Source organism: Schistocerca nitens, chromosome 3 (genome assembly GCF_023898315.1).
Source record: "Schistocerca nitens isolate TAMUIC-IGC-003100 chromosome 3, iqSchNite1.1, whole genome shotgun sequence".
NCBI classification, from domain to species: domain Eukaryota; kingdom Metazoa; phylum Arthropoda; class Insecta; order Orthoptera; family Acrididae; genus Schistocerca; species Schistocerca nitens.
The window spans coordinates 418,820,914-418,965,092 of record NC_064616.1 but is presented as its reverse complement, the minus strand read 5'-3'; the positions used below and the strand labels follow the sequence as shown (position 1 = coordinate 418,965,092).

General features: G+C 39.2%; 1 protein-coding gene across 1 annotated transcript; it reads right to left on the bottom strand.

Moving 5' to 3' along the window:
• Positions 1-29,973: 29,973 nt before the first annotated feature.
• On the bottom strand, positions 29,974-129,826 carry LOC126248361 (neural Wiskott-Aldrich syndrome protein-like). The gene is made up of 10 exons (XM_049949281.1): positions 129,592-129,826; positions 124,219-124,340; positions 118,246-118,473; positions 105,508-105,604; positions 103,514-103,642; positions 99,236-99,399; positions 94,001-94,301; positions 88,613-88,794; positions 68,346-68,441; positions 29,974-33,270 (listed from the first exon to the last, which is right to left on the bottom strand). Exons 2-10 carry the CDS (start codon positions 124,315-124,317, stop codon positions 33,103-33,105), a joined length of 1,464 nt encoding a protein of 487 aa, XP_049805238.1. The 5' UTR covers positions 124,318-124,340; positions 129,592-129,826; the 3' UTR covers positions 29,974-33,102.
• Between the last annotated feature and the right edge of the window lie 14,353 nt (positions 129,827-144,179).

Here is a 144,179-nt window from a genome sequence, read left to right as displayed (position 1 = left end):
GTCTCCCACAGAAAACGTTTAAACAACATATTAACAGTCAATAAATAAAATTATATAGTCTGGCTATACATTGCATGAATAGGTAGGACATAATCGGTTACAGGATCAGAGCGACTAATGTATGGAAGTAAGGCAAATGTCTACTGTTCTCGACATAAATCATCAAGTAAGGCTAGGTATAAATATGCGAGGCATTATTTGGTTATTGTAGTATGTTAGCAAACAAAGTAAAGTAGGCTTTGGGCCCAAAATCACTTTGTCCATTGAGTACCCAAGTGGGCTCATACTTTTTGGCTTTGTAAATCTCCAACTCCTCCAACAAGTCGAGAGTGTGACCCTTCTCTGCCCTGTGTAGAATACGCATACGACTCTCAATCCTGCTTACAGTGTGGCCGGTTTCTGACAAATGCATTCCCAATGCAGTTTTGTTGTGTGGCTGCAAATGCTCCCTGAATATAATTTTAAAAGAACGGCCAGTTGGACCGATGTAAAATTTGTCACATCTACTACAAACTGTCATACAGACATTTTATCTTTCATAGGAAATTTATAGGTTGCTACAGACAATGTATTATGTATATTAATTGTTGACCATAAATTCACCATAAAAAAGGGTTGGACCTGTTCTCTTCATATATTCCCATTTAATAATTTTATATGGGTAACTGTATTCATCTTTTAATGTATCACAATTGGTTTGTATGATAGTTATCAATTTTAAAAGTCTGCTACATGTATTTTACCTAATGTATTTTTATCACATTATGTTTTTGCGTAAATTATAACTACATATAAGCCCATAGTAGGCAAACAGATTTCTGATAGCTACTGTACTTCAGTAACCAGTTGCAATAATGACTGTGTGGATGATGTGGCCTATTCTACACCTTATTTTAGATCTGTGTGATGATGTTGTGCTGATTATATTTATATGTTTTGATGATGCCATTATGGACTTATCACTTTAGGACATGGTGTAAAAAAGGCACGTTTTACTGTATTTTATCTGTACATTTCCCTGGTTGCATGATAGTATATTGTAGATCTGTGAATGGTCATTACGGACTGAAACTGGTCATCATCTAAGGAATTGATATTGTGATCAAAGACTGGAATAAAAAAAAAAAAACATTGGAATGTATTTTGGTGGAACAATAATCTGGAATTGCAGAGAAAGTAGATAAGAAACTGTTCAACATTGCAAGAAAGAAAGAACAATGGGCAAAATATTAGGAGGCCCTTGTCAAATACAACCTTGTGATCAAGTGAAGACATCATCCTGGAAGATATTCTGTGAGAAAGTGGAATTTGCAAAATGCACATATGATTTGGTCATAGTAATACTTATTAAATTTGCTAGTACTGTTACAACAATGGTACAATGTGCACTGAACATTGCACAAAACTGCTGCAGGATGCAGGATGTGATAGTTAATCCCAAGAAAACTGTTGTAGTACTGTTTATCAGAAAGCATATCCAGTGCATGCACTAGAAACTCAAGCTTCTTGACTAAACTCTACCAATAGAGGAGGTAGTGATGTATCTAATGACAACCCTGGATGCAAAACCATGATGGATCTTTAACATAAAAAACATACATTCCAAGGCAAGATGTATGCTTATGAGCACCAGAAGGGCCAGTGGTAAAAGTTGGGGTCTTAAGTCCAGGAGTATGTACTGGATACAAACCACTGTAATGACCTATGAAAATATATGGGTCTACAGTATGGTGAAGTAAAGTGGAATAGAAGGTAGCTGCTATGGAGCCTGGCAAAGTGCAGATATTGGCCTGCTTAGACATAACAGTAGACTTAGCAGCACACCTACTGCAGGGATGGAGACCATCTACATCTACATACAAACTACGCAAGCCACCATATGGTGTGTGGTGGAGGGTACCCTGTACCACTACTAGTAATTTTCTTTTCTGTTTCACTCACAAATAGAGCAAGGGAAAAATGACTATCTGTATGCCTCCATACAAGCCATAATCTCTCTAATCTTATCCTTGTGGTCCTTACATGAAATGTACAGTGGCGGCAGTAGAACTGTTCTGCAATCAGCCTCAAATGCTGGTTCTCTAAATTTTTTCATTAGTGCTCCTCAACAAGAATGTTGCCTTCCCTGCAGCGATTCCCAGTTCAGTTCTCAAAGCAGCTCTGTAGTACTTGTGTGTTGTTTGAACTTCCCAGTAAAAAGCCTAGCAGCCCATCTCTGAAGTGCTTCAGTGTCTTCCTTTAATCTGACCTGATGCAGATCCCAAACACTCAAACAGTACTCAAGACTAGGTCACACTAGTGCCCTACATGTGGCTCCTTTGCAGATGAACCACACTTTCCTAAAATTCTCCCAATAAACTAAAGTCAACCATTTGCATTTCCTATTACAATTCTTACATGCTCATTCCATTTCATATCACTTTGCAGCATTATGCCTGGATATTTAATCGACATGACTGTGTCAGGCTAAACACTAATATTACTGCAGTCAAACATTTTCCAACTCATCTGCATTAACTTACATTTTTCTACATTCAGAGCTAGCTGCCATTCATCACACCAACCACAAATTTTGTCTAAGCCATCTTGTATCATCCTAAGTCAGTCAATGATGACACCTGTGCATACACCACAGCGTCATCAGCAGACTGCTGCTTACACTATCCACCAGATAATTTACCTATACAGATAATAACAGTGGCCCTATCACACTTTGTTCTTAAGAAGTCTTTGAGCCACTCAACATATATGGCAAACCTATTCTGTATGCTTGCACCTTCGTTAAGAATCGGCAATGTGGCACTATGTCAAATGCTTTATGAAATTCTGAAAATATGGAATCCACTTGTTGCCCTTCACCCATAGTTCACAGGACACAATGTGAGAAAAGGACAAGCTGAGTTTCGTATGAGCGATGCTTTCTAAAACCATGTTGATTTGTGGATAGAAGCTTTTCCTTATCAAGGAAATTTTTTATATTTGAACTGAGAATCTGTTCAAGAACTGTGCAGAAAACTGATGTTAAGGATGTCAGTCTGTAATTTTGTTGTTCTGCACTTTTACCCATCTTATACACAGGAGTCACCTGTGCTTTATGCTGGGTGAGAGACTCACAAAACATGAAAACTAAGAAAGGGGCCATTGAGTATTCTTTGAAGAGCCGCATTGGGATTCTGTACAGACCTGGTGACTTATTTGTTTTCAACTCTTTCACTTGTTTCTCTACACCATGGATGCTTATTACTGTGCCTCCATATGCGAATCTGCACGATCGTCAAACAGTGGTACGTTCGTACACTTCCCCTGCGTGAAAGATTTTTTTAAATACAAAATTTAAAATTTCAGCTTTACCTTTGTTATCTTCTACTGCCACACCAGACTGGACAACAAGTAACTGGATAGAAGCCTTAGTCCCACATAGTGATTTTAATTGTGACCAGAACTTTCTTCACTTCTCAGCAATATCTTCTACTAAGGTAAGACAGTGGTAGTTGCTGTAAGCTTCGGGCATCAATCTTTTTACAGGTGCATGAATTTGTATAAACTTTTGCCTTTTGACATTTGCACATTCTCTTTTGAACCAAGAGTGCAACAGCCTCTGCTTTCTCAGCATTTTCTGAATTTCGTTGTTAAACCGCAGTGGGTATTTTCTGTCTTTAATCCACATACTTGGCATGTACTTCTCCAGAGTGCGATTTACAATCCATTTAAAATTTGCCCATAATTTCTCTATCTCCATCGTACTGGAACTAAATGATGTCAGCTCATTTCCTAGGTGGGCTGCTAACAACTGACTATCTGCTCTTTCTAGTAGAAATACTCTCCTAGCCTTCTTGACTGATTTGCTAACTTTAGTAATCAAAGTCACTATGATGACATTGTACCATGTTACACATCCCCCATTCCACCTTTGGGTTACAATGGAGGCAGTGGCACAGAAAAACAAGTTAAAAACTGTAAATAGCTGAATACCTTTATGATATCCAGAATCACACACCAATACAGGTGAGTGTGGTGAGTATAGAAATGGATGGGTAAATGCTTGCTGACTGTACAATAACTTGCAACTGTTTCAATAATTTTTTCAGCACAGCAATTGGGAGAAGGGAGCAGTAGAAGAACGAATCACAATTTGGTTCAGGAGACATAATCTGGTCTATTGGTGGTTGAAAACAGACAATAATGCTGGGGCTGGGGTATAAGGGGCACAGCCTTGACTAGAGAGAGCAATCTCTCCAGGGAAACTGTCAACAGTATTCAAAATGGAAATACCTGCTATCAGAGTGTAGGCTGAGTAGATTTTGCATGGGTGCCACAAGGAGCATAGCATCTACATTTATTCAGACTGACAAGCAGCTTTGAAATCTGTATCAGCCTCTGCAATGAGATCAAAGACAGTTGCAGAATGCTGTGAAGACCTTATGAGACTAAAAGAAAGTAGCAGGGTAAACATGCTGTGGGTCCCTGGTCACTCAGGAATTAGTGGCAATGAACAAGTTGAGAGGCTGGTCAAGGCAAGTGCAACAACTCCGTTTATTGGCCAGTAACCTGTTCCAACTATCACGAAGGCAACAGTAAACTCAAAAGTATGTAGCTGGATCAGGAAGCAGCATGTAGAATATTGAACCATGATCTAAAAACAAAAATATGACAAGCTAATGATGCTGAAGGCATTTTTCAAGAGAAGTTGTGTAATCCTGCATGTGAGTAGGAGACAGATAAACTCATGACAGGACTTATAACTGTCCATGGGAACTTCAGGAAATGCCTACACATGATGGGTACACAGGAAGAAGCCCTAAGTGTAGACAATGTGGTGAGGAGGATGAAACCACACCACAACTGATCTTCCAATGCAAAACATTGGTGGGAAAAAAAGAATATTCACATTATTAAGTCATGAAGAAATTGTGTCCAATAAGGAACTAGAAAAGGGTCTTGTATTACTATTAAAAGGTATCATTTGGCTTTACTACAATCACAGGGAGTAAAACTGCACAATAAACTCAATTTTGGTGTGGACATCAGTAGGCTAATATCGTGTTGGTTTTTTTCTACCTGCACTAATCAAATTAAATCAAATCACATCAGATCAGATCAGATCAGAACAGAATAACGATAAATATATAAGTGATCCAAACAACTATTGTCCAATCTCTTTGACATCTATCTACTGTGGAATCTTGTTACATATTTTGAACTAAAATATAATGATGTTCCTGGAACACAATGACCTCCTCTATGCCAACCAGCATTATTTATTGAAACATCTATCATGTTAAGCCCAACTTGAATTTTTCTCAAATGACATCCTAAAAGCCACAGATTGAGGAATTCAGGGGGATGTAGTATGTTTTGACTTACAAACAGAATTTGGCTTGGTACTAAATCTGTGTTTAGTAACAACAGTACAATTATATATGGTACAAAAAAATTGTTACTAGATTGCCAAGAAAATCACAGTTCTGCCTTCCAAGTGGAATTCTCAAAACTGTTTTAATCACTTAAGTAGACCTCTGATATGAACAATTTGAGTTTTCCCCAATTTATGAGTGGAGATTAAGTCATCATGAAAAGAAAACTACCTAAAATTCAGACTTTTTCTAGCACCTGAAAATTATCCAATTTGATGCAAAATCTTATAGGAAACACGTTTTAGATCATCAAATGTCGAAATTTCAAAGAAGAAATCTAGTCCTACCTCTGTAGCATATGTCATCTAAAATCACAATACATGACAAGGTCACTCCTACCAGTGGTGAAACAATTTTTCATAAAATCATGTTCCACAGAAAGTCCATTGAAGAGCATCAGCACTATTTTGAATACAAGCTGGCCACACCTCCTCTATCTATGTTTGACAATGTAGGTCTGTGGAAAACCCAAAAAACCATGTTTTACAAGTTGTTTGATGCCTTTAAAGATCCAACTGACTTCAGAAAGGCAGAGTTTGTTGTACAAGGAGTATTTTTGTTGTGTAGAGTGGCATGGGAGGCAGAACAACTATTTTCCTCCATAATTATAAGGGGTGATCAAAAAGTTTCCTTTTCAAGACTGTACAGTCCAGAACTGGTATGCCAATCACACAAAATAACCATGAGCATTGAGGCAATCATCCCACTTATGCACCACGTCAATGATACCCGTTTGGTAAAACACCATTTCCTGCTGCATGAAGAATTCTGTAACTGCCTGCTGCACATCCCCACCCAACAGGAATTTTTGACCTTTTAAAGCCTCTTGTAATGGACTGAAGGCATTATAATTGCATGGGGATAGGGTAGGTGTTCAAGTGTCTCCCAGTTGAGTTGGTGTAACTTTCATGTTACATCATACAGGGTGTTTCAAAAATGACCGGTATATTTGAAACGGCAATAAAAACTAAATGAGCAGTGATAGAAATACACCGTTTGTTGCAATATGCTTGGGACAACAGTACATTTTCAGGCGGACAAACTTTCGAAATTACAGTAGTTACAATTTTCAACAACAGATGGCGCTGCAAGTGATGTGAAAGATATAGAAGACAACGCAGTCTGTGGGTGCGCCATTCTGTATGTCGTCTTTCTGCTGTAAGCGTGTGCTGTTCACAATGTGCAAGTGTGCTGTAGACAACATGGTTTATTCCTTAGAACAGAGGATTTTTCTGGTGTTGGAATTCCACCGCCTAGAACACAGTGTTGTTGCAACAAGACGAAGTTTTCAACGGAGGTTTAATGTAACCAAAGGACCGAAAAGCGATACAATAAAGGATCTGTTTGAAAAATTTCAACGGACTGGGAACGTGACGGATGAACGTGCTGGAAAGGTAGCGCGACCGCGTACGGCAACCACAGACACCAGGTGATCCAACAGCGGCCTCGGGTTTCCATTCGCCGTGTTGCAGCTGCGGTCCAAATGACGCCAACGTCCACGTATCGTCTCATGCGCCAGAGTTTAGACCTCTATCCATACAAAATTCAAACGCGGCAACCCCTCAGCGCCGCTACCATTGCTGCACGAGAGACATTCGCTAACGATATAGTGCACAGGATTGATGACGGCGATATGCATGTGGGCAGCATTTGGTTTACTGACGAAGCTTATTTTTACCTGGACGGCTTCGTCAATAAACAGAACTGGCGCATATGGGGAACCGAAAAGCCCCATGTTGCAGTCCCATCGTCCCTGCATCCTCAAAAAGTACTGGTCTGGGCCGCCATTTCTTCCAAAGGAATCATTGGCCCATTTTTCAGATCCGAAACGATTACTGCATCACGCTATCTGGACATTCTTCGTGAATTTGTGGCGGTACAACCTGCCTTAGACGACACTGCGAACACCTCGTGGTTTATGCAAGACGGTGCCCGGCCACATCGCACGGTCGACGTCTTTAATTTCCTGAATGAATATTTCAATGATCGTGTGATTGCTTTGGGCTATCCGAAACATACAGGAGGCGGCGTGGATTGGCCTCCCTATTCACCAGACATGAACCCCTGTGACTTCTTTCTGTGGGGACACTTGAAAGACCAGAAACAATTGAACAGCTGAAGCAGTACATCTCATCTGCATGTGAAGCCATTCCGCCAGACACGTTGTCAAAGGTTTTGGGTAATTTCATTCAGAGACTACGCCATATTATTGCTACGCATGGTGGATATTTGGAAAATATCGTACTATAGAGTTTCCCAGACCGCAGCGCCATCTGTTGTTGAAAATTGTAACTACTGTAATTTCGAAAGTTTGTCTGCCTGAAAATGTACTGTTGTCCCAAGCATATTGCAACAAACGGTGTATTTCTATCGCTGCTCATTTAGTTTTTATTGCCGTTTCAAATATACCGGTCATTTTTGAAACACCCTGTATGCGATATAGGGATGTGCATGTTATTGTGAAGCACCAGCACTCTCATCACACCATTCACAAAGATGGTTTTCAACAGACATGGTGCCCCACGCACATTTTTCATTCTCATATGAATCTCTACCAGTGTTTTGTCAATCAGCAGCCAAGAAAAGAATTAAGAGAACATTAGTACTGTTTGGATGCATTTGGTAATAACATTACCATTGTTCACATTTCCATATTTACTGCAAGCATATTGGAAAGACATAAATGTCACACTAATCCTTCATGCTACCTCGCATATGTGCTGCAGCAATGCCCTCAAATGAAAAATCCAAAAGAATTTCACTAACTGTTATCTGTTATGTTTAGTGAACAATGTCAGTAACTACACAGTAGCAAAAGATTTGTTGCTCTCAAATGAACAAAATAAACAGTGCCTAATTTCTTTACTGACATCGCAACTTGAAGGGGATCATTTTATTACTAAGTATGCTGTTTGAGGAAACCTATGGTCTTAATTGTAGCTACTGCTGTTGCCATTGCTAAGGACTCTGTGTTGTTGTTGTTGTTGTTGTTGTTGTTGTTGTTGACCTTCTTGTGATTCTGACCACTTCAGTCCCACTGTCCCCCAAAATTTTCCTACTGAAGGCAGGCAAGGAGAGAGAAGGCAAAGTACAGCCTCCTAAATTTCAAGTTGTCTCAAGTATCCAAATACAATGTTCTGTTCAGGAGCGTTTTTCGGCAAAGGAAAACTGAAACTCCTCAAGGCATTGGAGAAAAATAAACCACCTACAGAAACTAGCAGAGATATTCTGCAATCCCAGTGCTAGTCCTGATGAGACTGGTCACAAATTCATAACAGCTATGTACTACAAAAATGAAACCAAACCATTAAATGAGCTTTGTCATCAAATCTTTCAAAAATATAAGTCAAAAATATCATTCAACCTCACCTCTTGCGTCCTGCAGAAGCTGCAGCTCAACAGCATTCCCTGATTAGATTAGATTAATACTTGTTCCATAGATCATGAATACGACACCTCATAATGATGTATAAAGTGTCAGGTTGGTAAAAGATGTCTGTACAAGATATTACATTACACAAAATATTGCATGACACTAATGTTTAAGTTGTTGTTGTTGCGGTTCCCCCCCCCCCCCCCCCCCCTTAATTTATATCTAAAAATTCAGCCAATGAGTAGGAGGAGTTGTCATCTAGAAATTCTTTTAATTTATTTTTAAATGATAGTTGGCTATCTGTCAGGCTTTTGATGCTGTTTGGTAGGTGACCAAAGACTTTTGTGGCAGCATAATTTACCCCTTTCTGTGCCAAAGTCAGATTTAACCCTGCGTAGTGAAGATCATCCTTTTCTCCTGGTGTTATAGCTATGCACACAGTGATTACTTTTGAACTGGGTTGGATTATTAACAACAAATTTCATAAGTGAATATATATACTGTGATGATCCCTAGATCTTTAAATAGATGTCTGCAGGACAACCGTGGGTGGGCTCCAGCAATTATTCTGATTACACGTTTTTGAGCAATGAATACTTTTCTACTCAACGATGAATTACCCCAGAATATGATGCCATACGAAAGCAGTGAATGAAAGTAGGCATAGTAAGCTAATTTACTGAGATCCTTATCACCAAAATTTGCAATAACCCAAATAGCATATGTAGCTGAACTCAGACGTTTCAGCAGACCATCAATGTGTTGCTTCCAGTTTAACCTCTCATCAATGGACACACCTAAAAATTTTGAAAATTCTACCTTAGCTACAGACTTCTGTTCAAAGTCTATATTTGTTACTGGAGTTGTGCCACTTACTGTACGGAACTGTATATACTGTGTTTTATCAAAATTTAAAGAGAGTCCATTTGCTGAGAACCACTTAATAATTTTGTGAAAAACATCATTTACAATTACATCACTTAGTTCTTGGTTTTTGGATGTTATTACTATACTTGTATCATCAGTAAAAAGAACTAACTTTGCATCTTCATCAATGTGGAATGGTAAGTCATTAATGTATATCAAGAACAGTAAAGGACCTGTGGGACCCCGTACTTGATAGCCCCCCCCCCTCCCCCCAGTTTGAGGAATCGGCTGTTGTTTTAACATTACATGAACCACTTATTTCAACTTTCCGCATTCTTCCAGTTAAGTATGAATTAAACCATTTGTGCATTGCCCCCCCCCCCCCAAACCATAATGATTTAGCTTATCTAAAAGAATTCCATAATTTACACAATCAAAGGCCTTTGAGAGATCACAAAAAAATACCAATGGGTGATGTCCGGTTATTCAGAGCATTTAATATTTGATCAGTGAAAGCGTATATAGCATTTTCTGTTGAAAAGCCTTTCTGAAGACCAAACTGACATTTTGTTAGTACTTTATTTTTACAAATATGGGAGGCTACTCTTGAATACATTACTTTCTCAAAAATTTTTGATAGAGCTGTCAGAAGAGAGATTGGGCGGTAGTTGTTGACACCCGATGTATCCCCCTTTTTATACAATGGTTTTACAATGGCATATTTCAGCCTATCGGGGAAAACACCCTGCTCCAAAGAGCTATTACATATGTGGCTGAGAATCCTACTTATCTGTGGGGAACAAGCTTTAAGTACCTTGCTGGAAATGCCATCAATTCCGTAAGAGCTTTTACTTTTCAGTGAGTTTATTATTTTACTGATTTCTGAGGGAGAGGGTTGGTGGAATTACAGTTGTTTCAAACTGCACAGGTAAGGCCTCTTCTACTACTAGCCTTGCCTCTTCTAGTAAAGATCTAGATCCTATTTTCTCCACAACATTTAAAAAATGATTATTGAAAATATTTTCAATTTCTGATTGTTTTTTAGTACACTTGTCATTCAGTTTTATGGCACTAAAGTCTTCCTGTGCTCTTGGTTGCCCTGTTTCCCTTTCAATAATATTCCAAATTCCTTTAATTTTATTATCAGAGTTACTGACCTCAGACATGATACACATGCTTCTGGACTTTTTAATAACTTTTCTTAGTACCGCACAATAGTTTTTATAATATTGAACAATTTCGGGGTCAGTACTCCCTCTTGCTGTTAGATACAGTTCTCTTTTATGGTTGCAAGATATTCTTATTCCTTTAGTTAGCCAAGGTTTTTTATATGTTTTCTTTGAATTATGTTTAACTATTTTCTTAGGAAAACAATTATCAAATACCCTTAAAAATGTATCATGAAATAAGTTATATTTCAAGTTTGCATCAGGTTCCTTATACACTTCATCCCAGTGTAGCTGCTGTAGGCTTTCCCTAAAGTTTGCAATATTTATGTAGTTAATTGAACGCACTGCTTTGAAAGTCTGATTTGATATACTACATGGAGCTATGTCATGTGCATGTGCATGTCATGGAGCTGTGCACCATGATCTGAAAGATCATTCTCAACAGGATAAGCATTTATGTCCTTAAACTTATCTGACAATATATTTGCAGGTGCGAGGTCAGAAAAAAGCACTAGATCCATAGCAATGGGCCTGGAAGGCTTCAAAATTCGGTCTATTGCTAGCTCCCACTACTGAAGAAGCAGTACCTGCAGAACTCTTGAAAGCCATTTACTCCACACGCAGCGAATGGTGCCACGAGGGTTGTTTCAGCAGAAAAATGGCATTCAGTGTATCAACATCTGCAAATTATGCAAAGGCCAATCCTGCACCAATGTTCCAACTGACAGCTGTATAATTGGCATTGATGACTATGACATAGATAATAATGTTTTGGAAGAAGTAAAAAAGAGATCCCTCCAGGGATATGAATATAGGAGAAGTAAAAGAATTAGAGATAATGTTGTTTTTACCTTCATACTCCAAGCAAGTAAAGAAGTGATACCGTAAAATTAAGAAAAACAGATTGTGCGCAGCTAAACATTAATCTTTTACTCTAGCTGAAGATACTTCTTTTAATTGCATTACTTTAACACAATCTTGTATAATCATATGTAGCTCTGTTTATTGTTAATCGAATTAAGTTTCTTTACACCTAATAAAACAGTAATAAACCTAAGGTATTTCTTTTCATTCATACCGACCATTAACCAAGCTTTTGTCTTCTATGTAACATTATTCTGATAATTCCATAGTTTCCAAAACTATCTTGATAATATATATTTGTTTTGTTTTGTTTTAGTTTTAGTTTCAGGGTGCAAAAACAACTACGGTCATACACACCCATGTCAAAAATATAGATATGAAAACAGAGTTGAAAAATGACTACACATCAATAAAAATCAACATAAGAGAAGACAGCTAAAAACACAGACGTGGAGAAAGGTCTATAAAATCCACCATAAAGAAACAGAGGTCCAGAACTAAAATTTAAATGGCCTTCGCCATATTGCTACGACAGATAAAAAGTAAAACATAGTCTGCAGCCTGCGCATCGTTTGCTAAAACGGCCGACAGACGGCAAGCCCAAGCGGGAACGTAAACGGTTAAAAAATGGGCTTCTGTCAGGAAATGGCAGACAGTTAAAGCCTGGGTGCAATGTGTACAAAGTGATGGGGTAGCACCACTGAACAAATGATGATGGCTAAAAAGGCAGTGCCCAATACACAACCTAGTTAAAATGACCTCCTCATGGCAGGAGGGCCGAGAGGTGGTTGTTCAAGATGCTGGGAGAGGCTTAATAACCTGGAGCTTATTCCTACGAAAGGAGGGCCAGTGGCAATGCCAAAGTGACACCACCCCCTGACAGACAGCAACGCAGAGATCATCCGAGGGAATATAAGAACTAGTGGGAAGGTACGAGGACTGCAGCCGTGGCAGCATCAGCAGCCTTGTTTCCTGTCAAACCTAGATGACCACGAACCCACATAAACAACACGGTGGCTCCATCAAGAGTGAGCAAGTGATAGTTTTCCAGGACCCATTTCACTAAGGGATGGGTAGTGTATAGTGCACAGAGGCTTTGAAGAGCACTGAGAGAGTCTGAGCAGATGACACAATTGAAAATCCTCTTTCACCAGATGTACTCCATGACCTGATGAAGGGTGGAGAGCTCTGCTGTAAATACTGAGCAGTGTGCTGCAAGCCAATACTAAAAAACATCAGTGCCAATGACGAAGGCACACCCGACACCACGGTCAGTCCAAGAGCCATCAGTGTACACAAAGGTACTGTCGCGAAGTTCCATGCGAAGGTCACGAAACTGAAGGATAGAACGAGGTTGGAGTAGTGTCCTTAGGCGGCAAATGAAGGCTGAGGTGAACAGAGGCTGCCACATGAAGCCAAGGTGGTGAAGGGTTCAAGCCCACTGAGAAAGTTCCAGGGAGTGAGAAGTTAAGATGCCAGAGCAAGAGCCAAAAGCAAAAGCAAACTGAGGAAGGTAACAGAGAAGAGAAAAGCGCCCCATACTGGCAATCAAAGGTGTCATCGAAGAGGGAGGCATAGGATGGGTGGCCATGCAAGGCAGACAAATGGCACGCATACCTGCTGAGGAGAAAGTCAGGGCAGTAGGACACTCAAGTGGGCTAGTGTAAAAGGCACCAGTGGCCAAATGGATGCCACAATGGTGGATAGACAGCATAAGAGGATGGACATTCAGATGCATAAACAAAGCACCCATAGACTAGTTTCGAATGGACAAGGGACCAGTAGAAACAGAGGAAGGTGGTCCGATCTGCTCCCCAGGAAGTACCATTGAGGACATGTAAGACACTGAGTGACCACGTACATTGGGCTGTCGGGTAAAACATGTGGGAGGACCAAGAGTTTTCTATCGAGCATGAGCCCCAGGAGTTTCGTAGTTTCAACGAATGGAAGAGCAACAGGCCCACGATGTAAAGATGGTGGAAGAAACCAACTGCACTGTCAGAAATTCATACAAATGGTTTTGTCAGTGGAAAAATGAAAGCCACTGTCGATGCTCCACAAGTAAAGACGATCGATACATCAACGAAGACGCCACTCAATGAGACAGAGAACTGCAATAGATGGCAAAATCATCAACGAAAGGGGAGCTGGAGATGCCAGGTGGCAGACAGGCCTTAATGGGGTTAATGGTGATAGCAAAGAGGACGACGCTCGGGACGGAACCCTGAGGCACACTGTTTTCCTGGATAAAGGTGTCCAACAAGGCAGAACTCACACAGACCTTGAAAAGTCAGTCTGTTATAAACTCCTCAAGGAAACTGAGCAGGCAGCCACGTAAGCCCCATGTGTAGAGTGTATGGAGGATACCAGTCCTGCAGCAGGTGTCGTTAAGTTTTCTCCAAATTGATAAACATGACCACAGTCTGTGATTTCTGCAGAAAACCATTCACAACATGGGTGGACAAAGTGACAAGATGGTCAACTGCAGAATGGTGCACTCGAAATCCACACTGTGCAGTAGTTAGTAAATTGCCAGACTTGAGCCACCATACCAGCCGGGCATATGTTCCATCACCTTGCAAACACAGCTGGTGAGAGAGATGGGACAGTAGCTAGAAGGAAGGTGTTTGTCCTTACCAGGCTTTGGTATGGGTACGACAGTGGCTTCACACTAGCATCTGGGAAATGTGCGTTTGTACGTATTAGGCAGAAAGCGCTTGCCCGCAACAGAAAGGTGCTCCAACATCTGAACGTGAACATCATCTGGCCCTGGGTCAGAGGATTGGGATGAAGTGAGAGCACAATCTAGCTCCCTCATAGTAAAAGTGGCATTGTAGCACTCATGATTCTGAGAAGAGAAGGATATTGTCTGAGCCTCCTCCGCTCATTTCCGATGGAGGAGGACAGGGTGGTAGTGGGAAGAGCTCAAAGTTTCCACAAAATAGTGGCCCAAGGGGTTGGAGATAGCAATAGGGTCCACAATGACATCATCTGCTACGGTCAGGACGGAAATTGGGGAATGGATCTTGGTCCCAGAGAGTCGTTCAAGATTGGCCCACACGACGGGAGTGTAACTGTAAAAAGAACTAGTGAATGAAATCCAGCTAGCTTTTTTGCTATCCAGAATAATATGACAACACTGTGAACACATCTGTTTATAAGAATGCAGTTTATCATTGTAGAATGACTGTTGAAAACACAGCGAGCATATCTCCGCGCGTGAATTACGTTGCGGCATGCCTCAGTCCACCAAGGGACTGGGACATGGCATGGTGCAGAGGAAATGTGGGGAATGAAACATTCTGCAGTGGAAACAATCATGTTTGTAAGATAATTCGCCTGCTCATCACAACTGGTGAAATCGTGTTTGTCGATGGTCGCCAGGGGCGGATTAAGCCGCCAGTCGCCCTTAGTAAGCTGCCCTTGGGTGTGCACACAGGTGGGGTGGGAGTCAGCAAATGGATAGCACACAGGAAATGGTTGCTTGATTAGGTGTCAGAGAGGACAGACCACTCAAGACGATGGGCAAGCTGGGCAGTGCAGAAGGATAGGTCCAAATGGGAATAGGTGTGCAAGGAGTCAGAAAGGAATGTGGGTGCTCCTGTGTGAAGGCAAGAGAAGTTGATTAAGGAGGTCAGCCAAGAGGGCACCTCTCTGATATGTTCTGGGAGAAACCCAAAAGGTATGGTGCACATTAAAGTCATCGAGTAGCAGAAATGGGTGAGATAGCTGCCCAATAAGCTGGAGGAATGACGGAGGGATATAAATGGTACAAAGGGAAAATGTCAGGTGAGGAAGGAAAAGGCAAACTGCAACAGCTTGAAGTCAGGTAGTCAGGGATATGGGTTGACTATGAATGTCATCCCATATGAGCAGCATGACTCCCCCATGAGATGGAATGCTGAGCTCAATTGATAATGTATAGGTTAGGGATTATGTATATCAGCAAAAATAAAACAGTGAATATTGGAAAAATTATCTGACTGGAATGTGGAAAGATGATGAAGGTCATTAACCACTTGATTTAAATATGCTTGAATCATGGTGATATTTACTTACCAGTTAAGTTTTTTTTGTCACTTCTTTGACTTGTTGAAAACACAATTTGATGCTGTACTTTTCTCCTATAAAATTTTGCAACAAGTTGGTCAGTTCTCAGATGTTTCACATTTTATAGCAATGAAACAAGTGCATTTTCAGAAGTGTGAAAAATTAACACCTTTTCATGTAGATTTTCGATAGGAAAATTTAAGCAAACAGCAAAATTTTGATACTCAATAGACACAAAATTTAATTTTCTACATTTTTGCAAACCTTGGTTTTTTCACTTAAATGCTTAGTTCCAGCGCAATTTTTTTTTGGGCGGGTGGGGGGAGTGGGGACAGAAAAAGTCCGAAATTTTGGTGGTTTTATTTTCATCACATATGAAGCTACACTCAGAACGTGGAGCAAAATCAGATTATTCATATCAAAGGCCTACTGGAGTGATTACAACAGTTTCCAGAATTACACTGATTTTTGGAAAGCAACCCCTTTTCGAAGCTAATTTTAATGGCCTATGAGGATTTCTTTGTCGATAGCACACAGGATGTTATGTTGTGTGAAGAGTCATGCATCCCCTAGGGAAATGCGATGGGAGCTTTGTTGTTCATTTTGTACATTAATGAGCTGGTAGAAAATATTAATTGCAACCTCAGGCTTTTCACAGATAACACAGTTGTTTATAATGAAGTACCGTACTGTCTGAAAAACCTGCTGCAATAATCAACCAGATCTTGATAAGATTTCAAAGTGGTGCAAAGATTGGTAACTTGGTTTAAATGTATAGAAATGTGAAATTATGCACATCACAAAACAAAAATACTACATTATCGATTACTGACAATTAGAATGAGTCAACTTGAACAAATTATGCACATCTTAAAACAAAACAACTTCAATATCGATTACTGACAATTAGAATAAGTCAGCTTGAACAAATACCTGTGTGTAACAATTTGTAGGGATATGAAGTGGATGTTCACATACGCTCAATTGAAGGTAAAGGAGGCAGCAGACTTTGATTCACTGTAATCCTACAGTGAAACAAAATGCAGTCAATCTTCAAAAGGGATTGTTCACTGCTTACATGTGCATCCAATCACAGAATATTGCTAAAGTGTGTGGGACCCACACCAAACAGGACTAACAAGGGCATTGGACATTTAGAAAGAAGGTGGCACAAATTGTCAGAGATTTGTTTCACTCATCACAGAAATGTTGAAAAATCTGATGGCAAAGTCTTGAAAATAGAAGTAAATTATTCTGCAAAAATTTACAAAGTTTCAAAAACCAATATTACGTGAAGAATCTATAGATCTTCTTCAGCCCCTAATGTACTGCTCCCATATGGCATAAAGACCAAATTAGACTAATTACAGCATGCACAGAAACATACAAACAGTAATTTGTCCCGCACTCCGTACATAACTGGAATCGAAAGAAAATCTGTTTGGCACCATGTGAAGTACTCTCTGCTATGTACCTCACAGTGGTCTGTTGAATATGTACGTATGCAGACATGATCATTTTAACTAGTACTGTCTCTGGCTGAGCCAGATGCAGCTGCCTGCCCTGTTTCAGAGGATGATTCTCAGCCTTCAAGGTCTGGGAAATCGCAGAGGGTGGGCTTATTGGTAGTTGGGAGCTCCAACGTTAGGCGTGTAATGGGGCCCCTTAGGGATATGGCAGCTAAGCAGGGGAAGAAATCCAGTGTGCATTCTGGGTGGAGTCATTCCTGATGTGGAAAGGGTCCTTCCGGATGCCATGGAGAGCACAGGGTGCAGCCAGCTGCAGGTGGTGGCACATGTGGGCACTAATGACGTGTGTCGCTTTGGATCTGAGGAAATTCTCTCTGGATTCCTGCAGCTATCGGATTTGGTGAAGGCTGCCGGTCTTGCTTACGAGATGAAGGCAGAGCTCACCATCTGCAGCATCATTGACAGAACCAACTGCGGACCTTCGGTGCAGAGCCGGGTGGAGGGTCTGAATCAGAGGCTCAGACGGTTTTGCGACCATGTTGGCTGCAGATTCCTTCACTTGCGCCATAGGGTGGTGGGGTTTTGGGTTCTGCTGAATAAGTCAGGAGTTCACTACACTCAGCTGGTGGCTACACGGGTAGCGGAGGCTGTGTGGCGTGGACTGGGCGGTTTTTTAGGTTAGAAGGCCTCGGGAAAGTACGGGGTGGTATGCAATCTCAAAGGGTGCATGACAAATACAGGACGTGCTTGGATCAAGGAACAGTCGGAATTGTAGTTGTAAATTGTTGTAGTTGTGCTGGGAAAGTCCCTGAGTTTCAAGCGCTAATAGAAAGCACAGAAGCTGAAATCGTTATAGGTACAGAAAGCTGGCTAAAGCCTGAAATAAGTTCTGCAGAAATTTTTACGAAGTCTCAGACGGTGTTCAGGAAAGATAGATTAGGCAGAATTGGTGGTGGAGTGTTTGTGTCTGTCAGTAGTGGTTTATCTTGTAGTGAAGTCGAAGTAGATACTCCGTGCGAATTGGTATGGGTGGAGGTTATACTTAACAGCCGAACTAAGTTAATAATTGGCTCCTTCTACCGACCCCCAGACTCAGATGATAATAGTTGCTGAACAGTTCAGGGAAAATTTGAGTCTCGTAACAAATAAATACCCCACTCATACGGTTATAGTTGGTGGGGACTTCAACCTTCCCTCGATATGTTGACAAAAATACTTGTTCAAAACTGGTGATAGGCAGAAAACATCTTCCGAGATTTTCCTAAATGCTTTCTCCAAAAAAAATTTCGAGCAGTTAGTCCACGAACCCACGCGAATTGTAAATGGTTGCGAAAACACACTTGACCTCTTAGCCACAAACAAGCCAGAGCTAATAGAGAGCATCATGACTGATACAGGGATTAGTGATCACAAGGTCGTTGTAGCTAGGCTCAATACCGTTTCTTCCAAATCCACCAGAAACAAACGCAAAATAATTTTATTTAAAAAAGTAGATAAAGTGTCACTAGAAGCCTTCCTAAGAGACAATCTCCATTCCTTCCGAACTGACTATGCAAATGTAGACGAGATGTGGCTCAAATTCAAAGATATAGTAGCAACAGCAATTGAGAGATTCATACCTCATAAACTGGTAAGAGATGGAACTGATCCCCCATGTTCACAAAACAGGTCTGAACGCTGTTGCAGAGGCAACGGAAAAAGCATGCAAAGTTCAGAAGAACGCGAAATCCCGAAGATTGGCTAAAATTTACAGACGCGCGAAATTTGGCATGGACCTCAATGTGAGATGCCTTTAATAGGTTCCACAACGAAACATTGTCTCGAAATTTGGTAGAAAATCCGAAGAAATTCTGGTCGTATGTAAAGTACAGTGGTGGTGGTGGTTGTTAGTGTTTAACGTCCCGTCGACAACGAGGTCATTAGAGATGGAGCGCAAGCTCGGGTTAGGGAAGGATTGGGAAGGAAATCGGCTGTGCCCTTTCAAAGGAACCATCCCGGCATTTGCCTGAAACGATTTAGGGAAATCACGGAAAACCTAAATCAGGATGGCCGGAGACGGGATTGAACCGTCGTCCTCCCGAATGCGAGTCCAGTGTGCTAACCACTGTGCCACCTCGCTCGGTATGTGTAAAGTACACAAGCGGCAAAATGCAGTCAATACCTTCGCTGCGCAGTGCCGATGGTACTGTTACCAGCGACTGTGCCGCTAAAGCGGAGTTATTGAATGCAGTTTTCCGAAATTCCTTCACCAGGGAAGACGTATGGAATATTCCAGAATTTGAAGCATGAACAGCTGCTAGCATGAGTTTCTTAGAAGTAGATACCTTAGGGGTTGCGAAGCAAATCAAATCGCTTGATACGGGAAAGTCTTCAGGTCCAGATTGTATACCGATTGGGTTCCTTTCAGATTACGCTGATACAATAGCTCCCTACTTAGCAATCATATACAACCACTCGCTCACCGATAGATCTGTACCTACAGATTGGAAAATTGGACAGATCGCACCAGTGTTTAAGAAGGGTAGTAGGAGTAATACATCGAACTACAGACCTATACCATTGACGTCAGTTTGCAGTAGGGTTTTAGAGAATATACTGTATTCAAACATTATGAATCACCTCGAAGGGAACGATCTATTGATACGTAATCAGCATGGTTTCAGAAAACATCGTTCTTGTGCAACGCAGCTAGCTCTTTATTCGCACGAAGTAATGGCCGCTGTTGACGGGGGATCTCAAGTTGATTCTGTATTTCTAGATTTCCGGAAGGCTTTTGACACCGTTCCTCACAAGTGACTTCTAATCAAGCTGTGGGCCTATGGGGTATCGTCTCAGTTGTGCAACAGGATTCGTAATTTCCTGTCAGGAAGGTCACAGTTCGTAGTAATAGACAGCAAATCATCGAGTAAAAGGTGTTCCACAGGGAAGCGTCCTGGGACCTCTGCTGTTCCTGATCTATATAAATGACCTGGGTGACAATCTGAGCAGTTCTCTTAGGTTGTTCGCAGATGATGCTGTAATTTACCGTCTAGTAAGGTCATCCAAAGACCAGCATCAGTTGCAAAGCAATTTAGAAAAAATTGCTGTATGGTGTGGCAGGTGGCAGTTGACGCTAAATAACGAAAAGTGTGAGGTGATCCACATGAGTTCCAAAAGAAATTCATTGGAATTCGATTACTCGATAAATAGTACAATTCTCAAGGCTGTCAATTCAACTAAGTACCTGGGTGTTAAAATTACGAACAACTTCAGTTGGAAAGACCACATAGATAATATTGTGAGGAAGGCGAGCCAAAGGTTGCGTTTCATTGGCAGGACACTTAGAAGATGCAACAAGTCCACTAAAGAGACAGCTTACACTACACTCGTTCGTCCTCTGTTAGAATATTGCTCCACGGTGTGGGATCTTTACCAGGTGGGATTGACGGAGGACATCGAAAGGGTGCAAAAAAGGGCAGCTCGTTTTGTATTATCATGTAATAGGGGAGAGAGTGTGGCAGATATGATACGCGAGTTGGGATGGAAGTCATTAAAGCAAAGACGTTTTTCGTTGCAGTGAGATCTATTTACGAAATTTCAGTCACCAACTTTCTCTTCCGAATGCGAAAATATTTTGTTGAGCCCAACCTACATAGGTAGGAATGATCATCAAAAGAAAATAAGAGAAACCAGAGCTTGAACAGAAAGGTTTAGGTGTTCGTTTTTCCCGCGCGCTGTTCAGGAGTGGAATGGTAGAGAGAGAGTATGATTGTGGTTCGATGAACCCTCTGCAAAGCACTTAAATGTGAATTGCAGAGTAATCATGTAAATGTAGATGTAGATGTAGATGTAGTCTGTCAAAAAAAAAAAAAAAAACTTCACAAACTTAGAACAACAAGTAATAATATTCATCAATATCAGAACTCTCAAATCTGAAATGAAAGTGGCAACACGTGCAACAAGATTCTACATTTTCAAGCATGACTGATTTGCAGTTCTGTTGAACGACCTTCATTTCCTGGAGGAAGATTGTGTGGTAATTCCTTGTGCAAATTTCAATTATTCTTTAACAATTGCCTGCAAAATATTAAAGCCAGAAGAGAACAATCACTATGCAGCTTTTTCAAAGATTTTGATTGATAAACGGTACCGTGTCACAAGAAAACTGAGTCCAATAGCCAAAAACTGATAGTATTTTCTAATTCATCACCTACAACTCTGTGAAGAACACTATTTAAACTCTTAATAATAACAATTTTGTTCATCAGTGCAATTAGCAAAAATGTAGAACACTCACAACCATTAAGGTATGAAATGTGAATTCTGTCATCAGAAAGATTGTAAAAAGACAGAGAGGTGATAGGTCTTAATCTGTTTATTCCTCTGATCTTCTGATTGGTCATATTTGCATTGTGTTTATTGAACTTTCTTCAATGATCAAGTCTATTCTGGTGGAACTTGTTGCCTGGATCACCTGTAATCAGTTACACAACATACAAAGATGCCATGGTCTGCCAACACTTAAGCATCCCAGTGTCACATCCTACAGCACACTGCTATGGGCCAATCAAAAATGGCTCTGAGCACTATGGGACTTAACAGCTATGGTCATCAGTCCCCTAGAACTTAGAACTACTTAAACCTAACTAACCTAAGGACATCACACACATCCATGCCCGAGGCAGGATTCGAACCTGCGACCGTAGCAGTCTCACGGTTCTGGACTGAGCACCTAGAATCGCTCGGCCACTGCAGCCGGCTATGGGCCAATCAATCCATACTTGTCTGAATGCTGTTAGATGTTTCTTCATATTTGTTAGCAAAAGCTGCTGGCCCAGTTAATTGGTCTCCAAATGCCACATACACAACATGAAATTCAAAGTCTACTCAGATGCAATCACCAGTAATCTTTGTAGACTGCATGTGACCAAAGTCTCACCATCAGAGCAAGAATGCTGCCATTTGTCCTCAGTGGCTGGTATAAAACCGCCTCTAGTATATATAGGTATCCTACAAACATACTATCACAGAAAAAATATTTACACACTATTGCCAAGTAATCATGAGATTGGTTAATGAGCTTACAATATTGTTTTAATTTTCACTTAAAATTAAAAATTAGTTTGGAATTAATAAATGTAGTTTTCTACCAGCTGCTTACAAATCTCCCTCAGTGGAGTGCTGGCAGTGATGTGACATGACTCCAGAAACCTGGTGCACAGCACTCACAGCTAACTGAAACTGAGACATGAATCCTGTAATGTATACTGCAATTCAGGGGAAGAGAATTGTTCACAAAACTTTTTACACACACTGGAGAACAGTTTTATTATTCTGAGCATTTTGAGAAACATTCAACAAAACCTGACATTTTAATTTCATAGAATGGGCATATGGTTAGTGAAACTGAATAGTTCAAATTTCTTGGTGTTCAGATAGATAGTAAGCTGTAGTGGAAAGCCCAAGTTCAGGATCTCGTTCAAAGACTTAATACTGCCATTTTTACTAATCGAACGGTATATGAAGTGAGTGATTGTTTGACACAAAAATTAGTCTGCTTTGCTTATTTTGCTTTGCTTATTTCATATGGTATTATATTTTGGGTTAACTCTTCCTGTTCTAAAACGATATTTTTGGCTCAGACACGGGTGGTTCGGGCAATAAGTGGTGTCAAGTTCACGAACCTCTTGTCCACCCCTCTTCACTAGTTTGGGTATTCTGCCACAGGCCTCTCAATATATTTATTCCTTACTGTCATTTCTTGTTAACAATACTAGCCTATTCCCAAGAATAAGCAGCTTTCACTCAGTTAATACTCGGCAGAAATCTAACCTGCATTTGTGTCAGACTTCCTTAATTCTTGTGCAGAAAGTTGTGCAGTATACTGCTGCATCCATTTTCAAAAAGCTACCACTCGAATTCAAAAATCTTAGCAGTAATCCATGTGCTTTGAAATTGAAACTGAAGACATTCCTCATAGGTCACTCCTCTTATTTTGTCGAGAAGTTCTTTAACAATTAAGCTGATTCTTGTTGTATTGTTGATTGTGTTTACTTAAACTTGTGGACTGACTTTTCTCGGATTCATAAACATTTATTTTTATCTGTTATTACCTTTATGTTGTACTTTCATGTACTGATACGTTCCAGGACCTTTGAGATTTGCTCCTCAATTTGGTCCTATGGAACTTGACATGTAAATAAATAGATATAGTATGGTAATATAATGGTCTTAATTTAGCTATAGTATAAAAGGATCTGCAAGTCTTTCTCTGGTTGAGAAATAATTGTGCCTTCATATTATAAATATATATTTCCCAGTGAGGAAAGAGGGGTTGGATGGGGAAGGTCAAAAAGGAAGGGTGGGTCACATAGTGAGAGCAATGAGAAGTATTTTCAGCACATTGCTGAAACATTTAGCCATCAGTCACAAGTTAAACCAACACTCTGTAGCTAAAGAAAATGATATTACTTTTTTATATCACTAAATACGGACAAAAATGGTGGATGTGGTGACTAAAGTCTTTTTCAAATGTTTTCTGCCTGCATGTACATTCATTTAAAGAGCATTTAATTTCATTACATTACATTACAGTAACAAGTAGCATTATCTCACAGCCTAATTTATAAATAACGAATCTGTGGAAAACTAATAACAGTGAAAACTTTGTGTGTGATGTGTCTCCAAACAGCTTTACTATGATGCCTACATGATTTTCCATTCACTGATGTATTATGGTGTTACACTGGCATGATGCTGTAGAATTAAGCTCTCAATGCAGCTGTCTGTAAACAACACACACGAACTCAAAAGAGTTCCTATTCCCCAAAAGAACACAGCAGAAATTTCCTCTAGTAATTTACTGTTCAGTGTTTGGCTTTCAGCAGCTGTGCAGCAACAGTCAAATAAAAGTAAAATACCAGACTATTTCATGCTGACAGTAACGGCCACTGAAATAATTTTCTGTTGTGAAGAATGGTGTTCTTAAACTGACAGTTGGTTTGAACACTGCAATGCATTACTAGTGCCCTTGTCTTCCTTCTACATTTGAAACAATGTGCCTAGCCAGTTTAAGAGGACCTACATTTTAAAATGGAATCTGAAGCATTTTTCACAAATCATTGCCAGAGGTGAAAGGAGGGCAACTGGAAATACTATAGCATCCAAACTGATAAGATGGCAAACAGAGATTTGTTTACAATATTGCTCCTTTCGTATTTTGTGTGAGGTGAAATATTTATGAAGATGCCATTGCGACTGAGTAGGTTGGGGTCAACTGCCAGTCATCAGTCAGCAGCCAGTAGCTATCCAGCAATAGCTGTAGGCATTTGTCTATAAAACCAGCTAGATTACATTGCTTGATTATTTTTTATAATGAATATAGTTTATGAAGATTAATGAAATTTGTTACTCTGGCCAAATTTATTGATTACGAATTGCAGATTAAAACTGAAGAAGTTGCAGAAAAGTACTGAAATTATGAAGAAGTGGATAAACTGAAAGGTGCCAGTGGTTGTTAACAGTTTCAAAGGGAACATTACACCAATGAGTGACAGAAACAGGGGAATGAAATAAAATAGAAGAATAGGTATGATGTTTGAGAGACAAACCAGTTTAGATAAATAACATAAAATAAGCAAAAAGACAACACCCAGTACAAATGCTTCAGTAAAATATGAGATATGGAAAATAACCAATGAAAAGAAAAAACAAAAATATGGTAAATAAAGCAGGCAAAAGGGAATAGACACGACGAAAAACAAGACTTTACAAAAAGTGCAAAACCACAAATATGGAATGGTTAGATAAGAAATACAAAGCTGTAGAACCATCCATCATTATAAGAAGAACAGATGGTGCCTACAGGAAAATTAAAGAAACCTGTGGAAAAAAAAATGAAGCACCTGCCTGAATATTAAAAGCTCAGGTGACAAACCAGAACAAAAACAAAGGAAGGAAGGATGAAAGAGGGAAGGAATATGTAGTTTTGTCGGAAGCAGTTTAAAAAGCTTGTAAGGGCATTGCACAGTAGGTTGTGCTGAGTAACAATTGTTAAGGAAATACGGTAGGTTGCACCATTTCCTAGTTAACTGGAGTTGAATCAGTCCATTGTGCATGAAAATTCAAACAGCCTGCCAGGGACAGTGTTGCCAAACAAGTTCTTCGTTTGTATTGGACATAGGGTGGTAGTAAGGATCAAACCTGAGCCAAAGGCTGAGCAGTCTTGTGTATTATCATCTACACTATGAGAACAACTGACACTAATTGTATCTGGTGCCATCTTTGTTTACAAAATGTGAAAGTGTATATGTGATGTACTATGATAGAGAAAGGAGCCTGTGACCACTGGAGACAGTGCCAAATGTTACCCCAAAGTCTTAATAAAACACACACATGCCATATTAATACACTCAAATCCACCTGATGGAAGTTTCAACTTTTGAAGCATGTTGTGGAAAAACACCAGTGTCTGGTAACAGTATACTTGTTGCTTCATTCAACATCTACAAATCCTGGTAATGCTTAACCTGAAACACATTTGACGTTAATGAGATAGGAGTCACCAAAACATTTAGGATTCTCCGTCACCTCAGACAGCTTTAAATACCTACTACTTCCAACTACACATTAGAAAATTTGCTTAGACGTTCTTAATCAGGTGATTCCATGTATATGCATTAACATAGCATTGCATATTTTTACTGTTTATGCATATTTAGGTTATACAACTGACATTATCAATTGCCAGCACATTCAATGTAATAGACATTATACACCTTTACACATATCTGAACAAACACCCCTTGAAAACTAAAATTTTTAATGCTCAAGAAGTGAGACCTTTTTGGAAATTAGAAATCTTCACTGCAGGAATCAACATTGGTTCCACAAACAGTGACCTAGTGAAATTCAGCTTATTCTTTTTGCCCATGTCATCCCAAAAGCAGCAGATAGTGGTCATAGTTTGATGCCATGTTCTTTGGCTACTGCACTGTTGACTAGTAAACATAATACAATCTTGCAGAATATCAGGCCAATTTTGTAGTTTGACTTCTACACCAACTTCTACACAGACATGCTGCAAGCCATCATACAGTGCATACTGGAGGGTGCCCTGTGCAACTACTAGGCATTTCCGTTACCGTTCCACTTGCCGAAGCATCTCAATAACACTTACACATTGTTCGAACCTACTCGTAACAAATCTAGCAGCCCACCTCTGAGTTGTTTAATTCAATCCAACCTGATACGGATCCCAAACACTCGAGCAGTACTCAAGAACAGGTCACACCAGTGTCCTCCTTAACAGATGGCACTCAGTTTTTCACCCATATTTCATCCATAGAGTGAGTGGAGAAATTGTCAGTTGTGAAAGCAGTTTCAGGCCCAAACCAAAGACATGCTGTAGGGTAGTTGATAGTTACTATTCATATAACCTGAACAGGTATTCACAGATAATGCTGCTATATGTAGTGGGTTAAAATGACAGAAGATTGTAGCAGAATGCAGGCAAGACTTGCAGAAGTTCTACACTCACTGTAGCAACTGGATGCTAACCATGAGCTTGAACAAATGTATGTATTGTGCATAAATAGGCAGAAAGGTCCACCTGTGTTCAGTCATCACACAACTGGAAATCCATCACTGGAAACAGTCACAACTGAAAATATCTAGGATTGTGCATTGTAACTGACCTAAAGGGAAAACAACCACTTGAAGCTAGTTGTAGGAACAGCAGATGCCACACTGTGATTCGCTGGAAGAATTCTAAGGAAATATAATTCAACCATGAAATAGGTAGCTTACAAAAGTCTCAGTCAGCCAATTCCTGAGTACTGATTATCTGTCTGAGACCCTCACCAATTTGGATGGAGAAGGTCTAAAGAAAAACAGTGCACTTCATTTCAGATTCACTTAGTAAGTGTGAAATCGTCAGATTTATATTTAACTTCAGTGGCAAATGCTACAAGAAATTTGTTGTCTCTTACAAGAAGTTCGCAATTATAATTCTGTGAAACAGCATTATATAAAAAAAGGGGGGGGGGGGGGAGTCAAGAAATGTATTACTTATTCCCAAATACACCTCATAAAATGAAAATAAATTTCAGCTCATACAGAGGATTACAGACTGTAGTAGTTCTGATTTCAGAAAGTGAAGACTATTACTTAAATTTCAACATCTTGAGAAATCTCTACAGCTTGCATTCTGAGTAACAAAAATGAACCATAAAACTTTCTAAAATCAGAACATTTTTATTAACTCTTATGTTTATCGATGCATCGGCAACTGTCCAGCTACATGAGTTTGCAGCCATTTTTTTCTCATTGTCCAGTTTACATTTCTGGAGTACCACAGAAGTTCTTACAAATAGGACTACTGCAAAAAAACAGTAATGTTACTCACTTCCACTGAGAACAACACGAGTTGGTAACTATTCTCATAAGTATATTGAGATACATCACTTATTTCTGAGAACAAAATACTATATGTGCATCTATGAAATGCTACCCGATATGTCAAAAAGAGAATTATGTGGAAAGGAAGATCAGCGTATTGACTTGTTGATGGTTGGACCTTCAGAGACATGTCCCGAGCTTGGCTTGGGCCACAGAGGAGGACATCATCCATGCCCTTTGCAAAGGAACAATTCCATTATCTGCCTAAGCCAACCACAGAAAACCTATATCAGGATAGTTGGACGGGTTTATAAACTCTGCTTCTCATGAATGTCAAACCAGTCTCTTACCACTGTGCCGCCTAGCTCAGCATATATTGGTAGTGCTGCATCGCTTTCCTTAACTATACGGCTTAGTGAGCATCATATTCCTTAACTATAAGGCTTGCTCAGCTAGATATGGTACATAACCATAATGTTATAATAACAGTAACCAACTTCAGTTTTAAACAATTAACAACAAAAATTTAATTAGCTCTCATAATTAAATTTTAGAGTACAGAAATAATTAATAAATTAGTAAGAAATTTATCATGAACAAAGTATAGCAAACCAATAATTCAAACACAATTACTTCACATTGAGTATACAGAGCTGTAAACATTTCACACAGTAAAACTGAACAAGTAAAAATTTAACATCATTATTTTAGATTATCAGGCAATCACACAAAAAATAAAATGAAACTTCGAAAAGTAATTTGGAAAAACTTCTAAATAAGAAAAAAAATTATCATTAAAGTACTTATAATAATACAAAATCAATGCATATTAACTTCCAATTTTTATACACTCATAAGTATTTGAAGTAATTTAGTCATGTCTAGATGTACTTGTAAGTGTATAACACTACTTCATTTGTACAAATTATCACATGTTGTTTGTTTAACTTTTTTACATAAATGTGGACTTCCGTGAAATTTATTAGGGGCACCTGCTTCAATTCTCAATCAGTCACAGAGAAACTTACAAACTCGCAACCAAATATTGCTCATTTTAAGACCTATCATTGTACAGAAAAATCAACACAAGAATAGTACAATAATATAATGGCTTGCGTGTTTTCTGTAAAATATAAGCTTGTGTACACAATTCTTTATATGCTTTATAAATTAAAATTATAACTTTTTAAAGACCTGAATAGATCACCATTTTAAAATAGTGTCGATGCTTATAAAGGTTAGGTAGGTCCCACTGTACTTACTGTCTTTTTATGTTCCAGATTATTGCACTAACTCATGTCACATGTAGTACATGGAATACAATTATTAAACAAAACATAGAACAGGAAATTAAAGAGAAACACATTAGCAACACCAGTTTGCAAAACTTAAATTTAATTTCTTGTATCTCATTTCCGATCACCAATTTGTCTTCTAACTGACAACTTTTAACACCCCCTCCCTCCTTTTCACACACAAACACACACAACAAACAAACTATGATGCAAACTAATTTTATGTAAGAAATTTTGTTTTTGCCATGGACAATTCTTTAGAATCATCACTGAAACAATGAGAAATGGAAGTCACTGACATCATCCTTCACTTTCAGAAAATGTCTTCTTTTCTACAAACCCATCAACTTCACACTTTGTTGATTATCAATATGCTGCCACAAAAGTATCAACAAAATTGTCACTGGTTAATTTAGTTATCTTTCTTATTCCACTGAAAATTCCTTACATGATTACAGACAATATGTAGCAAGGACTATGTAATCATTTCCTTCAGAAAGGTAGTCATGATTTTATTATAAAATTTTCTGTTTTGTGTAAACACGTAATTAGGTACTGCGATCATATCTGACATGAAATACGAACTGCACTGCATGTTTTCAGAGAAAAATATAATAATAATAATAATAATAATAAATAAATAAAATACAGAAAAAGACCACTTAAATTCCACGTAAAACTACTTATTAGAAAATAGATCAATTCTGTAATCACTGTTTAATATTAACAAGTTTACTTATAGCTAGGTGCAAGCATTTTTCCGTCACCACCATCTCATGAGGTGGTCGAAAGAATATTACAAAGACAACCAGCTCGTGTGCATATTGTAGAAGATTCTTGGATTAAGTATCAAATATGAGGTGTAGATCCCATTCGTTGCTGAGGAGAGATATGCAATATAGCTATGAAGTAATTTAGGCATTAGTTGCTCTAAGTGTTCTACAAGTCTTAAACAGTGTAATAAATAATGGAATCAGTCTTTTATGATACTTCTCTGTAAACTTACCAAAGATTTAAAATAGTTATTAAAAATTAACTATTTTGTAACATGGCAGTAGTTAAAACTTTCATGGTTGCTTTGCATAAGAGAATGTGTCTGTTTGAAGAGTTCTGTGTTTATTAGCAAATTAACTGCTTTTAACAACAATCAACACAAGGATCTTAGAAAAGTATTTAAAAGTCTATGACAGCAGGCTTTGTCTTCTCTTATTGCAACTCTGACTAATCATTTCTACTTTACACATGATGACTTTCACAGCTGAACTGCTGCTTCATCTTTACAGGACAGGAAATAAAATTCCATTCACAAATAATAATAAACATTTCAGATTTCAATAACACAGAGTTTTAAAAAATCCACTAATTGCTACATTATGTAATCTTCCAATTAAAGTGTTGCCAATTAAAGTGTTTTGTTTTACTAAAAGGTTACTTTTTGAATCACACCATATGACTTCCTGCTTCAATAACAGATTTCATGATTTGAAGCAGCCTTATGACTGATTAAAAGTATTTTTGTAACTGAAATATTAATCTGTGAAATGCAAGGGAAGAAACAGAGTTATATGAACATCTGACATCACTTATAAAACAGCAATATGTGACACCAAAGTTAAATAATGAAATTTAACTTACTAAAATATTCAGTCCTTTGTAAATAATTAATTGCATATTAAATGAGGTTTCACACTTGATGACATCGACATCTTGCGACAATATTTTGGCTGACAACCATTCAGCCATCTTCAGGTGAGTTTTTACATCATGTACATCATGGCAATTTGTCAATGTCATTTGGCTGCAAGCCTGAAACCTCATAGAATAGTCATTATGCTGGAAACTGCCAAGAATCAAAATTATCTCCATATATATACCTCAGCCCAACCTGCATCAACAGATGAAGTTTCCTTAGTCCTCCAATATGGGTATTAACATAAACTTTATGTAAGGGCACAAATGAACCAAAGCAGCAAGGAATAAAGAAATTAAATGATTAGTGGTCATGTGCCAAACAGAGTATATAACAACATATATGCACATTTAATACACATATTATCACAGACATCTGTTTCACAATATTATGTACAATTAGTGTTACCAACACATTAACATTCTGTTCTGATGGAGGAAATCTAACCATTTGATATACGAAGCAAAAAAATAAATACATTCACACACTGTAAACTAGATATGCTGCCAGAAAGCAATAGAAAAATCTTTAAGCTCATTAAAATATAACGTGAAGTCTTGGAAAGAAAGTAAGTGGATTTTATTTCAATGTCAACTAACGTCACTCAAGGCCTTTAGCTTGAAAATGTTACCATAGTTTTCCTAGTCTTGGTTTTGTATTTATGCAAATTTTTCACTTAAATCTTTTGAACATACTGCCTCATTACAATAAAAATTCTGAAGTGTATTTCTCGGTGTGCTATGTCTAAATTGTCATAAAGGCAACGATTTTCTTAATCACATTCAACAGTTTACAGTACAAACAATGTTTGCAGACAAAATCAAGGGAAACCACAGTTAAATCACTTTTTCCCACATGATAAATGTGTGATAGATTGTACACAAACTTTAAGTGATAGAGAAACCTGCACTTTGTATTCTTGTTTTTCTCACATGTTCCACATCCTGGTGACCATCAATGTAAAAAACAGAGTATTTCTAATCTAATCAGCAGAACAAAAATTATATTGTTGCTTAGATTTCTTGGTTTTAAGAACTTAAACATGTGGTACATGGGAAACATTTATTACTTACATACATTGACAAATTCGGCTCTATATTTACATTGAAAACAAAAAAGATAATACCAATGTACATACTACTGTCACAACAGGTACAAGAAGAATAAGATGGATGGATGAGAGAGACAGAGAGAGAGAGAGAGAGAGAGAGAGAGAGAGAGAGAGATTAAAATGTATTCTATGGGTTTCATGAATGTTAACTACCACCCTCAAGTTTTTTGAATGTGAATAAAATTCTAACTAATTGGATTCTCAAATTTTTTTATAATTATCAATGCCCATTAGTGACAATCATATATCTCCAGCTCCTCCTTCCTCCCACTCAGAAACTCACTCACTCTTTTTTCTTCTTCTTCTCCTCCTCCTCCTCCTCCTCCTCCTCCTCTCTCTCTCTCTCTCTCTCTCTCTCCCTCCCCCCTCACACACACACACACACACACACACACACACACACACTTATGAATCAATGAGATATATAACGAGATATATAACACATTCAAAAATAGCATTTAACACACAGGAGATATACTGTTGCTCTGCACTATAACTATATTTTATTTGGTGTTTATGACTGCCATGTGACAAAACCCGCAATTCAGGAATTATACATTCACACTTCACAAAAAAAGCACTTAAATAAACATTAGTGGTAATATCTCTCATAACCAATGTAAAGAAATTCCTTAATTTCAATAAATTTCTGTAGTGTAGGAAACAATTTCTTTTAGACACCATATCTATACATTTTACCGGTTCAATTTTTTTTTAATTAGAATGTTTAAATTTAAAGTTACTAGTGAGACTAAAACTAAAACTTTTAGAATGCGAAGATACATGTAAACCCTGAAAACAAACAGCAACAGTAACTAACATTTTTGACATGTCTTTTAATCACAGCAATGCACAGCACATCCCATTCCACATTGAACATTGCAATGCTCATTAAAATATCATCAATGCATGACTAACAAAAATTTCCACACACAAAAAGGGATGTTCTTCTCTAATCTTTTCCTGAACAACATAAAGGGAAAACAATATGATGCCTAACATTAGTACTTTTTCTACTGCAGTTCTGTTACTCTCCCACTTTACTTTGTAACAGCTAACTAGCAGTTTCAGTACTTACACACAAGCACAATGGAATTTTTCTCATTTCATGAAAAGAAACGGGCATTAACCAATGAATTTCCAGTTCAGAGTGAACTTAAGGCACAACCCAAGGAACCTGACTGCAGAAAACTTATGTACTCAACCATTCCAAATTTACGATCCACTACATGAATCAGCAATTTCTGAGCATAATTCCTCTTCAGAATATATTTAACAGTTCATTGCGATGATTAACAATTAGTTGGTGTAAGTGGTGGGAGGGTGAGCTTTAAGCAACGATATTCATGTTTGTAATTTAGCACTTGTAAGCTCATAAATAGAAAACAACTTTTGAATAAAGAAACAGATGTTAACAGGTTTTTCAGTCTTCCCATTCATCATCCCCATCATCATCGTCATCATCATCATCTCCACTTGATCCACTACTTTCTGAATGAATTACACGAGCCCTTTCTGCTAAAGCTCGTGCCAATGCACCAGCTAAGCTATTCTGTGTCTCCTCAACTTGTGGACGTTGGTTTGGTTGTACCTGTAAAAAAGAATATTATGTAAAAAATTGTGCCACGTGCTGCTTTAATATAGACAAACCAATTTTATGATAAACAATGCAGTCAGTTGCAATGACACAGCAAACATGAAAACATGCCAAATTTGAGAATTTACTTCCACTAATGACAGTGGAGAGGTACTTTAGAAGTGCAGCAATTTATTAGAACTCATAACAAAACTACTGTTATACTTCTCTCTTTAGTTCAAGCAACTCTTGAGCAAGTGACTAATGTATAATGCATGTGCAAAACACTCCTAAAGAACATAGTTAATTCTACACTCAAAACTGGTAAGACCACAGCAGTTTATCTTAGTACAAATTTAATAGTGTTTCTGGAGAACAGTTTTTAAAATTCTGCATAATGAAGATAAAATATTGCCACTAAATGGGAGGAATATGCAGGATTTAAACAGCTCCTTATCCTATTAATGTTGTTAATGGTCACATTTATTCCTCACTAAAGTTGTGCAAATCTAATGAGAGGAAAGCCCATTTTCTTGGAACACAGACTGCAGATGTTCCCAAATCCTTCAAACAGCAAAGAGTAGTAGTACTGTTCAGCTGCCAATTTCAGCTGAAGATGGCTGCTGGTGGTCAGCCAAAATACCAAGGCAAAAGATGACATCATTTGGTTCCAATCAAGTTCATTTAACTAACATTGCAGTTTGTTATATTGGCCCATTCCTGGGCTATGAATATTTTTTTGAATACACCGAGTTGCTACAGGTTAAAATACTGTAGAACATAAGAGAGTGACAACATAAAAAGTATACAAGGCTTTTTTTTTTCAGTGTAAATGACAGTGGGGATTATTCTTATAATATATAGCATCAATCAGCTTTTACACAGCATTCTGAATATGAAACTTCCAAATAAATATTTTATTTATATTCAGTCCTTGTAACTTAAAATATTTTGTTATAGTGACTACATCTTACGATAATAAAATTTTCATGAGCGTTCAGTGGCAAAACTTTTACATGTGGTGTGCATTTTCCCAATTTAAGTGACAATATGTTTTCTGTCAGCCAGTGAACCAATGTTACTCACTATTATTTGCTAAATCATTTACAGTATATTCTGTGCCTTTGACAATGATAATTTGTGTAATCTTCAAAGAGGAAAAAACTTTGCATCTTCTACATAAGTTAGGGTATAATCACTGATACATATATCAATAGAAACATTGGGCTTAAAGCATAGCTCTTTGGAACCCCCCCCCCCCCTTAAAATCTCACAGTAGCCATTCAGATACAAAAGTTTATTCCCTGTTGGTGACAGTTGATAACTTTCTGATCCCAATTTGCCACATCTATACATCTACATCTACACAATTACTCAGCAATTCACAATAAAGTTTTTGGCAGAGGGTTCAATGAACCACCTTCAAGCTGTCTCTCTACCGTTCCACTCTCTAACAGCACGTGGGAAAACCGAGCCCTGATTTCTTTTATTTTATTATGATGATCATTTCTCCCTATGTAGGTGGGTGCTACCAGAATGTTTTTACAATCAGAGGAGAAAACTGGTGATTGAAATTTCACGAGAAGGTCCCAATCGCAACAAAAAACGCCTTTGTTTTAATGACTGCCACTCCAATTCACGTATCATGTCTGCGGCACTATCTCTGCTATTTCATGATAATACAAAATGAGCGCCCTTCTTTGTACCTTTTCGATGTCCTCTGTCATTCCCACCTGATGCGGATCCCAAACCGCACAGCAATATTCCAGAATAGTGCGGACAAGCATGGTATAAGCAGTCTCTTTAGTAGACTTATTGCACCGTCTGAGTGCTCTGACAATGAACTGCAGTCTTTGGTTTGCTCTACCGACAACATTATCTATGAAATCATTGCAATTTAGGTTATTGGTAATTGCAATCCCTAAGTATTTAGTTGAATTTACAGCCTTCAGATTTGTGAGACTTATCGCATAATCGAAATTTAGCAGTTTTTTTGAAATTAGTACTCATGTGAATAACTCCACACTTTTCTTTATTAAGGTCAACTGCCACTTTTTGCACCATACAGATATCTTATCCAAATCATTTTGCAATTCGTTTTGATCATCTGATGACTTTACAAGACGGTAAATGACAGCATCATCTGCAAACAATCTAAGAGGGCTACTCAGATTGTCTCCTATGTCGTTAATATAGATCAGGAACAATTGAGGGCCTATAACACTTCCTTGGGGAATGCCAGATATTACTTCTGTTTTACTCGATGACTTTCCATTTATTACTACAAACTGTGACCTTTCTGACAGCAAATCACAAATCCAGTTGCACAACTGAGGCAATATTCCATAGGCATGCAGTTTGGTTAGAAGACACTTGTGAGGAATGATGACAAAAGCCTTCTGGAAATCTAAAAATATGGAATCAATTTGACATCCCCTGTCGATAGCACTCATTACTTCATGAGTATAAAGAGCTAGTTGTGTTTTGCAAGAACAATATTTTCTGAATCCGTGCTGACTATGAGCCAATAAATCGTTTTCTTCGAGGTTCTTCATAATTTTCGAATACAGTATATGTTCCTAAACCCTACTGCAAATTGCTAGATACAAAAGGTATCACTGATGAGCTTTCCCACTAATTCTGCAATGTTTCACTTTGCGATAAAGTATAACTTGCTTGGTTCACACACTCAAATGTTGTTATGATATCTATTAAACTCGAGTTATCATTTTGCCCCACAACTACTTCACACGCAAAAGAATGAATTGCCATCTCTGTTAATGTACCTCTTCTACATCTACATCTACATCCATACTCCGCAAGCCACCTGACAGTGTGTGGCGGAGGGTACCCTGAGTACCTCTATCGGTTCTCCCTTCTATTCCAGTCTCGTATTATTCGTGGAAAGAAGGATTGTCGGTATGCTTCTGTGTGGGCTCTAATCTCTCCAATTTTATCCTCATGGTCTCTTCGCGAGATATACGTAGGAGGGAGCAATATACTGCTTGACTCTTCAGTGAAGGTATGTTCTCGAAACTTTAACAAAAGCCCGTACTGAGCTACTGAGTGTCTCTCCTGCAGTCTTCCACTGGAGTTTATCTATCATCTCCGTAACGCTTTCGCGATTACTAAATGATCCTGTAACGAAGCGCGCTGCTCTCCGTTGGATCTTCTCTATCTCTTCTATCAACCCTATCTGGTACGGATTCCACACTGTTGAGCAGTACTCAAGCACTGGGCGAACAAGCATACTGTAACCTACTTCCTTTGTTTTCGGATTGCATTTCCTTAGGATTCTTCCAATGAATCTCAGTCTGGGATCCGCTTTACCGACGATCAACTTTATATGATCATTCTATTTTAAATCACTCCTAATGCGTACTCCCAGATAATTTATGGAATTAACTGCTTCCAGTTGCTGATCTGCTATTTTGTAGCTAAATGATAAGGGATCTAGCTTCCTATGTATTCGCAGCACATTACACTAGTCTACATTGAGATTCAATTGCTATTCCCTGCACCATGAGTCAATTTGCTGCAGATCCTCCTGCATTTCAGTACAATTTTCCATTGTTACAACCTCTCGATACACCACAGCATCATCTGTAAAAAGCCTCAGTGAACTTCCGATGTCATCCACAAGGTAATTTATGTATATTGTGAATAGCAACGGCCCTATGACACTCCCCTGCGGCACACCTGAAATCACTCTTACTTCGGAAGACTTCTCTCCATTGAGAATAACGTGCTGCGTTCTGTTATCTAGGAACTCTTCAATCCAATCACACAATTGCTCTTACTTTGTTCATTAAACAACTGTGGGGAACTGTGACAAACGCCTTGTTGAAGTCAAGAAACACTGCATCTACCTGGTAACCCGTGTCTATCGCCCTCTGAGTCTCGTGGACGAATAGCGCGAGCTGGGTTTCACACGACCATCTTTTTCGAAACCCATGCTGATTCCTACAGAGTAGATTTCTAGTCTCCAGAAAAGTCATTATACTTGAACATAATACGTGTTCCAAAATTCTACAACTGATCGACGTTAGAGATATAGGTCTGTAGTTCTGCACATCTGTTCGACGTCCCTTCTTGAAAACGGGGATGACCTGTGCCCTTTTCCAATCCTTTGGAACGCTACGCTCTTCTAGAGACCTACGGTACACCGCTGCAAGAAGGGGGGGGGGGGGGAGGGGGGCAAGTTACTTCGCGTACTCTGTGTAAAATCGAACTGGTATCCCATCAGGTCCAGCGGCCTTTCCTCTTTTGAGCGATTTTAATTGTTTCTCTATCCCTCTGTCGTCTATTTCGATATCTACCATTTTGTCATCTGTACGACAATCTAGAGAAGGAACTACAGTGCAGTCTTCCTCTGTGAAACAGCTTTGGAAAAAGACATTTAGTATTTCGGCCTTTAGTCTGTCATCCTCTGTTTCAGTACCATTTTGGTCACAGTGTGTCTGGACATTTTGTTTTGATCCACCTACTGCTTTGACATAAGACCAAAATTTCTTAGGATTTTCTGTCAAGTCAGTCTTCTGAAGACAAATTCCCAATATGAAGGCAAATTACATGTACTGAGTCGTGCTACTAGTCTCTTACGAAGACATCTCAAAAACCTCCAAAAACACTAGTACCAATGAAATTGGCTGTAATTGTCTGCCTTATTTGTTTCTACAATTTTAAACAGTGGGTGTACTAATGACTACTTTTATCAGTCTGGTCAAGTCGCCGAACTGGCATCAACTAAAAAGACTTGCACTAGGTGACCAGTCTATCCGATGGAAGGTATTAGCCACACATACATCAGTCTGAAAACTAACCACTCCAGAAAAACATGACACAAAGAACAGAGTACATCAGTAGTGTAAAATGAAAATGAACAGATGATCTTGACCTTAACTGATATTTCGTCATACCCACATAAGTCTTTATACTTCAGCTCTGGCAATAACTGTTTTTTTCATCAGCATGAGTGAAGATATGTACCGAGTCCAGTCTTTTATGACTCAGGCTTACATGTTTACTGATTGTAAGATACTGTATACAATTAGATACTGTGGGTAGTTGTTTGGGTAACATATAACATATATGTACATGGATTTATCCACATGAAAATGGCTACATAATTGTATTGACCAATAGTGGTTTAAACAATTTTTTTTTCTGCGTACAATAACGGTTCCCTGCTCTTGTAGCACTTATTATTGTAACATGTATTGGTCCACCTTCAAACACTCATGTCTGTAGGATCTTTTCGTGATTATGGTAATCAACTTTCTGGGATAAATTTGCCATTAAACCTGAAGATAATGTAAAAACTGTTGCTTTGGTGGGAGATGATCACAACATGCTGCAAAAGTGTTCAGATCTACACCTTCCTATATGTCCATAAGCGTAAGAAGGTACAGGGAATCTGAAGGCTATGCAACGAAATCAGGATCAGGTCCAAGAAAAATAGCATCTGCAACTATTGGGAATAATGTAGTCGAAGTACCAGATTCAGATATTGATATTACAAGCAATATAAGCATTAGTGATTGTTGCACCTTGACCAGGCGGAATAAAGTACTTCCAGAGGACACAGTGAAAATTGTGAAAGGTTTTAAATACTCTGTTGGCATACATATACATGGTATGTCATGTGCTATTCTGAAGGATACTGTATCTGATATTGCTGAACCTTTGACTGCTGTCATTAACCAAAGGCTTGATACCTATAGTAGCAAACATGATTGAAACTATAGTGAAGAACCAACTGTTATATTATTTCAAAGACGACAATCTCTTCCTGGATAACAATCATGGATTTAGAAGAGCAAACTCTATATTTACTGCAATGCTTGATGTAATAACAAGAACTGCATGGTTTTAATTCTTTGTGGTCTACACAAGGCATCTGATTGCATCTCTAATATGATACTGTTGGAAAAATTAAAATTTTACGGTATAAAGGGTGTCATTTTTGGGACACTGCAATCTTACCTAAGAGACAGACGGCAGATTGTTTGTATCTAGGGAGCAATGTTTCGTGAAATGGTGCTTCAACTTTGCATACTGCAGGGCTCTGTACTTGGCCCTCTGTTCTTTTTAATATTTTTTCAACGACTTAAGATGTGATGGTCATATTCTGTTCTTTGCAGATGATACAACATTAATGACTAAGAGTAGAAATTCAGGTGAGGCACTAATGGATGCTAATATTTTGTTTGAAGTAGCCAAAACATGGTTCAAAGCAAACAAAATGGGATTAAATTAAGATAAAAGCCAGAAAATATTATGCAGCCTTGGTGACTGTGGACCCACAGCAAATATTTATAGTGTCAGACTCCTGGGAATGACAACTGACAATAAGCTGATGTGAACCAAAGTCACTACACATCTGTATTCTAAGCTCTAAAGAGTAATTTACCTCCTCAGGAAGCTCAAATGTGTGATAATAGGTCAGTACTTAATCATAATATATTAGGCACTGCTCCACAGCCACTTCACATATGGACTGTTGCTGTGGGGGACACTCTACTGGAAGTAAACATATTGAGCCTACAAAAGAAGGCTGTAAGAATAATGTCTTCCAGCAAGAAGTTTGACCACTGTAGACCCATTTGCAAGCAGTTGGGAATAATGACAATATTTAGCCAGTATGTTTTCAACTCTCTTTGCTGTATCTTGCTACTAGTGCATGTGAGTTTCAGTGAACCAATCATGGTGTTGTCGAGCATGTGTGGTTGAATCGGCTGCAAATTGTATCAGATTGCTGGAGGCACCTGTGGGAAGTGTGCACATGGCCCAGTCTTCATCAACTATCTGCTGCTAGCTTGCGCATATATATGCACGGGGCAGTGCTGACTGGCACTTTCTGTGTTCATCCAGTTGTGCCGTTCACACCAGATGTCTCATAATGTGTTGATTCCTGACTAGCTCATTTCTGCTATCACTCAGTGGCTTACGAATAAAGCCATATTTTTGTTATTTAGATCAATTTTGTGTATTACTTGGTTATTCCACAACTGGTGACTAGTTTGGAACGGTTTCCACGTGTGCAGTCTTTAAGTGCAGTTTCATCAAATTAGTCATTATGGACACCATGTTACTGACCCTGATTGAACAGCTTACTTCGGCAGTGACCATTTTGTCAGCTTCCATTAACACACAGGGTACCATTCCAATGGTCCATCCATCCACTTTTCCTCTGTATGATGATTTGGCCGATGATTGGGAAGCTTACAACAAAAGGCTCACACAGCATTTTTTCACTTTCGATGTGACAGACTCAAATTTGTGCAGAGCCCCTCTTCTAGAGTCTAAATAAAAAGTATCCATTACTGTGTGGGTTTGCCCCTTTACAAGAGCCAGCAGCTCTTACTTGTGATCACATGTACACTTTATAGTCCAACTACGATCACAAATGAAAGCCTGTCATAGCGGTGCGAGTTGAATTCTACCGAAGCCACAAGAAACCATACTAGTCACACAGGACCTGGGCAGCTAAACGTCATGGGCTTAGCAGAAAGTGCCAAATCATTACTGATGCCCATAATCACTGTTATGCAGACTCTCCTGTGCGTGTTGCAATTATCTGTTTAGCTCCGGACAACGAAGTGCAACACAAGACTTTACTCTGTGAACCCCCCCACTGGCAGTTGTTTTGCAAATAGCACAATCTCTTGAAGTTTCTGAGGCAGCAGGTGCCAAACTGAAGCATGGGATGACGGGGCAGTAGTGTCACAAGACGTGCCCACTATGATGACAGATAGCTTGCAAGAGAAACAGCAGTAGCAATGGTTAACATATGGACCCAGAGCTGAGTGGATCAAGGCCGGCCCAAGCAGCCGCGACCACCATAGCACCACCATCAGCATTCTATTTCCATCTTGTCCTTTTTGTTTTGTCAAGCAGGAAAGTCAGCATGCCGTAAGCGCTGGGCTAACTGTAATGCTTGCCAGAAGAAAAGCCCCGTCGCCTCTGTGTGTCATTTGGCAAAGACTGCTCAGGATATGGACATGGGCATAAACAGTGTGACTCCAATACTTGTGACTGTCCCAGTTATTTACCGAGTTAAGTGTTTTTTGACAAGTACTCTGGCTACAGGTCGACACAGGTGCTGCAGTGATGTTATTGAATTCTCAATTAGAAACACTATGTAAGGAGTTTTTGGACTTTTTTGTTTTTGAAAGGTATAGTATTTGCTACAAATTTTCTGCTCACATCCACAGTTCAGCCACATTTCTGTCACACCTATTCTATTTTGTTGCCCTGAAAGATCAAGTGAAAGCAGAATTAGACAGACTTCAATCTCTAGGGGTGGTGTAACCTGTTATGGTTAGTGAATGGTCGTCGTCACTGGTTTTAGTTCAGAAGCCACTGGGGAAACTTCACCTCTGTGGCAACTTCAGTACAACTGTCAACGCACAGCCAATCATGGATATGTATCCTCTACCACATGAGGAGGAACTGTTGGCAAAAATATTGGGTGGTGAGTACTTTTCTAAAATTGATCTGTCTGAAGTGTATCTGTATGTTACTGTGAGCAAACAGTCTCAGCGATTTTGGATTTGAGTACTCCTTTGGTCTCCTTTCGGAGTGGCTAGCACCACCGCTATTTTTCAAGGATTTTTAGAGCAACTGACTATGATATTGTTGTCATGGGCTCCTCCACAGCTGATCACTTAAAAAATTTGCACATTTTGTTTTCTGTCTTACAGTCTGCAGGCTTACAGTGTAACCTTACGAAATCTCAGTTTTTTCAACCTTCTGTTGTTTATTTGGGATTTGAGGTCTCGTGGGATTGGGTTCGTCCCTGCCAGACCACATCTCCACTGTTACGTCTATGTCTCACCACTCGTTCATAAAGGAGCTTCAGGCTTTCCTAGGGCAGATAACCTACTACCATAAATTCCTGCGAGGGGCAGCCACATTGGCCTACCCGTCACATACCTTGTTACGCAAGAATGGATCTTTTCACTGGAGCCAAATTGCTAACGTGATTTTAAAATGAAATCCAAACTACTCTTGGCCCCTTGTTCAGCTATGTTCTCTCTGGACCAGCACACAGTTTTGGTGACTGATGCCTCACAGCAAAGCCACAGCATGGTCCTAGTGCACCGATATGCCAACAGCTATGAATGGCCTGTAGCTTTTGGCTCTAAATCTCTCACTCCACAGCAGCAGCCTTGCTTTCAGGTGCAAAAAGAGGCTCTTGCTGTAGTCTACGCTCTCTGGAAGTTTCGCATTTTTTTATGTGGCTCCAAGTTTCACCTTATTACTGACCATAAACCCTTGGTTTCCTCATTTAATCCTCACACTAACTTGCTGACAAGGCAGCACATCGCCAACAATACTGGGCACTGTTCTTGTCTCATTATAATTATGAAATCCATTTTCGACCTATGTCAAAACGTGTCAATGCAGGCACCTTGTCCAACATTTCCGAATTTGATTGTGAAGAAATGTTTTGCTTCCAGCTTGATATTTAAACACAGGCCAAGGTCGAAGGTTTCCCAATTATGAGCGCGTGCATAGCAGCTGCCAATGCTGCCTACACGGTTCTCCACCACGTGGTTCTGTTTGTCAACAGGGCTGGCCAGATAAATTGCCGGGTCAGGCTTCGGACTCCCTGAGCAACTGTTTTTTCTTATGATATCACCTCTCTGTTTTTGACATTGTTTTCCATGGAAGACTTCCCTCCAAGAGTAATCATTCCCACTGCCTTATGGCACACGGTTCTACACATCCTCCACCAGGGCCAATAGGGAAGCTTCGAACACTAAACTGTTACCTAGGAGACATGTTTTTTGGCCATGGATTGATGGCGAAATTGTCTGTTTTGTTGTGGCTTGTGAGCAGTTTGCCCGTCAACAGACAGCTTCCAGGGCATCCCTGTATCCCTGTCCCCCTGACCTGCTCTCTGCCAGCCATGGGAATGTATTCATGTGGACTTTGCTGGTCCCTTCTTGAATTCCTATTGGCTCTTGGTTCTGGATGCACTTTCCCTGTTTCCTTACATTCTCAAGTGTATTTAGACATCAGCTGAGGTCACAATTCACACACTTTTAAAGGCTTTTTTTCTACTTTCTGGTTGCCTTGTACCTTAGCTCCTGATAATGTGCCCCAGTTCACTCCTCACATCTTTCAATTGTTTTGCTCCTATCACACCATTAGCCATGTTATGGCTCCATCATTCCACTCTCAATCAAATGGCGAGGCAGAACAACTAATGCATACATTCAAGACCCAAATGAAAAAGTTTGTTGTGGATTCTTTACAGGATGATACTCAACTCCATTTTCTGAGCACCTATCGCTTCATGCCTATGGGAGAGTGGAGACTGGCGAGTTGCTTTTCGATTGGCAATCGCGCATGCCCCTCTATCTCCTGCAGCCTGCACCACACCTGCCGCAGTTGGGTTCGTCTGGCCATTTCACATTGGGATCACTGGTGTGGGCGTGAAGGTTTGGTTACCAGCCCAAGTGGATACTGGCCACTGTTGTCCACCGCTGGGGGTGCCATCTTTGTGACATCTGTACAGCCGATGGGCTGGCGGCACATCACTTTGATCAGTTGTACCCTGCTCGTCACTGGAAGCTACTGGTTTGCAGGTGTGGCCCCATCACCACAGCCTGCCCCATTGCCCTCTGCCTTAAGACTGTAATCATTGCTGTGGAGGTGAACCCATCCCATTGGCTGCCTCCTCTGTGTGTGGCACCCTGGGGTTCCAGCTTCCCGTCACCGGGTTCCAGTCCATCTCCGGACTTGGGTCCGATGCCATGGCCTGCTGTACCAGTCAGGCCATCTCCACTGACCCCTCTTCTATCACCGCCTCAGCCACTGTCATCAGTGAGTCCAGCCCCAACTTTACCGCACTGGGACCTGTCTGCTTATGACAACACAGAAATATCAATGGCATCCTACTCTCCGGTGCTGTCATAAGGTGTCACGCAGGTCCACCACCATCTGGCGTGCCCACATCCCTGCACATTCCGACCCTATGCTCCGGTGACTGCCTGGCACATTGTTCCGCCCCCTCTGTCCGCATGGCTGCCACCACTCTGGAGCTGTTGGATGCCTCTCTCGTCGGGCTGCTGCTGTCTCCTCCATTGCCTGCGTGCCCATTTCGCATGAGGGAAGAGGTATGCTGTATCTTGCTACAACTGCATATGAGTGTGCCGAGTGTGGTGTTGCCACGCACGTGTGTGTGTGTGTGTGTGTGTGTGTGTGTGTGTGTGTGTGTGTGTGTGTGTGTGTGTGTGTGTGTGTGCGCGTGCACGCGCGTGTGCCACCAACTGTATCAGGATGGGCTGGCCATTGGAGGCCGCCTGCTACAGGCGTGAGAGAGTCGTAGTCTCCGCCACACTGTCTGTTAGTACCGACTGATGCTCTCTGTGTTCATCCAGTTTTACCATTCACACCATTTGTTCTGAATATCATATTGCATGGATTCCCAACAGGGTTATTTCTGTTACTGTTCAGAGGCTTATGAATAAAGTCAAAGTTGTAATACTTGGATCGGTTTCGTGTATTACAAAGCCGACATTGATTTTCCAAGCTGCCGCCTAAGTAAGACACGGGACGGTTTTTCCACAGCAGCCATGATGACATTCAACTGCCTACCACTGGATGTTCGAACATTGCCACAGAGGATGTTCAGAGCTAGACTGATGCATGTGCCCAAGCAACAGCCACTATATTCTGTAAACAAATTTTCCTCTACAAGTGGAATTGTAGACTGGTCAGCATGTTACCATCACATGTGAAACCACAAACTGGAAACATTTAAGAAATGTAAAGTGTTGTTTATAACTAATGCTTGTAACACCAACTGTTGTGTAATGCTTCTTGTCTGTTTTCTTAGTTTTAGTAGTGGTTTTAATATGTAATTGCTAAGATGGGATGCAATCCAGGCGGCCATGGCCGGTGAACACTGTTGTAATAGTAATAGCAAGAGGTGACCACTTCTTGGAATTTCAAGTTCTCTGCCACTGCCACACCACTGCTATTGAAGCATGAAATTGACTCCGCCAAGATAAAGAGGTCAATTTTAGTAAGAGAACTGTCTAAACAAGACAGGAAGAAGCCAATCTTCACAATCCAGAAGACCTGCTACAGACCCAGAACTCACCAGACTCATCACACAACTCGATTGTTTTGCAAGGGAATATAGCGACTGGAGAGTACAACAACTGGGGCAAGTGTTGCTCACTGATGGGTCTCAATTTGACCTGCAATTACCTGGCAGTAAAGAGAGAGTATGGAGTTCTCCTTTGAACATTCTCATCCAGGACACCTTTTCAGGGTGGTTCTCTGATGGTGTAGGCAGGAATCATTACGACTGCTTGTACGGATCTCATCTTTGTGGAGCATGGGGACCTTAAAGCACATAGGCATGGGGAAGAGACCCTTTTGAAGCACATGGTGCCTTTCATTCCATTTAATGGTGATGGTTTTACACAAATACATGACAATGCATACCCACATGTTACAAGAATAGTACAACAGTTCTTGGATGAAAAAGAGATTTATGCTACAACTTGGCCTGCCCAAAGCCCTTATCTGAATTCTAGTGAGCATGTATCAAAGCAGCTGGGGAGAAGGTCCAGTTAGCACTACTGAGAGGGTCTATGGTAGGCCCTCTTGAAAGAATGGTATATGACACTGCAGCAGTAATGAGGAGTATGACTGAAAATGTTGGATGCCATGATAGGTGCAAGAGGCAATAATACATATGTTTGAAGATTTTAAGAGATATCTGTGGAATGAAATGTAGAAAACCAAATGAGAGCTACACTACTGTTATGAGCTTGCTTAAACTTTGTTTTAAATGTGAATCCATTTGTGTTACTTCCACATCTCTGATTTAATTCATCCATAATTATCTTTTTTTCATTGTTAGACACCTAGATTGGACCACATGACAATATTTTATGATAAAATAGTAGATTAGCGATATAAAAGTGACTGTAATTTAAAATAAAAAATTTAAACAGAAGTTTTTAAAAAACTGAAGTGTTGCATTCTTTTGTGCTGGTCAGTGTATACAGTATTACTTATTTCTGACTACATCCTGTCATCATAGTCCTGCTGTCAACTGAAATAATGTTTTGGCATTATCAGCTGATTTGTCTGCATGTACATGCAAATAAAGGACACTCATAAGGAGTTGGAGGGCTGAAAAGCACTATCACAATTATGTGCTTTTTTTCATGTTTGGAAGCTGCTATAGCACAATCAAATCAAAGGACAAAATGCTCAAATTGCTGCAAAATTATACTGAATCATTCGGAAGTGAAATTAAATCTCTTAAGGAAACAAAGGCCAAGTTACTACGTGAATCAGCACACTGTGTTTGTGGGAATCCAGTGCCACGCACAAAAAAAAAACTGAAAATTCTCATGTGCAATCTATGAATACTGCGCCCAGTGCAAAAACAAACAGAAAAAATTCTCATGGGCAAAATAGGACTGAAAAAGATGCAGAGTGTAAAAACCTGTAAGTAACTGTAGTTGGAAAACAGTGACACATAATAAAAGGAAGAAACATGAAATTCATTCACAAAAGCAGATAAACAAAAATGAATTCCCTCTTATTGGCAATTTTATACTAAAATATGTAGTTTCACCAAACTGTGAAATCGATGTCTGCCCTGGTACCCGACCCCATCAGCTCAACAAACATTTTAAAAATCTCGTGCATAACAGTCCACAACTACAAAAGGAAACACTATAAAGAGCAATTTCATAGGTGTTTTTATTCATTCTGGGATGAACTCAGTATGAAGCAGTAACGAGGAAGATATTTAAAGTGAGATCAGAAACATTATTCGCTCAGCCAAAGCATTTTACACAAAACTTAAGACTGTGGAATTCTGCACAGAAGGTCAGTAAGTGGTTCTTACATGATAAAAAAAAAACAGTGGTATCAGGGAACAGTGCACCAAATCCAGCACAATATTTCTTGATCCTAACTAATTTTTAAGTGACAAATGCCTGGGAAAGGATGGTATGCAGTTAAACAGACAAGGCTCAATGAATTATAGTAAAATGATTACAGACATCTGTAAAATCAATAAGAACAAAGGAAACTGATACCACGTGAAGGGGGGTAAAATTTCAAAAGTCACAATTGAAAATAGAAAATAACCCCCAGTCAGAAATTCCAATATAAATATAAGTACTAAGGGCAGTAAGTTTCAGATCTTATATTTAACTCCAAACCTGATGGTATTTCATCACAATGTATAATCGCTATCCAACAAACAAACAAATTTCATAAGTAGGTTAGAACTTAAAATAATGGCAACACTGCTGTGGAGACACTATGCAATGGAATCTACTATTGTCGCTGATAGCATACGTTGTTGACATACCTACCTTACCTCCGAGCAAATGGACTCACCCGTCCCACATCACCGGCGTGCGCACAATCGAGGGAAACACAGTCACTTGTGAGCGAGGGGTCTAATGTAACAAAGTCACTATGTTTTTGAAACAGGAACAATGCAGTTGACTCAAGATTGACTCTGCCAAAGGTTGTACGGAACGACAGTGTCATCAAGGTCTTCAAGACGCATGCAGGGAATTGGCATTGCCACACAGAACAGTGGCACATTGGGTAAAAGCCTTCAACGTAGGTCGTCAAACTGTGGCAGACATACATCGGGCAGGTCATCCTAGCGTCTCTGAAAAAGAATTGCATGCTGTTGCCGGGTTAGTGGACAGTGATCGACACCATACGATTTGTGAGCTCGCCCACAAAACTGGATTAGCGCATACGACTGTGCTTTGGATCCTAATGGAATGACTGGGCATGCGAAAAGTTGCATCAAGATGGGTTCCGCATGAACTGACAGAAATGGATGCATTACGATGTTGCTCAGACGCACTTGGAGTGCTATGAGCGTAAAGGAGAGGCTTTCTTATGCCACATCATAACACTGGATGGGCCCCATCATACGAGCCAAAATTGAAACGCCTATCCAACGAATGGCTTCATTATGGGTAGCCACAAAAGTCGAAAGTGCGTCAGAGCCCCAGTATGGTGAAAGTTATGGTGATTCTCATGTATGACTCTGATGGTGTTATCCTAACGCATTACGTTCCTCCACGGTAAATCATCAATGCACAGTTTTACAGTTCGTATTTGGAGCATCACCTGCGACCAGCTTTGCGAAAGAAGCAGCGACACATTTTGAGCAACTCACCCATCATTTTGCACGACAATGAGCAGGTGCTTACAGCTGTGGCTGCTCTGCTCAGTCAATGGGACTGGGAAGTACTGTACCATCCACCATACTCCCCGGACTTAAGTTCTTGTGACTTTGATTTTATTCTGAAGATGAAGGAACCACTTCGTGGCATTTGCTTCAGAACTGTTCCAGAGATTCAACAGGCAGTATACCGCTCCATTTGCACAATCAACAGAACAGGCTCTGCTAATGGTATACTACGCCTTCCACATTGCTGGCAATGGGTTCTGCACAACGCTGGTGACTACTTTGAAGGACAGTAACAGGTGCAAACAAGTAACTCTTTTGTATAGGTTGTGAATAAATAGTTGCCACTATTTAAATTCCAACCCTCATATTTTGTTAGAAAATAAAATGTAAAACACCTCCGTATTATGTTTTACTGAACATTGACTTAATATGGTATCCATTCCAAATTTTTCACTGAGTAACTATTTTTTGTAGGAAACTGAACAAATATGGCGGTAGTTGCATTTATGTCAAAAATAACATAAATTTTAAATGTATACCTCACTTAGAAAAGTTATCCAAAGAAAAAGATACTGAGGTAGTAAGTGAAATTGAAATCACTAATTAAAAATAGCTATAATTTGTCTATAAAGGGCACCAACTGGAATATACATCATTTTAAAGAACCTTGATAATATTTTACACAAGACTGCACAAAAAAAGTAATTACATGAGGGGATTTCAATACTGACTTTGCAAGTGAGTCCCAGCAAAAAACTGTTTTACTGAATCTCTTAGCAACTTTCAATTTAAAGGTTACTGTAGAAACACTAACACACATCACAAAAACCTCAGCCACAATCCTTGATCAAATATTTACGAATCTGCCCTTGAAATATTCAACACAGACCTTCAATACAGGTTCTGGGGACCACACAGCCCAAGAAATTAATATATGATTAGGAAAATAGCTCAGTGTGACCAAATAGCTAACAACTACATCTACGAAGTATAATGACGAGAACATATAAAATTTCCTTCACTCACTGAGTAAAGAAACTCGGGAAGAGCTCTATGAATGTAAAAATACAAATGGTAAGTTCCACAAATTCTTAAGTAGTTTTAGCTATTATTTTGAACTTTGCTTTCCGCAATCACAAAAAAGGGATTTGAAAATAAAATGGATTACAACAGGGGTACAAATATCAGAAAAGAAAAACATATTACTTCATGACATATCTAGACAGCACACCACATCTCCAGAATTTGCCTCCTATTTTAATAATTACAAAAAGTTTTAACTAAAGTTGTAAATGAAGCAAAAAGAATGGCAAATAGTTCCTACATAGCAAATGCACCAAATAAAATGAAGGCCACATGGGACATTGTAAGACAAGAAACAGGCGTACAACAGATAAAATACCATAACATACAATTGAAAGAAAACTCATTAGTAATATTTGATCCCCACCAGATAGCAAATAATTTCAACCCATATTTTGCCAAGGCAGCTGAGATTCTGGTGAAGCAAAACTTTCAATATGCTAACACTGTAAGTCAGATTAGAACTAGCCCTAGTAATAAGTCTTCCTACACCCAACAGACGAATGAGAAATGCTAAAGACAATAGCGGAGCTAAAATCAAAATATTCCTTTGGTGTTTACAACATACCAGACTTAATAGTTAGGCCCATGGTTGGCATATGCAACAGGTCACTTTCTGAGGGAATCTTCCCAGAAAAGCTAAAAATAGCTCAAGTGATGCCACTGCACGAAAAAGGTGAAAAATCAGAAGAAACAAATTATAGGTCAGTATCTCTACTATCACTCTTTTCTAAAGTAATTGAAAAAATCTTTTACAAAAGACTCATAGTTTTCATTGAAAAAATATATACTTTTCTCAACCACACAGCATGGTTTATGAAAATGTAACTCAACCGAGACAGGTATTACTGATTTCCTAAATGAAGCTTTGAACACATTATACAAAAACGAACACATAGCAGCAATATTCCTAGAACTTTCAAAAGCATTAGACAACATTAACCACAGTCTATTGCTTAGAAAGCTAGAAAATGTTGGTGTCAGAGACCCAGCCTATGAGTGGGTGAAGTCATACCTACAAAATAGACAACAAATGGTTGAAGTCTTGTACAAAGAAGGCAAAAATTGAATTTCCTATCTTTCAGAAAAATACTGTGTGCCACAGGGTTCCATACTGGGAGCAACCTTGTTCTCGCTGTTTGTAAATGACTTGGAACCACCCAGCCCTAACTATAAGTACATTAAATATTCTGATGATACAAATATTCTTATCAAATCCAAGATCCCAGAAGAGCTCCAAAATGAAATAAAAAAGATCACTTCACGTATATCAGAATGGTTCATAATGAACAACTTAATAAACACACAGAAAAAAAACACACAGACCAGAATAAACAGCCCCAACTGCAAAAATAGAACTGTTAGGCAAAAGGCTTGAAACTGTAAACAGCACCAAATTTCTAGAAGTTTGGTTCCAAGATGACCTAAGATGGCAGAACCATACAGAACACCTAAGTAGTAAACTAAATACCATTTGTTATAGTATTAAATTTCTTGCTGGATGCACATCAATACAAGTCATAAAAATGTGTACTATGCCCTAGCAGAGTCACAATTAAGATAGGGTTTAATTTGCTGGGGAAATCCAACACCCGGCAAAGGCTGTTTCATTGCACAAAAAGAATTAAAAGTGCCATGGCAGGCACAGCACATCAACCTTCATGCAAACTTTCATTTGAAAAGCTTCATATTCTTCCATTATCATACCTATATATCTTAGAAACAATAATGTTTATAAGGAAAATCATAGAGGACAACAGCAAAATTGCTCCAAAAAATCAAAACATCAACTCATACAACAACAGGAATAACCAAGATTTACATGTGCAGTTTGCATATACCAAACTGAAACAGAAAGGACCTCTGCAAGAAGCAAAAAACTCTACAACACACTACCTAAAAGAATTAAGATAATAACTGGCTTGCATAAAATTAAAATAGCAGGGAGTGACTACTTGCTACAGAATTGCTGCTACAGTGCTGATGAATTTTTACCTACTATGTAAATGTGTGAAAAAAATTAAATAGTTTATACAATTAAGGCCAAAATAAGAAATGTGTATCTATAAATTTATTTGTGTATTCTATGTATGCGTGGGCTGTTATATACAAATGTGTGTATCTATAATCAAGGCCAAAAGTAAGAACTGTGTATGTGTAACATTATTTGTGTATTTGTGGACTGTTTTCCCCATATCTTAGGCTTATATCGCTATATACTGTGCTATGCAACAGCTTCTGTTCAGAATTTATTGCAATTATTTGACTTGTCCAACATCACTATGTATCCCTGTACAATGTGAGATTCACAGGACCAAGAAATATACAATACAATACAATACAAAACAATACAATACAAAACAATACATCAATAGTGGTGTAGATACAGAGAATAAATGAACTGTCAGTACAGCTGCAAGGTTCAACAGAAGGCTGACAGAAAATACTGGGTTCAGTGACCTGAAAGTGTTAATACATAAGCATAGCAAACTATCTGAATGCAAAATAATGTGTGTGTCACAAACAGACACATAGGAACAATTCCAGCATTCATCTGATTTGTAGTCCATTGTTATGTGAGACTGCCAACTGGTCTGCTACTTGCATATTCCAACCGTACCAATAAACAACCAGAAAGAGCTGTGATAGTCTGGCAAATAATGGATATTACAGTATGTGTGTATGAACTTTTGAAGAAACATATGACCTGTTTCCGGTATGACTATGTACTTGCAGACTGGCTGTGATCAACCAACATTACATCTTTTTTTCCCCCTCTAGTCTCAGAATATTACAAGTTGACTACACAGTCATTACACGTCTTAGAACATACTGGAGGAGCTTTATCACATTGGATACCTCCCAAATAAACCAGATCTGTACACTAACTTGTAAAAGTAGTCCTTGTGGTACATGGTACATCATGTTAATCGGTACAAATAGAATGTCCATACAATCATGGGGAACAGTCAGAAAAGAACCTCTTTGAGAAGTTGTTTAACTTGCACAAAACATTGGCTTAATGTCAGTTATGTCATCAACGAGCACTTGCACTCCATGTATGTTTCTGCACTCTGTCATTTTGTGGTAGGTTCCTACCGATAACATCGACTCTCGTCACATGTGATAACTTTTTCCAGAAAATAATTGTCCACATTTTGCATTTCAATCAAGTCGTGGCAGGGATCAAAACATATTTTCTTTTTTTTCTCCCTAGCCCCCTGAGTCAAGGCTTGCAGTACAAACTTTGTACATACTTTCCTCTTCTTCAAAACATTCTGTTGAAGATCTTGAACTCTTTATACAGAGATGTTGCCCCACTGCAACAATGCTTACACAAAATAGTCACACAACCACTACTTAACACTGGCTGCTCACAACTGAATGGTCAGATGCACATCTGTTGTTTACAATTGTTAGTTCAAGCAGCTGGCTTGTGGCTCTTGAAATAATGTCTATTGGATGGCTACCAGGAGACAAATCTGTCACTGACTACAAATGAGGGGCTGAGTTAGTCTCTTCTTCAGGCAACCCTGGAGAAAATATAACACAGTGACCAATTTGTAGCACCAGTATAATCAAGTTAGACTGCTAGAACTGACTAACAGACCACTCATAAAATTAAGCCTGAATGCAACTATACTTGTCAAATGTTGTGAAAGCTATAGCTCTTTTTTCAATCATGACCTTGAGATTAGGAAGTTTAATAACAATGTTTACAACAAGTCTAACAAAATCATTCTATACACAGAAAAAATATCACACACATCAATCACAAAATGCATGTAAACTTTTGAACTTGTCTAATGTCTTACACCTAAAATTTGCTATTTTTTACTGGATTTACACTGGAAATTTTGTTAACCCACAAACTGAAAGAACAAGAAGAATTTCTAAGACAGGTGTTCAAGGAATGGTGCTTCTTGGGCTAGGATTCACAAAAATTGTACTGGTTTGTGTGGGGGAGGGGGGGGGGGCACTCATCTCCAGAGATGCCAGCAATTTATGATGCTTGAGATACGTTCAGAAGCTCATGCATGATATCATACAGAAGGTTGAGTTTGGTTCAAGTTCTCAGGCATCTGATAACATCTTTCACCTGTTGCCTAATGGGTGTCAAAACAATGCTTGTGGATCTCCTTACCTAATTCATCTTAGTGGACTCTGTCAAAGGCATCACCTTTTGTACCACTGCACTGCAAACTGAGCATCTACGGCAGACACAGTTCAGAAGCATATAAAAGTGGTATGTGCTTGGTATTAGCCAGTGTTCTGTAATATACCACATGTTTCCCTGATAATGAGACGAACTTCTAGAGACAGTGTAGAAATACAAGAAGCAAATTAAGATAAGGAACCTGTATGGGACTATTTAGTACAAAAGTTACACAGCAAAACAGTTGTTAGCAGGACAGCCTCTAACAGAAACAACCCTACCTTGACTGCAATTACATACATATCATTTGCCCCCCCCCCCCCCCCCCCCCAATGCTAAGCCACAGTTTCTATGCAGGAAAACATTTTCTTTGTGTTGGGTTCCACAGCCACTAAGATTTAATTAAAACTGTGGTTCTACCAAGGTTGTAATTTTTTGTCAACATTTTCAATTTTCAACTAGTGAAACAAAGTATTGTTAAGTATATTCTCATCTTAAGGTGTCGGTTAATGCATAGGAATGCAGAACTCTTTTGAAAACTGGGTCAGTGCGGAAATGTTTTTTACACATATCTATATGCCAGTAAACTTTAATTTTGTTGTATGAAACTTATTTTGTGCTCTAAATATTTTTATGGTTGTGAAACTACAATTAACAATTTTTTATATCTGTGTAATTACACATATATTTCTCACATTATAAGCAGTACTTGATAATGTTAAAAGCTGAAACAAGATTGTAGTGGATGTGAAAATTGTTAAATTTTGTCAAAAAATTATAGCCACTGTGGAACCAGGGTTTTAATCCTCAACAAGTGCTACACAGATATTATAGTTTTAATATATCTATTCTAACCACCATGTCATTATTTGAACAAGACTACTAGCAAGAATAGTTTTTGCCAGAGTTGGTCTTCACTGTGTATAAATAAAAATACACTGAGGAATAGGTGACTATTATGTAAGTGTTCACCATGCATAGCCACATGTTCACTGCAACTCCTTGTTGTTGGTGCACCACAGCACTAGCAATGGGATCTACATGATGACTACTGTAGCTATTACATATCAAATTTGCAAAGAAATATGCTTAATCTGTTGGCGGCCTGTAGAGATGGAAAGAAAGCAAGAGTTTAAAATCCTGTCAACATCAATGTCACCATAAACTTGGCTATAATAATGGCTTGAAAAGGATGGGGCGGCCTCATTAAAGGAATCACCCTGGAATTCACGCTGAATGATTTATGAAAACTTCAAACAAGATTTCTGGATGGGGTTTTTAATCCCGAATTAATTCAAATATGATTCAGACGGTGCTCCTATTGGATCATTTACCTTGTTGAAAAGTATGTAGACTCACTGACTTTATTTGATTGTTGTCATAGTAACCATTCCTAACATTACTGCTGCCAACATTCAATTCTTGGGCAACTGATGATTGGTCAGTCACCCAATCAAGTAATTTTTCTTCAAAGTTACAAGATCTTGCTGCTGTTCTTGTCCACTCTCCTTCTTCAAAGTGCTATTGCAGTTGCCCAGTTTCCCTCAAATATTGACAAAATCTGTGAAAAACTGTGAAACTCTTCCACTCCCTTGTGGCATCTGTTAGCTTGTCTTTAAAAAAATGGAGGGAGGGAGGGGGGGGGGGGGAGGAGAGGAATATATATAATAAAACCGAGAAATTTCAGGGATGGATTCATGCCTGGAAGTGGAAGAAAATATGATCATGTGTACAGAAATGCATTGTTGCCATGGTAGATGGCACTGATTAATGACAGTTGCTATGTCCACATGCCATGTGTTCCTTCCATGTTGTAGCTCTGTGATCGATACAGCATACTCTACGTAGCAGAATGGTCTGGTATTGATGTTAGGAACAAGCCGAGATTGTGTTTGTGTATGGCCAAGCAAATGTAAATGGTCGAGAGGCAGCATGGCTATACCAAAACAAGTACGTACGTACGTACACACACACACACACACACACACACACACACACACACACACCACACAACATTTCAAGCTCTTTTTGTAAGTTTGTGAGATCATGGGTACTTTTGGACAAATCCACGGAGGTGGCGGACTGTGTTTACACCAGATTTGGAGGATCAGGTTCTACAGGATATTTAGATGAACCCTAGTACAAGCTCCAGGCACATGCCCCACCAACATGGTATAAACCAAAGTAAAATTACATGTATCCTGCATCACAACTGCTACTGTCCTTATCATCTGCAATCCCACAGAGGCCACTCGGAACGCCTGTAGTGATGTGGATGCATTGCAGATCTGGACTGTGTTCTGGAATGATTTGTTGTCACTGCACGCAGACCATCCATTTCTGGACATGTTCATAGGAGCTTTTTTAGAGAAAATGTTGGATCTTCAATATGCAAACATAAAGCACATGAAAACATATATTCCGATATTCCAAGCTCTTGCCTCCCACCTTGCCCCTGTTAACGAAACGTACGGAGCACTGACAATGCATTTGGTGCTGCACATTTTCACTTGTTCTTCATTATGTTAGTAGGGTTGTTGTCTCTACTGGTATCTTGAGGAGTGTTATCTATTGGCTGCATATAACTATTTTGGCCAAGAACTTTCAGCTGACATGTTTCCAGACCTATATCACTTAATATAACAATAGAGAAACTACTGTTTAGAAAAATAAGACTGAGTTCTGCTTATATAAAAGAGCACCAGTAGATGAATAAATATTAGTGAAGAGAGGAAAAGCAGAAATGAAGCTGCTAAACAGACTGAAAGGACACATGGTTGGAGCCATCACAATACCAAGCAGTAGTAGAAAAATGACAAAATAATACTTCCAAATAATTGCAACTTCCAGGCAATTTGCCAAAAACTGACATTTTGTGATCATTGCTGTGTACAAAATATAAATTGATTCTTACAAAGTAGTAAACAGCAACCAGCCAATGTTACTACGCAAATAGTGCAGATATTGTTTTCTTCTTTGCAAGAATCAACATGTGCTTTGTACATACTCAAAATGCGAATTTTCGACAAAATAGTCTTAAGCTTACCAAACCAGGTGCTGAGAAATGTTCGTGCTTTTAATGTAATCTGCATGTGAACAGCCATGTGAAGATGAACTTTTGGTTCAAAGCCGGTAATGGCACTATTTGTGTATTTACACTGACTAGTTACTAGCTTTTTCTTTGCAAGAATCAACCAATATACTGCAACTTCCATTTTATAATTCACAAGTCTCAGGAAATTCAACTGATGTAATTTTTTTAAAGTGAAAAATTATTTCACTGAAAGTAAATCTACTGTGTTCATGTGTATGATAAATAGCGTTAAACCCATTGCCCATGGGTAGAATGGATTTACACTGGTGTAATATTAGAAAATATTTAAACTTAAAACTTTACTTCATCTGGAAATCAAATACTGGAACTAATAATGCGCAGTATCCTCGGTCACGTCCTGCATCAATGACATACTGTATACATTTGAAAAGGTTGGATGGATTTCTTACAAAAAAACTGGAAAATCCTACCATACTTTCTAGTTCACTTGCATTGCCAATTCAGAATAACAAAAGTTATTTTGAACCTTTTAGAATAAATAAATCCAAGTTAATACATTACTACATTCATATGGATGGAAATGATTATGCAATTAATGCACCACTGAGCCACCTTGTGCCAGCAGTTAGCCACCACATAACACCTAAACTTTAAATGAGTGGTGTTTGGTGGTGGAACTTGGCATCGAAATGATATGATTCAGCCAGCAGTTTACAGAAATTAATCATGCATTCATGTCAACTTTCGTCACTTTTTTTTTTTTTAAATACAGAAAATATTAATTGAAATATCTAATAAAATGTGAACAAACTTGTGAGACTGTTTGTTCAATCTGTTCTGAACATTTGATAACTCAGTGAGAATCACTTCTACACAGACCATCTGGATTCTTGATGTAATTTATGACAACACATTACTTTTACATGACCCAATTCTCCCATCTTACTTTTACAAATGAATTATTATGTAATCTGCAGACGACTATGACACAGCTTTTGCCCTTCCATGCCATCAGTATCTATCTGTTTCTGTACACTATTGTATATCAGTCTCATAAATTGACACACAGTTGGGAGAGTGGTGTGCTGATCACATGTCCCTCCATAAACCCATCCACTAACACCTGTGGGCTGAGGATGACATGGTGGCTGGCTGGTACCGTTAGGCCTTCGTGGTCTGTTTAGGTGGAGTTTAGTTTAGTTGTTTACTACAGTATACAGTCTCATCTTCTGGTTTCAATTTCTTATGAAATTAATGCACTTCCTACTTTCTTTCTATCTTTCCTTCTTTCTTCATTTCTTCCTTCCACATTGTTACAACAACATAAGTACCTGTATTTTTCCTAGGTTGTTTGTTGATATACTCTGTATTGCTGTATTTATCTGATTACACGATGAGGCTTTTTCCCTAATTTGTCATTCAAAAAATACAGGGCCATCTTGTATTTGCAGATTAAACTATTGCTGCTGAGGTTAACATTTTTACATTGTTTTAGTAGACTATATAGGGGTCATCTTACATTTACAAATTAAGTTCTGGCAGTTGAGGTCATGTGCAGATTTATTCTAAAGAATTCGGAAGGGCAGGCTGGGTAAATGATATTCACATTCAAAGATGCTCAATATTTCCCAGTATGTCTCAGTGCTCGACACAGTACTGAAGTTTCTCACTCACATGACATTTGACTCACATGGCACTAGAGGAAGGATATGCAAGAAATTACGAACTAGCCACTACAACAACCTATTGCTCTGCTTAAAAACTGGCAATTTTGTGAAACGCAGAAGAAAATAGCACTAAATTCTATCACCTTACAAACTCTTGTTGTACTCAAACAGGTTTGCAATAAAAGTTCTCATACAGGTATGAATACTGTGTACAAACATTAATCCTGCTTTTTAAGTAAAGGTAATATTAAAAAGCAGAAATATTGTCCTTCAAAGAACATTACTTGATTCTGAGCAGAGATCAATATTTTACTTGGCTATGAGAAACTGTAATGATTTACTAAGCGTGTTGCAATTGAGAAATTCAGTTGCTGTTCACATAATAGAATACAAGGTAAAAATTTTACCAGCTTTTAATCAGCTTTAGAACATGATAGTGACATTCAGATGAAACAAAGGAGGAAAGTCAATTCAGAATTAAATGCCTAACACATGAAATTAATCATATTAATCTAACTATAATAATTGTTGCGAAAAAATTACAGCAGCAAGACCATCACGGGGATAGTACCAACAGATGTCAGTAGATCAAGGGATGAGCGGAAGCTCAAGAATTGGACTGAATCGTGATTGCGATCTTTTAGTTATTTATTAGTTACTGTTGTAATATATGACTTGTACCTGAGAAGATATTGCAATCCGTGTTTCACAGTTGCTTAAGCACAGTATTATGGAAGAGTTGGAGGGGAAACAGTGATATTTGCTTGGCTGAGAACTTGACAATTGCAAGGAGGGGTGTAGTGAGCAAGCCAGCCGGGGTGGTCGAGCGGTTCTAGGCGCTAGTCAGGAACCGTACGACCGCTACGGTTGCAGGTTCGAATCCTGCCTCGGGCATGGGTGTGTGTGATGTCCTTAGGTTAGTTAGGTTTAAGTAGTTCTAAGTTCTAGGGGACTGATGACCATAGCTGTTAAGTCCCATAGTGTTCAGAGCCATTTGAAACTTTTTTTTTTTTTTTTTTTTTTTTTTTTTTTTTTGACGTGAGCAGGGAGCAAATTACATCCTGTTGCCCACCATGGAAATCTATACTGCACACTTTGGCTTCTTAGGAACTTCTACCACATTTGACTGCAATTTACCTGAATCCATTTGTATTCGGAATTGAATTACTTTAAAACTGGACAATTACTCAACAACAGTATTCATTTCTGTGGAGATGGTAATAGTCTAGATAGGAGCCAGTGGCGTAACTTATGTGTTTCATAGTGCATTGTTGTTGACACTCACCAAAACGTATGACAGGAATGAAAAGGGATGTGAAAGCTTCTGGTTGTACACAACCAATGAGATAGTGGTGGGCAAATTATACATTCGTAAGCAAGAGACATTATAACATTCTCAATTCAGAATAAAAGCTAAAGTTGATATGCATATGGATTATAACAGCTACAGTATAACCCCACTTTTACATTCCCAAAATTAACATTTTCCCGCTGTTTATGACATTTCTTATTGTTCCCGTCAAATTTCCTATGTCCACAATGTAAATTTGCACCCTTCTGTCGATATATTTATAATTTTCCCCTGATTTACGCATTATAAAAAAAGTGTTCGTGGAGAAGAAAATGACACTGGCATGATGTTGGCCATCCAGTAGTGTTTATAAATATTACGTGGTTAAGTTTCTTTACACCAGAATGCTATACTCAGTGGATTTGAACCGGTAAACATGTAACAGTTGTAACATTTTGTGTCGTATCTCCCACCGCTGCCAAGCTCTATATGGTGTCATGGCTGATGGAAGTAACTAGGTTCATTCAAATAAAGATATTATGACCGATCACAACCATTTCTAAATTGTATCTACTGTGCAAATGCTTTTTCATAACTGTTGTGATCACCATGACACATTTGTCGAATCATATTTAGTGTGTTTTGGCGTTTGGCCACTTGTAGTGCTAGTTAACACAGTCATTTACTTTTGCGTTGCTCAAATATTTTTACTTGTTAGTATAAACACAGTGCCGGTTACGTAATTTTTTCATACCAAGCAAAACGTGTTTCGAGAATTTATTCCCGTTGTCAAGTGCAGTATTTACATATGTATGTATTTATTTATTTATTTTTATTTTTTGTGATGTTAACAAACAATGTGAGTGATTTTTGCGTGTGTGTGTGTGTGGGGGGGGGGGGGGGGGGTTTCTACATAACTGAGGAGGCACAGTACCCTATAACCTCAAAAAACGACAACAGGAGAGACGCAGAACACCACATGCAAATGCAACACAAAATACTTATCTACAATATTTGCACTTGACAATGAGAAAAAATTCTTGAAACACGCTGCAAAGCGCGAAAAAATACATAACTAGTGCAGTATTTCATTATTTAAATATTGAATGACAGCAGCAGGCTTTCAAAACATCTATTATGACGTATGAAATTGAGTCAAATGTTCATACTTTCCAGAAAGTTATCAGTTCCAGTTACATCAGCGGTTTTTATTAGATAATAAACCTTTATTAGATAATAAACAAGTTCCTGACAAGTCTTTTGAAGCCTGTTACGTACATATATCACACAAAGTGCGAAAATGCAAGGGTGTATCCTATACATAACTTTTACAGCTTAAAACATTATTTCCCACATTTTACACCATTTTTTTAAGGCCCTTGATAAGTGTAAAAGTGGGGTTTAACTGTATTTCCTCAGGTCCCACGGTAACCACAGCCTCAAAAATTGAAACAATCAAATATTTGTGACAACGAATTTTGATCAAAAATAGTGACACCACAGACAACAGGGCTAGCAAGCGAAAAATGTAGAAAAGAAAATGGGCCACAATTTAATGTAAGCCATTCATTTTCATTTATTTTATTTCTGCTTGTATTATCAAAGTGTAGACAATCAATAAACAACATAAATTTATAGCACATATAATGTTAGCTTTTTAGGCAGATACTGCATGTCAATAAAGCAGTTTGTAGTTCTGATTAGTCAGAATATGTCGAAAATATTTTTTTCTCAAGAAGCCTCTTGAAGAAAAGGGGACCGTCTTATAATCAGGGTCATCTTATATTCGGGCAAATACCGTGGTTGTTAACATATATACAGTAACCTTTTCCAAGTAAATCACATGCTTGTTCCAAAGTAGTTCAAGAAGTTACTTTCTCTTCAGGATAGTCTCTGTGTTATAATTTGCATCCCTGACAGTACAAAAAATATCTGCCAAAAGTTCTTAACATTCTGTACTTTCCTAAAGGTGGATTTGCATCTGTGCAGCTTGCTCCCAGTTGTCACGTGTTGGTCCTTGCCTCACACACAAAAAGAGAGACATATTGAGAACATGTCATGTGCATGCAACCCTTCACTCACATGTAGACAAAAGCATGAACAGTTAATTACAGAGTTCAAAATGTCTGCTTTGTTAAAAACAATTGCACCACATTGGTATTATTTTGCAACAAAGACAAAAGGACAAGTGGTGGGTAAATGAGTACCTTTCACGTCATAGTGTGCATGTGTGTGTGAATCAAGAAGTAGAGACTGCAAAATGTGTGCTTTATTAAAATTTTACTTCTAAATTGGTAACTGATATTGAGATAATACATCATACTTTCTAGTTTGAGGTATCTATTGCGTCAATATGTGGCTTTACCCTTTTAAATTCCTATAAACACTCTTGCAAAAAGACTTGGCACATGCTTAACATTCACAAACTACAGTCAAAGAATATGTGAAAACTTTCTATTTTATGTCTGGACATCGAAGACTGTACAAGTACAGTAGAGTCTCGATTATCCAATCTTTGGTTATCTGACCTTCTGTGTTATCTGTGCGCCAGCCAATGACAAGTCAGTGACTAATGTGTTGTTTGTTGATACTCAGTTCATTGTCGCCATCTGCTACTCCTCACCCCTCAGTGCTAACTTAGATCTGTAGTGGAGTGGACGTGTTGCACTTTGTTTATTGTAAAAATTTGTGGTGATGGCTTCAAAATGGAAAAAGGTGGTCATTTCAATGGAAGAAAAACTTAAAGCTTTAAAAAGAATAGACAATGGTGAAACTTTATTAAAAGTGGTGCAAGATTATAACATCGGGATAACAACAGTTGGAGATTGGAAAAGGAACTGCAATGAAATTGAGAAGTGGTGTTCTCAGTGAGCAACCTCTGCTGTTTTGGAAGATTGGAAAACCATGAAAAAATGTGATTATGAAAAAGTAAGTGAAGCTTTGTTCCTATGGTTTACTCAACATAGAGATAAAGGTATACCCATGTCAGGACCTATTTTGCAGGAAAAAGCCTTAAAGTTTTGTAACAAACTAAACGAAGGTGAACCTGATTTTACAGCTAGTGTAGGCTGCCTCGATAGATGGAAGAAAAGATACGGAATTTGGCAACTTAATGTCTGTGGTGAAAAGCTTTCAGCAAATTTTGAATCTGTTCAATTGTTTAGGAATAAACTTCACAAGGTATTGGACAAGGAAAACTTAACAGGTGATCAAATTTTGAACTGCGATGAGACTGGTCTCAATTACAAAATGTTACCGGAAAAAATATTAGCGTCAAAGGCCGAAAAGGCAGTGCCAGGCTACAAATGTAGTAAAGAAAGAGTGACAATTTTTGCATGCAGTAACCCCACTGCAAATTTGAAAATGAAACTGTCTATGATAGGTAAGCCAAAAAACCCGAGAGCATTTAAAAATGTATCTAAAAATGCTTTACTGGTGAAATATTACATCAAGGAGAAAAAAAAAAAAAAATGCTTGGATGAGCTCGTGCCACAAACTGAAAAGTTTTTGAAAGCCAACAACTTGCCCCGCAAAGCACTGTTGCTTCTAGACAATGCCACCTGTCATCCTAATGAAGATGAACTTCAAGATCAAGATATAAAGGCCATGTTTTTGCCCCCAAATGTCACATCCTTATGTCAGCCTATGGACCAACGGACCTTAGAGACACTGAAGAGAAACTACCGCAGAAACTTGCTTTCCTCTTTAATGTTATGGACAAGGGAGAAGACATGCTAGAGCAGTTGCACTGTATTAATTTGAAAGACGTAGCTTATGATGTGGCCCAATCTTGGGAGAGTGTTGGAGCAAACACAATTGCAAAATCCCGGAAAATTTTGCTACAGGAAAATCAAGAAAATTCTCCAGATGATGAAAATCTACAGCAGCACACCGAACCAGAAAATACTACCCTGCTTTCATTGTTACAAAAAGTTCCAGGATGTGCTGATGCCACAGAAGATGACGTAAATGAATGGATTGTCCAAGATGAAGAATTTGGAGTGACAGATGAAGAAATAGTCAACATGGTAAACGAAAAAGAAGAAGATGAATAAGTGGATGTAGTGGAGGAAAGTGCGCCCAAGATTTCTCACAACCAAGGACACAAAGCCTTAGAAACTGCTTTAAAATATGTAAAGCAACTGGATGAAACATTGTCTACCAAGGTTTTACTTCTTAAGAGACTACGTGATTTAGCGGCAAAAAAAACGGCAAACAGCAGGCAAACAAAAGACAATTACTAACTTCTTCACACAGAAAATATCTATTCAGTCTAATTTGATTTGTATTGTATTAAATGTTTAACTCATTTGGACTACTTAAATTTAATTTTTATGTTTTTTTGTATTATTTTCTGTGTTATACGATCTTCCCGTTTATCCGAACTGGCCGCGGTCGGTTTAGGTCAGATGATCGAGACTCTACTGTATGGGGATTACAAGCAATTAAAGGCTTACAAATAGACAAAACTGTGTGTGTGTGTGTGTGTGTGTGTGTGTGTGTGTGTGTGTGTGTGTGTGCGCAGGAATTCTTGAAAGTGCTAGTTTGGACTGTGGCTAGTGGTGTAGTCACATATGCCATGTAGCTGATCCCAAAGCGATGACACCAGACTACCTAAATGTATCATAATCAACACTCAACACCTTTGAGATGAACAACATTGCTCCTATGTCGCACAGACTTACTCCAAAAAGATAAGTGATGTAAGACATACGACACATTTCTCAGCTTTAAAATTTATTCCAATGTTTTTCTTGTATCTGTCATCTATATAATGGTACTCTATGATGCTTATACTATAATGTCTCTCATATTGGCAGGAAAAAAACACAGACAATAAGGTGTGTTACTTGCTCTGTGATGTTCACGTTCACTTTGCTGCTGTGCGCTACACCTCACAAGGTCACATGCAGTGCAAACAGCCTCAACTGTTGTCTGTTACATGCTTCACATATATTTTCACGATGGCCTTACATGATGAAGAGTGAAAGCTTTTATTGAACAATAGTGGTTCAGTGCTTGATCAACAAATTTTTAAAGCAGTGACGAAAAGCTTATTGTTCCATCACATTTTTTTCTGTAAATGTACATATTGTCTATCAATACACAAGAAAGCTGATGACAAATCAAAAAATGACTGCATCCAGTGTAACTGTCAGAACAAAATTAGGAGTGATATAGATGAGACCTGATTATATTTTTTATTATAACAAAAAAAGAGACTGTCACAGGCCACAGCAATAACCTATTGGGCTATACCTCTTCCGAGTGGAAGCAAAGTGGCGGAAGAAAGTTTTTTCACATTTTCATGGTAGTGACTGTAAATTCATAGATTTTATATAATAACCTGAGGGTAACTAGAAACATTTTGTTTAAATCATTATTGACTTTGCAGTGCCATTTGTGAACAAAGGAGGACTGGTTGTATCAACTTTTGAATCAAAATAGTTCACCTGTAAAAGGGCTTGGTGGAAGACATTTTCTGAAATTGGTTCCAGCCAAAGAAATGTCAAAATTTCATCATAAGAGAGGTAAGGTCTTGCCAGAGTGACACAAGACAAGATCTGGGAAAGTGGCAACGAAAGATATCAGGCAATATTGTGATGAATGTGATGTAAGACTCTGTTTTCCAAATTGCTTCGAAATATTCATACTAAGACAAATGTAAAACATTAATTTTCAGTAAAAACCACATGGCAAAACATTTTAATTGTAGTACCGGTATCTTCAAAGCCAATCTCCACTTATGAAATGAAAGACAAAAAAAGTGTTGTTGTGAAAACAAGACATTCATTTCCATGTAAAAAAAGTTTTCACTGATGTAAGGCCATGTTTCTCTGTGATATTTCATAGAAATAAAACCCTCTTTTAAGTGTAATAAACTGACTTTTCAATGGCCACTCTAGCTTCCCAGGCCTTTAAGTGCTGCTCTTTCCCAAGCATGAGTCTGCTATGTCAATGATCACATGGTCAGTCTCATCTCATGGTCTGCTTCATCTTAGAATACACATTAACCTTAGGTTTTAAGTTGGATTCGTCTGCAGGTTAAGGATCTCAATTTCACCCTGCTCTACAAACCAGGGTTGGGGTTGGGTTGTTTGGGGAAGGAGACCAGACAGCGAGGTCATCGGTCTCATCGGATTAGGGAAGGATGGGGAAGGAAGTCGGCCGTGCCCTTTCAAAGGAACCATCCCGGCATTTGCCTGGAGCGATTTAGGGAAATCACGGAAAACCTAAATCAGGATGGCCGGACGCAGGATTGAACCGTCGTCCTCCCGAATGCGAGTCCAGTGTCTAACCACTGCGCCACCTCGGTCGGTCTACAAACCAGGACAACAGCTGTCGACTGGTATATATGTGTGAGCAATCTCTAAGAAATTTGATCAGATCTTGTGGATATCATTATATTAATTCTGGAAACATCACATGCTCCATGGTATGAAGAGACTGATCGGCACTGTGGGTACTACCAATACAATGACACACACATCAGGCACCTCTCTACTTCCCTAGATGATATCCCAGCTGGTTCTTGGATCTTTGAAGAACTGTTCTAGTAAGACTTCGCTTGAGATACAATATGAGTGTTCTATAGAAACATTCTGTGTACTGATGATCAGTATACTGTAGATACTGGACACTAAGAGGTAAAATAAGGGAATTTCAAAATGTTTGTGATATTTCCCTTACTGTCAGAGCTCCAAGACCAATGGAGACTTGAAGCCATACTAGATGAATATCACACTGTAAATTCCAGAAAATAGGATAGGTTTTTTATTCAGAAAGTGGTTTGCTTCTTAGAACCACCAAATTTGCATATGATCATCATCAGTAGTAAATCTACAAAAATATACCGCATCAGAGAAGAAGATTAGTGTTTTATATATCATCAATATTCTATTCTGTCATGTCTTTGCACTATTCCACATACCATGAATTACACTTAGGTGTCAACAGTCTTAACATGAAATTATAACAGCATTACAGATCACTGCATTCCTAATACCTTAAACATTTTCTGTATGGTGTGAAAGTGCCAACTGACTCACAATAATAAAAAGTGTGAGCCCATCAAATAAGTACTAAAAGAATTCCATTAAATTTTGCTTACAAAATAAATAACACATATTTAAAGGTTGTATAATAAAACTGGCAACTGGCCCAACAGGTGAGGCATCCCAAGCTGGCTTGGATGTTTTATCAACACTGGGTAGCACCTTACACCTGTGGCTAGAGGTATGGGGCAGCCATGTGACCAGTTCCCATTTCCGCCCTCTGCCCGGAGATACATAAACCCATCATTATCCCTCATTCACACTGAAGTGTAGACAGATCAATCACCTGTTACACGCTGAATGATACAATGACAATGTTGTTTCCGGGGGATATCAAGGGAATCACAAAGATGATGCAGCTTTTGCCAGTTGTGCCCCAACGTCGTTCCATCTTAGAGCAGTAGCCTGAAGTGTGATGACAGTTGCCAAGTAGCTGTTTCCAAACAGTGGTCATTTCACCTTGCAGCCACAATTTCCTTACTGTGAAATAACTGTATAACTGCATAACACAACCACATACTGGAAATACATCACAACTGGTATGCATTAGCTCAAGAAGAATAAAAATACTAATGGTGACAGCTCCCCATGGGACTTTATGGTATTAGCCATAACAGCTTTGTTAACATCCCAGACTTGTTAATCTGTGCAATCACTCATAATCTATCAGTGTCACATTGCCCACAGTGTGATGTGTTTGGCAGTCACTATGGTTGTATCTTTGTGAGAGTGCATGCTTAAACTGGAAAAATAGCAGTAGCCCAGTGCGAGCTAAAAGTTAATTCTGAGTTGTCAGGTGTACGTATGCATCAAATCATCAGTATGCTAGAGAAAAGTAGTTGACTTTCCTCAGTCTAATTCATTAAATTTTTATAAAACTTTTTTTAACAACAATCTGTCCTCAATATCTTCATCCCTGGATGGAAAAAAGGAATATTACGATGTAACCTCCAATTACGAAAGAGGTCATTAGAGCAAGAGTACAAGCTCGAATTTGGGGAAGATATTGAAGAAAATAGATTATGTCCTTTTAAATATAAACTTATCTATAATTGTCATATGATATTTCAGGAAACGATGGAAATACAAAATCTGGATGGCCAAATAGGGATTTGAGTTTCCATTCTGCCAAATCCGAGTCCTGTATATTGCATACTGCACCACCTCAACTGGGCCTCTCTGGCATTCTTTATCCAGAGAGACTACAATTAGCACCCCTCAAAACCCACAGTTATCAGTGGATTATTATTCTAATAAACATCTCTGATTTACAACCAAAAAAAAAGGAAAGAAAGAATTTTAATTGGTGTAGTCGACTGATACTGATGCCTCCTTTGAAACAACCTACACTCTTTTCCACCAATAATCACCTAACACTTCTCCAACGATAACACTTCACAACTTCTAACAACTAATCTTATTGGCCTTTCTTCAAATGCATAGACTCCTTTTGCTTATTTGCTTAATGTTCACAGAAATATAAAATGAAAGAACAAAACTTAAGATTAACTTTGTAATTGTAATAGAAATTGTCTTTTGCTATATCTTACTGGAAAATACTCATTTACTCACAGATTTTAGCTCAACGCCTTGTCTTATTTGGTCAAGCAGATCACCACGTGAATCTCCTCTACCTCCTGACGATTTCTTCTGCTCAACTTCCACATGCTGCAATAAGAGATTTTTTGTTTTACTGTTTACAGTCTGTTGTGTAAACACAATTGTACAAACTGCTTGCATTATTTTAAACAATATGAAAAAATTAACAAAAGTAATTATTATCAACATGATGGAGAGAGAATGAATCCAATTTACAACAAAATGAAATACATCCAGTTTGAAGCCACAAAATGGTTTGTGTAGTCAATTTCTTTACCAGTTATATCATGGTATCCAATGAACACAGCAGACAAATAAATGTCAATGACTGTTGAAGCATGAGAAACTGTTATATACACTACATTAGGATGGCTTGCATAAGAAGAGTATAACTGGGGTTTAATGTTCAAACAGCAAAAAATTCATTATAGATGGAGCACCAATCCAGTTCTACAAGGAGTGGAGAAGCATTAGGCCATTCCTTAATAAAGACTCCATCCTGACAGTCACCAGATGTGCAAATGTGGGAGACCTATTTTCCATTGGCCAAATAAGGATTGTAATCCTGTTCCACACAGATCAGTTTTTTATGCTCTGTAGTTTCTCACTCAATTCAAATGCTGTACAAATGGAAGTTCAGAGTGAAATACAGTCAGGGTGTATACATGGACAAGGAAAAAAAATTCCCGGATTTCCCGGTTAAAAATACACTTTCTCCTGGGTGACAGTATATTTTCCCTTATCAATCCTTTAAATGGTTATGGTTTTATACACGGGTGTACAATTTCCCGGCACTTTAGAAAACGAAACTCAGGGAAAAAGACACATTTTGGAAAATATCTTTGATGTGCAGCAACATGGACGCTGCATATTTTCATATTACGAAAGTATACATTGGAATTCCGCCGAACAACACATGTTACTTTCCGAATCATTGAAATCGAGATTTCGATGCGCTTTTGTAAGCCGTTCATAGCTCACGTCACGTGCTCTCGCCAGCCGATGACGCATATATTCAGAGCACAGGACACGTGATGATGTCAGCCAACAGCAACATCACTGTTAAGTAGCACGAACACACAAACAGGGAAAATTAATAGTTCAAATTAATATAAATAGTGTTGCTACAAGAAAAGCAAAGCTTTCACATATAATATGCTTTTGCATATACTGTTGATCTTTATTGCGCGTGTTACACTTTAAGATATCACACACAAATGTACCAGTAAAATTTTTAATAATGACATATATGTCTGATCTTCAGGGTTCGAAATTCTTCTAAATGGCTCGTCATCAAAGCGTTGATTTTTAAATGAGAGTCAAACGCTGTGAGATTTAATTAGGCCTAATTCATGGTATATTATTGCACATAGTTCAACTTACGTAAAAGGATACTTACTTTGAAAGTAGCGCTTTTCAAACCACTATTCGCAATATTTTCCCGCGACCTGTTAGAAATAGGTTTGTTTCAGCAGCTGCCAGAGAGCGCAGATAACAGGCGACACCGCGCTTGGGTAGCTATCATGACATAGGAAGCCCGTATGTACGTACGTGTAAAACATTGAAAGATCATACATTATGTCATAAAAGAAACAAGACATCAGAGGATACTGCAAGAGCATCGGAATTGCGCGAACCATATTAAAATGCGCACATTTACAGTGCATACTTAAAGGGCACATGCATATGTCCAGATTCCCAATGAAGTAGACCTGGAAATGATATTAAGCTTTTCAGTGTGGTTTTCGGGATGTAAATTTTCTTGAAGCACCAGTACTGTATTACATCATGTTTGGTTCTTTATTATGGCATAATGCCATATGTGCTAGAAAATGAAAACGTGCACTTGAAATGCAGCGAACAGTTGAAACTAGCCATTACTGTGGAATTAAACACTTCGTTTCAAATAAATTGACTGTCTCTGCGGAAAAGGGTAACAAAAGTCAAATTTATTTAGCAAACAGACAAAAATAACTTCATTGCTCCACAAGGCAATTAATGGTTGACTGTCAGAAAGGTGGAAACAAAATAAAATCTGAAACTAATGACATATTTCAGCCTTCCGTAATCATGTGAACGTGTTTTAATTCACTTGATAATTCCCAGCCACAGATACCCGTTTTGTTTTCATTTGACGTGAGAGTAAACGAAGGAGAAACAGCAAAATCACTAAATGTAAACACGGGTCACGTGGAGACTATCCGCTATAACTCAGACTGCTCTGCGCATCAGCCCCGGATCTACGACATTTGCGAACCGGGTCAATACTAAAAAAAAAATCGAATTTTCAAAATATGTTCATCTTGTAGCACACATCTTTCTGAAAAGTCTGAAACATAAAACATATGTATTCGAGGAAATGTAAGACATATTATTTGGTCTTAAGTATGCCAAAGTGCAGTGCCACGCCTCCTCATAAAGCATTTTCCTACCGCACATCCAAACCATATTCAGGAGAGTGGAAACTGAAATTTCCTGTGGTGCCTCTCTTGCTCCCAGCCGGTCGCAATTAATAGCGGATGGGATTATTTGTAATCGAAAGAACAAGAACTCTTCAGAAAATCTGAACTCTTTATTGCCTATTAGTTAATAACTTGCTGTTTTGTGTGACATAAAATTAAATATAGGATATATAAAACCAATACTGACAAGATATGAGCAAGAAATCACACATTTCTTCAAACCTTAGCTCCTAGCATTTTTCTCTCTGATCTTACTACAGCTTTACATGGCGTGATTTCTTTTCTGGGAAAGAATCTATTACCTCATCAAAGTTCGTCACACGTTTTGCTACATGAAAACTCGAAATGTCTTTATCTAATACTGAAAAGGCTGCTAATACAAATAATACCCAAGACTGGTGTGGTTTCTCGATCTGATTACGTCTATTTTGTCACTGTCTGCTAGAGAAAACAAAACAGGCCTTTCTAATATGGCAGCAATTTTGTAACACACCAAATAAACGAGACTGTTTTGGCACAAATGGCCATTTTCATAACGCGACAGAATATAATTCACGAAGTACCAATATCAAATGCCTATTAAACCTACTACAAACATAAAGCTTTATGATAGGAAATAGTTCCACTTTTCATTCATATGCATCAGCTTCTCAAGCATGAGATCGAAAAGTAGTATTACGAAATTTTTATATAAATTTGGAATACTCTTATTCTTCCATAATTTGTGTGATGTCCCCATTTCTTCTCCTTCCTCGTTCTAACAAACAACATTGTCATCACCAATTCTCTAGCTATTGCTGCCACTGTCAAAATCTGTTCGCCGATTAACTTCACTAACCCTGCCAGAATCACAGGTTTAGTTATCCCGCGATTATTTTCCGGTTAGGCGTTGTTACATGTTCGAACAACACGTTTTCTGCGTTAATTCCAGAATAGAACTTATGCGGCTGCTAGCCGGGGACTGTACTACTGGTCCTTATTAGTGTAGCGATCTGGCCAAAAATTTCTGTCAAAATTTCATTTCCTTGGATACACCAAGAAGATAATAGGTAATCTTTCTTACCTGTTATTCCTGTCAGTCGTTTATTTCCATTCTGGTAGTCCGAATCTATGGATTTCGCTAGTAATTATAACAATGCTGATCATTCGCAAACCCAGTCAACCACATAATCAGACAGCGATTGGCATTCATCCGTTCGGCTTTACTCCCTCAGCTCATATAGCCCCGTCCCCTTTTGTCTGCGGAAAGTTTATTTCTAGATGCGACGAGGATTCTCCTGACCGAGACATCACATACACTATGCATGCATTCAAAAGTTGACTTATGATTCATTCAGAAATAAACTTAAAATGTGTTCAAAAACCAACAGGGAAGCATTTCCAAATCATATGAATAATCGATAGACAAACGTGCGCTGGATGTGCTAGGCGCTTTGTGGAACAAGTTTTTTTTTCCTCAAGAATATGAATTTGGCGCCCCCTTTTCCCGGTAGCATCTAACTGCTTACTGCGACTGCTTGCACAGCCAACAGCCACATTCCTGTAGCCAGAAGCGGGAGAAACTACTACTCAAACGTGACTCAACTACGCATGCGCCCGCGAGTAACTGCTAAAACAAATTGAATGTAAACAGTTGCTACTTCACGCTTATTGGAGGAAATTTGTTGTTAAGAAGCACTGCATAGTCTTCCTAAAGTCTTTGACACATTTTCAATTGGCAGACGCTTGCATGAGCACGTGTGTCATTGTATACGGCGCATTTCCTTTGCAATTTAAGTTATTTTCGTTTTTTTTCTCTCGTTTATGTTTATTGTTGAAGTACTATTCTGCAGTACTGGGATACAATAATATCCTTTGTTAGAGTATCAGTTCTTACCAGCCAAAATTACAAAAATTTAACTGAAAACTAAAAGAATGAAAAATTCCTGGAATTTTAAAAATATCCCGGGTTTTTCCCGGTTTTCTCCCAGATGAAAAAATTCCCGGGTTTTTCCCGGATCTCCCGGTTGTACCGGGTCGTATACACCCTGACAGTGGTGGTGTTTTCTCAAAACATTTCATGCCACAGTATAACAATATTATTGCAGAAAAATATTACACTCACAAAAACCAGTAGAGATTTTTTTTAAAGTCAATCATCATAAAAAATACAAACCTATCATCTCAAAATTACACCCGCTACAGCCACAGATTCATATTCATATAAAGCATGAGGGGTGAACTTCAAATCCATTAATATGACACACACAAGAGGATGGTACAATGATCAATCACTATGTTGGTATGTAAGCAACATCCACAATCACCCAGATGAATACTATGGTGATTCAGTGTTCAATACAAATACATACAAGTCTTTTTCACTGGATTCAGAATGTTTTCCAACGACGAATGCCTTTAAAAGTGGGAACAGGTGGAGGTCACATTCTGCTAAATGTTGTGAATAGGGTGGGCGCTAATTATGTACACAGATAGTTCATCTTAAGTTTTGATGATCAAGTTTCCAAGTATCAAACTAGATGATATAAATGACTGTATCTTTTGATTGCACTGACTAAAAGCTTAAATTTTTTTCCCCAGTGGATGTTAGAACTTAGTAGTTGACAAATTTCAACTTGATACCTCTATCTGGTTTTGAGAAAACAGGATCTTAACAGATGGACAACAAAGTGACCCTATAAGAGTTCCGTTTTTATCAACTGAGGTACGGAACCCTAAAAGATAACTTCACACATGAAACTGACTTTTTTTTAAAAAAGAAATTTAATACAGCTGTGGATGCACGAATACAAAAAGACAACTCAAATCCACAAACTGAAGGATCTTCTAAATCAACATAAAAACATCTCACAATTTCTTTAAAATTAAGAACAGTGTCCCTTATCCTCAGTTCAGGAAAGTTAAAAACAAAACATTAATGGTTAATGGGCACAAACTGAATTCAGTTGAAAAATGAAAATCTTTGCTCTCCAGCTATTCCTCCAGTATTCTGTCAGCTGCAACTGATTGACTTTTCATACACAGCAAGAGGAAGAGCAAAAGAAAGAGATGTCATCCACAAACAATGAACACTGAACAGGATTTCTTACTGTCACTGTTGTACTGTTAATAGTTACAGCAAGGGCAGTCACACTAAAAACACTTCCTTGGCAGACACCATTCTCTTGTTCAAGGAGGTCAGAGAGACATCACCACATTGGCATTTAAAATACCAGGGGGAGAGAAGGACAACATAAAGATGGGAGGACATCAGAAGGCTGATTTGTAGAGCTGCCCGAGAATCTATTGCCTCCAAAATGCATCACGAGCCTTCTCAATGTCAAAAAATATATTATTTCACAACAGCAGTGCATGATATCATATTATGTGGCTGCTTCCAAGTTATCAAAGATGGGTTGATATTACCTAAAACCACATTAAAAATCACTTAGGAACTGTCTGGAGAAGTTATATGATTCATCACTGGCGAAACTGAATTCCCAACGACCCCTCTTTGCAACAATGCTATAGTGTTCAAAAGCTGGCGTCTGACCGTAACATTGAATAACTGGTTGTCATCAGACCAATCACACAGTAACACTGTCAGTTTTGTAACAGATCATTTTGGCCTGTTTTTCTTATTCCCTTGCTTGAATTTTGGGGAAGCTGTTTCATTGAATTTTTTTTTTCCCTCAGCCTGCCACAATTGTTCATTGTTCTTCTCAACGACAGGTTCAGCTACATTATGTTTCTGTTGTACACATACATGCTGGTCTAATCAGAGGTGCAAGTTTGCAGCTATACTTTGATTAAAATAACTTTGTGATTAATCAATGTCAGTGGTGGGGAGCAGAGTAGCCAGCTCATACACACAATAGCATATGCTCATGCAACCAACAGTTGTGAGTCTAAAAAAAAAAAAAAGTAATTCATGTGGCCGGCCCACCTGGCGCACCTACCTCCCTTTGGAGCTTGCACTGCAAGGTACTGCTGCTGGTGTCTGTAGAACAGTCTGTGGAGCCAAAACAGCAGCAGCAATAGGCTGGTGCCCAGTTCCTACTACTTAGCCCACAGAAACATCAATCACAAAGTTATTTTAAGGAAGTGGAGCCCAAACAATAATAGCTATGGGATGGTGCCTCGTCCACACCACTTGACCCCACAGAAATGTCAATCACACAGTATACATCTACACATGCAGGTTGTTGTGCTTGACTCGTGTCACTGACTAGGTGCCAAAAATGGTCTTTATTATGAAGGGGATGACTTTATGGAAGTGGTGGCTGGATGGCCATAAGTGCCTTTTTCACCTCATAGTACGGGATCCCCTGGATGAGCTTGATTTTCCACATCCTTCTCTCTTCTGTGTAGACTCAGCACTGTCTGCTTCATACTGGGTGATGTTGGGAGTAATTCACAGTTGGGGAGAACTTTTTGTTGGCAGCCAACTGCCACATCTGACACTCGTTGCCTGTCCTTTGCATCTTACAATTGTGTTCTCAAAATGTTGGCACTTAAAGTAGCACATGGGATTAGGTATATAAGGCCTAACCTAATCACGGATGAAAGCTCCAGCAGTGCACTCAGGTAATTTAAGCATATTACTAGGTTGGTGCATAGGTTCATAGCATTTTAGTTTCACACGTTGGTATTCCAATCACTACAGGTTTATTTATCGACAGTCATTTTTTACTTGTAGTTCATTGTTGCTATTTGAGTTTACATATTGTCATTTTATCATTTGGAGATAGTAAGTGGAGCTGTGGATGTTAGAAAATGGTGTGTCTAGTGGAAAAATCAGAACATTTCCAACATATTCCTACATTTGAGTTCAACAGAGGAGTGACAGCAGTAGAGGCAGATAGAAACATTTCTGCCGTATAAGGGGATAAGGTCAGTGGACAGAGCACAGCAAGAAAACATTTTTCTTGTTTTGAAATTAATGACTCTTCAAGTTTAGGATGACCTTCGCAATTTGGTGAAGATCATTTAAACACATTAATCCACAATGATCTAGGTCAGTGTACTTGAGAACTGGCAAATGTGATGAAATGTGATCATTCCACCATCGTGCAACATCTGCATGCAATGGCGAAAGTTCAAAAATCAGGTGTATATATACTGCATGCCCTACACCAAAATCACAAAAATCAGTCGATGACCTTATGTGCATCTCTGCTTGCTCACCATCAATTGGCTTGTGAACAACACTGACCATTCCTACCCTGTATTACTGGTGACAAAAAATGTGTGTTTGTGCTAACAAAGAAAAGAAAGGAATGGTTGAGCCAAGAAAAAGCAACAACTACCCATACAAAGATCTGCATGCATTCACAAAAGATAGCATTATGCACCTGGTGTAACAGCGACAGTATATTATACCACAAATTGCTTCCCTGAGGCGTAACCATAACTGCTGACATTTATTGTCAACAAATGAGACGTCTTGCAGATGCAGTCCAAGAACAATGACCAGGAAGACAACATGAAGTGATGCTACTCCAGATAATGCCTGCCCGCATTTTGTTAGACTGACAAAAAACACTACACAGGAACTGGATTGGAAAGTCTTCCTGCAACCATCTTATTCACCTGATCTTTTGCCGTCACATTTTCACCTTCTCTGCTCTCTATCAAACAACCTTCAAGGAACTTCCTTGCTGGGCGAAAACATGCTCTGAAGATGATTCGACGATTTTATGCCTCAAAGTCACATGATTTCTACAATCACAGAATATGAAAGTTACCCCAGCATTGGCAGACTGATGTAAATAGTGAAGGACAATATATTATTGATGACCAAAGTCTATGTTATGTGTATCTGTCGTGTTTACTAAACTCGTGGAAAAACACTATGAAATTATGCACCAATCCAATATATGTGAGAATAAAGGCATCGTCTTTTCAAACTCATCATTTACTCTAACACCTTAATTCCCATTTGCATTGTAGTTCCTAGGTGAAGAGACGTGTTATTCCCTGCAGCTGACTATCCCTTTACTAAACTTCAGAGTGGTGTTCGGTTATGTATTTATAACGTATTCTCCTAACAACTTAGTGTTTAGCTGATTGCTAAGTTGGGCAGCACTTTTTGTCTTGAGCAGTAATGAACCACTTCACAGTTTATTAATGGATTTTAGTGTCTCTGCGAGTCCCTCCAATGCTTTATTAATGCATAAAGGTGATTGTTCATCAAATGTATTTCCTACACATCTAATTACAATGAATGTGTTATTTATGACAGGATATGGTAGTGGTAGCAGTTTCTCTAGTATTGACAGAGGTCTCGTGTGGACCAGCCACACAAGGCCTCTTTGTTGTATGCGCATTACTACCACCCAACGGACCACTTGAACTGCTGGGAGTGTTTACCACAGCAGCTACGGAATGAAGTGTCCAGCCACAAAAAGCTCTGCTTATCTAGGTAAGCCTTATACAACTGGAGTGTGGCATATGCCCCATACATTATAGTTAGTGTTTTACCTCAACACCCATCTCTCTCATTGGCACAGAGCACTTCTTGAGGTTGAACTTTTTTTTAAGGTTTGTACTGTCCATATAATCCAGGATATAGCCCAAGATTCCTGTGACAATGTACCACCACCACAAGAACAGCCCCAGTTCAGAGCCCCCACATTCATCAAACCTCTATCCAACCAACAAAGACTCAGCTCCCTAATGCACTCACTATTTAAGCATGACTTAGGAGACATATGTGGCTTATCAAATGCCATGGATGTGCCTTTCATGCCATAATAGATCCCAGGAACAGTGAGGTATGGTCCTCTTCACAGATTTAATCTCATTTCACCTAGAGGAGGCTGTTCCAAAGGTGCCCCAAGAACCAGGAGTGCTCCAGAGCACTCAGTGCAGTGACTCTGAAGCCTGAGATGTGGGGGAAATTGAACTCACTGCCCCCGGGTTGCATAAAGTCTTAACAAATGCAACAATCTGTGTTCAACAACAGCTATGGTCCATCACAGAAAGCCTATACCTCAACTTCAAGATACATTTCTATTTATTGACAGGGGGGGAGGGAGGGAAGGGGGCGGAGTGCCTTGTATGTCACAATGTAGTTAATTCTGCTAAGAAGTACAACATACAGCATCATTATGCAAGTCTTCACACAATGCATTCTGGGCCAAGGTATAAGGCAAAGTACTAAGAAAGCTAGTAGCCAAGCTTAAGAACAACACACTAGGAGACATAAGTTTAGAACAGAATTCTCAGTATATAAGTTATATAAACATGCATCATGAGTACATTTACTGTAACGCGTTTATAAATTTTCAGGTGAATCACACTGAAGAAAAACAAATGAGGTGGCAGTTCAAGCAAGCTACAAAGCTGCTCACATTATAGCAACAAGTTGCAATCTGTTTCAGTGGGACCTCCCATAAAACCATATTCATCAACTGCAGAATCACATCCTATCAATGTCGTGCCTCACCAATCCATGACTAGAACTTGGCAACAGCTATGTGACTACACTGCCAATCTGCAGCTGGCTATGATACACGTACTTCTCAGTCCACGCAGTCAGCATTGCCACGGAGCCGACTTAAAGGACATTGCACCAACCAGTCACTCATTCTATTTTAGCCTAATCTAGTGTGCCTGTCCAGTCTAAGCATTGTCATTCAGCCTCTGTAACTATCGTGGATATCCGACTTGTATTGTCTCAAGAACTCACATTGGACAGTGTTCTGGACTTGCCGTTATTCAAGTTAAGTATTTTTTTTTTTTAACAATACATGTGGGTCTCATTCTTTTGATTTTCTGTCACAGAACCCACAGACTCCTTAGCATCCACCAGCTGGATGACCACACATCTGGCGACATGGGAAACACTATCTAAGGTTGCTACCTGGTTCTACTTCTCACCAAACAAGTAACTGGTGACTGTGTTCACCTGCCATGCTTGCATGCTACATTTCTTAAGTATTGTAGTACGTGTGTGTTTCAAAACATTAGCTCGTGCTTGACAGAGGCTGTTCCTTCTAGCGACTAATTCACACTTTCTTGCAGCACTGTTTAGCAGTTGTGCTATACTTCTTGTTTAGGTGTTATTTTTGTGTGTTTGATCACAGCCAGTCCACCACAAGAACTGTCAATAACTCAAGATTGTTCTGTTTCAGGCGTAGCAGCTCATGGAAACTACGACCAGAATGCTTGCAGCACAAGCAAACACAGCAGCACTGCCCCTTGTACCTGTATCACTGTCACAGCAAGCAGCAACTGCTTCCATACTGCCATTCTGTGCATCTGATTCTACATGAAGAATGGTTGGAGAACCATTCACAGCTCAGCTCAATCCAACTCATGCTTCACGGCACGTTACATTGAAGATAGTAAAAGGCAACCTTATTTTATTGCAAAATTTGGAGTCTCCGTTCACCGATTCGCTTGCAAACTGGTCCCCACTACCCGCCCTGAAAGTGTTCCTTACGATGGTCTCATTGCTGCACTCGATAAGTATTACGAAGAGCTGCTTTATGCAACCCAATCAGACACACAAGGAGTGGCTAGCAGATTTCAGTGACTTACAAATCACTGTCAAATCAAGTGCGAGTGTGGACATTACTGTAGAGATGCCATTATTAGGGACACCATTACTCACAATGTGTCAGATTCTCACATACACAGATTCTGAAGTATCCTGAGCCTAGCTCGAAAGAAGTTTTGGAACTAGTGAAGCGTCAGGGCTCTTATGATAATGCAGCGGTAGACTTTGACTCTGCTTCTACTTGTGCAGTACAGAGAAATGGTACGCCAGTTGTGCCTGTAGTTTGTGCACTGGGCCAATCAAAGTCTCACAAGGGAACCTCTCCATCGCACCCCCCTCAGATTTAGTTATAAGTTGGCACAGTGGATAGGCCTTGAAAAACTGAACACATATCAATCGAGAAAACAGGAAGAAGTTGTGTGAAACTATGAAAAAATAAGCAAAATATACAAACTGAGTAGTCCATGTCCTGTTCATTTATCTGAAGATTTGTCTCATTTAGCAATATACACATTGCTGTTGCACTCAACTGCCGATAGATACCGTTGAGAGCAGGAGTGGGCTATGCATCATAGTCAATTTGCACTCTGTGCTCTCCACCCACTGTCACTGTGTGTGATGCCAGCGAACGAAGAACTTGTGTATTCAGCGTGGAACAACGTATTGGGCCAGTGAGCAAGTGGAAGTGTATGTCAGTTGTTCAGCATGGAGGCCCCTGCAAAAAGTGTGGAAGAGCAATTGCAAGTTTAGTTGTTGTGTTCCTTTCTTTTGTTTGTGGATAGCACTGTCCAATGTATACTAACTTGCCCATATTCAAAGACTCCAGAGGTATCACGAACAGTGATTTTGTTCACAAAATGCAAGCTGTTTTCCATACGAAAACACAATGAAATACAAACAATACTTTATTTATTGCTATGTTGTGTAAGAGAGTAATGATCACTTTTAATGTTATGTGTACAACAATGTTTTAGCGCCCGCCGAGTTGTGTTGTGCAATTGCTTCGCCTGTGGATACCAATGCCCATGTTGACCAATTACTGTCATGCAGTTAATATTACGTTGAGGGACGGATATTTTTATTACAGAGATGTTTGCGTCAGATGGGGAAGCGCCGGGAGAAGTGAGAGTGAGCACGGCTGCAGCAACAACTTTCCCAGAGGATGTACCAAAGACAAACGATGAAGCCGTGATACAGAGCCGAGGAAAGAAGTGCCTTAGAAACAAAGATAAATGGCTTCGTAATGCTAGGAAAGAACTGAGAGCTCCAGGTCAAGAGTATGCCAACCGTAAGGGTAATGTTGTACCTCGAAAGCAATTGCGGACAATCAGCGAGTGTTCGTGTGGTATGAGTGCCACTAAAACATCAATTAAGAACGGCAGGAACGAGTGTTCAATGAGTTTATCTCATTTTATTTTCTGCAAATTTTTTTATGAAAACTGCAATTTGTCATTTCATCCACCCGTGCCTGACTCTTGTCAAACATGCGATGTTTTGCAGGTAAAAATAACAGCTGCCAATAATAAGGAGAGATGGGAGTTAATTGCACAACGTGAATTCCATCAGCAAAAAGCTGAGTATGCAAGGGCAGGTTTACAGAGTGATACTTTGCTTAGCAAATCAGATGGTAACTTTACAGTGATAACATTTGATTTGATGAAAACTTTGCCTACACCAGTCATCTCAACTGGAGTTTGCTATTACAAACGTCAGTTGTGGACATATTGCTTTGGCATCCACAGTATGCACAATGATGATGCATACATGTTTCTGTGTAATGAATACATTGTGTCGAGAGGGCCACAAGAAATTGATTCTTGTTCGCTGTATTTCATATGCAATTTTGTCAGGGCTGAAAAACTAATTATGTACTCTGATCAGTGTGGAGGCCAGAATAGAAACAAAAGTTGCTGTACTGTGCCAATGCACAATCTCGAACTGCTCTATCCTAATGGACATGTAATTACAGGAGCAAAAAAGAAGGATCTGCTCAGTTTGCTTCCATATGTACCACCACTTCATCATGATGTCTACAAAAATTTAAAAGTGTCTTCAAATGCTGTAGAAACATTGCATGTGGATGATTTTGAAATGCAACATAGTTGTTAAAATTATAGAACCCAATGTATAATGTTACATGTAATCTGTACAATGTATAATAATAATGTATAATATTGTCACATGCAATCTATGATGGACTTTGTGCAATGAACAGCATGAATAATCAGCATACTAACGGACCTGTCATTGAGAATGTTCAACTACTCAGAGTGAAAATGGACTAAGCCACACCAAAACTACTAATATTCTACTATATAATTAATGTTTGTAATGTATCTATGTCAGAATATTGTTCAATAAAACCACAGTTACATAGTATACATGTTGAAAGGCTGCAATGCATCACCGAAAAACATTCTTTGTGAGCCCTTATTATTAGGCCTGTTTCCTCCATATTGACTTCCCCAGAGTTAGTACACTTGTTCTCTCAGTGCCTCATATGAACTATTAGGCAAGCCCAAACTACGTAAGTTGTATGAGCTTTCTAGTTATGGTGGACATGACATTCCTGTACTAGGTATTTGTACAGTCTACCTGCCACATTTTGTTACAATACTAAGACAGTTTCATTCACAGTTTTGTGATCACGAGAAAGTGAAAATATTTTTGGTAGGGCCTCTTTAGATCTGTTTGGTCTGCACATTCAAGAAAATGTTCTGTGAACTCCTCTGTGCTTTTATACAGGGTAGCTGAACTTTGAGCTGAATTTAGTGACTTTTCCAAGGTAGCCTAGGGAAAGCTAATAATTTTGAGGCTGATGTTACTATGAAAGACAATGCACAACCATAGATTTGCCAACCATAGCCCGTCCCTCACACTATCAGAAATTAAGTGTCACAGAAACTATTATCTTGGCAGGACAATGATATGATTTCTCCTGTAGCAGCCCATCAGTGGACATCCCCATTGTTGATAAAGAAACCTTCACAATAATTACGCCTATGTGCAGATTTCACTGCAACGGTAAATCCACAGACTATGACACTTTTTCTTCACCACAGCCTGAGGAACTAATGGACAAACTTGGTGCAGGCCAATTCTCTTCCAAGACTGATCTTTGCAGTGCTTATTTGCAGCTTCCCTTAGATGAACAGTCACAACAAGGAGTTATTCATTTCTCTGGTTGCCCTTCCGCAGTGTCTCTGCACCTGCAATTTTTTAATGTTACTTGTCACAGTCGACTGCTACAGTTTCTTCTCATTTGAGCTATTTGTGTGAGACTGTAGTTTTGAATCGTACTCCAAATGAACATCTTTACAGTCTCGGGAAATCACACAATGGAAAATCCAGAATGGATCTAACAGTATTATGAAAAGGAAAGTTGCTACTCACCAAAGAGTGAAGAGACCGAGTCACAGATAGGCACAACAAAATAACTGTCACCAATAAAGCTTTCGGCCAGTAAGATCTTCATAAACACACACACACACACACACACACACACACACACACACACACACACACACACACACGACTGCCATTTCAGGCAACTGAAATAAAACCGCCTGTGGTCTTAGTTGCCTGAGACTGCAGTCGTGTGGTGTGTGAGAGTTGTGTGTGTGTGTGTGTGTGTGTGTGTGTGTGTGTGTGTGTGTGTGTGTGTCATCTATTTTTGATGAAGGCCTTACTGGCTGCAAGCTTTATTTGTGACGTCTTTTTGTTGTGCCTATCTGTGGCTCAATCTCAAGAAATTGTTTCAAGCGCTCTCAAGTGCTGGATTAAAGTGTCCAAGACAACTGCACCTCCTTTCAGACTGAGATTGAATATTTAGGATATGTCATCAACAGTCAGGATATCCACCCTTTGCAGTCCCACTTAACTGCCATCAGGGATCTATCAGCTGCTTGGAACATCACTGAACTCCAAGCTGTCTTGGGTCAACTAACTTATTACATTTCATTCATTGCAAACACTATGCAGATTGCAGCTCCACTGCATCAACTTCAACAAAAGAATGTTCTGTTTGAGTGGATTAGGGAATGTCAAGTCACATTTCAGAAACCGAAATTTTGATCCCACCAAGCTGGTCATGCTGGCATCTGACACAGTCTCTTATGGGATTAGCGTTTTTCTCTCACACAGAGTTGGATCACTGAACAGGCCAACTGCCTTTGCATCTAAACTCTCAAACAAAGTGCAGTGTAAGGAAACTCTTGCTATAGTATATGGGGTGACCAAATTCCACCAATACTTATATGGCAGGAAATTCTACTTGGTCACGGACCACAAGCCTCTCACCTCATTTTTCAGCCCTTCAAAGCTAGTCCCACAGCGCAGGATTAGTTTCTGTGTCTCTCCATTTCCCACTGTGAAACTGTGTACAGGCCAACGATTAGGCACTTGAATGCGTCGTGTGCTCTTTCTCACCTCCCAGTCAGCACTGATTCAGCATTTGACACCACAGCAGATTCTTGCTTTCACATTGATGTCCAGAACAATGGAACACTTGATGGTTTGCCTATCAAATACCAATGGATAACTCAGGCAATGGCTGTGGGCCCCAGTCTCAAGATTCTGTTGCAGTACCTCCAAACCGGTTGGCTACATACCATTAAGCAGATTAGTGATCCAGTCATACAATGTTATTTCGCGCTTCAGCACAGCTCATCGGTCCAACAGGGTGTCATCCTCTTACACGCAGCCAATGACCAGTTCCATCTGACTGTGCCATGTTTTCTTCAGAAGGAAGTTCTTAGCCTTCTTCATCAAGTCCATTAGGTGGGTGACAGGCCAGACCAACAGGCAAGCTTCAGGTATCTCTGACAGATCTGATATGCTGATCTGAGGCCTGTTGTTTCCCACTAACGTGCAGGCATCGCCTGTGTTTGTTGTGGGGGCAAATTGGTGGATTTTCATGATTCATGTGTGGACCTAGGACTGTGGGGCATGCTCAACAGGTCACAGGCTAATTGTGATTAATTTCAGGAGATGCAACTGTTTCTGACCACAACTATGTTGTACAGAGCAGTGTTTTATAGGCATTTTATTTACTGCAGTACATTTTCGCACTTTTTATCTTAAAAAGAAAATATGGAATATGCTATGAAGAAAACTGTGGCAGCAGTGGCTATTTGTATGCTGTGTATTCATGTATAACTTGAAAGAAAAATTAAAGAAAACGGGTAAAAAAACGGATTGCCAAAAGGCAACATTCCAGATCTGATTCAGAACCTTGGGCATTTCTCTGAGAATCATGGAGATTCAATATGCTAGGAAGAGGGCATTCTTGAGCACTTGTAAAGTACTGTAATTCATAATAACTGTAAAATAATGGACATAACACAATTATACAGATAGCACTAGTATCGCACCCAAGGTATAAAAGGGCAGTGCATTGGCAGAATGTCATATGTACTCAGGCAATTCATGTGAAAAGGTTCCTGACATTATTATGGCCACACAATGGAAATTAATTGGCTTGAATGTGGAATGTTAGTTGGAGCTAGATGCATGGGATGTTCCATTTCGGAAATCGTTAGGGAATTCAATATTCCAAGACCCACAGTGACAAGAGTGTGTTGAGAATACCAACGTTCAGGCATTACCTCTCACCACAGACAACACAGTGGCTGACAGCCTTCACTTGACCAAGAGCAGCAGTATTTCACTAAGTTGTCAGTTCTAACACTGCCTGAAATAACCACAGAAACTGATGTGGGACATACAATGAACATATTTGTTATGACAATGCGGTAAAATCCAGCATTAATGGGCTAGGGCAGCAGACAACAGATGCAAGTGCCTTTGCTAACAGCACGACATCACCTGCAGCTCCTCTCTTGAGCTGATAACCATATCGGTTGGACCCTAGATGACTGGAAAACCATAGCCTGGTCAGATAAATCCCAATTTTAGTTGGTAGAATTCGAGTGTGGTGCAGACCCCACAAAGACATTAATCCAAGTTGTCTCCAAGGCACTGTGCAAGCTGGTGGTGGCTCCATAATAGTGTGGGCTGCGTTTACATGGAATGGACTGGGTCCAACTGAACCAATGGAAATGGTTATGTTTGGCTACTTGGAGACCATTTGCAGCCATTCATGGCCTTCATCATCCCAAACAATGATGGAATTTCTACGGATGACAATGTGCTATGTCACTGGGCCACAATAATTCGTGATTGGTTTGAAGAACATACTGAGAAATTCAAGTGAATGATTTCGTCACCCAGATCGCCAGGCATGAATTCCATAGAACATTTATGGGATATAATTGAGACATCATTTCGTGCACAAAATCTTGCAACTGCAACACTTTCACAGTTATAGACAGCTGTATAGGCAATATGGCTCAATATTTCTGCAGGTACTTCCAACGATATGTTGAGTTTGTTCCACATTGAGTTGCTGCACTACACTAGGCAAAAGAAGGCCCAACACAGTATTAGGAGGTATCCTATGACTTTTGTCACCTGAGGTTAGTACAAGAAACATTTTATTGGTGCTCACTACAGTGTTGGTTTATACAACTCATCCCCACCTTAATGTTTCTTCCAAGAGACCTACACCTTTCTGAGATTATTTCTGAAATTATTGAAGGTATTTTAAATCTGTCTTTGAAACTACAACAAAATGAGAGTTTTTGTCACCAAATGTGTTTTGTTTCATTGAAATAAAACATCATGTCTGTAATGAAACATCTTTACAATCTGGTTTGCTTCCTACAAAGCATGTTGATGTTACTTACTATATACTATGCCCGATTATTGTTCACATCACGAATCATCATCTGCTTGCACATTTTTGAGATATTCCCCCATTTGGCACTGTTGTTAGTTTTTCCAGCACTTTCGTCAGCAGTTGGAATACTGTCTAGAAATGTTTCAACCATCTGTTTGTTCACCCTATTTTTTACATTCTGGTTTGTGTAACGTCCATGTGCAATTTTCACAGACAAGGTACATCATGGTAAAACTGTACAAGTTTCTTGATGTGGTCATTGGTCCATCGCCTCCACTATACTTATAGCAATTAAAACTTGCTGTCACCTAACAATCACTCATTCCTCAGTGACGAATTTTGAGTATCACCTGTATTTCTCTTGTTGCCACGTTAAAAGTTGCTTCTTTTGTCAAAACAAAGCAGAGTTTACATGTCACCTTGCTAACATTCTAATGCAGTTGCAAATGCAAAAGAATCCTGAAACAATGGTTTGTTAAACGAGGAACTGAGGACAAATCAGGTCAAAAGCTTATGAAAAACCACATTCTCGGTATAAAAATAAACATGTAACTCCTTCATTTGTCTTGCTGCAAATACACAATAATTCTCATTTCGCCAGCTATAAACGACTATTAAAAAATTACACCATTCCATTGCCAAAGTCTACAGTTACTCACATATCTATCACGGTAGATTAAAAGGTCCATGCGTTTATGATACGGAAAAACTATCTGCTCTTAGAGCGCTATCATTTGCCGTAAACTTATTTCGATATCCTGAATCATTTATGATATTTGAGAAACATCGTGAATATTCCATTCTCGTGCATGCGTGAGCGGGGAAGTCAACGTGCTATATACAACCCATTTTCTTGAGATTGGAATTAGGTATGTCAGCTAAATTTCACACATAACAATATATGGTCTAATATGCACCAAACATAAATTCATAGCAACCCCTATTTTTATTACAATGCATTCAAATTTCAGACAATGTGTTACTTACATGGGAAATCTCACTGGAACTATGACCATTATCAAAATGATATGCACTTCATCATGGAGTTGACACATAAAGCTATAACTAACGTAAAAACAATTTTTTTTAGCTGAATAGTTTCTTTGAAATGGTGGGAGAGTGATTGCAGGGTAGCTGACATTAGTGCACTGTTCTGCCACAGTAGCACATCAGCCGCCAACTTGCCGGAAGCTCTTGGACTTCCTGAATCAGGCCTGCGCAGAAATCTGCATGTGTGTATCCACTGTCAGGCTGGATAACCAGTTCCCAGAACTGTAGGTAATGGTCTGAAGATGGGGGGGGGGGGGGGGTTGCAGGTTTTCAAGAATCCTCCAGAAATATCCATGGCCTGTCACTAAAATCCACTCATGTGTGGCCAGTTACTGGGGCATTGTACGCACTAAGCACTTCTTCTGGCGCCACTGTATTTGAGCCAGTATGGACACCCAAAGAGAACAATTAACCTCACAATGCCTAGCGTGTGTGAAGCACCACACTGCTCCTACACAAAAATTTTTCAATTCGCCCAAGCCCAGTGCCCCTTGGAAACATTTGCATATTGACTTTGAATATCCCTACTGGCATTCCTGTTGGCTCATCGTGGTAGACACCTTCAGCACATTTCCATTCATGGTGCCTGTGCACTTCACCACAACAGTTAGGACTATCAAGACTGACGTCAATCTGCTCAAGCACATTACGACAGCACTGTTCTACCTCCATCCAATGGTGAAGCAGAACGCTTCATCAGAACTTTCAAGCAACAGATGAACAAGTTACAGTCTTTCCACACACAAGATCAAGCTTTAGTGTTCTTTCTCTCATCCTATCTTTCTCAATCATGCATCAGAAAACCTCTGGTGGAGCTGTTACAGGAAGGCCGAATAGGACAATGCTTTAGCTGCTGCTTTCTCTGCAGCCAGTGGTCCATCCCCACAGCGCTCTTAGTTTAATGTGCATAATTTGGTCTTTTTTTTTTAGTGTTTTTGGCGACCAAAGGTGCTGGGAATGGGGCACTATCACCAAAGTCTTAGTCTGCTCATTAAATGTGTACAGGGTCCTGTTGGGCTGCAGAAATGACATCAGAATCAGCTTCGTTTGTGTGGGGTGCATGATCTTGCTGCAGGTTTTCCATTTGCACAGTTGGTGCCCAGGGCAACTCTGTGGCCTCAGCCACTTTGCCTCTCTTGACACACACATCTTAGGAGGTTTGGGGAAAACCATAAAAAACCTCAATGTGGATGACTGGAGGGGGATTTGCACTTAAATCCTCTAGAATGCTGGTCAAATGTCCTACAATTGCTACACATCTTGCTTATAAAATAAAGGCTGTCATTCACCATTTTAAACTGATTACTTCAACTATTTTGAAATTATATATGAAAAATTTTGGTACTTTGAAAACAGGTAATTACTGTACAGAAAAAAATTAAGATAAATTTCACACAAATATCCCACTAAACAAAGTGAGTACAATTACGTGTCAACATTCCTAATGTAACACTGAAATAACTTGTCCCTATTAATAAGCAGATAAAAAAGCAATCAAACTTGCCTTAAGTGTCTTTCCTGAGCGGATTGCATCCATAAGAGCTGCTCGTTGATCTGATCCAGTTGAAACAGGGGGTGCTGGCACAGTTGGTACTGGTGGTGGCAATGGTGCTGACTCAAACATTGGGGGTGGTGGAGGTGGAGGCGGGGCTGGAGGTGCCTGTGGGGGACATGGTGACGCTGCCTCTGAAACACGTAAGAAGCATTTATTTCAGTTTTTTCCTAATGCATCAGAAGTTAAAGAACATTTCTAGTTGTCCATGAATTGATAGACTTAACCAGTATTCACCACTATTATTTTCTGCAGAATTCAATATGTATCTGACAATCATATACCTGAAATGTTTTGTAATATTATTCTCCATGTAATAATCCAACTTTTCGTATGGGCCAATCGGGGTTTTTAACAATACAGCCCTTTATAAGACTTGGTGGATGTCCAACAATGTATGGGACTGCATGGGGTTGCACTTATTGTGCTTAGCATTTTATCTACATCCACCTGACTATTCTCCATTCACGCATAAGTGCCTGGCAGAGGGTTCATCGAACCACTTTCACACTATTTCTCTACGGTTCCACTAACAAACAGTGTGCAGGAAAAACAAACACCTAAGGTAAGACCACACTGAGCAGGAACTGCACTGTAGCAGAATGGCATGGCATGACATGGCACTATTTGGTATACTGCATCTGAATTGCAGTGGTGTGACAATACGTAGCAAATTTTGTATGTAAGTCATTTGGCAACCTCCAAGCAAAATGGACAAAAGTGATATTGATTTGATGATAATTTCGTTGTTATGTAAGGAAGAAGGCTATAAATTTATATATGTGAAGACTGGCGACCTTGGAAAGAATAGCGATATGGGGATCTTTTCATGGTCAGATTTAGGAACAAAACTGAAGACAAATACCTTGAATACACCAAGTCCATAAGAATTACTAGGCACGAGAGTTCAGCTGCCTCATATGATTGTTGGAAACAAAGCTCTTCCATTAATAACTTATTTGATGAGACCTTATCCTGGTACACCATTACATGACCAACAGAAAGAAGTACACAGTTGCAGTCATAACTTTACTATTTACTATCACGAGATCTGTTTCAGTCTGGAACACACAGAGAAAATGATCCTTGTCACTTGTCTCTCACATAGACATGATACTGTGTTGCTTGACGATGAAGAGACTAAATAGATATAATTATGAACCTTCCTCATATAGGAAGCAATTTTATAAATAGTGCTATCCAGATACAGAATGGATTCAAAGATTATTTCAATTCCCCCGAGGCAGTTTGGTCTAGCAAAAGACAAAGTAAACAGGGGATATCATTGAAGAGAAAATAAGTAGAAAAAAAAAATTAATAACAAGCACGTAGCTATAAAAAATAAAGAACTAATCATCTATTTCACAACATTAAAAAATTGTAAATTGCAGGTATTCATACATTATGTTTACTGTCATTGCCTTGGTAATTTCCTTTTGAAATGTTGCTTTTTCTGCTACAACTAATATAATGTTCATTTTAAAGGTCATACAAATCTGGATATTCACTTATACATACAATGAACTTTTAACTGCCTACCACCATTTTGGTAAACAAACTTTCATTTTGCATCTCAAAAGAGTTATGATTTGAATGATGTGCAGTGTTGTGACACTGTTCTGCCCCAGTGACAATAAAATTAGACAATGCCACACAATGCATCGCAGTTGGCCTGTTCTTCAACTCTGCCTCGCAGTACTACACTGTGCAGTTCCACTGTCGCATATTGCTCAGAGCAGTCTTACTTTTATACCTTTTTGTGCGAGCTTCAATTTCTCTTATTACAATGATCATTTCTTCCTATACATGTAAGCATCAACAGAATATTTATGCATTCAGAGGAGAAAATGGCAATTGAAATTTCATGAAAAAATCTATCTGCAACAAAAAAACCTTTGTTCTAATGACTGCCACCCCAACTCAAGTATCGTATGTGAGACACTCACTCGCCTATTTGCGACAGTTCAAAACGAGCTGTCCACCTTTGAACTTTTTCAATACTCTCCATCAATCCTATCTGGTAAGGATCCCGTACCACACAGCGATACTCTAGCAGAGTACAAGCAAGTATAGTGTAGGCAGTATCTTTAGTGGACCTGTAGGATCTTCTAAGTGTTTTGCCAATGAAGTACAGTCTTCAGTTCCCTTACCCACAATGTTATATATGTAATTGTTCCAATTTAAGTTGTTCATAAGCCATAGGTATTTAGTTGAATTGACAGCCTTTAGATTAATGCAATTTATTGTGTAAGTAAAATGTAATGGATTTCTTTTAGTACTCATGTGGATGACCTCACACTTCATTATTTATGGTCAACTGTCACTTTTTGCACCATACAGATATTGTGTCTAATTTTGCAACTGGTTCTTCTCATGATCTAAGAGGGCTGCTCAGATTGTCTCCTAAAATATTTATGAACACCAGAAACAGCAGAGGACCTATACAACACTTTCTTGGGAACACCAGATATCATTCTATTTTACTCTATGACTTTCCATCAATTACTATGAACTGTGACTTTTCTGACAGGAAATCACAGTGAGCATGTAAGTTTGATGCCACCCTGATGGTTAAAGCACACTGTTGTCATGTACCATCTATTGTTTGCTTACACTTTAGCAAAAGCCCTGAGTGGTTCACATACTGCTGAACAGACTTCAGGAACTACATGTGAATCTTTTTTTTAACCATTAAAATTTGAACTACGCGCTTAAGACAAATCATATTGCTAGACTTTTTCAGTAATTGGCTTTGTATTTTTCTCCCTGTTACTTTGAGTAATCATCAAAACTTATCTAATAAAATAAAAGGCAAGTTGTATGGCATGAGCATACAACTTGCCTTTGTGAAAAAACCTAAAAATGGCAAAAACTGCAATTCTGTCAGAAATGTTATTGCATCAGGTCCCTGGAGTTTCTGAAAAAGTTCAGACAAACCAATTTTTTTCTTTCCTTGTACAGGAGCAATTGCTTCATAAGTGAAAATGGATTAAAATTAGAAGTAGGGACAGGGAAACAAACATGAATCAAGGAACAGACTAGAGTGGAAGGCATAATTATGACTGCAATTAAAATGAAAAGAACTGCAAGGAAATGTATCCACGTAAATGGATGAGTAGCTTGACTAAGGATGTTCTCCGCTGAACTTCATGCTATAAGGAAAAGCATCAATGCACACAACCAAAGAAGTGAATGGAAAAGTCTATAGAGTTGGCCTTAGTAGTGGATGTCAAATGGCTGAGCTGGTAATCTCAATGTGAGATCCATGTGTGAAGCAGTCACTTGCAGCTCTCTGGAAACTGCAGAGCTGAAGATTACTAGCATTAACTGCAATTATTCTTTAATTGTGGCCCAGCCAAAGACTACATTATACAGCACAAATGTCAAATATCTGTAAAAATGTCTCAAACTTCTAGAAACAATAGGTTTTTTTTACATAATCAGAAACAGAAGATGGTAAAAAATAGGGTAGCTCAAAAAGTCTCCTAACAGACAGGTGACTACAATTAATGAGAAAATGAGAGACTACAGAACAAGAGCCTTGTGTTTTTGTTTAAAGTTGTCAGTATTTTCACCCCTTATAACAGAATCTTTGGCTCATTTGAGACATGCTGTCCTCTCATGTAGTGACAATATTTTATTTTTTTCCCCCACATACATATGACACAGAATCATGTCTGAAATTCTTTTATAATGGAAGTGGTTTACTTGGCTCCAACCCGTCAGGTATGCCACATATCTAGTACTGTCTTGTAAATGAGTATTTTGAGTGCTTGTGGAGTTACGGATGAAAGGAACAGCTAACAGGAAACCAAATGCTGGCACTACAGGGAGATTTGAAATTAAACTGAAGACAGAGTTGCAGTATGGCAGTTAATTAGGTATGACTGGTTGCATGAAAACTTTAGAGTTTGCTCAATCAAGGAATTGTTTAGAAAAATGAGAAGTCTTTTCACACTTGCTGATTTTGACCTTAAGAATAATAAGTTGTTCACATCAATAACCTAAGTATATCAAAATCAGTTATTTTTTCTTAGCCATTTCAAGTAGACAACATGGGGTGTCCTCCAAAGTGTTATTGCCATATTTATCTTGTAAAGACACAGTTTCAAACATATATGTCTGTCTTACTAACATCCCCTTTCACTAACCACAACCTTTTCAGAACGTATATACATTAATTTGCGTTGTGAATGTAAAATGATACACTGCACAGCATTTTGATCTATTGTACAAATATGTAACATGTAACACGGAACTAACTAACCAAACCAACCAACATTTTGTGAAATAAAGTATTATGGTCTCTAAATGTCACTGATAAAAGCTGGTTCACAATGAAAATATATATGTTATAGCAAGAACAACATGATTTATGGGACATAGTACTTTATAGAGCATACATCAGCACATATCGATGGTGGCAATGAAATTCTCTTACCTCCATCTGTTTGTGAAAACCCTCATTTCCTGTAGTTATCAAAGAGAGATTTGAAAGTACATGGATTCCTCTAATCTGTAAATAACTAGGCATCTATTATATTGCTACACGTGTAACAACTTTACCTGTATCATTTTATATATTTTTAAGAATCTGTTTTTACTTCACCTGTAAAATTTAGCAAAATGGAGTTACGCAGCTTTCACTGCCTACCATCGACATAAAAGTTCCTCAAACGTAACCTAAAAAAATAGGAGTTTGGCTAACTGATGTATCAAGAACATACTAACTAAAGCTATGATTTGTATCTATCTAGCAGCACTAACATTGTCATAAAGCAGATCAGAAACTGTACCCAGGGTCTGAAACATAACACAATGATTTAAACCTCAAGATCTTTTGTCTTGACCTACAGTATGCATCAAAGTCAAATATGCACTGTTGTTTAAACACACTGATCCAACAGGGCAAAAAAAGTTAATTCTTATATATTTGCCCCAAATGCCATATCCTGTCCTGGAAGTGAGGCTTGGTGGCTCAGTAAGCAAGAACCAGACTACAAAGGCAAAGGTCCACAGTTTGATCCCCAGTCAGTCCTAGGATTTTTTCCTTTCACAACTTCTTTCACATCCAGCAATGGTTTGACAATGTGGAAAATGCAATGATGCACTGTGGTTTGGAGGCCATGTTAAGCTGGGTGTCCCCCTATAATTGGCTGGGCCAGCCACTTAAAAATTCAAAAGAATGCAGGGGCATATGACTTCCAAAAGGACTGTGCATAATAAAACACTGTGGCATTCAAAGAATCCTCCTCCAGGTTAGTGACATCTTTATCTTTACATGCATTAAATAGAATTTTCACAACATATTACGAGGCTAAGCCAGTATAAATATAGTACCTGCTGTCCGTACAGGTGCTGGTGTAACTCCTCTCGACTGTTGTGGTGGAGGTGGAGGTGGCAATGGTGTCGATCGTGATGGGGGTGGTGGTGGCGCAGATCGTACTTGAGGTTGTACTGGAACTACTGGTGTTCGTGCAGGAACAGGTGGTGGCACAGCTGCTGGTGGTGGTGTTGGAATTGCTGCAGGTGGTGTCACTAACTCCTCTTTAACTGCATCCATGCCACCATGGCGACTGATGAAGTCATAGATGAACTCTCTTGTTTCACGGTCCTGCAGCTGCCTATTTGACACACCAGCCTGAAAATTAATGTTGTGTGGTATTAGCCGTACCGTAAGAAACCATAACTACAAAATGTAATTGTTCATGACTTCATTCTGCAATACCTAAATATAGCGGGGCCTAAATAAGTTAAATTAGAATCCGTACATATCAGTTGCAAATACCTAATTGAAGCTTTCCCCATTTAATTAGCACTTTGATGGCGGAGGCCATGCATTGCATCATAAGTACACCACACATCAGGTGTCACAGACCGCTATAGCAGTATGTCCAACATGCAAATGTTGCATTCAACTGTAGATTCCTGGTCGTTTACTGCTTTGCTGTGGCTGATGTTCAAGTCAATTTGATAACAGTACTTGATGTTCAAGTCAATTTGATAACAGTACTACTGATCTAAATCTTGCCAAACTTTCTCATTTGTTCTGAACCAAATACATGACATATAAACGTAAAATACACAACTTTATTCTTAAGTCCAATGACAGCACTACTGTCACTGTCTAGTGTTATTTTATAGCTTCCTGGAATCTGGATAACTGGTGCTGGGCATAAACAATAATATGGCTTTACTGAAGTCTGGCACGAATCACAGACAACTAACATCAGTGAATGTTCTGGGATACCTCTTTTACACCACAGTCAACATTTCACACTTCATACACAACTGGAGTTAAGAATCTGTCATTTTTTTCTGGTAAGAATGGTTAGCACACTAGCTCTAGTCATCCACAGCAGTAAATTCGATCTCGGGTCACATTCTGAACCTTTTATGAGAAAATCAATTATGTGACTCAATGCAGTGTGTCAAACTGTGATACAATTCTATTCAACTCACTGCTCTTCAGAAATCAGACATCGACTATGAGCAATTGCTCTATTCTGAATTTACCGATCCCAATAAAATCTGTCTTTTAAATTATAATCTGCCATTCTACTAAACAAAAGTCAGGTTTGATGTAATGTAACAGACAGTTTCAGACACTACACAAAATTGCTTGAAATTATCTGTCTCTTCTACATCAATATTTTTATTTGTATCTGCTTTAGCAGCTTTCTTGGTGTGCTTAAAGTTTTTGAATTTGATTTATCTTCTAGAAATTATCACCAGCTTTACAAATATGTACTGGAAGACAGAACAACCTCTTATTCACAAGGACACAATAGGTTTTGTGTAAATAGCTAGCATCATGGATTCAATTAAAAAATGAGGAACAATCAAAACATCAAAGCCTGGCTGATGCGAGAACACAGTTCACATTAATTCTGATAATTTTTTTTAGAAAAGCCTTTTGAAGCAATTGATGTATTTCAGTCAAAGCAAGAGGTCAAAATACCTCAATTCTAGTAATTAGTTTTAGTTAAAAGGTGTTTTTAGTTGCTATTATTTAATTAAAATGTTGATAACTTTTTTAATACTTTGCCCTAAGACAAAATCCAGTTTCAGTTTCACAATCCTCTGATCAAAAGGAATTACTGATATACATCACAATAACATAGTGTTTGATTTTTTAATTTTTACATTTTCCCAATGATTTCTTTTTTTCGTATGTTTTCAGCCCTTTCACCACCTTTCAACCTGGTTCAATCAAAATATTATTAACACAATTTGCATGCGATCAGCTTTGGCAATTTGTGTAAGAGTCCCAAAATCATTTGAATGCCATCAGAATTCCTTAAATTTAATTTGAGTCATAGAACATGATTTAATTCAGATGTGGAGCCTGTCTAATGGCAAGGCAATGATGTCATCAGCCACTAGAATGAGGTAATAAGCCCCAACCAAAGTGCAATGGCACTTGGGCAGTTGTGGCAACAGTCTTGACGCAATACAGACAGTGTAGGAAGAGGACGTTTTGAGAGCTACAAATGTGCACCCATTTCCAAGATGTCACTGTAAATTCCCCCCCATTTGCGGGAGGTGTTACTGTTTTGTTTCAGTATGAAGTAAAAATCAGCTGAGTCTCATCGAATGCTCTCAAGTACGTATGGTAAGGATGCTATTAGTGAAATAACGTGTCATGAGTGGTTTCAACAATTGAAGAACGATGATTTTAACGTAGCAGACTGGCATAGTGGTGGAAGAGAGAATGTTTTCGAAGAAGCAGAAATGGAGACATTGCTGAGTGAAGACATGTGTCAAACTAAAGAATAATTGGCATGATTAGTGGGAGTGACACAGTAAGCTATTTCAAAACGTCTCAAGGCTATGGACATGATTCAGAAAGAAGGAACTTGGGTCCTGTGTGAGCTGAAACCAAGAGACGTTGAATGGAGTTTGTGTGTGTTTGTGAACAGTTGCTTCAGAGGCAGAAACGGAAGGGATTTCTGCATCGCATTGTGACCGGGGACGAAAAATAGGTTCATTACGATAACCCTAAATGCAAAAAATCTTGCGGATATCCCAGCCATGCTTCCACGTCGACAGCCACACCAAATATTCACCGCTCAAAAATCATGCTCTGGATTTGGTGGGACCAGCTCGGCGTCATGTACTATGAGGCGTTAAAACCAAGTGAAACAATTACAAGTGCTCATTATTGAATGCAATTGATGCATTTGAGCAGAGCATTACAGTGAGAGGCATGATAAAGTGATTTTGCAGCACAACAACGCTTGACCCCACATTGCAAAAGAGGTTAAAACGTACATGTAAACGTTAAAATGGGAAGACCTAGCCCACCCGCCATGTTCTCCAGTCACTGCTCCCTCTGGCTATCACCTGTTTAGATCAATGGCACATGGTCTGGCTGATCAACACTTCCAATCTCATGAGGAAGTCACAAATTGGATCGATTCATGGATCGCTTCAAAGGTGAATGATTTTTTCGACGCAGGATTCGTACACTGCCCGAAAGATGGGAGAAAGTAGTGGCCAGTGATAGAAAATACTTTGAATGATACATGTGTAATCAATTTGTTTAATTAAAGCCTCAAATGTTGGGGAAAAAAGGGCGGAAGCAAAGTTGTACACCTTGTAATTATCAGTTTCATCATCAGTTGCCTTACATAGCATCCATTTCTTACCCTCCCAATGATTCATGGTGCTTTTTCTTTATCAAAAACTATGTTACATATCACAAATGATTTACATAGTATCAGTGAACACTAACAGTTCATCATCTTTGTGTTAACTGCATACCAGGACAAGCAATGAGTGAATAATACAATTACTATTTAATGCTCTGCAAAAACTGTAGTCCAAACACTGTTAAAAAAATTAAACATTTGTATGAAAAACAGCACACACAGCAGAGCTGTCAGCAAAATAAAAAAGTTGATGTTGAAGCCTTTTAATGCTGGCATGGTACATTTAATAATCCTACAAAAGAGAAACGATTCAATGTACCCATCTTTTGCTGATCTTCATTGAACTGTGGCTTTTGTTGACTAGGAGGTATAATAGGTCACTCAAGTCTTGATTGTGAGAAAGAACACTGTTTTGTTGTATAGCCAATATTTGACTTGTCTGTCTCATATGCCAATCTTTGAATGCACTATTGCACATTTGCTTGAGCAATTAAAGAATTTTCACAATAAATTGTTACATTAAAAAGAATTCACATTTTTGCACCCAACAGAATAAAAAGTTAACTCCATAAAACTCTTAAGAGACCATCATGCACACTTATAGCAAAGAAGCTTAATTTCCACGCATTTTTTGTGAACAAAAGAGCTGAAAACTACTCGCAGAGGCGTGGCAACTACGATGTGTCTAAGTACAATACAAAATTATAACTGCACTAAATGGTTCAGAATGTATTAGGTTATACTGCTAACTTACGTTTGTCTCCAGATATTTCTTCATGAAATTAATATTGGTAATAACATCCACTTTTAACTACAGTGAAAATATGGATAAGTTGACTATTTTTACGAATAGAAAAATCTGAGAATCAAAATAGTCTTAAAAGATATTTTAAAAAGTTCAGAATTAAATATTGGAAGTTCCAAAATACTTCATGTGAAAAGGTTTATGTACGTTTAAAAATATTGTATTTTTGTATCAAGTGAAGTTAACTACATTTTCGGAATAGAATGATGACTATTTATCTAATGAATAATAAATTACAGTTTGGTAAAGCTTATATAAAATTTGGAGATTTGGTAGGTACAAGGCACATTCATTATTAATTGTGTGGTTGAAATGAAGGCAAATTATATCCTTTACAGACACAAATTCTCCAATAAATTACATTTATGGTTACTGATAAGTGAAATTTATAGAATGACCAACTTTTTGTGATTATATGTATATACACTGTAACTCAAAACAATGTTTTTCATAACTTATACATAAATACGAAACAAGTGTAACTCGAAAAGAATCCATGTCTCACAAACTTGTATAAAATCACGATCACATATATTACAACAGAGAATGGATCAAGTTCATAACAAGTGAAAGTAGTATCATAAGATTCATTTGGACTAATTACCCTTAAGCTTGACCTGTTACAACATGTTTGACTTTTCCAAACGTTCCTCCTGTTTGAATCACAAGCAAGTGATGGAAAGTCATTTATTATTGGAAAGATGTTGTGAATCTAACTTCACAAGAACTTCACCGAAAGTAAAATGAAACACAGTTATGACCTACCACAAACAACTCAAACTTCCACCACTACACATAAAAATCAAATTATTCTCCACAACCACAGATGGTGAATCCTTTAATGATTTCTCTGAACTCTCTTCCTAGCATCCTCAGTTACAAAGAAACTGCCACACACTTCTGAAAGTGCAAACTTCTGTAATTTTTTTTTAAAAACCTATTGTCCTTTTTCTGATCTGTTTGTTTACCTTTTCACCACAGTAATTATTAGATGTTTTAAAATTGATTTGGATGAGATGTAAAAAGTCCAAGCAAAATTTCTATGAAAAAGTCAGAGATCAAACTAAGAGCTATTTTGCAAAGGAGTAAGTACCGAAAAGCTTGGTGTCAACAAACCTTAACAAAAAATTGTTTCAGCTGAGGATCATCAACATTATCCAAGTCAAATCCTTTATTTGGATCCCATCCCACATGAGTCACATGACGGAAATCCTTTGGACCACTTATATCAGCCTTTGTTATACGTCTTTTTGGATCCTTTTCCTTCCTTTTGCCAGAGCCTGCAAAATTTGGTACCACATCAGAATTACTACACACATGAAAAAATAGGTGCTTCCAGAGCAATGGAGCTGAGAAAGTAACAGTTTCTACAAGAAATTAAATATTAGTTTCGAAACTAAGTTTATTTGAATAAATAGAAAAAATATAGGTTACCCCAGGCACAAAGCTTCTGTTATACAAACAAATTAGAATTCCTCGACAGTTACTAAGTTTAGCAAGACAAACACACAGTACATGGGATGTAACTCCAGTTCATCAATGCACAGACAAATGAACAGTAAGTAAGCAAACCAATTTTCAAACTTGACTAGGTTTTATAAGGGGACTCTTAAGATGAGTGAGAACTATACTGCAAGAAACCACATTACAAGGTGCTATAGTGCACAATAGTTATGTTGGTCAGTTATAAAACTGCTTCTAAAACAGTACAGGTTTCTGCTTATAGTTCTTTTCCAAAGAAAAAAAAAAAAGATGAAACCCTAGCACATAAAATTATTTCATTCTTGTTAATTACATTTAAAATTTAAGAATAAACATAAAATGAAGATATGTGAAGAGGAAAGGTGAGCAATCAGCCTTACTGACTGTCAAGATTTCCACACAAAACGAATCATGCTATCTTAAAGGGTCAGACCTCGGCTCAAAACAGGTACATTATTGTAGTGAGCAGAGTGAAGCATCTTCGCAAAATTGAGGGACCTCACAAATTGCAAGAAATAGAGGAGAAATGGATAAGTGTAGACTGAAAATTTGTACACAGCACAAAATGCAATAGAAAGGACAGGGAATGATTGCATGGGGGAAATATATACTGACGTACGAAGGAGGGGATACAGGCCATCATGGTACCGGTCTACTTAGATGTATCTCAATGAAGGCAAATGTAATAAGGTGTATAGAAGCATAATAGGAAAAGAAAGCCTGCATGACGTCAGTAATGATAATGGGCTAAGGCTGTTAGACTTCACTAACGTGAAGGGGATGATGATAAAAAGCACATGGCGTCCAAGGAAAGACATTAAGAAGTGTACTTTGGTATGGCCAGACAGAATTACAAGAAATCAAATAGACAATGTGATTAAAAATTGTGTGTCACACATCAGACATTATTGAAATCAGTAGCAGTAAAGGCGACAAATGGAGACACAGATCATTACTTAGATTGTGTCATATATAAACAGAAGATAGATTTGGCAAGAAACAAAAAAAGTAGGGGAAAAGAGAAACACAATAAAGAAACTCTCCAAATTAAAGAAAAGCAGGAAGAACACAGAAAGACACTGGATGAGATTCTCAAGACAGGAAAAAACACAGGAAAGGAATGGGATGTGAAAACTAAATGGGAGGTACTGAAAATGGCCATCAGCATAGTCACGGAAGGAATACAGGGGAGGGCAGAATATATAAGAACAGGGATGTGGTTCAACAAGGAGTGCTCATCAATACTCCAAGGGAGAAATGAAGCAAGGCAAAGAATTCTGCCAAAGAAAATAAGACTAGAAGTGGAAAACAATAGAGAGAAGAGGCAAAGAGCAGATAAGTTATGTAGGATGAAGAAAAGGCAGAATAAATGGAGGAACATATAACAGTTGGATGAAATGAGGGACAAAAATGGGACACGGAAGTTCTATGAAAGACCTAGAGAAATGACAAAAGGATTTCAAAATAGAGCAGTTTTCTGTAAGGATAACTGGAGACAAAAGTAAACCTTTGGGGATATGGCAACAGTATTTTACTGAGTTACTTGATGGAAAATGGGGGAAGTAAATGGGAGGAAAGTTTGAATGAGGAAAAGGAGGAACTAGAACTGGAATTAGAATTTTAAGCAGGGGAACAGGAACTCAAACCACCAGACTTACAGGAAGTGAAGAATGCAATAAAAAACTTAAAGAATAATAAAGCAGCAGGAGAAGATGGCACAGATGCTGAATTACCAAAATTTGGGGGAAAGACAATGGAGTAGAGTGTTAATGAATTGAGATATGAAATAGTGATAAAAAAAGAAATGTCAAAGTATTGGTATATTAATCTCCTGAATACATAAGAAAGGTTATAAGGCAGAATGTAGCAATTACCACAGGATTACTCTCTTAGATACAACATATAAGATGTTTAGTAAGATTTTAGCCTCAGAGAATGCTGGCTGGAAAGGATAATAGGGGATTAACAGGTTAGATTAGGAAGAAATAAATCCACAATTAACCACATATTTTTACTGAGAGAAATGTTAGAGAAATTTTATGAATATGACACACAACTTCATCATTTGAAACTTTCTGGCAAATTAAAACTGTGTGCCAGACCAAAAATCAAACTCAGGGCTTTTGCCTTTCATGGGCAAGTGCTCTACTGATATACCCAAGCATGACTCACAACCCACTTTCACAGCTTTACTTATGCCAGTACCTCATCTCCTACCTTCCAGAGTCGTGAGTCATGCTTGGGTAGCTCAATCGGTAGAGCACTTATCCGCGAAAGGCAAATGCCCCAAGTATGACTCTCCGTACAGCACACAGTTCAATCTGCCAGGAAGTTTCATATCAGTGCACATTTACTGCAGAGTGAAAAATTAATTCTGGAACTTCACCAGGTGTACACCGACTTTAAACAAGCATAGCTTAGACTTTAATACAATTTTCCAAGACATGAAAGATTTTAGAATCCTGCTAAAATTTGGGATATCATTCAAAATGATAATGAAAAGCAACAGTTTGCAAGGTCAGAATAGAACAAGAGCTGTCAAGAGAGGTTCACGTAGGGAGGCGCCTGCAGCAGGCAGTTGTGATCTCTGCACTTTTCTTTAACTTAGCACTAGAGAAGGTAATTTGGCAGATGCCAACAAACCAAGGGGGAACAATGTTTAATCGGCAGATGCAGCTGGTATATATGCTGATGATGTAGCATTAATTGCAAGGAATATCAGAGCTTTGAAAAGTAATTATATTGCATTAGAAGGAGCAGTGCAAAAGTTAGGACGGGCAGTGAATATAGGCAAAAACAAAGTATATGATGGGAGATCCTGGTAGGAATAGAGGAGAGACTGCAATAAAAATAAATGGGAATGATTATCAAACAATAGAAGAGTTTAAAAGTTTAGATTCGACAATAACAGAAGATAACATAATAGCAGTAGAAATTCGAGAAAGGGTAGCAATGTCATTATTCCTTGCAGAATATATTCAAGTCCAAAAATGTTAGTAGGAATGCAAAAATCAAAATATATTTTCCTATATTATAACCTATAGTGATGCATGGATTGAAAGGCTGGGAGATGAGTACAGATGAAGAAGGCTGGTTACTGAGATGGGAAGGAAGATTTTGAGAAAGATATTTGGGGCAGAGAAAGAAGAAGAAATCTGGAAAATAAGTCCAAATGCAGAACTACAGACACTTTTTGGACAGGTGAATATTGTAGTGGAAATCAAGCAAGGAAGAATAAGATGGGCTGGTCATGCACTGGGAATGCCAGATACTCTTGAGTATTATGAAAGCACATATAGGAAAGCTCCCAAGGAGAAGGAGAAGAGGAAGACCCAGGAAAAGGTGGCCTGAAGATAAGGAGGAGGATCTCAAAGCAATGGGAGGCAGAAATTAGAGAAGAAAAGCAATGGACAGAGAAGAACGGAGGGAGATGACAAAGGAAACCAAGGTTCTACAAGGACCGTAGCACTGACCAGTAAGTATATGGTTAGGTGTGATAAGGACAGCTAGAACACAGATTTTATGACATGTTAAAAGCTGCTCCTAATTTCCCACTCTTACATTACTAGAAATAAATATTGCCTAAGTAGTAAATCTATTTAGCAACCACTAATTTTAACATCCTGTCAAACAGCTTTTATCACTAATAAATAAAGATCAAAGCACTCTGCACAAGGCTGCCAGAAGCACCATGTGACTTATTCAATCCCCAATAGTTGTCCTCCCCTTACTTTATTCTGCCTTAAAAAATGTTCTTTCCTGCTCCAAATAATATGGAAAAATGTTTAAATTCTTTGGATTCACATTAACACATGTAGGAAACCATAATAAATATATAGGGTTATACATGAATTATGACACTTTTACAACATGCTTTTTTATTAATTTTGTAACAATGATGTTACTTATTACCAGTGGGAATGTGGATCTGACGAGATGGGATGACTCCATTGGCCATATGAAGATTATCTCCAGGCAATAGTGGCCCTGTCTGGTGCACATTAACCTGTCGAGACTGCGGAGAGGTATGAGAACGCCTTGCTACAGAAAAACAATGACAGTAGGTGAACATAAATTAAGTTTCTTTCTTAAATAAAATACATTTCCAAATGCATTATATCAAATACTTTTAAGTGCAGAATATTACCAGGTTTACAAGTTTGAATGCACATTTCAGACAACATATGTTGAACCACTGCAGTTTGTGTTATAAAGATTTGACACTGCGCCATTTTGTTGTGTCATCAACAAATGTCACATGTGCACAAATGATAAATTGGAAAAGTGTGTGCACAGTGGTGTGCTGTTGTGTTCAATATGTCGAAATTTATACTGAACAAAGAGCATTCACGGACAGCATTAATTTCTTGTTTTCATTTGAAGAAACTGCTGCTGAATCATACCAATTACTTTGAGAAGCTTATGGTGAACATGCTTATGTTTTTTATGTTATACTTTCTGACACATTCCACACCCAAGAGAATCATCTCATTTTTGGGCCTATGTAACGAAAACTGAATCTAATGTAATCTAGCTAAAACACTGATCTTATAACTGGTTCTCCCATGGCATGATCACTGTAGCGTTACCTTTATCCACTTTAAGTACTATGCTATCCATGTCTGCTACTACATTACAGAGGGCTACCCTCTACACAGATGAAACGTTACTCCTTGTGGAGTGCCTCTCGTCAACACTCTGCAAGACTCCTCACTAATTTACTCTGTTGCAACTTGTGTAAGAAAGCGAACAGCCTCCTTGATGAAGCTAACAAAGTCCACAAATCATGGTGAAAGAGGTGTACGAGACAAATTAACACATCATACCAACACAGATACAGTTTTGTCATCACAGATTTCCCCTTTAAAAATTGATAATAGATCATCAAGTACAAACTTTCTGTGGCACTTACATTCCAAGTCACTAAAAAATTTGCTGCCTGTTCGGTGTTGGTCCAGTTTGCCTTGGCCCAGCCCCAAGACCATTAAGAGATGTTCAGTACAGCACACTTGATGGCTTGAAAGAAATAAGTATGCATCTGTGTTCCTGTTCCATGGTGCACTCCTAAATTGTACGTGTCATTTGCCCTATATAAGATTTTCCACAATCACAGAAGCCTGTAAATGTTTACCTTATTCAGCAGTATCAAGTCATCTTTGATGGTACCACAAGGACTGATACTGCATGTAAGCTGTCATCTTGAAGGCATCATCCTCATTGTTGTTTTGTCTGTAGCACCCTCTGAATCTCATGAGAGAAATAGCCACACATCAAACTTTTGGGACACCATCATTTAGTAATCAGTGGAAATACAACTGTTTTTGGACCTTATTAATCAGGGTGGCATCCAGCTGGACAGTGCATGCTGTATGTAGCTGATGTCCTACTCAAAGCTAAAAGAGAAAGGGTGACTGATCTGATATTAATAAAGGAAACTTCACCATGTAGCAACGTACATACTTGCAACAGAGGCACATGCACTCAAGTAACATGTGCATACCCACTTACAAATGCACCATGCATGTGCCACCTGGGTCTTAAACAGAGATGAGCTTGGTATACTTTCACTAGCGTACAACTGAAGATGGCCAGAATAATGTGCCAAAATATTACGGCAGAAAGTTTCTAACATCCAGCAGTTCACTCAAAATTTCACAGAAGTATTTAGCATTTTTCATGAATGGAGTTATAAATTCATTTTATTTTCCTTGTAATATTCCGTAACTTATATTAGTGCTCCTTTAATGTAAATTTGATTTCCTTTTGGCTTTGCAAAAGATGTTTCTCTGGAAACCATTGCAAGGAAAATAGCAATATGATTGAATCAACTGACAAAAAAACTGAGCATACAAACACAATTACCAAATTTACTAGCTATAATACACAAAAAGATAGTGAAAATTCACCTTTATGTTGCTTCCTTGCTTCAAGTTTTTCAAATAATACAGTCTTTACCAAAGAAGCCTCTTCCTCATTAGCAAAGTTGAACCCAACCATACAATCCTGAAATTAAAATAACCAACATTACTTGAGGAGTCTCAAAAAACAAATTTCTTGACAACATCGTTAGATTCCTTAACATTTTTCTTTCTGCTGATGGTCCTGCAAAAGAAAATTAAAGACTTTCACATCAGTTACCTAAAAGACACCACCGTTATACACTCATGAACATCTGAACTAGAGATATTTATCAAATAACTTGTTGCACCTTACTTTCACCCTGATGATGGCACATGCCATGACTGGACACTCTGAGACACTCAAAGCACTGGGAAGTCATTCTAATGCATAACCACTAAACAACATCGACAATTCAGATAGATTGTTGAAGTTGGGCTCAAAGCACTCGCAATCTTGCTTGATGACTTCCCAGATGGAGGTCAGAAAACTGAACAGATCACACAACCACCCTCCCTCAGATTACTGAACACTTAATCAAAACAGTCTGAAACAATCAGGAAGTGATGGAGTTGTGGACTGTTATGCTGAAAGTAGAGGTCATTTGCAGAGTGCAGTAAGTGAACAGACAGACACACATGCTTGAAAAGTTGGTTCCTCTATCATACCAGAGTGAGGGATGATAGCAGATTTATCAGGGGCTCCATCTCATTGTGTGTTAATGCCACCCATGCAAAAATGTCTGCCTGGATAATGCCACAAGCTCTGATGCTTGCTACATGGTACAGTGCTTAGCATGGCTGGCTGGCATGCTGTGGGTCACCAGTTCAAACTCAACCACCAGCAATTACTTGTTATTTAGTACGGATCAGTTCTGGAAGGTTCTTGAAATACCTTATGTTTTTAATGGTCATATACTCTAGAATATTCAATGTTCATATAAATACCAACATTCTGGAGTACTTGATATTTGTATAAATTGCTGCACTCTCCATCCACTAGTTCAGTCCTGTTCTGACCACACATTGGTGTCAGTAATAAATGTGCTTTCAGTTCTACTTCTTGTACTTAACTGACAACGCCCCCTTCAAATTTGGACTTGATTGTGTTTTTGACATGACAATATTGCCTTGTTGGAAACTGAGATGTATGGACTCACACTAATGTGTCCTGTGACTCATCAATCCTAGCAACTTTTCATCATGTCCATACACACAGTGCCCATGCTCATCTTTTTGTCCTGTGATGTAATAAGGTAAGCAGAGGTACATGTATGCCTTGTAAACAGATTATTATTATTATTATTATTATTATTATTGTTGTTGTTGTTGTTGTTGTTGTTGTTGTTGTTGCTGTTGCTGCTGGTGTTCAACATAGAGTTAGTTAGTGGTGTGCTGCACTGTGAATCAATTAGTTGCTGTTATCATGATTATCTAGAGCAATCTTAGTTGTCCACATTTTGTAGCCCTTTATAACTAACTATGGCAACTATCTCTGGCAGCAAGGGTTTCCTCCAAACTGAGATATTCACCTCGTCTTGGCCCACTGGAATGTCATCATACCAATGTTTACGTAAGACCTGAGGTTAGGTGGCCAACAAATCAGAAATAACTATCTGGCCACAATAAAATGTGAAAATATTACACATCTACATCTTCTTCTAAACTCTGCAAGTCACTTTACTGTGTGGGGTGGAGGGTACTTTGTGTACCATAGCCACTTCCCCCTTTTCCTGTTCAGCTGTGAATGGTTCTTAGGTAGAACACTCACTGGTAAGTCTCTGTGTGAGCTCAAATCTCTCCAAGCTTGCCTTCACAGATTCCTCCCCCCCCCCCACCCCCACCCCCACCCCCCACTTTCTTTGTGCTTTGTGAGGCATACATAGGTGGAAGCAATATACTGGTCAGCTCTTCTAGAAATGTATGCCCTCGGAACGAACAGTAAAGCACACTATGATGCAGAATGCCTCTCTTGCAGCATCAGCCATTGGACTTGGCCAAGTATCTCCCTGACATTCCCACACTTCCTAAATGAACCTAGAACGAAACACACTGCTTCCATTTATTCATTTACGTAGGGCCAAATTGACGAGCAAATCTCCAAGATCATGGAACGTGTCAGTACATGAAATGACAACACAAAAGTAATAACAGATAAAAGTAAAATGTTTATGAACTCGAAAAAAGTCAATCCATAAGTTCAAATAAATGCAATCAACAATAAAACAAGAATCAGCTTAATTTTTCAAGGAACTCCTCGACAGAAGAGAAGGAGTGACCCATGAGGAAATTCTTCAGTTTTGATTTGAAAGTGCATGGATTACTGCCGAGATTTTTTAATTCTTGTGGTAGCTTACTGAATATGGATGCCCCAGTATACTGCTCACCTTTCTACACAAGAGTTAAGGAAGTCCGATCCAAACGCAGGTTTGATTTCTGCCGAGTATTAACTGAGTGAAAGCTGCTTATTATTGGGAATAGGCTAATATTGTTAACAAGAAATGACAGTAAGGAATATATATATTGAGAGGCCTGTGTCAGAATACCCAAACTAGTGAAGAGGGGTGTACAAGAGGTTCGCCAACGTAACACCACTTATTGCCCGAACCACCCATTTCTGAGCCAAAAATATCCTTTTAGAACAGGAAGAGTTAACCCAAAATATAATACCATATAACATAAGCGAATGAAAATAAGCAAAGTAGACTAATTATCATGTCGAACAATCACTCACTTCAGATACCCTTCGAATAGTAAATATGGCAGTATTAAGTCTTTGAGCAAGATCCTGAACATGGGCTTTCCACGACAGTTTACTATCTTTGTGGTGCGAAGTACCCTCCGCCACGCACCATATGGTGGATTGCGGAGTATGTACCTAAACGTAGATGCAGATCTGAATACCTAGAAATTTGAACTGTTCAATTTCACTAATCATATGCCCATTATGTGAAATTAAAATGTCAGGTTTTGTTGAATTTTGTGTTAGAAACTGTAAAAACTGAGTATTACTCAGATTTAGCATTAGTTTATTTCCTACAAGCCATGAACTTAGGTCATGAACTGCAATATTTGAAACTGAGCCAATGTTGCACACAACATCCCTTACTACCAAGCTAGTGTCATCAGCAAACAGAAATATTTTAGTTACCCGTAATCCTAGAGGGCATATCATTTATACAAACAAGATACAGGAGTGGCCCCAACACTGATCCCTGGGGCACGCCCAACTTGACTGTACCCAACTCACACCCCCACATCACAGCCATTCTCAACATTGTAAATAATGACCTTTTGCTGAAGTATGAGGTGAACCAATTGCGAGATACTCCACGTATTCGGTAATGGTCCAACTTCTGGAGCAATATTTTGTGATCAACACAATCAAGTGCCTTAGTTAAATCAAAAAATGTCTAGCATTCAAAACCTTTTGTTTAACCCAACCAGTACCTCAGAGAGAAAAAAGAATATAGAATTCTCTGTTGTTGAATGACTTCTGAAGCTAAATTGTACATTTGATAGCAAATCGTGTGATTAAAAATGATCAATTATCCTTACATACACAGCTTTTTCAATAATTTTAGCAAACACTGATGACATAGAAACAGGTCTAACATTGTCTATGTTATCTATTTCTCTCTTTTTATAAAGTGGTTTTACTACTAAGTACGTTAATCATTCAGGAAGCTGACCATTCCTAAAGGAAAAATTACAAATATGGCTAAATAGAGGAATAACACATGCAGCACAATGCTTTAATATTCTGCTAGGCACTCCATCATAACCATGAGAGTCCTTAGTCTTTAGTGATTTAATTATTGACTCAATCTCCCCCTTGTCTGTATCACAGAGGAGTATTTCGCACATCAATCTCAGAAAGGCATTTGCCAAGAAAGTTGTACGATTTCCTGTTGAAACTAAATTTTTATTTAATGCACCAGCAATGCTCAGAAAATGATTGTTAAATACTGTACATATATCTGATTTATCAGTAACAGAAATATTTTTACTATGAACTGACTTTATATCGTCGACCTTATGCTGCTGACCAGACACTTCCTTCACAACTGACCATATGATTTTAATTTTATCCTGTGAATTAGCCACTCTTTTTGCATACCACATACTCTCTGCCTTCCTAATAACATCTTTAAGCATCTTACAATACTGTTTGTAATGGGCTACTGTAGCTTGATTGTGACTATTTCTCACATTTTGATATAATTCCCACTTTGTTCTACATGATACCCTTATCCCACTAGTCAGCCACCCTGGCTGCCTATTACTGCTAGTACCCCGTTTAGAACATTCTAATGGAAAGCGACTCTCAAAGAGCATGAGAAATGTGTTAAAGAAAGTATTATACGAGGGTAATATCAAAAGTAAGGTCTCCTTCTTTTTTTACATATAACTGTTTATTTCTACAATGGTTAACATCAGTTTACAACCTGAACATTTAGCTATTTTTCGACATTTCTGTTGATGCATTTTTGTAGACACTGTAGCAGTTTTTGTATGCCCACGTCATACCAGCTCGCTGCCATGCTGTTCAGAAAGTTATGAACCTCTTCTTTCACCTTGTCATCGGAGCTGAATCACTTTCCGGCCAAATGTTCTTTTAACTTAGGGAACAGGTGATAGTCACTGGGCCCCAAGTCAGAACTATAGGATGGGTGGGTGATTATGTTCCACTGAAACTGTTGCAGGAGAGCAACGGTTTCCTGAGAGATGTGTGGGCGAGCGTTGTCATGGAGAATGTGTACGCCCTTGCTCAACATTGCTCTTCTCTGGTTCTGAATTGCCCGTTTGAGTTTTTTCAGAGTCTCACAGTACCTGTCAGTGTTAATTGTGGTCCCAGTGGGCATAAAGTCAACCAGGAATACCCCTTTCCGATCCCAAAAATTGTTATCATGACTTTACCGGCAGACTATGTTTGTTTGAATTTTCGTGGGTTTGTTGAAGAAGGATGCCGCCACTGGTGTGATTGTTGCTTGGTCTCAGGTGCAAAGTGGTATTCCCAGGTTTCGTCACCTGTGACAATTGAGTCCAGGAAGTTGTCCTGTTCGGCTGCAAGGCGGTGAAGAAATTCGTGGGAAGCATCAACTCGTTGCCGCATGTGGTCCTCAGTCACAATGCGTGGCACCCATCTTGCGCACACCTTCCAGTAGGTCAATGTTTCCATTAAAATTCTGTGAGCAGTGTTTTGGGAAACCTCAGGAACCAACGTGCAGAGATCATCCAGGGTGATCCACCGATCTTCTCGCATGCTTTGCTCAACATCTCCATTATATGGTGAGTAGCACTCTATCCTTTTCATAATATTGCCATTATTCCATTCTGCATTTTCCATTGTTTAAGCAGTGGAAGTTATGTATGGGATCCCCCATCGCATTTCCGTAGTTTATGTATGATATACATACATAACTGGTATCAAAATACTCACCAGGGATTTGTTAATTAGCTACTAAATGTTATCCAAATTTTGTACATGTTCAGCTGCTGACGTAACTGGATTTGGTAACCGTCTGGGAAGTAGAAAGGTTTGACTTAATTTCATTCACTATAATAAATGTTTTTGGAAATACTGTAACTGTGTCATTCAATATTTAAATAATGAAACACTACACCAGTTACATATTTTTATCATGCTTAGTACAACACATTGTGAGAATTTATTCTCATTGTCAAGTGTAGATATTTGCAAAAGTACTTTGTGTGATGTTTGCATGTGTGTAGTTCTCCCTCTCTTGCACTGCAGTCATCTTTCTGAGGTTATAACATATACTGTGTCTCCTTTATGCAGCAACCACCCATATGCAAACCATCATTCACACTGTTTGTCTGCAAAATACCACAAAAAATAGTTATGTAAATATTTGCACTTGACAATGAGAATAATTTCACGAAACTTGTCATGCTAAGCAATGAATAAATAAATGACTGTTGCTATGTTTCATTATTTAAATCAGAAGTGTTCAAGCAACACAGGGCGAAGGTGTCAGCTAGTGCTACAAGTGGCTGAAAAACAAAATACATGAAATATGTGTTTGAGAAATGCAAAGGTGTCATGCAAATTGTGAAGGTGTGCATGCACAGTGGAAACAGATTGGAAACAGTTGTGATCGGTCAGGACACTAATATTAGGACTCCATCAGCTACCACGCTAAGTAGAGCTTGGCAGCAGCAGGAGACAAAGGATGAATTTTCCAACTTTTAAGGATTCAGTTCTGTTGAGTAGAGCACCCTGGTGTCAAGAAACTTAACCACATACTGTATTTACTCGAATCTAAGCCACACCTTTTTTCTGGTTTTTGTAATCCAAAAAACTGCCTGCGGCTTAGAATCGAGTGCAAAGCAAGCGGAAGTTCTGAAAAATGTTGGTAGGTGCTGCCACAACTAACTTCTGCCATCGAATATATGTAGCGCTACACAGGCATGCTTTGTAGGCACAGAGATAAATACTGGCGCCAAAACCTCTGCATCAATAAATAAATTTAAAAAACAAAAAAAAAAAAAAAGAAAAAAGAAAGAAAAGAAAAAAAGGTGGAAGACGAGCTTTTTTTCTCCGCCCCGAGTTTTGACCACTGCATTTTCATACATTATCCAATGAAGTAAATACAAATTCCATATTGTTCATCTTCGAATGTAGCAGAATTTCAGTGTACTACGAAAATTTGACTGGCATGACTGTTTGGGATGTTTGTCAATATGGCCAACTCTACGTTCTGAATTTTTTCCTACCTCTGAGAAGAGATGGTAGCTAATAGGAACCTGATGAAATGTGAATCACATGCAGTATTCTCTTCACCATAAGAATAATACGAATATAAACATTTTGCCATGTATTCTTTTGTGTTTGCTGCTATCTCATTTAAATCCTGTCTGCCTAAGAAACTACGAAACTAGAGTGAGACAACAGCAAACGTGGAAGAATATACGTATCGTGTCATGTTTATATTCGTATTATTCTTATGCCTAATAGTGATACAGTCAGAAATGAGGCACGGCAACTGACTAGATTTTTAAATCTAAGATGACTAATTTCTGTGCAGAATTTGATGAACTAAAGAAGCGGCTGCAAAGATTTTGAAACGGAGAAAAATTTTTGCCTAACTCTCGTTCAGAACATGTTCTATCATACGCAGCCTATAATTCAGTTCTTGTTGATCATTATCAAAGAAAGCAGCAGTGTAAGTAACAACAAATGGCAGTCTCTTGCCATTGTTTCACTAATGGAGACGATTCCTCTCTCTCTCTCTCCCCCCTCCCCTTCTTCTTAAGCTGCGGTAGCACGCACAAAAGCAAGCCGTGCCGCAAGCGGCGACAGGGGGTAAACACGCACTATCAGAATGCGACAAACAATGCATGACACAGTACAGTACTGCATTTTCAGCTTAGAGTGACGTAAACACCTATAACAAAGAAAACAGCACTTATCAGATCAAAGCAAAATAAGCAATCGATTCAAACCAGCCGAAGCACGTGGAAAAGGAAGGGTACCCGTATAAATACGCACGTAGCGCCTGACGCATGGCAGTGGATACCTGGTAAAGCTTAACTGCTAAGCTTACGACTCGAACCAAACTACTGTAGCTGTATCGTCATTCATACGATCTAAATTGTGTCTCATATTACAATGGACCAACTTTATTTCGATTTGGAGGTGTGGCCTAAAACTTTTCTCTCCCCTTGAATTTCAAGTCTCAAATTTCAGGTGCGGCTTAGATTCAGGGATTTTTTTTTTTTAGTCTCATTTTTCAGGTGCAGCTTAGATTCGAGCAAATACGGTAACTTTTGTGAACACTACTTGATGGCCAATCCCTTGCCAGCGGCATGTAATGTCAATTACATCAGCGTTTCCTCCACAAACATTGTTTTATACAGTGTAAATTGTGAGAAGACTATAAATATGTTAATGTAAAAATGCTGTGAATTAACATGGTGAGCGAGCATAGGAAATTTGGGTGTAATGAAAAATCTTGTGAATGGCAGGAAAATATTAACACTGGGAACATACACGAGGGGTTACACTGTATGTCATAAATCTTAAGACTGCAGTTTAGTAACATTGGTAACGGATAATTATCAAATGTTAAAATTGGGCTTTAACTTTATTTCTCAAGCTTGATGTTGGCATATAATCTTAAAATTACAGTTCAATTCCCATTTAAATAACTATCACTTATACATGATGTCAAATAAAATTATCTTACTTCCAATGAACTACATGCCGGTAATAGTTGTTATTATTGCCTCACATAGCCTGACATTTTTCACAATAAAATGTACTAAAGTGACAGAGAGAGATCTTTAAAGGGACACATCAAACTGTATACCATAGTAGTACCCAAGTATACATACAAAAATTACCACATATGGCAATTTACCTTTGAAAATACGTAAATCAACATCATCTCTGCCTGATCTGCTTCTATAGTTCAATTAATTTATCTTGGCGGTTCGCGCATGCCCACCCAGATGCGGGAGATTGCTGCGTTGCCAGTTGTACGCGCCAAGAGAAGCAGCGCCATGGTATAGTTCGCAAACTTACGTTTAGGGGGGAACGCGCAGTTTATGAAGTAAAGCCACCACGGCCGCATCAACCCTTTCACTGCTACAGAGACGTGCTCCCCGCATTCCGCGATGTGCGCGATTTTGTCATCACTGCACTGCTCGCCTGTGCAGACACATGGTGTTCCGACTGCTTTGACACACTTTATCATTCGTTTTCACAAGAATTATTTGGCCCAAAAATTTGATTTTTACACATCATCTTGACTGATACCTTCCCCTCATAAATGACTTAATTTTTTTTTTTCGATGTTCAATGCAGTTATTGTGCAGCATTAGATGTAATAAACCATTGCACGAAATTTTGAAGAGTTTGCAGAGGTAAAAGTCCATAGCGTATACTTTCCGTATGGTCGATTTTAGCTGCCACTAGAAATTTCAAAAAATTACATTCAAACGAATAAAATTCATGAAGTAAGACACTTCGATATTGTTTTTAAATAAAGAAAATATTAAGCACCGAACAAGGTTTGAACTCGGAACCTTTCGTTTAGCAGCCATACACTTTAACCATTACGCTAAAGCAGCTTGGCAATTCGTATAACTTCCGGAGGACTTTAATATAATACGCAAAATACCGACAAACACTGCTGATATGACTATGAATTACTCACGTTTCATCATGTCATTCCAAGCATGTGTGTCAATTTGTACCTCTCTATCTACATTATTCCGTGATTTATTCAGTTTTCAAATTTATACTGACTTTTTGATCACCCGGTACTTTTTATGTAGTTATTGAATTACACCATTTGTTATTTGCTTACAATCAATTTCTTACATTAAAAAAATTCAGAGCCCATATGACGGAAAATCTGAACCAAGCCAGAAGAAATGATGGAAGTTCATTGAGTCATGTAGTAGTGAGGAACAGTTTAGTGAATTAATTAAAACTTCCTTCTTTCTTCTCTGCAGTGCCAGCCCATAACACTTGTGTTGAGATGTTGTTCTCCTTGATACAGGCGAAGTGTACAAAGGAAAGAAATAGATCGACAACTGAATCTGTAAAACTGATTGCAATGCTGAAATTTAATTGCAAAGACCTTTTAAGTATTTGTGTGAACAAAATGAACTTTTGGAAAAGATTCGTTCCAATGAAAAATATGGATAGGAAACTGGCTCTAAAGTAAGTTAGGGTATGTGTAATATTTTTATTTTTCTGTTTCTTATGCACTAAATTTAAAATATGGAAAGAGTGCTCTTTTTTCATCCTAAAATTTGAAAGTGTCCTTTTTGCATTCCAAAATATCGTACCCCTGCCACAGGTTAAAACTGTTAAATAATGGAAAAAATCTTAAAACTAAATTGGGAATGAACTCCAGACTTAGTCTGACACTTATATACTCAGCCACCAAGCCACACTGTTCACACACAATTTACTTCCCAATTATAAATGCAATAGTATTTTCACAGAAAATACTTCCCTATGTGGCACGTAAAGTACATCACAACATACAGTGTGCAAGTCTGCTCACTCTTTTTCGTCAGATGAGCATCTCTTCCATTGTATCATGGCCTTTTTTGATATTACCAGAATTACTTATTCACAGTTCACTAATGGATAACTCTGCATTCATTCACTGGCCAGTTCTACATCAGTCAAATGAGCACCTTCTCTATTTTCTCTGGCTGTCCTCCAAGTTACAAGATGCCTCCTATGATAGTATCGTAGACAACTGGAGGGAACGCACTAGTCAGAAACTCTTAACTCTCCAGGAACCTGATTTTATGGCCAACTCTAATATACAAACAAAGAGCACTGACATTTTTGTGAAAGTGCCTTGGATTCTCTTACTATTTTGCTCTATCAGAGCAAAAGCTGGTTTGAAAAATAAAGATAACACAAAGCTCAAGGCAAACGTGAACAGGAATGGCAAAAAACATGACAACTTACAACTAAAGGTCTCAAACAGGTCAGTAAATTATCCACATGAATTAACAAATTTTGATAATGAAAATTTTTGGAGTGTTGCAAAAAAGTTATAACAAAAATAGCAAGAAACAAACGGAGCTTCTGTAAAAGATTATTCGGCAAGTCACTGGCCACCACACTTGAAGTCAATAAGACACACCTTGGTTTCGCCACATGTTAAAGATACTCACCAAAGCACTCCTCGAACACCCAATAAGTCACATGCAGTTTCTCACATGCTCATGCCAAGCCTCTGGACAATTACAATCTGCCCTTGGTCAAACTAAAATAGATTGCATGCTTTCCCCATCCTACACACGGACAGTATGCTCACTGATATAAATGCATCGTGCGTTTGTGTAACTAGCGGTCATTCCTTGCCAGGTGATGCCACTATCGCCTAGACAGGTTTATATCGATAGTAGGTCACTGGTCATAATGTTCTGGCTCATCAGTGTATGTCAGAACTGTTCTGATTTCTCCACTCGGCATTCCATCTTCTAGTGTAGACAGCTCCACTCACTACCTCAAAATGACAATATGTAAACTCAAACAGCAATAGTGAACAACAAATAAAAAGTGACAGTCGATAAATAAACCCACAGCAACCATACTACCAACACGCAATAGAAAAATGCTACGAACTTATGCACCAACCTAACACTTTTCCATGAAATCGAACATGAAACCAATGGCAAAATAACAATGTTAGATGAAAAATAAAACAGAAGGAATTATAGTTGTCTGCTCATTGGATAAAAAAAAAATGAGAGCACGCCACTCTATAACGCAATAAAACCACGAACCTAAGGGTTTGGGCTGGAGTCTAGACAAATCAGGAAATTTTAAGGTGAGTACCACATTCTTCTCTGTCTGCTAAAATAGATGGCAGCTCCCCATGAAAATTTACTGGTACCCTGCTGTCAGAATAGCTACACATTGTTAAAACATGAAGTACTGAAATGTGTATGCTACTTGCAATACAAACTGGGTGATCTGAGGTGCTCTTCCACAGGCCATTCAATGCCTGTCATGCTGATGAAGAGACTTGTACTCTTCATTACAACATTAATAGGGTGCCACCTATCTCTTTCTGAAATCCCCCAAATGGCTTATATGGGTTGGTTGTTCGGTTTAGCAGAACTGTTGATGGAGTTCATTGACTGTTGCCAGAATCTCTTTTTGCTCTCCGTAATTATACAACAGTCTTTTGTTTCCACCATCTGAGAGGTTGTAATCAGATGGCATTTGAATTTCCACAGAGTTGCACATCTGTTCCTTACTGCAGAGTGGCAATCTTCGTTTTATTGAATGATGAGTGGTCATCATGGCTGACCCAAAAACTTAAGCACGCATGCATTGACGGTGTGGTGGATTGTTTTGGAGATATGATCCACATAACCTTGGACTATGTATCTACATTCACACACTAACAGTTGGCTGTGTAATGTCCATTTTGCCTTGCTTAGCACCTATCTAGGCAACATTCTTTCATGTTCACCACCAAGGAGAAATGGTTCTGGGCAGAACAGAATTATCAGTATGAAATGTCTGTACTCTTCAACTGCTGACTAAGCCTTTCCCACACATTTTTCAGTAGACTCCAACAGTTGTGCACACACTCCTCAGAAGATTCACATCCATCTACAAACCACTGGTTCACTCACTGCCTCGAGCCAGAAATATTTCAGTCATTTGACAGTGAATGTCTGCTAAACGTGGGTTTTGTGTATTTAAGAATTTAATCACTGGCAACTCTCACATGTAATCACTGTTTCTATCTTGCTCACCTGCATTAACACATGTTACCTCTTGTACACAACTCTCAACACAATTTAGTACATTCCTTGTAAAAACAACAAATCTTTGCATTGAAGAGATGAGAGCCACAAAGCAAAGTAGCATTTATCTCCCGCATAGCTTACTGATGATAAAAAATTGTACAAGTAAATGAAACAATGTCACAACAATTGTAAACAAGAGACTCACACATTTAAACTGATGAATGACTTGAGTTATCATAGTGGCATTAAAAATTAATTATACTGTAATTAATGTCATGCAGGAAGGAAACTGAGAATGAGATTTTCACTCTGCAGCGGAGTGTGCGCTGATATGAAACTTCCTGGCAGATTAAAACTGTGTGCCCGATCGAAACTCGAACTCGAGTTCGAGTCTCGGTCGGGCACACAGTTTTAATCTGCCAGGAAGTTTCAGGAAGGAAATTATTTGTGTAGTCATCAAAGCATTTGAAATTAGCTTACCTCGCCTTCAAAAGAATGCAAAAATGGTCTCAGTGTCTTGTAGTCAAACCCCTTATAAACTTCATGCTCCCACACCATCTGCTTTCTTGTTAAGCAATATAATCTAAAGAAGTAAGACTTCCGTGAGTTGTCTTTCACAAGGCACAAGACACCAGCATCATATTTTCTCCAAGACGAATGATCTGGTGGATCTGACACAAACAACTGGATGACGGCAGATGCCAATGCCTGAAAGTGAAAATCCTGATTTATATGTCTCATCATGTTCACTGAAGGCATTTCACACCAAATATGAACTGTTATCTGTGAACTAATTAAAACTTCAAACCATAAAGCAGTAGTATTATATCACTGACAATAAGTTTAATAATTCAGTAATGTTTAATAATAAATTATGATTTAATATTACACAGTAATTATTTTACAATATCATGCTAAAACCAATCTCTTGGGATAGGTAAGTGAGTTTCAACAGTATGTTTAATGCACACAGATTTCTATCTACAGGCAGCCAATTGCCATAATCTGCTGCAAACTGTGGGTATTTCAGAATTCTGACATGCACAGCATATATTTAAAATTGTGGTATTTTGGGCGGGGGGAGGGCAAATTGGGACATCTTTGATTTGGGTCCTAGAAAAATGAGTATTATTTTTGCCAGATTTCCTGACATCAGTATCACAATGAATGGATGGTTCAAACACTAAAGATTACATACAAAATTTGAAACTTAAAAAATGGCCATAATCCATAAAATTCATCAGTAGTATAGTAACCCACACATTACTATACCACCACTACAGCCGCACTGCATGGCACATTCAAGTAGTGCGTCGTTCAACTGCTTCAGGCACTTCCACCTGAGACCGCCAAGCGGAGACAGTGCCGCAGTTGCCTGCAGCATGAAGCTAGATGCCCCTGGTGGGCGAGTACCCTTCGTATTGTCTTGCACTAGTTCCAGCCAGTCTCCTTGTAAATGCTACGAAACTGTAATGTTTTGATTATGTTACGCATGTCACGCCGTGACTCAAAAGTTTTTGGTTTTTCATAACCAAATATCTTACTGTTATGACAAGCAAGGAGAACATATTTCGTGCTTTTGGGTCATCCCTGTGTGTGTGTGTGTGTGTGTGTGTGTGTGTGTGTGTGTGAGAGAGAGAGAGAGAGAGAGAGAGAGAGAGAGAGAGAGCTCAACTTCCACTTTGAACACAAAGTTACTTTAGATGGGCCTCCATCAATCACTTACATTCATACTTTCAATGGAGACTACACTAACGTCACAAATTCTTCTCATCGTTCCAAGACTAGCCTGACATTCATTTACCATTTATAATCCAAGAGTGCAAATCCACCACAAATTGTGACAACCCTCAAACTGGCCTAACACATGCACTTGCACTCCCCTCCGCCCCCCCTCCCACCTACCCACCCACCCACACACACACACACACACACACACACACACACACACACACACACACACCATCAGCCCACTGGACAACAAATTTTTAGCAACGGTTTTCAAAAAGTAAATAATAAAATGGTGAGTCGTATGTATAAGAAAGCAGTTTACCACATGTCCCATCTCTTACGTTCATGAACTGTATTGGTACCACCATATTAAGCTCACAGTGGGGACAAAGTGAGACAAATCAGTGGTGCTCATACCTTGTACTCGTAACATTATCTGAGCATTACTGTAGAGATATGTATGCCAGTTTCACTGCTCTATCTGCTTGCTGCACAAGTGTGTGAGATTAATGAAAGTGGACTTTCAAGCTATATTTGATCAATGTTTCTCTCTGCCTTTTTAATCATTTCTTTAAGTATTTTTGCTTCTCCTAGTTCAATGTTTAACTCATTCTTAAGGATATGTTAGCTCTGCAACATTTAAAGTTATTGCCTCTTTTATTTTAGTGGTCCAGTCAGAGTTGCTCAAGTTATATCCGTTTCTGAACACTGCATTTATACATATACAATTTTGCCCCAATGTTGAAGCACCATTTTCCAAAATATGATACACAGTTCTTTCCCTTCTCCTGACTTGACACCTTTCCAGTTTACTTTGAACTGTTAGGATCACACCCGTATAGTAGCTATCATTTTTACACCACTCCACCTACAGTGCAGTCTCATACTGCTCTACACATTCATTTTCTGTCTTCTGACAGTTATTCAGTGACAACGCCCCAATTTCATTACATTGTATTCATAATGGCCTGTTGATAGAAACTCCCCACTTTCATTACATTGTACTCATAATGACCTGTTGAAAGAATTTAACTTCTGCACCCACTTCATGTACCTACAAACACCAAGAGATGATAATTTAAGAGATGATGCACACACAAAATTTCATATTACACAACATCACTTTTTTCCATTTTTTCACTCCCACAACAGAGAGTAGTCCAAGTGCTTCATTAATCCTTTGAGTATGAGTGGTTTCTGCTCAAACCATTTATTTTTATTTGAAGTCCCACTGATGTTATTGCAACTCAAATACCTCTAGTTGTACGTTGAGGTATTTATGAGAATGCAGTGAATTGTAGCATTTATAGCATTCAAAGAAACACTCAGCACGGAGATTGGGCTACATGATTGTAGGAGATAGTACCCCCCCCCCCTTTTTTGGTGATCGTGCTGAGGAGGCCATTGACAGTACAAGTAAGTATACCTTACATTAATGTAACGTAAATTTGAGACTGAACTACTGCTTTTATGAGAAGTTTTGAAATGAAACCACCAAGGCAGTATGTACCTTTGACATTAATTTATAAAATTTTAGGTCCATTTTTGCTTGATATTTTGGACTAAATTTTCTTTTCAGCACTATGAATTCATGGAATTGTGTCTATGGAAAATATGAAATTGCTTTCAAATATAGCAAATGAAATTATGGATGGTTGAAAATTGTACCCCATTGGTCCTAAAGTGCAACCACCTCATTAAAACTGACTCTTTACTTTTCACCAATTTCTCCTTGTATTCTTTGCTCACTATGATAATAGCCTAAAGGTTAATATCGTGAAAATTTTAAAATTATTTTCCAATGTGAAACCACCACTTTAAAACAATTAATTACTTACTTTTTGTCAACTTCTTTTCTTGAAATATCACTCTACTAAATATTACTAATTACTTTCCACAGGTAATTTATCTTATTTCCATTATAGTTGTGAAAGTTGAGTTTCTCCCAGCATATAAAATGTTCAAACAACAGCCAGGTGATGTCCTCAGCAACTGCCAACATTTTGACAGGCAAATATCCTTTCATTTTAAAGGCACAAATGCAGTGAGTGAGAACTGTGCAAGGAAATTTAAACCCTGGGTAGACAAAGCTACACTAAAATAAAACCACCCAACCACCCACCCAAACTAGTGTCACCACAAAACTAAAGACAATCAACATCAGACATTACCAACATGAATATTAATTGACCCACAGGTGAGCTCTGCTGTGGGACCAAGGCAACTAGGCGACTGCAGGATTTTAAGCATAATTTAAGCAAAAACTTCCATCTCTACCAGTACCAAGCCAATATTCTGCACAGTATATTTGCTCTGCTACTGTCAGTATGTGAGATGCTTACATTCTATATACCGGGTGATCAAAAAGTCAGTATAAATTTAAAAACTTAATAAACCATGGAATAATGTAGATAGAGAGGTAAAAAGAGAAGTAAAAATTGACACACGTGCTTGGAATGACATGGGGTTTTACTAGGAAAAAAAGTTCACAAAATGTCTGACAGATGGCGCTGGACAGCAAAACGTCAGTGACTGCGCATGACAATTTTGTATAAAAGGAGCTGTAATGAGAGAGAGAATCATATGCGCCAGCAGTCGCAGCATGTTGACCTGAAAAGGTGCTTTTAGTGAGGCTGTACTATCAGAATGGGGAATGTGCGAGTTCAGTGTAACGATCCTATCGCCATAGGAGGGGATTCGAACGGGTAAAGGTCCACTGACAAATGCAGCTGTGGCGAGAATGATTTCGAAGTTTGAAGCCACGGGTTGTTTAGACGACAGACCATGTAGTGGCCGACCGAGCACAAGGCGTGATGCTGCTGAGACAGTTCAGGAAGAAATGGAGACTGTAGCGGGTTCGTCTATGCACAGGGAAGTCGGCGTTTGTGCAGGCGCACCGTCATTCCATACACTACTGTTTGGTTGGCACTAAGGCGTACCCTCCAATGCTATCCGTACAAAATCCATCAGCATCATGAACTGTTACCTGGCGATTTAGTGAAGCGGATGGCATTTGCGGTGTGGGCGTTTCAAAAGATGGTGGAAGATGACGATTGATAGAGTAACATGTTGTGGACCGACGAAGCTCATTTCATGCTCCGAGGGTCTGTCAACGCCCACAACTGCACAATTTTGGCTACCGAAAATCCTAGAACTGTCATGGAAACTCCATTGCATGACGAGAAAGTCACGGTATGGGTTGGATTTACCACATCTACCGTTATCGGGCCTTTTCTCTTCGAGGAAATGCGTGATTCTGGTTTTGTAACTGCTACCATGACGGGTGAGAGGTACGCCGATATGTTAAACAACCGCATCATCCCCAGCCTGGCTGATAAACACCTGCTGGAACGTATGATGTTTATGCAGGATGGCGCCCCACCCCAAATTGCTAGGCGCGTGAAAGATTTCTTGCGCGCGTCGTTTGGTGGTGATTGTGTGCTCAGCCGCCACTTTCGTCATGATTGGCCTCCCAGGTCCCCAGACCTCAGTCCGTGCGATTATTGGCTTTGGGGTTACCTGAAGTCACAAGTGTATCGTGATCAACCAACATCTCTAGGGATGCTGAAAGACAACATCCGATGCCAATACCTCACCATAACTCCCGACATGCTTTACAGTGCTGTTCACAACATTATTCCTCAACTACAGCTATGGTTGAGGAATGATGGTGGACATATTGTGCATTTTCTGTAAAGATCATCATCTTTGTTTTGTCTTACTTTGTTATGCTAATTATTGCTATTCTGATCAGATGAAGTGCCATCTGTCGGACATTTTTTGAACTTTCGTATTTTTTTTTTTTTTTTGTTCTAATAAAACCCCATGTCATTCCAAGCATGTGTGTCAATTTGTACCTCTCTATCTACATTATTCCGTGATTTATTCAGTTTTCAAATTTATACTGACTTTTTGATCACCCGGTATTTGTCCTCCAAAGTCCTGATTGTCCGATCAATGTATGTCACACACAACTGAAAGTGGTACAGTAGACATCTGCCTTACACAAACTAAACCATCCTTTACAGATCCTAAAAAGGCCCTAACCTTACACAATCGTCAAAACACACTCTTCACACCATGTTTCTGTAGTTTTATTGGAAATGCCATATACTTAGGTGCTACCTGGCTGTTCTCATCAATCACCAAATTCACTATTTGTTTATACAATGGCTACAGCACCCAACATTATAAAGACAGGTAATGGTAACATCCAGTTCCTCCTGTATTTTAGTTCTTCCATCAATGTGACTAACCATTCGTTTACTCTTTTATCAATTCATTCCTTCTGAAGCAGTGTTCCATACATTCGGTTGGTTGGTTGGTTTGGGAAAGGAGACCAGACAGCGTGGTCATCGGTCTCATTGGATTAGGGAAGGATGGGGAAGGAAGTCAGCCGTGCCCTTTCAGAGGAACCATCCCGGCATTTGCCTGGAATGAGTTAGGGAAATCACGGAAAACCTAAATCAGGATGGCCGGGCGCGGGATTGAACCGTCGTCCTCCCGAATGCGAGTCCAGTGTCTAACCACTGCGCCACCTCACCCAGTATACATTCCGTGAAGAGGAACCACCAGGAGTGCAGATGAGTCAAAATACATGGTTTCACAAAGCTATAGTAACAAATTATAGATTATACTCCCATAATGGACAGCTCAATTCTACCAAATATCACATTTTACAAGTGCGGTTAGTGCTCAACGCATGATAAAAGTGCTACATACCATACACCTGTTTCCCAGCATCCTGTGTACCTGAGCATTTTCTTCCCGTGTAAGCAGGAGTGAACATCGTTGTTCAAGCGACATTGATCCAGATTTCATTACCTTTCTTCAGTTTGCAGACCCTATAAAAGAAAAGAAAAGAAACGAACAAACATTAATTGAATTCTCTCTCACTGTTGGGTAGAACATTATTAATTGTTACGAAAGGGGCAACAACACTTAATGTTCTGCAGCTATTTTTATTTGCAAATACTGTTTATAAACTCTCTCACCCTGCCCCTTTCCCACTCAAATAGTCACAATTATTTATATTGAATTTCTTCTTTTTTACATTTTTATTCATTTAATGTATTCAGCATCCACTCTTGTGAATATCTTCCTTAACAGAAACGCAAAAAAAAATTTTTTGTTTTTCCATTTGGTTTCAGTAAAATAAACATTCCTAAGAAAGAAGTACTGACTACAAACTATGAATGCTACTTTCACGGAAAATGTGATTCATAGCAAATTAACTTTCTTCTCAAGTTGAATGGGCAGCACCTAGGCCAAGGTCTATAAATTTGTCACACACACACAAACACAAAGTAGTGTTTTTCTGTTTCGTGCTAAGTTCAAATTATGTAAATCAGGATGAGAACTTCAAAAACTACATTGGACTCCAACATGTTATTAGTGTTAGCAACTACTCCAATACAAATGCCTGCCAGAGCTAAACAAAAGGAAACAAGTTGCACTTAAAGTATTGACTACACAACATTATGTAAGCCAACATATGCACACCCTGTATAGATATCTGAAAGCTGTATGAGACATTACTTTGCCATTAACACTTTATCTTATGATTAAAGAAATGTTAAAGTAATAGATAGAATGAAGTCAGAAGAGATACTGTTTCCACAGCCTTCAGTAGACTAAGTTTTTTTTAAGAAGGTGCGGGTCGACAGAAGCGTCCGATCCCACGTGTCGGCTTTGACCCGTGACGTAAGGGTGTTGTCGTGTGTGATGTCATGACGGCGCGGAGTTTGGTTTGAGTGTGGCTGTCTCCAGTTCTGTTTTATCTTATTTTATTTATTTTTCTGATCTGTTCGTTCTATCTCGTGAGATTTTTTTTTAATTTAAAAACACTTATTACTTATTTTAATTATCTGTTTCCTCCAATTTCTGTTTTAGTTTATTATATTTATCTTTCTGATCTGTTCGTTCTATCCTGTGAGATTTTTTTTAAAAAAAAGACAAAAAACACTAATCAGCTACTGAAGCATCTTTATCTTCTATGGGTTGCAGGGGTTACGAGCCCTGGGGAGGTGGGTGGGTATTCATGCATGGCTGTCTTCACTTACACGTTGTAGCTACGCAAGGTGTCTAAATTTGTTTATGCCTCCAAATTTTTTATTCTACACGCTTCACTCACACAAGGTGCAACCCTTTGCCACGAGAGGCCTCCAAGTAGTTGTGTGTCATGTGGCAGCGTGTAACATGCATGAGAGGTCCCCAGGACACTGAAAGCGCGAATTCAACAAGTTCAGCCACACATTCAGCATGACTATGCCAGACTACACATGATTGCTGTGACATTTGCAACAATCTGATGTCTTGGTTTCAATGTCATTGATCATCCTCCATACAGTCCCGACTTGGCCCCCTCCAATTTTTATCTGTTTCCAAAACTTAAAGAACACCTTTGAGAACTTCACTTTGCCAGTGATGCAAGCAGAGGTGAGGTTGTGCCTCACTCAACAGAGTCAAACATTCTACAGCGACTGTAACAACAAACTAGTCTCCATTTGGCACAAACACGTTTGCCATCAGGGCAACTATGTTGATATATAAATGTGTAGACATGAAGAATAAAGCTTTATCATATTAATAAAGTTTGTTTTGTCTTAAAATAGTTTTCACATAAAAATTTTTGAGGAATGACTAACTGTGTATTTAACACAGAGCCGGCATATGTAGGAAAAAAACATATGAGGATGCTATAATTACAGAGTTCTCAAAAAGTGAAGCAACCTTATGCAACAAATCTCTTTTTAGCTCCAGTCAGATGCAGCGAAAAGCAGTTGACAGTAAGTTTTAAAGCAAGGAACTCTGACCGCCAAGTTTCATATTATTCGAGTCCCATAGTCTCCAATGTCATCTAGCTTGTGTGATCTCTCCATTGGTACTGCCATGACCTCTTACCTAAAGAGAGTGGTAAAGTGTAACTTTCTGACAGTGGTTCACGTGACGGGGAATAATTCGATACAACCGGTCTGAGAAGGTATAGTTTCACCTTGATGGAAATGTAAACGCATAGAAATCACACATTTGGGATATGGAAAAATCAAGTCAGCTGCACCAAGTTCTCTCTGTGTTGCTGTGCAATGTCATGGGTAAATCTTCTCCACATTCTTTCACGGTATGGTGAACAGTGAGGACTACATATAGATGGTGCAACAATTTGTCAATCCTACAGCAGAAGACCAGCTAGACTACACATGATTTCAGCATGAAAATATTCCGCTTGGTACAGCATATCTCCATAATGTCTTTGGATCAAAGTTTTCATAGACTAGAGTTTTTGAGGTGGTTGTGACTCCTACGGTCTCCTAATATATTCCCATCTCAATTTTCTTGTGCAGATACCTTAATGACACTACTTACAAAGCTCACTCTTAAACTATTCCCGATTTGTAGGAAAGCTGGACAATGAGCCAAGGCCACTTTAGTTTCTATGACTTAGCCATTTTGCCACAAGATTGTGATACTTCCTGAACATACAGTACCTTTCCTTCTCAAACAGGGAAACTTTCTAATGCACTAAATATAGAAAATCATGGTTAAATAAGGTAAGAACATGATCATTAGGCTACACTACAGGTCAATGTGTTTCCAGAACCTTTATCTGGCATTCACATTAGCTGGCTTCACCAACTCACAGCCAAATTAGCACCTTTCAACCTAACCTACACCTCAGGATATGCCACCAGTACCAACACAGGGGTCCAATATCACACTCTAGTCATGAAATTTACGAAATGTTAAAATACAAGTAGCTAATACTATTTCTCAACGTTTGATCATCTCCATTTAATATATTTAGGCTAAATTAAAACCTCAAAAAGTCGACAACCCTTCATTTCTGTCTGGTAGCATAATAAGGCATTGACACATTTCATGAAAATTTTCCAAATACAAAAATGCTGACTTATCTCAGACGATATCTTTCACATACAGTTTTATACATTGACCATCACCTCCCTGGCAGGAAATTTTATCTGATGTATTTCATTGTAACTACTGTGCATTCAGCACAATAAGTTATTAACGTACTTTGATAACATTAAATGACACCACAGCACATACTTTTTGCCAAATGCCTCAATGAAATATCACTTAAGCTGACTAATGAAAGACAGTAGGCCTACAATGACAATTTCTTTAAGTCTTCAAAATCTAACATGCTGACACAGGTTGTCCTTTTTAGTATTCCGTGGAGGATTAGGCTATGGAGAACCAGTAAGTGTTTACTACTCAATGCATGTAATAAAAGGAAAGGAAAGGGATTTGACTACTAACTTATATGAGATAGCCGTGGAAAAAGTATAAAGTTACTTTGTGTCTTGAAAAATGAATACGCAGAAATTAGTTAACCACACAGCCAATTATATGATAATTTTGAGATGCATAGGCTCTGTTTATGAAAAGATTTATCTTACATAGTTGTTGAATGGTAAGGGCCAACGCTGTCTTCAACATAAAGTTTGGTTTCAACACCACACTGCAATACTAGGCATGGTTCTACTAGAGGTGGCAGGCAACTACACTTCTCAAACCTATGAAATGCCTTACTCAATGAGTTATAGGAGACCTATAGTTTAAAACTGACTCCTAACCACAGTGCAACTTTGCATTTTTCACATTTGCGATCACTATCACATGTTCAAAACATTCAGAACTTACTGCATCAATTAAAAAAATGTGAGCCCCAATAATTGAGGTACAACAAAGGAAATGTACTGGAGTCTTGACCCAAGTGCATGTGAGTGGTTGAGAGAGCTACAATGTAGGTAATCAGCATAATAAATAGAAAAGACTTCCCTCTATGGGTAATGCAGTCTCCCCTTGCATTTTTTGTAGTTTATCTATGATATGTGTATATTATTTAATATGCACAAAACACTTGTTGTAGATTTATTACCAAATAGTTTTTTCTGATTTCCCTTGCAATTTAAATGTTTAGAACACTACGGACCACACAAGTTTTGTCACCACAATCAAGATCTCAGACAGGCCCCAACCACACACTAGCTGTACCATTGTAAACAGTTGTCCCAGAAATGGCCACTATCATGAAGTGTGAAGAAAAATTACACATTGTGTTCTACAAGACTTTAACATAAATTGTCTCCCATTCTTGCAACATATCTAGGCCCTTAATCAGTTGGATTCAAGGAACAAATTTCTTTAAATTGAAAGGATATTTATCATTAAACCGTACACAGAAATTAAAAATTTTAATGTGTAATTTCGGTAAAACACTTAACATTTTTTTCCAAAAATGAGCTTGCTATGAAGAACAAATAGACTATCATATAACAAATAGAACACTGCACAGTCTTTTTCAATTTTCTTTACCACTCGGATCCCTATTTCTCAATCAATAAAAGTCCACAGAAGACTTCAGGATGGGTATGTTAAGTGTTGCTACTGTCAATCTTTGTTGTCAAGAGTAGCAGTTGTTTACTGTGCTGCATTCTGGCCATTTTTAATAAAACCAATAGGAGACACTGAAACGACCAATTCCCAGAGAAGAAAACTCATTCAGATGGAGGGTAAATGTTCGGTGGGAAGTATTACATCATTAACATAACTTTCCCGTATGTTGTACAACACAACATCGACTTTGCATATTTGGAATCATTTGATACAACCTATAAGGAAATAATATCACGTATAAACAAGCATGGTTACATTCAAAGCATTGCCTGTGAGGAGACATTTCACCCAAAGTAACATAAAATGGTAATCAGAACAGCAAGATTTTTTTTTTCTTTCGTTTCAGGGAATGTGAAAACATTTCCACACGGATAACTTAATCCATAACGGCGTAAAGAAAACACAATACATTGTCCACACACAGAAAAATAGGGCAACAATCGCACTTAAAAATATTACCACATTTTTATTAATGTACCACAGGAGTTAAACCCCCATAATAGCTGCCACACGTAGCACTGACAGTAACGCCCTAATCTTATCTCAAGGCGAGCTTCCGTATACAATAACAGGAACAAAATTCTATAATTACTTGGAGTGGCAATGAGTTTATAAACAGTTGATTAGAGACAACAGTACAACACAAGCGCAACATGTCTTTACGAAGTCACTTACTGCGATTCACTATGTGTGCACTTTCAAGCCACGGGAGAAAAACAATGCTACAGAAGCAAGTGTTATGTTGGTGGGGTTAACGATAAGTTACGATGTTCGGCTTTAATTGTTGCAGAGATGAAAACGATATCAATGTCCATGATTACGTAAAATCGTGGGAGTTCAAGTTACATTAAATTTGTATTTTTAAACAGACATCATAAATATTCTAAGCACTGACACTTCCCCATCACAACGGCATTACACTACTATTATCTGTGCTCAAAGATAAACCAGTTACCGGACGGCTGATGAATGCAAGGAAGTTAGAAAGCTAACCATTCGTTGCCGACAAGTGGAATACCCAAGAGCGCATTGAGCTTAGTGCGCGGCAGTACACTTTTTCTGGTGTAGCGGTAGTGTATTTAGGTTCACGTGTTCGTCCTGTCAGCTAACAAATAGTTTTTTTTATTGAATTTCGGGGAGCAATGAAGGTGCCTCCACGTGTGCATTTTACTTACACGCTACATAGAAGAAAGTAAAATGCCGGCGCTCCCCGGAAACGTTGCCCAATGGGACAACGGCCAAACCTTCCACCACCGGAAACCAATACAATCAAAAGCCAAAAACAAAAACAGGTCCTTTTCAGGCCCAACCCTGACGATCGTCAGCCTGAACGTCGAGGGAATCACCAAGAATAAGGAGGATGTAATATCGCAACTAAACCGATCAGAAAAGTGGGACGTACTGTGCCTGCAGGAAACGCATAGAGATGAAACAGCGAACAGACCCAATATCAAAGGAATGCGCTTGGCAGTAGAAGCACCTCACAGAAGGTATGGGAGCGCAATATTTACCAGACCCGAGATGTTGCTCTCTTCCACGAGTAAGACAACCACCAACAACATTGAAGTGTTAGCGATAGAGAGTGGATCATTTACAATATGCTCCGTATATAAACCCCCCGGCTGGAATTACACACTTCAACGCCAGAAAGCTTCAACAACCAAAGGACACACTTCGTTGTGGGCGACTTTAACAGCCACAGCACCACCTGGGGCTACGACGAGACAGACGCCAATGGTCAGCTGCTAGAACAATGGGCTGAGGCAAATAACCTCTCACTTCTCCACGACCCCAAGCTCCCCTGCTCCTTCAACAGCAAAATTTGGAAGCGAGGTTACAATCCCGATATTTGCTTCGTCAGCCAGAACATCTACGACACCTGCTGCAAAAGAGTATACGATGCAATCCCAAAGACACAACATCGACCTATTGGAATCCAAGTCTACTCAACAATCAAAACAACCAAAATACCTTTCCGTAGGAGATTCAACTTTAAAAAGGCTAGGTGGTCAGAATATTCCCAAGCGCTGGATGAGGAATTAGCCAGTCTGACCCCAACACCAAATAATTATCTTACCTTTGTTGAGACTTTGCGAAAGGTATCTAGACAATATATTCCTATGGGTTGCAGACAACACTATGTCCCAGGGCTCTCAAATGCCTCAAAGGACATCCTGGAGAAGTATCAAGTATTGTTCACGGAAGACCCATTCAGCGACGAAACCATCACCTGTGGCACAGCTTTAATGTCAGCCCTCAGCGAGGCACGTGAGAAGAAGTGGATAGCAACCCTAGAAAGAATGGATATGTCCCACAGTAGCAAAATAGCCTGGAACCTGATTAAGAAACTGGATGGTGACCCAAGGCTAAGCAAGGCCCCGGCCAACATAACTCCAAACCAGGTGGCCAACCAACTCCTTCTAAACAGCAAGTTCAACTCCAAACGTCAGAAAACCAAAATCACACGCCTACTGCCAATGGAAAACACCAACTTCCAGAAACCATTTAGCATGAGAGAGTTTAACGATGGCATAAATACCATTAAGAATGGGAAAGCCGATGGGTTTGATGATATTTGCGTGGAACAGATTAAAAACTTCGGCCTTGGCGCCAGGAACTGGATACTTGGACTTTTTAACGTGTGCCGTGAAACCTTTCAAATCCCGAAACTGTGGAGGAAGTCAAAAGTGGTTGCTATCCTTAAACCCGGGAAGGACCCAGAGTCTCCGAAGAGTTATCCACCCATAACCCTTCTCTGCCATCTGTTTAAGCTCTATGAAAGATTGATCCTCAACAGAATAGAGAAGATCGTTAACTCGAAGCTAATTCCATACCAAGCAGGTTTTGGACCTGGGAAGTCCTGTACCAGTCATATTCTAGCATTGACGGAACATATCGAGGATGGGTTTGAGAATGAACTAATGACCGGGCTGCCACTAGTCGACCTAAGTTCCGCCTATGATACAGTACATCACCAGACACTACTGCATAAATCTACGAGACCCTGAAAGACTACCAGCTAGTCAAGATATCGAATCCCTGCTCCAAAATAGACAGTTCTTCGTAATGCTTGAGGGGAAAAAGAGTCGATGGCGGAATCAGAAAAATGGGCTCGCCCAAGGGAGCGTGTTGGCGCCAATCCTATTCAACATATATACAAATGACCAACCAACTCCAGACAAAACCAAAACTTTTGTATATGCAGACGACCTGGCAATAACAGTTCAAGGCAACAGGTTTGAAGCCATCGAGGAGAAACTAGAAACCGCCCTTTCTATAATGTCAACCTACTACAAAAAGAATTCTCTAAAACCCAATCCCTCCAAAACTCAAGTGAGTGCATTCCATCTGAACTCGAGGCAGGCAAAGTACAGGCTCAATGTTACCTGGGATGGGACATTACTAGAACACACAGATACTCCCACCTACCTTAGCATCGTGCTGGACAGAACATTGACATACAAATATCATTGCGAAAAAACGCAAAAAAGTAGAAGCACGAAATTCCCTAATAAGAAAGCTGTCCAACAGCAAATGGGGTGCCAAACCTACCGTGGTCAGAACTTCAGCCCAAGCTTTGTGATTCTCAACTGCAGAATATGCCTGCCCGGTATGGTGCAGATCCGCCCACGCAAAAAAGGTAGATATTAGCTTGAATGAAACATGCAGGATAGTGACAGGCTGCATGAAACCTACCCCCATAGAAAATCTTTACAGGGCCGCAGGTTTCACAAACCCTGACTCACGTAGGAAAGCCAATGAACATACTGAGAAGCTAAAACCCACCTTTGATGCTCGTCACTCAATATTTGGCCTAGAGTGTGGCCCCGTCAGACTCAAATCCAGACGCCATTTCCTAAGTTGCGCCTTAGATGAGCCCCCCATCTACTATCCACTAAGAGAGGACCCACCAAGCGGCGTTTCTGGTGATTGGAAAACCTGGAGAATGCTTAACCGCATCAGAACTGGGGTGGCTCCTGTGAAATCTAATCTGATCAAATGGGGCTTGTTGGACAAAATGACGACAAATGCGACTGCGGCACTTGACAGGACATGGAACATCTCCTACAGCCTGCCCCCACAGATGCACCCTCGACGATCTATGGCTGGCTAAAGAAGAAGTATTGGACATTGCCCAATATTGGGCAAACAAATTGTAGTTTTCAGACACGAATAAGTAAGTAAGTTTATTGAATTTCGATTCCCCCCCCCCCCCCCCGCCAAGGCGGCGGGCTGGCAGCAGCTTAGTATGCCGCTCTTCAACCTACAAACTTTGTTTTTAAAAAGATGAAGAGAATAAATAATAAAAACAGGCGATAAAATCGGAGACATAAATAGTAACATGGCGAAAAAAATCGTGGAACTTAAAACATACAACAAAGGTATGATGATGCAAATAAAATACAATCCTGGAAATGGAAAAAAGAACACATTGACACCGGTGTGTCAGACCCACCATACTTGCTCCGGACACTGCGAGAGGGCTGTACAAGCAATGATCACACGCACGGCACAGCGGACACACCAGGAACCGCGGTGTTGGCCGTCGAATGGCGCTAGCTGCGCAGCATTTGTGCACCGCCGCCGTCAGTGTCAGCCAGTTTGCCATGGCATACGGAGCTCCATCGCAGTCTTTAACACTGGTAGCATGCCGCAACAGCGTGGACGTGAACCGTATGTGCAGTTGACGGACTTTGAGCGAGGGCGTATAGTGGGCATGCGGGAGGCCGGGTGGACGTACCGCCGAATTGCTCAACACGTGGGGCGTGAGGTCTCCACAGTACATTGATGTTGTCGCCAGTGGTCGGCGGAAGGTGCACGTGCCCGTCGACCTGGGACCAGACCGCAGCGACGCACGGATGCACGCCAAGACCGTAGGATCCTACGCAGTGCCGTAGGGGACCGCACCGCCACTTCCCAGCAAATTAGGGACACGGTTGCTCCTGGGGTATCGGCGAGGACCATTCGCAACCGTCTCCATGAAGCTGGGCTACGGTCCCGCACACCGTTAGGCCGTCTTCCGCTCACGCCCCAACATCGTGCAGCCCGCCTCCAGTGGTGTCGCGACAGGCGTGAATGGAGGGACGAATGGAGACGTGTCGTCTTCAGCGATGAGAGTCGCTTCTGCCTTGGTGCCAATGATGGTCGTATGCGTGTTTGGCGCCGTGCAGGTGAGCGCCACAATCAGGACTGCATACGACCGAGGCACACAGGGCCAACACCCGGCATCATGATGTGGGGAGCGATCTCCTACACTGGCCGTACACCACTGGTGATCGTCGAGGGGACACTGAATAGTGCACGGTACATCCAAACCGTCATCGAACCCATCGTTCTACCATTCCTAGACCGGCAAGGGAACTTGCTGTTCCAACAGGACAATGCACGTCCGCATGTATCCCATGCCACCCAACGTGCTCTAGAAGGTGTAAGTCAACTACCCTGGCCAGCAAGATTTCCGGATCTGTCCCCCATTGAGCATGTTTGGGACTGGATGAAGCGTCGTCTCACGCGGTCTGCTCGTCCAGCACGAACGCTGGTCCAACTGAGGCGCCAGGTGGAAATGGCATGTGCAAGCCGTTCCACAGGACTACATCCAGCATCTCTACGATCGTCTCCATGGGAGAATAGCAGCCTACATTGCTGCGAAAGGTGGATATACACTGTACTAGTGCCGACATTGTGCATGCTCTGTTGCCTGTGTCTATGTGCCTGTGGTTCTGTCAGTGTGATCATGTGATGTATCTGACTCCAGGAATGTGTCAATAAAGTTTCCCCTTCCTGGGACAATGAATTCACGGTGTTCTTATTTCAATTTCCAGGAGTGTACATACGAAGCAGACAGGTAAAATAATAGACAGACAATTAAAAAAACACGGCGACTGTCTGGTTTCTGTTCGCAAAAGACATAAAATTCACACCCAGCGACAGCATGGTTTCTGTTCGCAACACTAGAAAGACGAACAACACTGAACATTCACTGGAACACTGCACTAAAAGGGCGGCAAATGTGACAACCACAGCCGAGAGCAGGTGGGGGGAAACTGGACAGATGATGGGAAAATAAAAAATGAAACTGGGGGGGGGGGGGGGAAGGAGAGGAAAACGAAGGAGGGGGGGGGGGAAGGGCGCCAAATAGTTTAGAAGAAGTGTTTACTTAAGTCACTGAAAGATTGCTGTCAACGACTACAGTTATAACAGAAACAAATGACGTGTTACCGGCCAGGGTTATCTGTGGTACTGCATGCAGGTCATACCATCGAGCCAGTCATGACACAGTCTCCGTCAACAGTGCAATTTACAGACCAGCGACACTCAGTTACTGCTGAAATCTCCCTTCAACCTCGCTGTCCTCAGAATCATCGGATGGAAGTGGAACGTCATTCCTCGTATACAGCTGTCTCGTCACAGTCTCCGACAGTCGACACACAGCACCCAGCGACAAAAACCAACACACCGATCACCATCATCACAACAAGTACCAGCTCCTGATGCAAACCCAAGTGACCTGCATAGTAGTAATGTTGTAGTGGAATTGATGTAGTTGACACCGCAGATGTTGCCTACACAGTGAAAGCCGTAGCCGTAGTCAGTAACTTGTGTACTAGTTCAGTAAACTGCCATTGTAGAGGGCAGTATACTTCCCACCAATCGTGTAGTATAGACGTGGCTATTTCAGTGCCCACAGCGGTCACTCCTGTAGGACACAACACATACCGTAGCAACCATAGCAATGGGGAGTACGTATCAGCTAACAGGCATGGATTCATATGTTGTGTTTGTAGAATGTGAAATGGTAATATGGGAAAATTATATTCGATGACCATGGGAAGCGTTTTGTTTAAAGAAAGTACTAACAATTTAAGACATGAAATTCTTAATATCTCTGCTATTGGCAGACACAGATACAAAACTTAAACCAGATCTGGGTAGTCAGCAAATAAGTTACCATTGTCTGATGTCTTTCAGCAGAAAAATATGGATGCTTACATCTCTAATTTTCTCACAAAGAGATGGGGCATTATTCAAGATGCTGATAATACTTTACCTAAAGATAACATCCTTGCCGAAATAAAGTCTGAATTTTTAGTCACAGAAGTGAGAAAGATCCCAAATAAGTAATTCAAAATGGAGATGTGAGAACCCTCCCACACCTAAGTAGGTTGTAGCGTTTAAATACCACAACTTCCTTAATATGTCTATTTGTGCAGTATGTGCTGCCCAGTTGCACTGTATGTTCAATCAGTTTTGCAATGCCATGATTTCCTTAGATATTTCCATTCAAGTACAGAGTGACTTTGAAGTGCTCACATAGCGGAGTGCTCGGGTGATTGCACTGTAATGGGAACCACGCCGCCACAAACTGCTGTTGCTCATTTTATCAGCAGCACACAGAAACCAAGCACAGTGCAGCTTACAGCACTTCTTACTCTTTTGATGCTCCACCCCTGCGTCCATCATTTGCACAGATTACTGCCGATGTTCCTACAACTTGAGTGCTCTTCAATAGTGACTAGGCTAAAGCATTCAGGAAACCAGAGGGTTTGTAAATGGTAGAAAACAGGCTACATAAGGGGGCTAAGCATGCAGTTATATCGGTTTTATCTGCCTGGACTTACAAAACTAAAACATTCACTCACAGTCGTACCAGCATGACTATCCTGACATGTTACATGAATTTCAGGGTCCACAGAGTTCCATACGAGACAACCCATATCCTCCCACTCCTCTGGGCATATCTCAGCCAGATCGAATTGCTGCTATTAACAGCTTTTGTGCTTTACTACTGCAGATCTTTTACTCCCTAAAAAATGAAACACAGATGGTAACGATACAGGCTCTTATATGGAATGCTGTTGAAGACTTCTACAAGTCTGACAATGGCTTTTAAAGTCCTGCAGTGTAATGAAAAATTGGCTATCTTGAATGGAGAAAATTTTTGTAGGGAACTTGGCAGCAATGACGTATCAGTAGCTTGTATCTGTGAAACTTGGTTCAAGCCATCAAAAATGGTTCAAATGGTTCTGAGCACTATGGGACTCAACATCTGAGGTCATCAGTCCCCTAGAACTTAGAACTACTTAAAGCTAACTAACCTAATTATATCACACACATCCATGCCTGAGGCAGGATTCGAACCTGCGACTGTAGCGGTCGCGCGGTTCCAGACTGAAGCGCCTAGAACCGCTCGGCCACAGTACACATTCGCTCCAAGATCACTTCCTATATTGTCCCATCTGATGGACCACGATGTCAGATGCTGCAGTGTCGTGCTGAATGCCGGACCTGGCCCACCAATATGGTACACCATCACACTCATGTGACACTGGAGTGTTACAATGGTTCTGCCCTGGACTGGAGCCATATTGGTAGACCTCTGGATTACCCATCATTGCTGGCTGCTGTGCTGACTTGATGCTGGACTTCAGTATCCATGGCTACAGGTTACAAATTTCTCGTAAGGTAGCAGTTGTAAGACCAACATGAGAACAATCTCAAACACAAGATGTTGCTATACCATAACTGGAGAATCGAGTGTAAATGGTATGGACACCATTGGTCCTACTGATGGAGTGCTCTAGGCTAGTAGGGATGGGGTGTTTATGCCATCAAGGACAGGATTCACTCTACGATATCACTGTAATGACTGAATCAGTTCTGCTCTTCTTGAGTTGTCAGCAGTCTTCAGTTCCAGTACACATGCTTAACGAATTTGTTCCCTTGTAGTTGCTACTTAGTCAAACCGTTGCTACACGATGTTGCGTCCTACCTACTGTCTCTTACACAACATTATGAAGGCAGTTCAGCCTGCATTCTTCTAACGATTTTCTGCTGAGCTCGCTCGCAGTCTTGCTCAACAGTGCCAAGGTTGTTGTCTTCCTGACTGTGTAACGATGTTGAAATGTTTATCTTTCCTGGCTGATGACTGTTGATACTTCCTCATGATGGAGTAACGACAGCCATTCGACCTTAGAAAATTTACTCCCCTATTTCCTTACTAATTTGTCACATAACATAACCCTCCACTTTAACAAAATGTGTCCATAATTTTACCCTTTTCTGTCTGTTTGGTTAACTGTCTTACATACTTAAATCTACTTTGAGCCTTTTCTTCATTTAAGTACAAAGAAAATCCTATCCTGGCTCGAATTATTTTTTTAGCTTCCTTTTCTTTTACACTTCCCTCTAAAACATCTTACATATTAGTACCAATCTATTCCAAAGGAATATCACGGATGATTGTTCCCTTTGCACAATTTATTCTCTTTCTGATGCAAAAGAAGACTGCACAAATAAAAGCTAATATTATCATATCACTAGTGGTTGATTGTTTGATTGTTGCGATATTTTGTTAACGCTTCTTTTGATATTTTCACACATGCTGTAACATTTGATCTCCTGAAATTAGTCCTTTTTTGCAATGATTAACTCATCTATTACCCGTAATAAAGTGGGATCTAAAATATTATTCAGGAAGGTGCTGCTTTGCATGGGTAATATGCTAAAAGGTTTTTACAGCAAATATAACATTGATCCGAGCATATATAACATTGATCTGGGCTCCTATACTTATAGCAAGAAGGTGAAACTTTGTTCCCATTATATCATATGTGGTTCTATTTACAAATAATCCACTTTGTTTTAACTCTAACTTTGTCACCCCTATAAAAGTACTATTATTGTAGTAGTTCACTATTACTATCTCTGACGAAAACATAAAACATAACCAGTGGCTGATAATGCACTGAAAATGTGGTTGTGGCACTGATACTACTATTTTACTTTCTTTTGCTTCCATATTTCCTAGTAACAACAATTTCTCATAACTGCTCGTTAGTTCGAACGTTCTGCGCTCAAAAAATGGTGACCAACTCCTTGACACAATTGCTGTGGTCTCCTATTGACATAACAACATGTGTCTCTCTTTGTTTTGACACAAATAACACTTTATTAATTGACACTTGTGCTCACTCATCGGCAATACATTTCTACATTGTCTTCGACATCACCTAAGAGAAAGGATTACCATAAATCCCCTCCCTCCTCTGGAAAAAGTGTATCTCACAAAAAACTACTAAAGCAAACTAAAAAAATATTAATCTAGTTAACCCAACACAAGGTTAAACACAATACACTGCTGTTTTATCACTTATCCCTAGATCTAAGGTCGTAAAGTATGCTCTGTGCTACTCTCATTCGATGCTGTAATTTCTTTTTCTGTTGTAACATGCAGATATTTGCAGTACCCTTAAAAGATTTAACTCTACTAACATGTACAACCAATATTTTCGTTGGTAATTGCAACTTAACTCTGACCAGTAAAGTCATCTTCACTACCTGCTATGGTCCTTGAAACTTTGTTAAAAGTTTCTCGGTTTTACCCTTCGTGGTACACAGATTTGCTTCACATGTTGGCCCTGCATTCCCATCCTAGGTGGGATAAATCAAAAGGTAGTGCCATATTTCGCCGATACACTACTTCATACAGTGAAAGACCTTAACCTGCGTGGATTTTTGAATTGTGTACACCCACCACATAGCCTAAACAGGTATCCCAGTCTAAATGTTAACTGTTCATATAGTGGCTTAACTTCTTCATTGTGATACAGTGGACTCATGTCATATGGCCATTACCTTGTGCATGGAATGGACTAGTATGCAATTTATTTACTTTCAATAGACGACATAACTGTTTCATCAGACCAGACATAAAATTAGTTCCTTGATCTGTGAATATAGTTTCTGGTGCATCAAACGTAAGTAACCAATTCTTAGCCATAGCTTGACGTACAGCGTTTGCTTTTGGATCTTGTATTGCTGTCATTACAAGTTATCTTGAAAAATGGTCGCTCATCATCAGCATGTATTTATCACTCCCTAAACTTCTATTAAAAGGTAAATCAACTAAATTCGAACGATGCATTTTCATTCCTTCAGCACTACAAACTGAATTGTTACTACAGGACCATGATCATGCACTACCAGTTTTTTTGTTTTGTTTTTGTTAGTTTGATTTTAAAAGGTACATCACTTCCTGTCATTTGAAAAGGTTTTTTCGATTCTCATAATTTATGAAGTTGTATACTCTGATTACTCAAATCTGTTTGTTGAGCAATGGAAAGCAATCTTTCTGCAACTCGTCTGCCAGATCTCTCCTACCTCCACGTCCTGGTAGTGCATGATCGTGGTCCTGCAAATAACACTTCAGTTTGTGGTGCTGAGGGAATGACAATGCATTGTTCGAATTTAGTTGATTTACACCATCTTGCTTAAGAAACTGGTTGTTTACTGCACACTTAGCATTCTGTATCCACTGCTTGTGCCTTTTTCAAATATAATAGATTAAGTCTCAATACTTGCAACACTGCAATTTTCCTACACAGTACATCTGCATTCAGTTGCTTGTCACCAGGCTTGTGAACTACTTCATACTGAAACTTACTCAATTTCAGTGCCCACCTTGTTAATCGACTTCAGGGGTCTTTTAGTCCTAATAACCCCTTCAGTAGACTTTAAATTTGTGGTCATATAGCTAGCCACATAAATACGAAATACTGTGTATCAAAGCTAACATCCCCTTTTCTGTATTAGAATAACTGCGCTCAGCCTTACTCAGCTTGCGAGATCCATAAGCTACCGAATGTTATTGTCCATCTACAGTTTGACTTAAAATGATAAGCAAAGCTGTACTGCTTACATCACAAGGTAATATAATTTTTTTTCGTGAAATCAGGAAAACTTAACACAGTGTCTCTTTCAAATTTTGAAACGCTACTTGTCATTCTGGTGCCCATGGAAACATAACCCCCTTTTTCAATAATCTAGTCAATGACATGTTGAGATGTTGGGCACTCTGCCAGACATCAGCGCCATTCTTGCATGATATTTCGACAATGTGATTTGTTATCTTCGTCAGGTGCTATCTGAGACTGCTCGTTGAGTGGAACAGGTCCAGTGTTTATACCTACGCTGTTCCCCCTCCATCACTGGTTCCAGGTGTTCCGTCTGTTGTCCACTTCTGCTAGCAGCGTCTGTAGGCAATCCCTCTTCGGTCCAGAGCACATGTCTGTTGCCTGCCATTCCGTTTACGGTCTGCAGCGGTTTCAAGTGCTCTATCTGTAATCTTAGGCGTTCCCTCTCAATCTGGTGCCCCAGGACGAGTGTTGATATTTCGTCTTCGGTCCCATGAACCTGCCTGTGCGCTGGCTTTCAGTTTTCAGTTCAGTGCAGTGCCAAGTGTTCCCTTTCTGACCTGCTCCCATTAGAAGCCCCTGTGACTTTCTATCTTCGGTCTCGTGCACCTGATGCTCTATCTGGGGGTCATTTCACATGTCCACACCTTCAGTTCTTCTTTTGTGGCCTTCTGCTCCGCCCACATTGCAGTTTCAGCAACTCCAGTTGCAGGATCCCAGATTCTACTGAGTTGGTACCAAGTGTCACGATTTATCAGTTATTCTTTACCTGTATCTCGATAGACACTCTTATAACACTGTCCCAATATCAGAGGGTCTGTGCCTAAACCCTAATTTCATTATAGTTCATGGAATGATTGAGTTCCAGACAGTGCTTGACAATGGCTGATTTAGTTCCCTGTATTAGTCAGTTGGGCCTCTGATGTTCTCTGCATCTAATGTCTACTGTCCTAGTTGTTCAGCCAATGTACAACGTACAATATTGGCAATGTATATAATAAATTCCTGGTTTTCGTAGGCGGTATTTCACATTTCCCAGCAGTCCTCTTATTTTCGTAGGTGGACATAACACACACTTGATGTTGTGCTCCCTGAGAATCCTGCTGATTTCGGCAGAAACAGAGCCTACATTGGGCAGGTATGCAACAGTCTTGCCTCATTTTGGCTTTTTGCTAGATCGTGTGAAGGCCAAAACTATGGACAGACAGAAGATGTAGTCATGGGTAGCCCTCTCTATCCAGTGGTTGCCAAAATGTTCATAGAGAGATTTGAAGAGTAGGCATTAGAAACAGCTACATACAAACCTACATGCTTCCTCATCTATTAGGAGGATACCTTTGTGATCTGGCCTCATGGTAGGGATAGGCTCAGTGAGTTTCTCGAACACCTGAACTCATGCCGCCCAAATATTAAGTTCATTGTGGAACTGGTAAAGGATGGCCAGCTGCCATTTCTAAATGTACTTGTTAAAATGAAAGCAGATGGGTTGTTTGCTACAGTGTGTATCTCAAACCTACACAAAGTGATTTATATCTGCAAGCCAGCAGCTGTCACCACCTATTGCAGAAGAACAGAGTTATGAATACATGAGTCCATAGAGCATACTCCTTGTCAGACCCAGATAGTCTGGCAGTAGAAACTGGGCATCTACAGACAGTATTCCGTGAGAATGGATATACGGCCAAACACATACAGAAGGCCCTTCATCCAGCCACTCTGTTACACAATCAAAATATGGCTCTGAGCACTATGGGACTTAACATCCATGGTCATCAGTCCCCTAGAACTTAGAACTACTTAAACCTAACTAACCTAAGGACATCACACAACACCCAGTCATCACAGCTACACAATCTAGAAGAAGTCTATGATGAAGCAAAGACTATGATGTACCTGCCCTATGCAGGATCTGTTTCTGCCAAAATCAGTAGGATTCTCAGGAAACACAACATCAAGTGTGGATTATGTCCACCTACCAAAATAAGAGGGCAACTGATAAACATGAAAGACGACTTGGGACTATGAAAACCAGGAATTGATAATTTGGTACATTGGCCAAACAACTAGGACAGTGGACATTAGATGCAAAGAAAATCAGAAGGAAACTTGAGTAACACAGGCAAGTAAATCAGCTGAGCACTGTCTGGAACTCAGTCATGCCATGTATTGTGCTGAAATGAGGGTTTTGGCACAGGCTCCCAGATACTAGGACAACGTTATAAGAAAATCTATAGAGATGTAAGTGACAAATAACCTAATGAATCGTGAGACTGGGTACCAACTCATTAAAGCCTGGAATCCTGCTCAGTAGTTGCTGAAAACCCAGTAAGGGCAGCTGCATAACTCCACAAAAAGAACTTAAGGCATGGACATAGGAAACGACCCCCAGATAAAGCACAAGGTGTAGAAGACCAAGTACGGAATGCCAAAGGACACTTCTAATGGGAGCAGGCCACAAAAGAAAGGAACACCTGCAACCGCACCAAACCGAAACAGAATGCCAGCATGCAGACTGGTGCATGGGACCAAATACAAGACACCAGCATTCAGCCTGGCGCACCAGACTAAAGTGATAAGGCCTTAGAATGTTCCTAGTGGGAGTGGACCGCAGAGAGAACACATGTAACCGTAGTAGACCAATAAAGGAGCGCCAGCTCACAGAGAGGGGTTTCAGACCAAAGAGGGAACACCCAAGGCGCTGCCAGCGGGAATGGACAACATATGGAACGCCTGGAACTGTCGATGGAGGGGGAAGAACGTGGGTATAAATACTAGATCTATTCCATTCAACGAAATATCAAGTAGCACTTGATGAAGAATGAGCTACATTGTTTTAATACCATGCAAGAAGTATATTGATAACAAGCAGAATGCTTAGCACATAAGGGAATCAATAGATCACGGGGAAAATCTCAGGAATTTAATGTAGTTAAGGGTTGAGCAATTTCTGCAAAGTCTTTGACGAATTTTCTGTAACAATTTTGCAATCTAAGAAATTACTGTAATTGCTTAACTGTTTGAGGGACCTTAAAATCACTTACAACTGAAGTGACTGTCCTCACTCCATCTTGACTAAAAGTATGCCTCAGTCAAGGAACTTGTGACTGAGCAAAGTGAAATGAGACAAGCTGCTTTTCAATCTATCAAATACTTCTCTTAGGCACTCTGCATGTTCATCTAGATCATTTGAAAAAAAAGACAATAACGTCATTCCAATAGACCATGCATTTTTTGGTTGTAACCCTTGAAGGACAATCTAATAACCACCAAAATGTAGGAGGTTCGATTTTTACCCTGGAAGACCCTCTGTACTGTTGTTAGTGACCAGATGATGTTGTAAAAGATGTTTTCAGCATGTCTTCTGGACATACTTCAATCTGGTGATGCCCACTCCTTAAATCTATCATAGAAAAAAGTTTACACTGTCACAGGTTATCTGAAGTTTCAGTTATATTTGGAATTGGACATGCGTTAGTTACTGTACATTTGTTTAAACAACTGTAATCAAAACATAATCTATATTTTCTTGTTCTGTCAGGTGACTTCTTTGGCATGATTATTATACTTGCT

Bases quoted from the DNA above. Each gene is read 5' to 3' on its own strand.
- LOC126248361 (XM_049949281.1), bottom strand. From the start codon at position 124,317: ATGAAATCTGGATCAATGTCGCTTGAACAACGATGTTCACTCCTGCTT. The intron at 105,605-118,245 runs GTAAGCTAATTT...TTTTAATTTCAG, and splicing joins TGCATTCTTTTGAAGGCGAG to GATTGTATGGTTGGGTTCAA. The intron at 94,302-99,235 runs GTTTGTTGACAC...ATTAATTTTCAG, and splicing joins TGAAACAATTTTTTGTTAAG to GCTGGTGTGTCAAATAGGCA.